At 34.8% G+C, this 143,387-nt stretch overlaps 15 protein-coding genes and 2 pseudogenes across 19 annotated transcripts; 9 read left to right on the top strand and 8 right to left on the bottom strand.

Moving 5' to 3' along the window:
• Nucleotides 1-9,111: 9,111 nt before the first annotated feature.
• Nucleotides 9,112-10,752, bottom strand: LOC109017702 (E3 ubiquitin-protein ligase RDUF2-like). The gene has a single exon (XM_018999908.2). It carries the CDS (start codon nucleotides 10,622-10,624, stop codon nucleotides 9,509-9,511), a length of 1,116 nt encoding a protein of 371 aa, XP_018855453.1. The 5' UTR covers nucleotides 10,625-10,752; the 3' UTR covers nucleotides 9,112-9,508.
• Nucleotides 10,753-22,935: 12,183 nt separating this feature from the next.
• Nucleotides 22,936-31,679, top strand: LOC109017714 (pumilio homolog 2-like). The gene is made up of 9 exons (XM_018999914.2): nucleotides 22,936-24,124; nucleotides 25,208-26,757; nucleotides 26,843-26,984; nucleotides 27,081-27,188; nucleotides 28,651-28,863; nucleotides 28,956-29,066; nucleotides 29,684-29,878; nucleotides 30,403-30,577; nucleotides 31,181-31,679. The coding sequence occupies exons 1-9, from the start codon at nucleotides 23,468-23,470 to the stop codon at nucleotides 31,216-31,218; spliced, it is 3,189 nt and encodes a 1,062-aa protein (XP_018855459.1). The 5' UTR covers nucleotides 22,936-23,467; the 3' UTR covers nucleotides 31,219-31,679.
• Nucleotides 31,680-32,955: 1,276 nt separating this feature from the next.
• Nucleotides 32,956-33,872, bottom strand: LOC109017722. The gene is made up of 2 exons (XM_018999924.2): nucleotides 33,435-33,872; nucleotides 32,956-33,313 (listed from the first exon to the last, which is right to left on the bottom strand). The coding sequence occupies exons 1-2, from the start codon at nucleotides 33,786-33,788 to the stop codon at nucleotides 33,149-33,151; spliced, it is 519 nt and encodes a 172-aa protein (XP_018855469.1). The 5' UTR covers nucleotides 33,789-33,872; the 3' UTR covers nucleotides 32,956-33,148.
• Nucleotides 33,873-45,078: 11,206 nt separating this feature from the next.
• Nucleotides 45,079-48,385, top strand: LOC109017731 (transcription factor PCL1-like). Of its 2 annotated transcripts, none has more exons than XM_018999938.2 (2): nucleotides 45,079-46,261; nucleotides 47,960-48,385. In XM_018999938.2, exon 1 carries the CDS (start codon nucleotides 45,249-45,251, stop codon nucleotides 46,239-46,241), a length of 993 nt encoding a protein of 330 aa, XP_018855483.1. In that variant the 5' UTR covers nucleotides 45,079-45,248; the 3' UTR covers nucleotides 46,242-46,261; nucleotides 47,960-48,385. The 2 variants fall into 2 exon arrangements, with proteins under 2 accessions (XP_018855483.1, XP_018855476.1); XM_018999931.2 differs by having other exon boundaries at nucleotides 45,080-46,261; nucleotides 47,952-48,380.
• Nucleotides 48,386-56,789: 8,404 nt separating this feature from the next.
• Nucleotides 56,790-58,265, bottom strand: LOC118348417 (protein FAR1-RELATED SEQUENCE 5-like). The gene has a single exon (XM_035690032.1). The coding sequence runs from the start codon at nucleotides 58,263-58,265 to the stop codon at nucleotides 56,790-56,792; it is 1,476 nt and encodes a 491-aa protein (XP_035545925.1).
• Nucleotides 58,266-58,819: 554 nt separating this feature from the next.
• LOC109018521 lies at nucleotides 58,820-64,802 on the top strand. Its single transcript, XM_035690031.1, has 3 exons — nucleotides 58,820-58,944; nucleotides 64,088-64,205; nucleotides 64,419-64,802. Exons 1-3 carry the CDS (start codon nucleotides 58,820-58,822, stop codon nucleotides 64,800-64,802), a joined length of 627 nt encoding a protein of 208 aa, XP_035545924.1.
• A 787-nt stretch (nucleotides 64,803-65,589) lies between these two features.
• LOC109017747 (protein TOC75-3, chloroplastic-like) lies at nucleotides 65,590-69,884 on the bottom strand. The gene is made up of 7 exons (XM_018999943.2): nucleotides 68,638-69,884; nucleotides 68,122-68,343; nucleotides 67,897-68,004; nucleotides 67,598-67,789; nucleotides 67,237-67,485; nucleotides 66,333-66,587; nucleotides 65,590-66,002 (listed from the first exon to the last, which is right to left on the bottom strand). The coding sequence occupies exons 1-7, from the start codon at nucleotides 69,775-69,777 to the stop codon at nucleotides 65,763-65,765; spliced, it is 2,406 nt and encodes an 801-aa protein (XP_018855488.1). The 5' UTR covers nucleotides 69,778-69,884; the 3' UTR covers nucleotides 65,590-65,762.
• A 6,293-nt stretch (nucleotides 69,885-76,177) lies between these two features.
• LOC109017753 lies at nucleotides 76,178-78,691 on the top strand. The gene is made up of 4 exons (XM_018999949.2): nucleotides 76,178-76,407; nucleotides 76,639-76,911; nucleotides 77,016-77,480; nucleotides 78,227-78,691. Exons 1-4 carry the CDS (start codon nucleotides 76,320-76,322, stop codon nucleotides 78,268-78,270), a joined length of 870 nt encoding a protein of 289 aa, XP_018855494.1. The 5' UTR covers nucleotides 76,178-76,319; the 3' UTR covers nucleotides 78,271-78,691.
• Nucleotides 78,692-81,005: 2,314 nt separating this feature from the next.
• On the top strand, nucleotides 81,006-83,487 carry LOC109017763 (L-type lectin-domain containing receptor kinase SIT2-like). Its single transcript, XM_018999959.2, has one exon. The coding sequence runs from the start codon at nucleotides 81,090-81,092 to the stop codon at nucleotides 83,262-83,264; it is 2,175 nt and encodes a 724-aa protein (XP_018855504.1). The 5' UTR covers nucleotides 81,006-81,089; the 3' UTR covers nucleotides 83,265-83,487.
• Nucleotides 83,488-85,081: 1,594 nt separating this feature from the next.
• LOC109017772 (D-xylose-proton symporter-like 3, chloroplastic) lies at nucleotides 85,082-89,155 on the bottom strand. The gene is made up of 14 exons (XM_018999965.2): nucleotides 88,814-89,155; nucleotides 88,630-88,730; nucleotides 88,087-88,165; nucleotides 87,886-87,945; nucleotides 87,716-87,782; nucleotides 87,512-87,636; nucleotides 87,310-87,411; nucleotides 86,844-87,221; nucleotides 86,664-86,711; nucleotides 86,506-86,568; nucleotides 86,309-86,389; nucleotides 86,103-86,201; nucleotides 85,676-85,813; nucleotides 85,082-85,562 (listed from the first exon to the last, which is right to left on the bottom strand). Exons 1-14 carry the CDS (start codon nucleotides 89,018-89,020, stop codon nucleotides 85,428-85,430), a joined length of 1,683 nt encoding a protein of 560 aa, XP_018855510.1. The 5' UTR covers nucleotides 89,021-89,155; the 3' UTR covers nucleotides 85,082-85,427.
• A 5,660-nt stretch (nucleotides 89,156-94,815) lies between these two features.
• Nucleotides 94,816-98,901, top strand: LOC109017337 (annotated as a pseudogene).
• A 4,093-nt stretch (nucleotides 98,902-102,994) lies between these two features.
• On the bottom strand, nucleotides 102,995-107,327 carry LOC109017779 (D-xylose-proton symporter-like 3, chloroplastic). 3 transcript variants are annotated; one of them, XR_004801569.1, is made up of 15 exons: nucleotides 106,756-107,327; nucleotides 106,575-106,675; nucleotides 106,025-106,103; nucleotides 105,824-105,883; nucleotides 105,654-105,720; nucleotides 105,450-105,574; nucleotides 105,247-105,348; nucleotides 104,781-105,158; nucleotides 104,602-104,649; nucleotides 104,444-104,506; nucleotides 104,250-104,330; nucleotides 104,044-104,142; nucleotides 103,616-103,753; nucleotides 103,313-103,503; nucleotides 102,995-103,230 (listed from the first exon to the last, which is right to left on the bottom strand). XR_004801569.1 is itself a non-coding variant. In XM_018999970.2 (14 exons), exons 1-14 carry the CDS (start codon nucleotides 106,960-106,962, stop codon nucleotides 103,369-103,371), a joined length of 1,683 nt encoding a protein of 560 aa, XP_018855515.1. In that variant the 5' UTR covers nucleotides 106,963-107,327; the 3' UTR covers nucleotides 103,156-103,368. The 3 variants fall into 3 exon arrangements, 2 of the variants coding, with proteins under 2 accessions (XP_018855515.1, XP_035546255.1); XM_018999970.2 differs by having other exon boundaries at nucleotides 103,156-103,503; XM_035690362.1 differs by having other exon boundaries at nucleotides 103,156-103,503; nucleotides 106,639-106,671; nucleotides 106,756-106,937.
• On the top strand, nucleotides 107,002-107,876 carry LOC109017349 (annotated as a pseudogene).
• Nucleotides 107,877-110,251: 2,375 nt separating this feature from the next.
• On the top strand, nucleotides 110,252-110,611 carry LOC109017360. Its single transcript, XM_018999647.1, has one exon. The coding sequence runs from the start codon at nucleotides 110,252-110,254 to the stop codon at nucleotides 110,609-110,611; it is 360 nt and encodes a 119-aa protein (XP_018855192.1).
• Nucleotides 110,612-112,250: 1,639 nt separating this feature from the next.
• Nucleotides 112,251-117,571, bottom strand: LOC109017786 (transcription initiation factor IIA large subunit). The gene is made up of 11 exons (XM_018999981.2): nucleotides 117,213-117,571; nucleotides 116,730-116,900; nucleotides 116,435-116,602; nucleotides 116,147-116,198; nucleotides 116,019-116,077; nucleotides 115,691-115,816; nucleotides 114,281-114,433; nucleotides 113,358-113,421; nucleotides 113,080-113,240; nucleotides 112,800-112,883; nucleotides 112,251-112,690 (listed from the first exon to the last, which is right to left on the bottom strand). The coding sequence occupies exons 1-11, from the start codon at nucleotides 117,333-117,335 to the stop codon at nucleotides 112,667-112,669; spliced, it is 1,185 nt and encodes a 394-aa protein (XP_018855526.1). The 5' UTR covers nucleotides 117,336-117,571; the 3' UTR covers nucleotides 112,251-112,666.
• A 13,603-nt stretch (nucleotides 117,572-131,174) lies between these two features.
• LOC109017369 (zinc finger protein JAGGED-like) lies at nucleotides 131,175-131,921 on the bottom strand. Its single transcript, XM_018999656.1, has one exon. It carries the CDS (start codon nucleotides 131,919-131,921, stop codon nucleotides 131,175-131,177), a length of 747 nt encoding a protein of 248 aa, XP_018855201.1.
• Nucleotides 131,922-135,446: 3,525 nt separating this feature from the next.
• On the top strand, nucleotides 135,447-137,717 carry LOC109017796 (tropinone reductase homolog At5g06060-like). Of its 2 annotated transcripts, none has more exons than XM_018999990.2 (5): nucleotides 135,447-135,805; nucleotides 135,873-136,080; nucleotides 136,260-136,476; nucleotides 136,577-136,683; nucleotides 137,323-137,717. In XM_018999990.2, the coding sequence occupies exons 1-5, from the start codon at nucleotides 135,549-135,551 to the stop codon at nucleotides 137,509-137,511; spliced, it is 978 nt and encodes a 325-aa protein (XP_018855535.1). In that variant the 5' UTR covers nucleotides 135,447-135,548; the 3' UTR covers nucleotides 137,512-137,717. The 2 variants fall into 2 exon arrangements, with proteins under 2 accessions (XP_018855535.1, XP_018855532.1); XM_018999987.2 differs by having other exon boundaries at nucleotides 135,873-136,137.
• The last annotated feature ends 5,670 nt before the right edge of the window (nucleotides 137,718-143,387 follow it).

Here is a 143,387-nt window from a genome sequence, read left to right as displayed (position 1 = left end):
AAGTTGTTTTTCTTTCCAGGTCTATTGACCTTGTTATGGTACATATGTGAGTGTTGAGTTGCACATATATATATAAAAGACTTTATATATCTATATATGATCTTATTTTTGTTCCTGGTTTCTTTCCCTGTCCAAAACTGGATGTGTTGCTTAGATATTGTAAATCTAACCCACTTATAAAAAAAATACTCCAATCCAGCCCCTTTTTTTGTCAACTCTGGAATCCTGATCCTCCACATGTTTTGAGGTGTCAAACATAAGTCTGGAGTGGATAGTGGATAGTGGATACTCCACTCATTTTGTCGAACATATTGATAAAAGTTATCTAAGACCTGCTTCTCGAGCAGGTCTTATCCAACATCATACTACTTATTTTGAAATGTTGATAGGCGTAATGCTCATGATTTCTAATATATTCTTACCATTTGTACAGATGGACAATAGAGGAACTGCTCGACGTGGGCTTAATGAAGGCTCTTTAAAATACACGGCTGGCCAGATTTATACTGATGATGAGCTGACTGGAGCCGCACCCCACATTTAAACGAGGGCTTGCTAAAGTTGGCCATATTGGGTTGTATGGGTGGAGTTATGGTGGATATCTTTGAGCTATGACCTTGGCCAGGTTTCCTAATGTCTTCTGTTGTGCTGTGTCTGGTGCCCATGTAACGGGCTGATTGTGATGCTTATTTATTATTAAGGATAAAAGCTTAGTTTGTATATGAGAATACTAATATTACACCACCCCATTGTAATATATATGAGTTTGGATTTTATTGATGGGCTTGGAAATGAAGATTATGTGTTTATTTTGCATGTTATATTGATTAGCAACTTGAATGAATGAGTTTGGATTATGAATGGTGCATTTAGGAACAACTAAAAACCAGGCTTAGAAAGAAAATAAAGCCCAGGAAAATTAAACACGAATTGAGGTATAGCGGCGAATTAAGTGAATCTAGCGGCGAATTTTTACTCGCCGCTATAGACCACCAGCGATGTAACAGCGATGTACAAATCGCTACTAAATCCTCAACACCGGCGAATATTTAGTCGCCGGAAATACCTTTATGCAGCAGAACGTATATTACGGCGATATTGGAAACTCGCTGCCTTTAATTATATGGCGGCGATATATTAAATCGCCGCCATATAATTACTGTTTGAAAACCAATTCGCAGCGAGTGAAACATCGCCGCATAATAATACTATACCAGCGATATAGTATTCGCTGCTATATACTATCAATAATATGGCGGCGATATATAAATCGCCGATATAGTGATATAGCGGCGATAGCTAATCGCTGCATTATGAAAACTACGGCGATTTTGGGGAGTGGATGGCAAATATATTTGGCAGCGATATTTCTCATTTATAGCGGCGCGCACTAAACGCTGCGATTAATCTATCGCAGCGTTTAATGGCAGAATCCTATTTTGAATTAGCGGCGATTAAGTTGTGATCAGCAGCGAACTTAAAATCGCCGGTATATTAATCAATGGCAGTGAGTTTTGGTGTCCGTTGCAGTAGATCTAAAGTGGGGCGTTAATACCGGCGAAGTTCCAGCGATTAAAAAATCGCTGGCATATATATATGCCATCGATTTGTTGTATTTTCCCAGCGATTATGTATCGCTGGCAAAATCGTTGAACCTTGTAGTGACAATTAGATTTTTCTTTATTATCGTGTCATGTTCGTATTAGATTAATAGATCATATCACATATTATCACCTCTCTAATGATAATGTTTCACCTGTTGTCCCAACTGTTTTTTATTTTTTTTCAAAATTATTTTCTTTGGATTTTATTTATTTCATTTTGGTTGCATATTTAATTTTCCAGGAGGCTCTAGAGATTGTGCCAAGTCGGTTTCCTTACTTTAAACTATTATCCATCTTAATAATGTTAGACATAGTGATGGACTATATAAATAGTAAGTATTTTTTTTTTAAATGTAGTTTATTTGTAAAAAGTTTATTTTTTTAATATAAATTTCATATTTATTCTTTTTTTCAAATGAAATATACATCACGCTTACATACTCTACATCTGCTTGTATCATTTTTCTATCCATTAAAATGTCAGGTTTTTTTTATTGATTTGAGCAACAATATACGTGAGGATTGAGGATGACTTGTCCTCTTAGATTTAGATTTTGTTTGGATATAATAAATATCTCATCTCATCTTATTATTATAATTTTTTTAAAATTCTCATATTAAATATAATAATTAATTTAACTTTTTCAAACTCTAAAATAATGATAATATTAAAAATTAATATTCTAATAATATTTTATTTAACTTTTAATTTTTATTTCAACTAATCTCATATCAACTCACTATTCAAACCACGCCTTAGATAAACACACTTGTAGATAAAGATAGTTTGTAAATCACATTTTATAACGTACTATTTTATAAAATGCAATAGTCCACCAATTCAGACGGGACAAAGTTTTTTTTCAGTAAGCACATATTTTTTAAGAATTTTAATGATTATTCTATTCTCAATCCGACGTAAAGAGTACATCATCCACATCACTTAAATAGTAAGATTTGATTTGTAATATTTAAATTTTAAAATTTATTTTTTAAATTAAATTATAACATATAATTATTTTACTAAATATACTCAATACATCGACTTGAAAATATAATTTCTCTTTTTTTAATTCATATTTTTAAAAAAGCACGTGCCTAACGCATGTTCAATGGACATTTGTCATTTAGAAAATTTTATACACCACATTCACTCACTTTCATCCCACTACGATGAGATGACATAGTCCATCAATTTTTATATTTTTAAAAATCGTTTTATTTCTTTTACATGGTACAAAGCTTTTGATCCATGAATCTCCTATTCAAATAGCTTCCTCACCCTCTGCTACAATTTATAAAATCCACCCTTCCGATTCCTCTTATCATTTTTAGCATTTGCTCACTCTCAAACTCACACATGAGAATTATTTGAATAATTCCCTACATCAACAACTATATGGCTATTTTGATGAAAGTAATCTCTGTCTTTCCTCTCTCATTACTATCATTGACACTGGTAGAGCGTTATGGGAGCCATTTCAAGTCCGGTATTCACTAGCGAGTGTTGATGGGGAACAAATCATTCTTATTGTCATCATCCTTCCTTACATGAGACAAATCAAGCTTAACAGATTAGCAAAATCACCTCTCGCGATGTTTGGCTAGACAGAAAGTACGAATCCATCGTCATGTATGGTGTTTATTTGCATGATCATCCTCGTCAAGTTGCGCGGGAAATTAAGCTTGTGATCAAGTATGTTTGAGTTATTAGAATTTGACTAATTATATTGTACATTGCCAATTGCTACAAAATCTAAATGTGAGCATGTAATAATTTGGACTTGAAATTAAGTGTTAAGTACTTTATTTTGACAAATAAATGGTAAGACCTTTTTTTTCTATTGGGGAAAAGAAAAGCAACGTTATATGCAGTTTAGTCACACCTAAAACATAATGATTGTAAGAACAAGTAGAAGGTCCATAGGGAATTAGAACAAATACTTTGCACCGAATTGACTGTGAAACATAACCAACAGCTTTTTGACGGGGTAATGTCACATGTAAAGAGCAATGATATTGGCTTAGCGAAGTGCCATTGTATTGTATATTTTGCTGAATTTGAGCTTAAAATGCACTATATTGGATTAGCTAAGAGCAGTGTTATACCCACCGAGGGTGTAGTACGAGACGGGTCCCGATAAGAGTAAGTAATCTTTTTTTTATTCAATTTTTTATACTCTTAAATATATTTTTTTTGTAAAAAACACAATATCATTAAAAAACACTTCTTTAATTATTAAGTAATAAAAAAAATTATCGAACCCAACTGTTGATGACAGTAGCATTTTATATTAGCTACTACAATTGTTGTTCATATTTAGCTGACACTATTAATTAGCCATCCCCTAAAAAAAAGCATTAATATGCTTTAAATGACTTGCTAATGCATTGTAAAAATTATATTTTAAATAACTTTAATTTACTTTAAATAACATTATTGTATTTTAATTTACTTTAAATAACATTGTTGTTCCTTATTATAAAATATGTACAAAATCGACTTCATGTTTATATCCAACAACCTAAAAGTAAAATATATAAACACCTATAAATTATGAGAAGAGGTATAGTAAAAATGATATTGTTTGGCTAGAATGAGAGATAAAATAACATAAAAAAAACTTAGATGGCTAAGTTACTGTTTACTTATATATATTAAGATAAATAACTACGGTAACTCGTAACTAAGATGATTTATATTTGATTATTTCAATGAAGATTAATGTTTTTGCATCTTAAATAAATTTTAGATAGTCCTCGCACGTGGCTATCTCATCTCATCTTATTTTATGTCATCATTACAATTTTTTCAAATTCTCACATAAAATATAGTAAATAATTCAATTTTTTTAAATTTTAAAATAATAATAATATTAAAAAATAATATTTTATTCAACTCATCTAAAAATATATTATCTTACCTCATATCATCTTACAATCCAATCAAGCCAAACCAATGCTACTGCTAAGAGGGAGGGGTTTAGAATACAGACTCAGCTGGCCTATTTTCATATGTAAAGAACAACATCAACAGTTGACAACAATGCCTGCATTTGCGGGAAAAGTGTTGCTGAAATTCAGTGCTATAAAATAAACAGCGAATATATATATATATATATATATATATATATATATATATATGACTTTATCAGCAAGTAGTAGGTTAGATATCTTTAGGGAATTAAGCAAAGATCCAATCCTACTGTTTAACCACTAGGATGGGATATCTAGGTGGTGGGTGTGACACTCTAGAGTTGGTTTGGATTGGCTTGGCTGCCCTTTTGTTTGCTATAAAAATTTACAAAATTTTTGTGTCCATTGGAGATTTGTTTATTCTAAAAATCTGCATAAAGGGAACTTGGAAGATATTAAAAAGCTGCCCATGTGATGTATAGAAAGTAGCTCTTTTGGGTTTGACCCAAGAGAGGGATTCACATTCAATAGACATCTCTATATTTATCTCTTGTCACGCTTAATTTGGATATATTTTATAATATATTTTTTTTATTATTTAATATTATATATATATTTTTTTTATTATTTATAGAATACCTCAAAATTCTTCACTAATTAAATGCAACCAAATCACATCCTTCAAACTCTTTTTCGAGGTTTAGGGTGTTACGTAAAATTTGTCATCCTCTTGGGACATACACGATTCCTGGCTGGCTGCTCTTGTAATGACTGATTGTGCTTAAAGGGTATGAGAATCGAGGTTAATGTCTCTTGGGTGACAAGAACAACATTATAAATGATTATTAGGATGTCTAAAATTTTTGACACTTTGATTCCATTTTGTTCACTGATCTGAATTTGTTTCGATTGGAGTTAGAATTTTTAGATTTAGTAATAAATGTGGGAGTTTATCTTTGAAAAATTTTAGAGTCGGGATTGGAGTTGAGTCCGACAAGACTCTTAGGCCTCATTTGTTTTCAGAGATTAGATGAGATTAAAGTTAAAAAGTTGAATAAAATATTGTTAGAGTATATTTTTTAATATTATTTTTGTTTTGTGATTTAAAAAAGTTAAATTGTTTATTTTATTTTGTATTGGAAGTTAAAAAAATTGTAATGATTAGATGAGATGAGATGAGATGTTTTCCTAAAACAAACCAAGCCTAAATAAATTTGTACATAATTTTACTAAAAGTTGTTATTTTGGAGATGAAGATTGCAAAAGGCATGGCTGGCATTATTGTTAAAAGAAAATGATTCATATAGTCTTTAAGGTGTACCACATGCCATCTACATAGCATAATTTAATTTGAAAGATAAATTTTAAAATTTGAATATTACAAATCAAATTATGCCATATAAATGTTGTGTGGCGGAAAAGACTTCAAATAGCATTACTTTTTTAAAATTATAGGCAAATCTTAGACCCACACAAAAAACTTACCTTTTAGTGGTGGTTCTACTATTTTTCAAACAAAATACACGATACTTGCACATCTGAAGATTGTATCTAATATTAGTGATTTCTTAATCAATATCTAACACTTTCTCATCTTTATCTCCAGACTTTCTCTGCCCTCACTCGATCTACAATCGCATCTGGAAGGACACATTTATCCCTCATTGGGTTGGGCCAGCCAGATTCGCCAGGACCAAAGGCCCATAATCTTAGGGTCTAGTGAGTGGCGAGAATAATTCCTAGTCCAGCATAGGAAAGATAAGACAACCTTCATGCGAGTACGCCTCCAGCTACGCCGCATTAATGACCCGATACGGGTCTAGATCCTGTCCTTGATAGGGATTGTTGCATTAAAAAGTGAATATATATATATATAAATAAATATATATGACTTTATCAGCAAGTAGTAGGTTAGATATCTTTAGGGAATTAAGCAAAGATCCAATCCTACTGTTTAACCACTAGGATGGGATATCTAGGTGGTGGGTGTGACACACTGAGTTGGCTTGGATTGGCTTGGCTGCCCTTTTGTTTGCTATAAAAATTTACAAAATTTTTGTGTCCATTGGAGATTTGTTTATTCTAAAAATCTGCATAAAGAGAACTTGGAAGATATTAAAAAGCTGCCCATGTGATGTATGGAAAGTAGCTCTTTTGGGTTTGACCCAAGAGAGTGATTCACATTCAATAAACATCATATGTTTCTCTCTTATCACGCTTAATTTGGATATATTTTTATAATATTTTATTTTTATTTTTAATTTTTTATTTTTTATTATTATTTAATATTGTATCATTATTATTCACAGAATATCACAGCATACCTCACTAATTAAACGCAACCAAATCACATTCATCAAACCCTTTTTTGAGGTTTGGGGTGTTAGGTAAAATTTGTCATCCTCTTGAGACATGCATGATTCCTGGCTGGCTGCTCTTGTAATGACTGATTGTGCTTGAAGGATATGAGAATCGAGGTTAATGTCTGTTGGGTGACAAGAACAACATTATAAATGATTATTAGGATGTCTAAAATTTTTGATGCTTTGATTCTATTTTGTTCTTTGATCTGAATTTGTTCCGATTGGAGTTAGAATTTTTAGATTTAGAAATAAATGTGGGAGTTCATCTTTGAAAAATTTTAGAGTTGGGATTGGAGTTGAGTCCAACAATACTCTAAATAAATTTGTACATCATTTTACTAAAAGTTGTTATTTTAAAGATGAAAATTGCGAATGGCATGGTTGGCATTATTGTTAAAAGAAAATGATTCATGTAGTCTTTAAGGTGTACCACATGCCATCTACATGGCATAATTTAATTTAAAAGATAAATTTTAAAATTTAAATATTACAAATCAAATTATGTCATATGAATGTTGTGTGACGTAAAGGACTTCAAATAGCATTACTCTTTTAAAATAATAGGCAAATCTTAGACCCACACAAAAAACTTACCTTTTAGTGGTGGTTCTACTATTTTTCAAACAAAATACACGATACTTGCACATCTGAAGATTGTATCTAATATTAGTGATTTCTTAATCAATATCTAACACTTTCTCATCTTTATCTCCAGACTTTCTCTGCCCTCACTCGATCTACAATCGCATCTTGAAGGACACATTTATCCCTCATTGGGTTGGGCAAGCCAGATTCGCCAGGACCAAAGGCCCATAATCTTAGGGTCTAGTGAGTGGCGAGAATAATTCCTAGTCCAGCATAGGAAAGATAAGACAACCTTCATGCGAGTACGCCTCCAGCTACGCCGCATTAATGACCCGATACGGGTCTAGATCCTGTCCTTGATAGGGATTGTCGCATTAAATGTGACAACATGCCATCCCAAGATCAAAGATCTTGTCTTGATAGGGACAACTGCATGAAATGCAACGACATGCCGCCCAAGACATGGGGCGGAAATCCCACGCACAGAAAGAGAAGGAGCCCGCCTTGAAAATGGGAGTATTAAAGCTCCAACGCAGGCACAAACAAAAGAGGTTTAGTTCTTAACATTCATCTTTATCTTACTTTCTCTCTCTCTCGAGTAACGTATTAATTTTAATATCATAGGTGTTCCAGACACTCCAGGCCATCAAACAGTTTCAACACAGGCTCTAGCGAGGAGGTAGGCGGGGTGTGAAATAGGTCTTCAACAGCCTCAATCAAAGCTCGTAGCCAAACAACACCGTGTAGAGTCGAGCAACGCAATCGCCCTAGCCATTCAAAGGCGTCTGTGCCAATTTCCCCTTCCCCTCCTCACTCTCAAAGGTCAACACCCTCATTTTCGTCTTCCTTTCTCCTCCATAAGTCAGATCTTAACCATAATTATTATTAAAATTGCAAGATCTTTATATTTGTTGAAACCAGTTGAATTTGTAGCTGCCAAGTACCATATATATGACAATTGCTTGTAAAGTTGTTCTTAAACATGATATTCATTCAACTCCAGCCTGGCCTAACTCCACTCCAACACCAATCATGCAGATCGGAGTTAAGAGTTAAGCCTTAGCCCGGGCTCAAGTTTAAGTCTAGAATAGTCTCCGACTGCCATTAAAGTCGGAATTCGGAGTTTTAGTTTCCGACTTCAGAGTCGAAGTCCACTCTAACAACGACACAAAATAGACCGATGGAGGCTATGCAACGTTCTCGACCTCCACTGAACAATGGTTGCTTGAGCTCCACATGATGTTCCACAGACCACGGCAACCTAGTGGATTGCACGAGGGAAAAGGCAAAGAGTTCCTCTGAAAAAGCCAAGCACATGCTAAAGCCGGTACTTTGCTTTGGAGCCAACAAGGCCACGATTTTGGTCATCCACTCATGCATCATTTTTGTCAACAAGCAAATCCATCCCAACATGCATATGCATATATTATTAGACTCGCACAATTCTAGGAGGCTAGGAGCCAGAACCTAGGGATGACAGTTGTACCCCAATCAAGTTCTGGGGCATATAAATTTCCCCAATAATTGGTGACAGTAGATGTCTTTTTCTCTTGCCACAAGACCGCTTGAGCTAGATTACTCCAATCTGTAATGCTGCTAATTTGTCCTTTTGTCCATCTGAATAGTAATCCCAGTTCCATTCGCAGCAAATCAAACATATCCAAGCAATAGTTTTATAAATTGATCACCAAGGAAAAGAAGTTTAACATAAAGTTGAAACTGAGGTTTACTACATATTAGAACAAAGAAATAAAGAATTCTTCCCAACTATGGCCTTGAAACATCAAACAGGCATGATGTTTGCAATACTTGAAAACTATCTTCGGAGTTTCCATAGATTCTGCCTCTCGCTCAACAACATAGCTTCCAAATTGCGCACCAGCAAAACCTCTGCAGTCTGCAGTATGGTAAATCAAACTGGCCCATTCTCTACTCAGTCTCCATTTCATGGAAAACTTGCCAAATTCAATGCTATTTACAGTGAATCGACCTTTGATTTCTAAATATAATGCCAAGTTTTGTCATTTATTACCAAAAGAATCACCTCCCATTCCCACTCTGATCCCCCAAAACCCAAGCGTTGTTCCGCCTTCGCACGTACCTACTGAACACCGAACCCGAATGACTCTGACTTCTGCTCATAGACCGAGATTCAGACCCAGAGTGCGCAGACGAAGAATCAGGCCTCGACCTCCAGAAGGAGAAGAAATTCCGGAAAGCCCTGCGGAACCCACCACTCTCCCTCCCTCTACTCCTTCTTGAAGCCCACGAAACCCTTCTCGGAGCCCCACCAGCACCAAGCCCACCATCCATTTCCGTGTACACAACCGGTAGTTCTCTCTCCGCAGCTGCTCTTCTCCCCCCAGAGAACCTCCCCACAGCAAACCCACCTCCCGGTAGCCTCCATATGGTCAACCCAACCGTGTCTTCTTCCGAATTATCGCCCTCGTTTCGCTCGCTCGGCAACTCGTGCCGGCAAACCGGGCACGAGTTTCGTAGAGAAAGCCATGGGAGGATGCAGTCTGAGTGGTATATGTGCTTGCACGGCATCTCGCGGGCCTCCACGCCGAGCTCGAAGGCTTCCTTGCAGACGGCGCAGTGGGACTCGGAGCCGACGTGGCTGTCCACGATTTCGATCGTCGGTAGAGACTCTATCGCGGCCTTAGATGCGGGTGGATTCTCGGGACGTCCGAGCCCGGTCACTTCCAGCTGGGCCAGCTGCTCCAGCAAACGTTCGAAACCCGAACCCATCAAGAACTCTGACATGGTCGCCGGCAGGGGACGAAGCCCGGACCCAGCTCCGTCGTCGTAATACAACTCGAAGCTGTTCCTCTCTCCGTCACCGTCGCCTACGGGGTCTGCCGATACTCCGCGTAGGACGATAACCGGGTTGAACGGCGACCGGTTGCCAGGGCTACGGCGGCTCCGGCGGGAAACCAGGGCGGGGGCGTGCTCAGAATCTTGAGCGTTGTTTCCAAACATATACATGGCGGAGGCTGCCAACCGAGGGTGGGGATTATCCGACGAAGGAGAGGCGTCGATCTCCTCGATGAACCCTCCATCGCAGTGGGGGCAGGTGATGGTATTTTCTTGGGCCCACATCCGAATGAAGCGCGTGCATCTGTAACACCAATAAGACGTTGCAGGCGACGACATGTCCGATCACAATAACGGAGAGGTCCAATTCAGAAGTATCAGATCTCCGGCGAGTGAGAGGAGCGAGCGAGAGCGAAGAGAGAGAGAGAGTTTGAGAAATGAGTAAAAAGGGAGCAGAAAGAGCATTTATGAAGGCACGCGGACGCGTGGATGTCTTTTTTTTTTAACGAGGAGAAAGGAATGAATTCACATACGAGTGTAATCCACGTGGCGAATAACAATTGGATGCAAATGTGGAAAGTCAGGTGGGGAAATTATTATTATTTTTCAAAAAAAGAGAAAAGAAAAAGGACATAATAATTGTCGACGGAAAAATTGGAGCTGGCGCGTTAAGGAGCGTAGCTGACTCGGTGAGTCGGATGGAGACGTTGACTGGATCTGAGTGATCGGATGATTTGATTTTACGTTGGATTGGGACGCCGAGTTTGAATTATATTCTCCAACGAGGCACCCAAAGTTTTATGCTCGCGTTTGGCCTATTCTCGACTAGTTGAAATAAAATTCGATTTATAAAAATTAAATAAAATATTATTTTTATTATTATTATTATTTTAAACTTTTGAATTATTTATTATATATTATATAGAAATTTAAAAAAATTATAATAATTAAATAAAATGAGTTAAAATATTTTTTCAATTCAAATTCCCCTGACTTTAAGGCCTAATTTATTTTCAGAAAATATCTTATATCATTCCATCTTATCTCATTTAATCATTACAACTTTCTAAACTTTTAACATAAAATAAAATAAACAATTCAACTTTTTCAAATCTCAAAACAAAATTAATATTAAAAAATATATTCTAACAATACTTTAATCAACTTTTTAACTTTAATCTCATCTCATCTCATCTCTGAAAATAAACGAACTGTAAAACCCATTCTAATTTTTTCTTTCTTTAAATTTCATAAAAGAAATTGTATGTCACGAGTAGAAAGGAATATATAATAAAGAAATGATATTTATAATTTTAAAATATGTAAGTTCTGTATATTTTTTAAAAAAATAAATAAATTTACAATTTATATGAAAAATATTATTTTTTAATAGTGGATATTACATTTTTTTAAAATTAATACGTGAGACTTGCATACCATATGATTTTATATATTATTATTTAAAAAATACGTATCAACTTGATAAAATAGAATAATAACTCATTATATATTTTATATTGATATGATATTATCTATTGATTAGTAAATTTGTTAATTTTTAAAAGAATTAATTTAATAATTAATGAACAATATGATGAATGTGTGATGAAAATATGATATATAATATAATTAAACGTGTTGTGTTCCAATTACTAGTTTAATGGGAAGTTGATATTAAAAAACAAGAAGACACAAATGCCATGTCATTTTGATATTTTCATAAGAAGCTTGTACAAGTCGTGTAGTGGTCAAATTAATATTGAGGTATGTGGATGATCAAATATACAACTGTCTTTTGAGAAGTCTTTGTTAAATTATCGTTGATGCGGTCAACAAAATGCTACAAAATAAAGGAGAAGAAAACAAGAGTTTCTCGAGAGATGGCCGGTGAGAAATTCTTGGATGCTTATGCTTAGTTTGTTTTTATAGATAAGATGAATTGAGATTAAAGTTAAAAAGTTGAATAAAATATTATTAGAATATATTTTTTAATATTATTTTTATTTTAAAATTTAAAAAAATTAAATTATTTATTTTATTTTGTATAAAAATTTTAAAAAATTATAATAAAAAGATGAGAGATTTACAAAGTTTTTAAAATTTTGAATTTTAATCTTAAAAGCAAACCAAGCTTTAATATCAATCTTTACAAAAAATATTAAAATTAAAACAAATTGTCATATTTTGCCATCAAGATCTACCTCTCCAAATAATCACTCCAACATAAATGTATTTTTTAGCAAATGTTTGTGACAATGGTCAAAGTAAACATTATTGATAGTGTCATGGGAAGTTTGGCTTTGGCTATAGCTCCAAGCTGTTGGGAGTGCAAGAATTGTCTCGTTTGTTTTTTCAGATGAAATGAATTGAAATAAAAGTTAAAAATTAAATAAAATGTAATAATATTTTATTTTAAATAAGAATTTAAAAAAGTTGTAATGATTAGATGAGATGAAATGAGATGAGATGAATTGAAAAGCGTTGTGAAAATAAATGATACTGCTAAGATCTAATTATTATTTATGAAAGGTTGGATTACATAACCAAAATAAACATTAAGGAACTCACTCAATTATGTGCCATGGAATCTAGAGAGCATGGTAAGGATAAGTTTTTGTTGAGATGCATGCTTAAAAACATTCTATTTTATGTAAGTTTGTGTCATGTCCCTTGCCTACTAAGGTTGAGTAACATGTGCACTTGTTTATGTTATCCTTGAGAGAAAAGGGCAATATAATGATTCTCATTTTAAGTGAGATTAATAATATTTGTTTAGTATAAAATAAGTGAGATTTTAATTATTTCGGGTACGTCACTCATTTCAGGCAGCGTGATTTTTATTAAAATTTTAAAATTATTATTTTTAATTATATAATATTTATATATAAACATTTATTTTTCAATTTCTCAGAAGCTTTATCTATCCAAACACATTATTCATGAAAAACCACAAATTTTCTCAGAAAATGTATAAAACTTTATCTTCAAACATATTTTCCAATCCAAATATTTGTTTTTCGTCCAAACATAGAGTCTAGAGTCTAGAGTCTAGAGTCTACATACTCCGAACCAAAAAGAGAACGCGTTATCTTGAGAAAATGTCAAGTCCTTTGTTGGTGTCATTTTCTGCCAAACGCCATCAAAGAACACAACCATCCTTCTAGTAAGGTTCTGTTGGGAAGCATTGGGGACCAAGAGAGACCTTTTCTCTTCAAGGATTAGGACAATGCAGAGGCCCTTCTTCAGAGTTCATGTGACTGGGTCTGGTACACAGCCCATCTTACACGAATTAGCATTGCAAATCCATCCTTAGGCTTAGCTTCAAACCCAATCCTAATCATGATTTCTTCGCAACAAAAATGCTATAGCCACCTAATATTGGGTCCCGATAATTTTTTTTTTTTATATTTAATGATTAAGAAAATATTTTTTTAATGATATTGTGAGCTTTTTTCTTTTTAAATATTTAAAAATATAAAAAAATGAATGAAAAAAATAAAAATAAATAAATAACATTTTTTGTTCATATCGAGACGGGTCTCGTGCTACAACCTTGGTCTCTTATTCGCAATAATATGGCTCTTCATCTTAAATTTATAATCTTTAATGCATCAATTGATGTGATTGAAACTCTGGATTTTAGGCTCATCGAGACAAAGCCAAACCCCTCTTTTGAAAGTATTCATTTCAAAGTTGGAAATGTTTAGACAGTGAGTTTAAATGAGATAAAAATTAAAAATTAAATAAAATATTATTATTTTTTGTTTTGACACTTGAAAAAATTAAATTATTTATTGTATTTTGTGTGGAAGTTTAAAATAGTAATAATAATTAAATGTGATGAAATGAGATGAATTGAGATACTTTGTCAATCCAAACAACGCCCACAGTACCTCTTATTCTTATCTATAGTACCTGTAAGAAGTCGATACCCTAATTTTATTGATAACTCTTATTTATAGTTGAGAAATATTTTATACAAAGAGAACATGGAGTTACAACCAAAATCCCGAAACCAAACTCCTATGAAAATTAAGAATGAAAATTTATAATAAAAGAGTTACAAGTAGTTTATAAAGAAGCTAGAGTTCATGATAAAGGTTAAGAGCATTTGTATGATCCAGAGAAAATATACCAAATATATGTTTAGGCAACTGAATTAGATAAGAGAAACTTATCATGTTTCCCGAGGCTCCAAAAGAGACGAGGCTATCCGCTAAAGCATTACCCTTATAGACATGTCTGAGACGAAAAGGAAAATGATACTTGAATTGTAAAATATCATCCCAAATCTAAAAACATTGTCAAACGGGTTGGAATTCATTATTAAACAAGTTAAATACAAAAAGAGAATTTGATCAACAATGAGTTCAGAAATGCTTAACTAAAAGTACATAGTAAGACCAAACTTCAAAACTGATAACTCTACAAGAGTATTTGTACCGAAACCCAAAAAATAAGAGAAACCAATAATAATGGAAATGAAAGGGCTTAAGTATACCCCCGCATCTAGAAGGGCCTAGGTTGCTTTTGGAAGCGCCATCAATATTGAATTCAAAAGTCCCTAAAGGTGAAAAATATAATTTCACCGTGGGCCTCTTAGCACGAATAATGATTCAAGAAATGTGAAGAAACTCAAGAATGGAAACATTTGAGTTGAACAAAAGAGAATAGGGATTAAAAAAGGGTATTGAGATTTCTAAGCCAATTAACAATCTTCAAAATGATGGTATCAAAGTTAGTGAAGATGCTTTATCTCACCTGTCATTTTAACGACTACATATCTTACCCTCTTTATCTTACCCATATCTTCTTTGGATAATGAGTTGAAATGAGATAAAATAAAATGAAAGTTGAATAAAATATTGTTAGAATATTATTATTTTTTAATATTATTTTTGTTTTAGAATTTGAAAAAAGTTGGATTGTTTATTGTACTGTATTTGAAAGTTTGAAAAAATTGTAATGATTAGATGTGATGAGTTTAGATGATTTCACTATCCAAACAAACATTATTTTTAGACCAGTGTCTAACTTATTTTTATACTAGACTTATATTATAGTGTCTAATTATATGTTATTATATTATAGTATTACATGTTATTATATTATACTAGTGTCTTACTTATTTATAACTTATTTCTTCACTAGACTTATTTCTAGCGTCTAATTACATGTTTTTATACTTTAGTAAATTAGTATTGTGTTATTAACTTATTATACTAGACTTATTAGTTATTTCTATACTATTATCTAATTTATTTACATACAAGACTTATACTATAATGTCTAGTTACATATTATTATACATTAATATTAAATGTTATTTTACTAATATCTAACATATTTCTAACTTAATCATATACTAGACTTTGTAGTAGCTAATTACATGTTATTATACTTTAGTAAATCAGTATTTTGTGTTATTAGCTTATTATACTAAGCTTATTTCAATATTAATGTCTAACTTATTTCTATACTTGATTATGTATGGTAGCAATACTATGATGTTTACATATATTAAACTATTATTAATTTATTTATATTATAGTATAAATATATTTTTATAATAATTAGCTCATACTAGTATATTATTGAATTTAACTATATAAGTTCTAGTTATATAACTATATAAATATACTAATATATATGATAAATATATAAATAAATACATATTTTTATAACATATGTACAATATCGAAGTCGGAGTCGAAGCATAAAGTTGGAGTTAGATCGAATCAGAGTTGGAGTCACCTAGAGACACCTTCGACTGAAATTTTTTTTTAAAAAAATCCGACTACGACTTTGTTTTATCGAAGTCAGATTGAAAAATTTTTTAAAAAAAATCCGACTACGGTTCTTCCTAGTATATAATAAAACAGCCACCTCTCTCTACACAGCCACCTCTTAAAAAAACTCGAACTAGAGGAGGGGGGTTGGAGCTTTGGCTCCTTCCTCCCTCATCCCTCCTCCCTCTTCTCTATAGTTTTTCTTTTATTTTTCTGGAGCTAGGCGACCACCATGTGCCTCACCGCAAGATTCTCAAGGCGTCGATCCTTTAGACAGACGAAGAATCTCATTGAACAGAGTGGCACGTGAACCACACGTGACTTTTCTAGGACCAGGGTCATTGGTTTCTTCAGACCTGATATTCCGTCGTACTTCCAGGGTGGACACTCTCTGTGTCTTCATTTTTGTTTTCCTCTAAGGTTAAAAATGCGGATCTACAACTTTCCAAACTATAATTCACTATTTTCATGTATCTTTAACATTTTCTATTATTTTTTTTGTTTTAGGTTAAAAAAAAAAAACATATAGTCTCTTGGATTTTTATTCATAGAGTGTGTCATCTACTGCGTCTTAGACAGAGTGTGGGGTTGTTTAATTTTATCTCAGAACAAAACGTGGGGTTTGTTAAATCTGTCTTAGAATAGAGTGTTGTCTCTCAGATGGTTTGTCTGTAGAGAGTTACAGCAATGGACTAGACCATATCAGTCACAAAGATATTTGTGTATAGGGGAGCCTTAAAACAGTAGTTGACTTGTATTATGTATGTCTTAAGTCAAAATTGTAATGTCCCGTTATGAATAAATGGAGTTTGTTCTACCTTAAAAGAAAAAAAAAAAAACTAGATTTTTCAATTTAAAATTGAATTTATAGGTAGACATATGTGGCGGGTCACGGGTAGACCCATTTGACATACGATCCAATTGATCCAAATAACTTGAAATGACCCCAATGGCCTTTATATTTTTTTGTAATTGTGTCAATCAGGTCAACCCATGAACCTAATACGAACGGATTATGAATTAGGTCAAATTCAGGTCAATCCGAACTTTCACTAAATTTATAGTCATTCTAAATATTTCCTCTAACTTTCATTAAATTTACATATTATTACATCTTTCAATATTTTTAATGTTACCTAGTATATTAATATACTTGCAACATCTTTCCATTATCAAAATGAAGAAATAACCCAAATTTAAAAAGAAAATGATACCTTATTTTAACACGCTGTCGGCCATTTTACATTCAAAAGCAAAATTGCTTAGCTATCGTGAATCGTGATTCGTGATTCGTGAGTGCTCTTAGAAGACACATTAGTCATAAAACCACAACACAATTGTTCAAATAAAAGCTCTTGTTTTGAAGAGTGTAATAAAGCAGGGGGTGTCCTTACTGGGCGTGCCCTTGCCACTTCCCTTATTGGGATGCCAGGCATAATGCCTAGCATTAATCCAGGCATTATGCTTGGAGTTATGGCCGTAATGTTGGCTGGCCTTTACGCCTAGCATTACTCCAGGGGTTATGCCTGGAGTTATGGCCGTAACGTTGGCTAACAGTTACCATGCGAGGACTGAGTGAAAATACTTAAGCTGTGGGCATATTAGAGATTTAATCTTGGCATTTGGGAGGCTCTTTGTTCTGTGAGTGAAAATACTTAGGTTGTGGCCATATTGAGTGTGTCTCTAGATTTATCTACGTATCACACTCACACATCTAATGAAAGCAAAATTAGAGGTTTGAACACTAGATTCGCTTGTGGAAAAACTTCATAGATTATCCTTGAGGTATTTTTTCAACAGTGTATATTACATAAACTCTAACATTCGATTAGAGCAATTGTTAGTTGTTCCCAGTGATATATATGTCTCTTTTTTTTTTCTTGTTCATGTAATACAGATATTTTTTTTTCTTACAATCTGTGAATCTGATCATAAGAATATATAATGTGATGAGTTTCTATTTATAAAACATATTTGAGACTGTTAGAAACGCCATGATCTCTTATTGTAAGTTTTTATTCATCTTCGTTTACATGAACATCACGCCATTGCTGGATGTATTTGACAGTATGATTTTTTTTTTTTATGCATTCATTTGTTGATTTGTATATATGTTGTATTTTATTTTTTTTAGAATACTATATATGTTGTATTCATCATGCGCTGCACTGCAATGATATGCACGGTGTTGGTGCTCACCAGGTGCCGCATGCACCATGGTGGTGCGCATTGCATGGTTGCTGCTTGCACCACGTAGTGTTAAGCACATCGTGTGGTGCTGTGCGCACCGCGTTGGGCAGCACCCATCGTGTGGTGACACCGCGTGGGGCAGCGCGCATCGCAATGGTGCAACGTCCACCACGGGCACAACCTACCGCAGTTGCTGCATGTTGTGACGTTCAGAGCACGCTAGCGAGTACTCTTCCATCCCATAGTGACTCTGTGAACCGGCGGCTCACTATAGTGGCAACAAGTGGTTGCTATATATTTGTGGTACTGTTTACATAAACAGTGGCGAAAAAAAATTGAGGTTGAAGATGATGTTTTTATTTAAATTGATTTGGGTTATTGTTCTTTCAAAAATGTGTTTTATTATGTTGGTTTTTTTTTTTTCAAATCAGTTTAAATGAAAAAAAAGGGTTGGGTTTGGACTTATTTTTCAACCCAGCTCGAGAATTTTTTTAGGCACAAGCTTGAAGTTTGAATTTTTTTTTTTTTGCTTATAACCTATTTTCTGGCCCAACCTGTGAGCTTTATTGTGTTAAAATGTAAATAGTATTTTTCATGTGTTTTGAACCCATGAGATCCAACGAGTAGGTGCACCACTAGGCTTCTACTTCTTTTGGTGATGGGTGAGATTCTTATTTTATTTATGAACTAATGTGTTAAGGAAAAAAAAATCTATTTTATTTATTTATTTATTTTGGCATAATTATTTCTTCGTATATATATATATATATTCGTATATATATATATATATATTTATATATGGGTGTAACCGGTCCGGTCCGGTTTTAGACAAATCTATGACCAAACCGGTATGCACATGTTTTGCATTTTTCAAAACTGATTACGCTCTAGTTATCCTCCTAAACCGGTACCTCCAGTTTTACCGATTTCCGGTCCGATCTGATCCTGTTTTTCGATTTTTTAAAAATGTAAAAAACATATAATAAAATGTTACTTCTTATTATAAAATGTTATTAATAATTTAATATATATTATGTTTAAAGCATATGATCAATTAAAATTTCATTTTTAAGATTAAACTTTTATTTTATAAATTATAATAACATTATCTTATATATAATTATATTAATAACATATGATCAAACAAATTACAAATGTTCATATTTAAGATTAACATTTTATGTTACAATTTATAAATTATAATATGAAATTATTTCATATATGATATATAATTATATATATTATATATAAAAATTTAATTTATAATTAAAATTTATATATATAAATATTTTGTATAATATATAAAATTAATTTTTATATTTTTATTTTTTCAACCGATCCGGTCCCAAAAACTACGGAACTGAAACCGGACCAACCGGTCTGGTTTGGTCCGGTCTGGACCAGTTTCTCGGTTTGTCGGTTTAAATTTACACCCCTATATATATATTTATATATATATGATTGATTAATGAAATTATCTCTGGATAAGTAATGTTATTTATTTTTGTTTTGGCCTACAAATGGTTTTTTAGAAGTGATAATTAGTGTGAGTATGATTGAAATTAAATTTAGTTTTTAGTCTCCCATATAATTTAAAATTGCGCAAAAATTAAGTTGAAAGTTAATAATTAGGTATTGTGGCGCAATAAATGATTAGAAAATCTAGTGAATTTTCAATCTTGTGATATGTCTAAATTATTTTTCTCTTTAAACTTAATTTTTGCACAATTTTAAATTATATGGGAGAAGGTTGGGATGTAGATTCAGCCATTTCATGTTCCAAATGATGCGACACATCATCACAGATTTTGACGTTCTCATTGTGCATCAAATTCTGACTCATTATTTTCTAAAAATTGGGTAGTGATCATATCACACTTGGACTTGTTGCTCATCAGTCAGATTGTTTCCAGCCACGCAAGACTAGCTTGTAGGTACCAACTCTCAGCACTTCCACACTAGCTCAATTTTATCATTTTGAAATTAAGTCACGAGATGTGAATTTTATTGATGATGAATTTTTAATTAGAGGCGAGGTTGATAGGAGTTTGGAACTCTAAGAACTTGTGGATCAAGAAGAAGCCACTTCTAGCATCCTAATTGAGAATGATTAAATTTCTCAAGCTCCTATGAATAGTATGAGTGATTTACCTCCAAGAAACAATATATCACTTGTTCAACCACGTAGGAGCTCACGTGGAAATGTTCCCCGCCGTCGATTTGGAAGTGAACGGGAAATTTTCATGGTGGGGTTACAAGGATGATGAGCCTAGAACCATTCAAAAAGCTCTCTCATCTTCTACTAAAAATGAGTGGATGAAAGTACTAAATAATAAAATGGAGTCTATAAGGACTAATTAGGTCTGAGATCTAGTAGATCTACCGTCAGGGCGAAAGGTCATTGGGAACAAATGGGTTCTAAAGGTCAAACGTAAAGCGAATGGGTCAATAGTAAGGTATAAAGCTCGTCTCATGGCGAAATGATATACCCAACAAGGGGATGTAGACTATGAGGAAACATTTTCTCCAGTAGTAAGGTTTGTTTCAATTCGCTTGATTCTAGCCATTGTAGTACATTTGAATTTGGAACTCTATCAGATGGATGTTAAGACGACATTTCTCAATGGAGAGCTAGATGAAGAGATCTATATGGATCAACCCACATGTTTTGTGGTCAAAGGTCAAGAGCACAAAGTGTGCAAACTCAAACGATCTATATATGACCTAAAGCAATCATCTAAATAATGATATCTCCGATTCCATTGAGCCATTCTCTTGAATGAGTTTACGATGATCGCAAAAGACTACTGTGTTTATATAAAACGGTCTAAAACGAGTTTTGTGTTGTTATCATTATACATTGATGACATTTTGATGGTTGAAAATGAGCCCACCAAATATTACATGGAAAATACAATAATCAATGCCCAACATGCAGGTGAGTGACTTTCTACCATTCAACATAAGGAAATGGACAACAACTCTCATGCCTTTGACAAACTTCTCCAAGTTCAACTTTTAGCTATACTTATTAAGGTTGGCTATTACTATTAACTTGTGTTTTTTATATTAACATCGATGTTCTTTATAAAAGTCTTGACTGAGTCTTGTTTGGATTTAAAGTTGATCTTAACTCATCTCATCTAATCATTATAAAATTTTTAAATTTTCATACAAAATATAATAAACAATTCAACCTTTTCAAATCGTAAAATAATAATAATATTAAAAAATAATATTCTAATAATATTTTATTAAACTTTCATTTCAACTCATTATCCAAATCTCACTTAATCAAGAGTGCATAAACTTTGATAAAAAGTTTATTCTAAATATATTTTGAATAATTAATTCTTTTTTATCATTCCGATAATTTAAGATTGTGTTTGGTATGTGAAATAGTCTCAAATTACTTTATTACTATTCACAAATAGTTCACTACTTTTTTATTATTATTCACAGATTATTTGAGATCACATTAGTATCCAAATATAACCTAATAATATTTGTGGAATTTAAAACATGGTTCATCCCAAAACTCTATGTCAAGAGTTTATTCCAACATCTCTAAAGGGAGGTTTGGATGCAAAAAGTATCTCAATCTATATTATCTAATTATTACAACTTTTTTAAATTCCTATACAAAATACAATAAACAATTCAAATTTTTTAAATTTTAAAACAAAAATAATATTAAAAAAATGATATTTTAACAATATTTTATTTAATTTTTAACTTTCATCTCATTTCAACTTAACTCACTATCCAAACCTCTCCTAACTCTTGTTACTGAACTCTTTGTTAGGATTTTAGGCCATGCAATTACTGAATGGAAAATGATAGGGATCTCGTTGGGGGATCTCGTTCATTTATCCTGTTCCAAAATCTTTTTTATTTCTTAGTTTTTTTACGTAGTGCTTAAGAAAATATTGTTTAATAATATTGTGATTTTTTTTAAATATTTAAAAGTGTTAAAAAAATAACGTGGAAAAAATATTTAAGAGTGTTTGTTTTTTACATCATTTTTTAAAAAAGAAAAGAATTTATAATATTATTAAAATTTTTTTAATTACTATATAAAAAAAATTAAAAAATTAAAAAAATTAAAACGAAATGCTTAAACGGAATTCCTAGTATTGCTCTTACTGTTCCCTGTTTAGAGAATTAGGTTTACAGCTAACTTCTTTTGAAGATTTTAACCAATGAGTAATGATACGTATATAATTTTTTATATAATTATATTTTAAAATAAAAATATTTATATAAAATAATATTATTTTTATATTCTCATTTAAAATATTGTTATACAAAAAATTGTAAAAAATGATATGATTTTCCTTAACCAATAGGCAATATCTTGACCGGATTCAGTTCCTAAAAAGCAGGTTGCAGGGAATCTAAAAGAAGCTGACGCAACACTCACAGTCACAGAGATACTTTCCTTTTTTTCTTTTGGAAGGCCGAGCAAAAACCAAACATCCATCCATCTTCTTTCCTTCGGAATTTCCATACATCGGTCGGTTGTCGCTTGGTCAATTATACCTGATCTTTAGGAAAATATGTGAAATATTTTAGATATTATTTTCTATAAATACATAAAAATAAAGAAACCCAAAAAAAGATTAAATTTTTTTTTTTTTTAAATATTACGAACTGTCAGTGTATTTAATCGCCCTTGCATTCTGAACAAAACCCTAAAAGGGTTCTTGTTAAAAACAAAAATAAAGAGAATCGATCGCCGCCGGATTGATCTTACCCGCCAGTGCTCTCCAGCACTCGTTTACCTGTGATCTTGCTGGAAATCTACACAACTTAACGCTTTTTTTCCCTGACTTCAGCAGTTTTCTTGTGTTTCTATCTGTTGTGGGATATTTGGTGTTACGTGAAAACATATGAAGAATTTTGTTATCTTTGACAAATTTATGGAATTGATTTGGGGAGCTTCTAACTTGATGTTTGGATTATGTTTGCGTGATTGATTCTATGGTTTTAGACTTGGGAGTAGGTCCGGTGGTGAAAACTTTGGGCTTTGAATTAGGTTATAAGGGATAATTATGAAGTTGAAAATAGACTGTTTAGGGAGCTTTGGTGTTTAAAGTTTTGATTTTGGGATTGTTTTAGGTTATAGGGTTAGGTCTTTATACGTGGGTAATGTTCAGTTTGAGTTATTATTAAGAGGGGGGATCAATTTGAGGATTTGAGAATGTTGAGTGAATTGGGAAGGAGACCGATGCTTGGAGGTAACGAAGGATCGTTTGGGGATGAGTTCGAGACGGAGATAGGACTGTTGCTCCGCGAGCAGCGTAGTCGGCAAGATGCTGATGATCTCGAACGTGAGCTTAATATGTATAGAAGTGGGTCTGCTCCTCCAACGGTGGAGGGTTCATTGAGTGCCGTTGGTGGGTTGTTTGGCGGTGGTGCTGCTGCTGCTGGCGCCAGTGGTGGAGGCGGTAGCACCTTTTCGGATTTTTCTGGAAGTAAGAACGGAAATGGGTTTGCGTCTGAGGAGGAACTTAGGTCCGATCCATCTTATCTTTCCTACTATTACTCGAATGTAAACCTCAATCCGCGACTTCCGCCTCCTTTGCTCTCGAAGGAGGATTGGAGGTTTGCACAAAGATTGAAAGGGGGGAGTTCGGTGCTGGATGGGATTGGAGACAGGAGGAAGGTGAACAGGGCCGACGATGGTGGCAGTAGGTCATTGTTTTCGATGCCCCCGGGGTTTAGCACGAGGAAACAAGAAACTAAGCTTGAGTCAGACAAAGGACATGGCTCTGCAGAGTGGGGTGGTGATGGACTGATTGGTTTGCCGAGTTTAGGACTCGGGAGCAAACAAAAGAGCCTAGCTGAAATCTTTCAGGTGACCTGCTGTTTTGCCTGTATTCATCTTTCTGTGTCATTGTTAGTGAAATCCTTGTTTTTGTTTAGTATTTGTTTGACTGTACTATGAGTTTCAAAGTCTTTTCCCCCTTGTGCTATATGCTGCCGCATTTAGTGTTTTTCTTAAAGATTTTCTTTTAGATGAACATATTGCATACTTCGAAGTAAATTGTTTATGTGATTCAAAATATAGCTTATTGAACTGTATCCATTTTTTTGGGGGCGGGGGATGTGCGTCACTCATTTTGGTTATCTGTTGATAATTTTGTACATTTAATAATTTCTAAATTTTACCTATATCATAGTTATGCGTCTTGTACCTTGGCTGGAAATAAAAACTAAGTAGGATGTCTAGCAGAAATTGATGCTCCTTAATTGAAAATAAAGTCATGCTAACTGGGAATGATAATTAGTCAATCATGTCATCTAAACCGAAGTCAGTTTAATAAAACCTAGTTTATTTCTTACTTATAAAAAAAAAAAAAAACCTAGTTTATTTTGTCCATACTATCAAAACGCAAGTTAGAAGATAGGATTTAGGTTTTGTGTCATTAACAACCTCCTTTTCATTTGATTATACAAGAGTCTAGATGGCTACAAGCCTGATGTGTGAATTTTTCTTGTGTTTCTTCCTCTGATTATTTGCCGTTCTTTGAATTAAAACTTTTCAAGATAGCTATTAGCTAAGAGCTTTATGTTTCCATCTTGTGGGTCAATCATATAGTCGTCTCATGTTACTTCACTTTTTTTTAATTGATGAATTACGTGCATCCAACAAGTCTTGTACCCATGATCTCACAAACCCTCCATCCTGTTCTTGTGATTGGAGGAATTCCCACCACCATACTCTTATGAAGGGGGAAGTGACATTTTGGGACAGCTCAGCTGCTTGCCATGTTAATTCTTGTTTCCCACACCTGAGTTTTTAAAATTTTTGAGGTTTGTGCTCATGCTTTAAAGCATAGGCCAACATAGGTCATTGGCATTGCATAGGCTACATCTAACTGTACTTGGGGTCCTGATATCCGTAAAGCTCTTCATTTCAAATCTTTTACATGTGCAGGATGACTTGGGGCGTGCATCTCCTGTCAATGGGTTTCCGTCTCGTCCAGCCAGCCGCAATGCTTTTGATGAGAATGTTGAAATGGTAGGATCTGCTGAAGCAGAGCTAGCTCATTTGCGCCGTGAGCTGAAAACCTCTGATGCTTTACGATCTGGGGCAAATGGATCATCTGCTGTCCAAAACATGGGCGCTCCTTCATATACTTATGCAGCTGCTCTTGGTGCTTCCCTGTCAAGAAGTGGAACTCCAGATCCCCAACTCGTTGCTAGGGCTCCTAGCCCTTGCCTTACTCCTATTGGAGGAGGCAGGGCTGGCCCATCTGAAAAGAGAGGCATTACTAGTCCAAACTCATTTAATGGTGTCTCATCTAGCATCAATGATTCGGCAGATCTGGTAGTTGCTTTGTCTGGCATGAATTTTTCAACTAATGGTAAGCTAGATGATGAAACTCGCATGTCATCACAGATTGAACAGGACATCAACAAACAACAAAATTATCTATTCAGTCTACAAGGTAGTCAGAATCATAGCAAGCAACATTCATACTTAAATAAATCGGAATCGGGGCATTTGCATATGCATTCTGATCCTCAATCAGCAAAAGTATTGTATTCTGATTCGGTTAAGGGCACTGGGGCTGGGTCAGAGCTGAACAACTCTCCCTCTGATAGGCAAGTGGAACTGCAAAATTCTGCTCTTTCGTCTGGTAATTCATACTTAAGAGGATCTACTAATGGTGGAGGTGGGTTCCCTGCTCAGTATCAGCATATAGATGCCACAAATTCGTCATTTGCTAACTATGATTTAAGTGGTTACAGTGTAAATCCACCTCTGGCATCCATGATGGCTAGCCAAGTTGGAACTGGTAACCTGCCACCCTTCTATGAAAATGTTGCTGCAGCATCTGCTATTGCAGCTCCTGGGATGGACTCGAGAGTTCTTGCAGGAGGTTTGCTTTCTGGAGCTGCTGCTTCTGAAGCGCATAATCATGGTAGAATGGGTAGCCAAATGCCTGGGAGTGCTGTTCAGGCATCATTTGTGGATCCAATGTATCTTCAGTACTTTAGGACATCTGAGTATGCAGCACAGCTTGCTGCTCTTAATGATCCTTCTATGGATAGGAATTACTTAGGTAACTCATACATGAATTTATATGAGCTCCAGAAAGCTTATCTTGGGGCTCTTCTATCCCAGCAGAAGTCTCAGTATGGTCTTCCATTGGGCAGCAAGTCTGGTGGTTCTAATCATCATGGTTATTATGGGAGTCCTGCATTTGGGGTTGGCATGTCTTATCCTGGAAGTCCAATGGCAGGTTCTGTTATTCCTAACTCTCCAGTTGGACCTGGTAGTCCTATGAGGTACAATGAGCTGAACATGCGTTTTCCTACTGGCACGAGGAACTTAGCAGGGGGCGTCATGGGACCCTGGCACCTGGATGCTGGATTTAACGTGGATGAAAGCTTTGCATCTTCACTACTAGAAGAATTTAAGAGCAATAAAACTAAGTCTTTTGAACTTTCTGAAATTTCTCGTCATGTTGTTGAATTTAGGTATATACTGATTATTGATTTTCTTCTCCTATATTGTTTCTCTACCTTCTGTTGATTTCTGTGGTTTTACATCTTTTGTGAGCAGTGCGGATCAGTATGGGAGCCGATTTATTCAACAGAAACTTGAAACAGCAACAACAGAAGAGAAAACCATGGTTTATCAGGAAATCATGCCCCAAGCTCTTGCTTTAATGACTGATGTGTTTGGTAATTATGTTGTTCAGAAGGTAACCCACATTCTTTTTTCCCCCTCAAAAACTCATTGGTTTATTTTTCTAATAGTTTTCAGTGGATTTTATTTAACACTTGGTAGTTGAATACAGTTTTTCGAGCATGGACTTCCATCCCAGAGAAGGGAATTGGCTAACAAGCTTTTTGGTCATGTGCTGACACTTAGCCTTCAAATGTATGGTTGTCGAGTAATCCAGAAGGTATCAATAATTTTGTGGGTTGGCAGAGGTTACTCTTTCTGCCCGAAAGTTTTCATATATGGATCCCTATCATCAATGTTCTGCAGTCACGGCACTAACACTTTCATTCATCTTTTTTGGTTTGACTGATCAATCATTGTTCTGGCAGCTTGTGTATATTCATTTTTTCTAGTAGTATTTTTCTTTGGACTCTGCATTTTTGGGACAATTTAAGAGTTTTAGATCTCTGAAATTATGGTATAATTCTATTGTTGATCAGGCATGAAAATATTTATTTTGGCAAAAATACGGAGCTATTTTTTTCCTTTAAAAGGAAGAAGCTTCAGTCATATCTATAGATGTCACTGGTGTAGACATCATTTTCTCTTCAGCAAAGCTATTTGCAATCCCCAGAACACACCACTGACACAGCCATGTCAGCTCTAAAAAGACCAAATTTAATTTTTTTTACGTCCACTTCTAATCTTCTGACCCTTCCTTATTCCCATTCCACTTAATTTTCAGACAATCCCTAAACTTGGTGTCATGCGTCCCTTTGATCATCAAGAAAAGAAGATTTCTCTGCTATTTCTGCACATTTCCTGGATTTCAAAGAAGATTTAATGTTTTGCTATAGCTGCACATTTTTTTTATAGGTAACAGTATAATTTTATTGAAACACAACAAAGAGTGTTTCCCAAGTTCACAGGAAGATATACAAGAAAACGCCTAATTACAATCTGGGAACTAGAAAATGAACTATAGCTGCACATTTCACACAAATACACATTTGGTCACCAAGAAAATGTAGGAAAAGAAAATGTCACTCCATAATGCCAGATTCCGCATTAGCATGAAAAAAAAAATTCTCAACTCCATTGCCTCTAACGCATCTATTAACCTCAGTTTAGGCTCATTCTTCAATTTTTGAAACATCATTTTTCTTTAACTTTTTCCAAAGTTTCTGAGCAACTAAACAGATTTTTCAAAAACAGACGGAAAAGAAGAAAGATTGACATAAGAAGACCAAGCTCATGGCTGAGAGAAATGGTGATAGTTATAGAAGGATACCGTCATTGTTGGTCTCTCCTGATGCAAACAGATGTCTTTGAAGATTAATTTCTGAAACAAGGGAATGAAAATGTTCAGTGCAAAATTTTCATTCCAGATAAAGTGGGAATTTCGTCATTTCTCTCTACTCAGTTTTTCTTTTTAATGCCTGACGTGGCTGGTGTTGATGACCTGCCACGTTATCAGTGTGCCCCGAGGCTTACATACCGGGGCTTGACCCTAGCAAAACTCTTGTCTCTATATTGTTCCATCACTTTCATCATCATGCTATACTATTTAGGAGAAGCTAGTTGATAACTACTATATGAATTGCTCTTCATCTGATTTTCTTGAAGTGCTTCCCAAAATTGTGTGATAATCCGAGTGCTTTTACGGAAGATTCTGGCAGTCATATGCTTTGTTCAACTGTCAGGCAATAGAAGTTGTTGATCTGGACCAGAAGATCAAAATGGTTGAAGAGCTTGATGGTAATGTCATGCGCTGTGTACGTGATCAGAATGGGAACCATGTCATCCAGAAATGTATTGAATGTGTTCCTGAAGATAAAATTGACTTTATTGTCTCAACATTTTTTGACCAAGTTGTCACCCTTTCCACACATCCATATGGCTGTCGGGTGATACAGGTTTAGAAATTCTTACTGTTAATTTTGATTATTTCATTTGAACTTGTGATGGATGATCCATGGGTTCTATGACAATGTCTTTCATATCGCAGAGAGTACTAGAACACTGCAATGACCCAACAACTCAAAGTAAAGTTATGGATGAGATTTTAGGAGCTGTTAGCATGTTAGCACAAGATCAGTATGGCAATTACGTTGTTCAGGTTCACAATATTTTCTGACTACTATTTGCTTGGACTCGATACATGTGGCAGTCATTGTTATGGGAGTGATGTGAATTACCATATCATGCTCTATGTTATATTTGGACAAGTGCCTGTTAAATTTGCTGCTGTACTTATTGGCACCATCCTAACTACTCTTAAGTCCTTTGGGCATGTTATTTCCATCTGTTTTACCTTCCAGCCTCCCATTCCATTACTTATTCTTCTTCTCCTAGCAATTAAAGTTTCTCCTGAAGATTCTGTTGGCACTGCTGCTTTTCTATCTTCACAGTTCTTTTATTGCAGAACTTTCATAGTTTGCGATTCTTTTCCCATCTTCTTCCACTTAAAATTGTTAATTGGATTTACTTATAAAAAATGTTAATTGGATTTGAAATATATCTTCTATTGGGATGTTTATCTAGTCATGTCTCAGATGCCAGCTCGTCTTGTTTCATTTCATGATAGACAATCTGAAGTTCTCCTTGTATAATGCTCTGCTTTGAAGATCCAGCTGTTGTTCTAAATTTTGGACCTTCCAAATATGTTTAATTTATACCATCTATTTTATTTTTCATGGATAATTCATTGATCTCTTGTATTGTTTTTTCAAATAGCATGTGCTGGAGCATGGAAAGCCTCACGAGCGTTCTGCTATTATTAAAGAATTAGCTGGGAATATAGTTCAAATGAGTCAGCAGAAGTTTGCTTCCAATGTTGTGGAAAAGTGTTTAACTTTTGGTGGTCCTAGTGAACGCTTGCTACTAGTGAATGAGATGCTTGGTTCTACTGATGAAAATGAGCCGCTTCAGGTTTGCCCTTGCTCCTGGCCTTTAAACTACAGATTTCTGGATTCTACTGTATCTTTTATGTGTCATGTGATTAAAAACTTTTTACGAAACTCAAGGAACTTTCCAGCCCGTGAGTTTTGGAGTCTCTTAGACTCACACAGGACATCGGGTATACGCCAAAGAATTATGAGGTCCTCATATCAAGCTGGTGTATCAAGATTTTTAAACTCGATTTTGTGTTCTCTACTAAATAGATTGTACTATTGGTTGACTTGAACTTATAAAAAAAAACCATTGTTGACTTGACCATTGTGATGAGCAATTTATGGTATTTCCTTTTAGATAATTGTGTTTGTAACATTTCAGCATCTTGGGCTTTGGGTCTGCAAGTGATTCTGTTGATAAAATAGTTTCTTCAGTTAGCTATCAGCATTTGTTTGAGAAGATGAAAATTTCAGTTACTGATGCTTCCATGGTATCTTTGTTGTGCTCTATTGCTTGCCATCTTATCATTTTGTCCTCTGTTATTTTTGTTTATTATCCAGGCAATGATGAAAGATCAGTTTGCAAACTATGTTGTACAAAAAGTGCTGGAGACTTGTGACGACCAGCAGCGTGAGCTTATCCTCTCACGGATTAAAGTTCATTTGAGTGCGTTGAAAAAATACACTTACGGAAAGCACATTGTTGCACGAGTAGAGAAACTTGTTGCTGCTGGGGGTATTCTTTCTTCCTTTGTTATTTTTTGCTTCACATTCGAGTTTGGGTCTCTATTTACTTTGTTCAACTTTTCAACTTCAGGGAAGAAGAAAGTTTAGTCTTTGTATTACTTTTCATCCAAAAATATGATAAAAGCTGCCAAGTGGCAGCCTGATAATAGTTCTGGTGATAATGCATTTTTATAACCCAACAAAAGAGATCTGGTTGCTCCATTTTGGATATACTAGTTGCACCATTCTGGATATACTTTGATTACTTTGTTGATATAGGGAATCATACAATATCATTATGAACCAATTGTTAACTTTAGTTACTTTACATAAAAGACATGACTTATATGCATGTAAAATGAAGTTAGCATAAAAGACACAGGTCTGCTACAGCAAATGACAACGATCTCTAGATGTCATCTAGTGACTGCTTATGAAAAACAGTACAAATGTTTCTGTATATGCAGCATGGGTTTCATATTGCTTTTATCTTCTAGTCATTTATTTATTTTCTTCTTTTAAAAAAAAAAAAAAAAAAAAAGAATAGTTGATTGATCATATGAATCTTCCATTTGAGAATAGCTTGGTAACTTTTCACTTAAATTGCTTGCAGAAAGGAGGATCGCCGCTCAGTCTCCACACCCTGCTTAGGCAGCGTAGGGAAAAAGTTCTGTACAGCTAACTGAGGCTAGTGTGAGCGAGCTTCCTTCTCTCTTTCATCCCCATGTCTAGGCTATGACTCTTACCTGTCTGTTGAGACAGGTACGAGCTTATCGGAAATAAAGTTGTTTCTTGTGTTGGAAAACTGTACATTGTGTAGTTTAAGGTTTATATACATAGATCAAGCAAACCGAGTTTCAGGTGTTGAATGCACCTGATGCGCCTGCACAGGAGATAAAAATGACTATACGAGTCTTTTTAAGGGTGTAAAAATTATGAATGTCGAGGTAGTTTTTCACATTAAACGCGACTGTACAAATGTTGCCATGTGGAGAGCAGTTTATGTTTAGCGAGGCCAGAGATATTTAATGTATGGTTATTGACGTTTTTCCCCCAACACTAAAAGCACAATTTTCTTATGCAGCAAGTATCTCTTGTTCTCCATTTATCTATCTTTGATGTTGATATTAGTTCATGCCTTTTATCATTGTTATTCTATATGCTCTTCCCTAGAACAGGCTTATTAAGTGAACTTGCCAAGAATAATGTGTTCTTGCTTTCATTCCTAGTACGTGAATGAGTAGGTTCTTGTATGAGCATCCGGTGAATGCACTCGGGGTGATCGGGGGAGTCGAGTGGAGGACTTGGTGGTATCTTATATCGCACCACTTGAAACTACCTCCAGAGCCTCTCAACGGGCTGTAAATTATCCTCTTTGTAACATGAGAAGATATTTGCAATCGTGAATTGTGCAATCGTCGCGTAATCGTTTTGAAAAAAATGAGTAAAACATGACTCATAAAAAAAATTAATTTTTTAACAATGAATTTTACTATTTTTTAAAATAATTATGTGGCGTTTACGTATATATTTGCAAGAAATATTAATCCTATCTCGACCGACAATAAAGTGCTAGTTTTCAAGTTAACCAAGCTAGGAAGGTATTTTTTAACTTAACAGTGCTTTGTTCTTTTCATAAGAATGATACCATAATTCATAATGCATGGTATGGGAAGGGCTGATGCAAAGTTGGAGATGAAGAAAAGGATAGTGCAAGTGAAAGCAGAACAATAGAGGTGATTTGGGGTTCAGAGTCAGCAACAATGGTGGTGGTAGTGGTAGTGAGTGAACGAGTGTGAATGGCATTCAGTTGAGTTCATTTTAGCCAATTTTCCAACGATTTTGTTCTCGAGTCAATTAAAATCTTCCCTGTCCGACCGATAGAAAATATACAATGGCAGATGGCGTTTAACAGACCTAATTTTGTGAGCATATAAAAAATATTGCAGCCCAATGTATGGATTTCGTCATGACAGTAGTTATTGCAAAGCCATTGAAGAGAACGTATGCTGAGAATACCAAAGGTCAAGAAATCAATGGTTTATTGTCAGATCTCACACTCGTGCTGCCTTTCCCTGCAGTGAGATAAGATGTGCTGCATCACAGCTCTAGATGCAGGAACATGCAAAAACTGTCATGGATCAACAAATCTCTTCTTGCATTCAAGTTGTACATGAAAATGAAGATGCTGGAGTTATTGAGGATGTCTCACATGGGGCATTAGATTGAGGAGTTTAAATTTAGAAAGAAATATTAAAGATTAACATCTGATCTGAGTTCATGACTCATTATTACCTACAAGTTTATCTTTCTCTCTTGTTAATTTCTTTTGAACTTCCTATACAATCTGAAAGTTTCCCTTGGATGTTCAAGTAGAAGACTTGAAAGAGCAGAGAATTAATGCCAAATACTTCAGCAACTAATGAGAACACCATAAACAACGTAACAACGTACCTTTAATTAGTACTTCTTCAGATTGCCAGGGAAAAAACATTTATAAAAAATGAATGAAGCAAACCAGGCCATTCCAATTTCGAATACGAAAAGACCCTAAAAAGCTTACACAGTTCCACCCAACATCCTAATCATCATCTCTATCATCGGTCCTTTGGCCGAACCCCTTCGGTCCAGCCTTTGCTCTTACCTTTTTCTTCTTCCCACTCTTCTTTTCTTTAGCAGCCTCTTCTTTCTCAAACTTCTCTCTCTCCCTCTTCTGCAAGAAATCTGTCACAGCTATGTAGATAACCTGCAGGGAGACCCAAATCATTAGCAACAACCCACATCTCAAGGTCACAATTTCAGCCAAACCATATATTAAAACAAAGCATAACAAGGAAATATGACAATTTGGAAGGTATTGGCTTTACCCCAATAGTGAGAACAGACAGACCAATAAAACCAATGAAGAGAAGAGTTGATATGATGGTGGAGACACCATCGTCACTCGTGGATACTAGCTCCTGAGAATTCTCTAGTAGTGGGGTGGCTTCTATTGGCAGAACGTCTCCTCCTTCAGAGGCAGCAGAGACTCTCCAAATTTGGGTGCTTGGTCGAGTAAATTCACGAGGTAAATTGTGTGAAAGATTGGTCCTTTTGGATGAGAAAACGTTTTGTGAGGTAAATGGCAAGGATGAAAGATGGGTGTTGAGGAAACATTTAGGTTTTGACTTGAAAATGGAAAGAAACGGTTTGGGAGATAGAGATAAAGATGTGGTAGTCATGGTTCATCTGCTGCTCACTTCTCTCTCTCAGTCTCTGTTCTGCAGCGGTAAAATGCTAAAAGCTGCCCTCGTGCCAAGATGGATGAGAATGTAGAGAAACTCCAATCTTAAGTTCACAATGGCTTTCGTTTTCCATGAAATCTTTGGATTCGAGGCCCAAAGCTCACTCAGACCCACCCCAAAGTCCTGGAAAATTGGGCTAAAAGACTTGTTTCTAACTTCAGCTTTGGAAACCCAAAGTTAAATTCATGTGTTGAAAACTCTTAAGCCCAATGGTCAAAATCTCAAGTCTTCATTCTCAAGGCTTAGCACAAAATATTGTTTATTTAAAGGAGATGCATTATGCCAAGAGGTTGATGGCCTCATAGAATATGATCCGGTTCTTTAAATAGAAAATCTGGATTTGATATTCCTCACTCCTTTGTATCATAAAAAAAAGTGGTGCATTTAAAATGCCACCGATGACTTTAGCAATGATTTTACTTTTGAGAGCATTTACAATGGTCTAGCCAAAAATTTATCTAAAACTACATGTTTTGCTTAAAACTAAAGTCATGCAACATATAACTTCTTAATGGATTATCCATATATTAGTCAAAATATTAATATAATATTTTTTTTAATAATAATATTTTAATTTTTTTTTTCATATTTTGTAACTACACTAACCATGGTCCATATGCTAATTAATAGTTAGAGATAGAATTATTAATAATCATGCACAAATCAGTTAATTAATATTATTATTGAAAATATTAATTAATAATTGATGATAGCAATATTTTGGAATAGAATATGTGTTTTGGCTATGAACAGTGTTTAGCTAAATATGAAGAAAGGTTTGGATTTACTGTAGCTCATATGTGGAGCTTCTAAGTTTTGACTACTCTAATATAGAGGGTTTCAATAATCTAAAGCCAAAATTTTTAGATGCACTAGAATTTGACTAAGCTAATGCCAGTGCTATAAGTTGGCTTAGATGACACATATTTCGTTTACATGTTAAAATTTGATTTGTTAGATGATTTAAGTTTTTAAATTTACTTGCAAGTCAAGTCTTATCAAGTAGGCTAAAAATAAGTTTTATTAAAACTTAATCATTTTCATTTTCAAATTATCTATCTCGAATTGTGAATTTAAGAAATATATATTGCGTTTTAACATTTGTCTTCATTTTTCTTTTCAAATATGGGTATTATCATCTCGAATTATATTTTAATGATCTTGTTGTTTTTTTTTTCTCGTAAACTGAGCTTCTTGTTTTATCTCTGATAAAAGTCGTATGTAGGAACTAACAAGATAAGTTGTCGACGTGTCGTTCGTTTGAGAAAGATAAATGATATTTACAGTTTTAAAATATGTAAATTTTATATATTTTTTTTAAAAAAATGAGTAAATTTGAAACTTACATAAAGAAAAAAAATATATATATTTTTTTCAATAATAATTTCTATTATTTTTTTTTTTAAAAATATGCAAGACTTACGAAGTTTAAAATTATATTTAACATTACTTTTGAAGAAAATTTTCTCTTTCGCCTTTATATTTTCTTTTCTATCATCTTGATCGGCATCCGTTGCACTGTGTACACAATCAAACTTAAATTTTTTTAAAAATAAATTTGTTTTAAATGTCTGTTACAGCAACGGAACAAAAACAACTCAAAACTCCAACCATGGATCATGTAGCCATATGTCATGTAGCTCTCATGAAACCATTTGGAGAGGGAGAGTATTTTTTCAAGAAAAATGCTAGTAAATTCCTCAAACTTATTATTCAATCTTACCGATCATGTATTTTAATTTTTTTTGTTTATTTATTTTTTATTTAATAGTTAAGGAAATGACTATTAGTGAAATTGTGTATTACTTACTGCTAGCATGATCTTTTTTCAAACTATTTAACAATGGGTGACAACAGACGATAAATACGGAGGAGAGACGTGCAACAGTCATCTCCAGGTATTTCTTTTGTCGTTGCTTGTTGCGCTTTGGAGGATTTTTTGGGTGTAACTTTCAAGAACGGGAGCTTTTGTTCCTCTACAAAATCTATTAGTGAAACTTGAAAAAATTGGATTTTTATTTTCTTGAGAATATTTGATTGAATCTTGAAACTGGTTCCGAAATCAAATTAATCTTATGGAATTAGTGAAATTTCTTCTTCGATTGTTGATTCTTTAGCTTTTTATCATATGATTTTGGAGAGACCATATGGAATTAACCTTTCATTTCTTTCTAAGTTGAATCATATAGAGTTCGCTTTTTGTAAGAATTTTATCAATGCCCCATTCAAGCATACACTTTTCAAACTCCTTCTCAATTGCTGCCTCCTTATGATCGCTAATCCAAGTAAATGAAATTATTCACTTATGCAACTTCTAACTATTGTCAATAAAGTGAGCCATGACACACATGTAATTAATGCTTTTGATAGAAGTACAAGTGTCGGTGGTCAAGCACACTCTTTGTTTAGTAGTCAAAAATATTTTTTTCAAGTTATTATTCCCTTTCAAGAGTAGTTTCGTGCAATCTCTCATTATCGTAAAACTAGAAGAAATAATAAATCTGAGATCAAGAGATTTAGTGTAGTCCAGAATCTTTGGCCCTCAACAACCATAAAAGGTAACTCATTTACTATCACCATCCTAGTAAGAGCAATCCTAATTTTTTTCTCGTTATACTTGGTCATCCCTAGATTCTTCTCTCATTCCCCTTATTCAACTCTTGCCTTTGGGATCAAGAATTGTTGATCCTTGTCCAATTTACTCTTACAGCTTTTAGGGCAAAGATGAATATGTGCTCTTATGAATGAAGTGCTCTGCCTTTTGGGATGACATTTCCACAACCCCCACAATGGTTACAAGTTGTTGTAGGTTCATCGAGATAACAATCAGACACTCTTGTGAAGTAATCTCATACCTCTTATTCTTGGGGTTTCTACTACCTACTGGAGGGCGAGGGTAGAACATAATGTAGTAAGAGTGCCTATCGAAGAGTCTAATGGTTTACTAGACTCTTCGATTATCGGAGCCTTGATATGTTGTTGTAGTTGTGGTCCTTATGAACAAGATGTAGAGGTGGATGTAAGAGTGTTTGTACTTTCAATACTCATGATTTAAAAACTAAAACACAGTACCCAAACAAAATAGTACAATTAATCATACAAAAACAACCCCAAAGTAATAACATGGAGCATTTGTTAATCATCATCATTATCATCATCATCGTATTTTACATTGCAAACAATCCTAAATTAACAGTCCCAAACTTTCAAGTTATCAACTAACAGTCCCAAATATGATTCAGTACCAATATATGCCCTTCAATAATAAGCAGCTAACACAGCAAGAAATACATTCACATCCCTGTTTTAATGTGCAAGAGCAATTTACACATGAAAACCGATTTTTTTTAAGTAAGGAGATAAGCATAGAAAAATTGGCAGTGGAGGCCCAAGGGACTTATTGTGGTGAACCAGAAATCTGGAAGTAAGAAGACCAAAAACCAACTAATATATATACACCAAAACAATGCTACAATGGTAAACGTAAGAGACATTTATTGTGAATCGGTGATGGAATTGATCATGAGGAGCAGTGGCACTAGGAGCCAAGAGTGAGTGAGGTCATGACAGGTCTCAGAGGGAGAGAGAGGCGGCATGCTGGGTGGGTCTGAGAGTCAGTGAGGGAGAGAGATGTGATAGGCTGGGTGGGTCTAAGAGTCAATGAGGGAGAGAGACGTGACAATCGCACGGAGATGGGCAGTGGAGGGATGGCTGCAAGACAAAAGAAGAGAGAGAGAGAGATGGGAGGCTAAGTGGGTGAAACTGAGAGTGAGAGAGTGAAGTCACATGGCGACGGGCAGTGGAGGGACGGTTGCATGGTGGGAGAAGAGAGAGAGAGAGATAGGCGACAATTTGGGTGAAACTAAAAGTGAGAGTGAGGCGGCAGTTAAGGACTTAGGGTTAGAAACTTAGAGAGTTAAGAGAAAATGAGGTCGCACCAGGGGGTAAAATTAATGATATAATATTCTGTGATGTGATGTGATCTCAGATATTTTGTGAATAGTAGTGAAAAAATAATGATAGAATATTAAATAATAGTGAAAAGTAATAATAAAATAATGAATAGTAGTGAAGTATTCTGAGAATACTCTACCACCCAAACTAGTCACAATGGCGCCGTTTTGTTCTAAAATTGAATTTGCTTTACTTGAATGTGGGCTGGGTTGGGCGTTTTGGGCTGTGCTGTTGTGATTTTGGGCTTCTAAATAATGTTTTTTTCTCCTAAACCCCGTTTTAGGCATCTTCTTTTTTTCCCCAAACCCGAAATTTAGTTTTAATCTTTGTTTTAGCAATAAGTTTTTTTATTTATGGTTTTTATAATTGTTAGTATTGATTACTAATAACACTAGTATCTAATTATATGTTATTATACTATAGTATAATGTGCTATTAACTTATTATATTAGACTTTTTTCTATACAAGTGTCTAACTTATTTCTATACTAGACTTATACTGTAGTGTCTAATTATATGTTATTATATTTTAGTAAATTAGTATTATGTGTTATTAACTTATTATACTAGACTTATTTCAATACTAGTGTCTAACTTATTTATTTCTATACTTGATTATGTGTGATACTAATACTATGATGTTCACATGTACTAGACTATTATTAGTCTATTTATTTATAATATAAGTATAATATTTTATAATAATTAATTCATACTAGTATATTACTTAATTTAATTATATAAGTTTTAGTTATATAACTATATAACTATACTAGTATATATGATCAATATATAGATAAATACATTTTTATAACATATGTACAATATCAGAATCGGAGTTAAAGCATAAAATCGGATCGGTCCAGCGACACCTTCGACTCCGACAGAAAAATTTTAAAAAAAAATCCAACTTCAATTTGTCGGAGTCGGATTCAGAGTCGAATTTTTAAATTTGTTCTCAACCCTAACAAAGCAATTGTAAAGCTCAAAACAAACCCATGCTAGGCAATTTGTAGAGCTTGAAGGGTCATTATTAGTGGACACCTATGGGAGGCATTGTCAAAGCTTAGAGGTGCCTTCCAACGGGTTTCTATATTCCAAGTGTTTTACTGCAAGCTGGAGTCCGCCTCATCTTGATGATGATGATGAGGCCATAGCGACGTCTAGGTGGGAAAGATGGTGATGGCGCTAGGAAGACAGAGTGGGTAGGAGAGCCTAGTGGCAGTGCTGCGGTGTTAGTAGAACGTAATGAACCTAATTTAGCTCTACATAAGATAGCCAAAGTACGATTGAGCAATCGATATTATGAAAACAATGAGACAATGATGGAACAATGAGATGGTGATAATTGCACGACGAATGAATAGGTTTGGAGAAAGGAGAAAGAAACCATGTAGATTTTTTTTTTTCAATGTGTTTCTATATTCCAAGTGTTTTGCCACAAGCTGGAGTCTGCCTCATCTCGATGAAGATAATGAGGCCATAGCAATGTCTAGGTGGGGAAGATGGTAATGGTGCTGGGAAGACAGAGTGGGTAGGAGGGCCTAGTGGCATTGTTGTGGTGTCAAAACAGAATGAACCTAATTTAGCTTTACAGAAGATAGCCAAAGTACAATTGAGTTATCGACATGATGAAAACAATGAAACAACGATAAGACAGGAATGGAACAACGAGACGACGATAATTGCATAATGAAGGAACAAGTTTGGAGAAAGGAAAAAGAAACTGTTGAAGATGTGTCAAGTTTTACCTTACAACGACATTGTCGTTTTCATGTATTTGTATTTTAGTAATGACACTTTTGTAAATAGGTTAATGGCAATTTTGTAATATTTGAGTAATGACATATTTGTAATTATATAGTTTGTATATAAAGGCAAGTGCCTTTCGTGAATGAAAAGAAGAAGAAAAAAAAATCACTTTACCTTTCTTTGAAGCCGCGATCCTAGGAGAGAAACGGAAGGGGTTTTCAAACCCTAGTCTTACCAAGATCAAATTGGAGCTTGAGGAGATGATCAAGTGTGTTTTATGGTGTGGTTTCATTAGAGGTTAATACGAGGAAGCCAATCCATATTTTGTGTGGTGATCAACGGTTGTAAGTGATTATAAACTCAAGTTTTTGATGCATTCTTCAATAATAAAGACTCCTAGACTGTTCCTGCCGTGGATGTATACCATTAGGGTTGAACCATGTAATTTTTTGTGTTAATTTCACATTTCTTTTATTATTCTTGCTTTTATTTGATCTTGCATGAGTATACACTGTGATTTCGGATTTCTAACATGTTTAAATTATAGAACTAATATGATCACATTAATCATACAATTTCTTGGTGATTTGGTTGTCTGATATTCAAGATTAATTGCGTATTACAACCAGTTACGTTAATTTTGTTCTTTGAGTATTTGTTTGTGAGAGGTTTGAAAATATAACAGAAACCGTTCATATTTTTTTGAATTTTTCAATACATAGCCTGTGCATTTTGCTTCTTATATGGGAGAAGAAAATGACATGGAACAATACTAAATCACTGTGTAATTTATGATATTGTATGTAGACGTAGAAGAACTCGAAAAAAAATTGTTGACTATAATGTGGCATGGTACCTTACGCGAGTTATTGTTCATATATTCGGCCAATTCCAAAAGAGTAATGTTAGGTAGAAGCCTTAGATGTGCGCTCTTAGATGATCACTCTTAGATTCTCCCTGCAATCTTATATTTTTCTTGATCCCTAAAATAAGAATTTCAACTAAAAGATTTATCTTGAAATATAAATAGCACATTTGTGTCTATTACTTTAATTGTAATTAGAATATCATCTTCGGTGTTCTAAACATTGGTATTCTAGAATATTGATTTTTAAAGAACAATAAGTTTTAGAAAACAAATAAATAACCATTCTATTGTTTGTTCCTATAAAGAATATTGATTTATTTAGTTACCTAACTATAATATTGATATTTATATGGATAAGATTTTATTATCATTTTATAAATAAAGAAAAGATCACTGGTAAGGATAATATTGATACTTTGTAATAAGGTTTTCCTCAGATTTTGGGATTTCGTTTGGTGCTAATAAGTTGCATAAAGTTTGTATCACTACTAGGTATGTTATTTTCTATTTATTCATTTTATTTGGTTTTAGTGTTTGAATTTATATATGGAAAAATATAAAATCAGGATTTAGTATAAAGGAAAATGCTATTTGTATTAACAATTTTAACTTACATAACAATACATGACGACGTAAAATTGTAAGTATAATTGTAAGTACATGAGCACTATTCTAGTTTAAAAGGGACTTTTACACCCTCCAATTAAAACCTACCAAATTAGAACTTAGTGATTTCCGCAACCGCCCACTTTGTGTAGTTAAAGTATTTTTTTAACGTTGTTGTTGGGGGGAGCTGCATGCGCACTTCATGCATGTGATTTGAAAAGCATAACAAGTTATTTGCGATGATAATGATTATTTATAACGAGAATAGACTCATTTTGACAGAAAAAATAACTATTGTTAAATATTCCATGAATAATTATTCACACAATAATATGTGAGGATCTCATTCTTGAAATATAAATATTCCCGACTAAGTTTAATTATAATTATTTCACATGGAAGAAATGTTAATTGAGCCATCAACATTTTAGGGATAATATTGTTCCTTATTTTAAAATTTACCATCCGAATCATATCAACCGATATCTCACATTTTAAGTAGTTTTGTATTTAAGAGGTTTGCTTAAGTAGCCACTTAAAATATAACGCATTAGTTCGTAATTTTGTATGATTGAAGCAAAAATCTACAAATTTATAGCAATATTATATTAGAAAATAGTGTTTTGGAGAAAATGTATAAAACAATGAATAAATAAAGGTGTGGTGTGACATATAACGTATTTCTCCTGTTTTGGATACACCAACAACAAATCAAAATATAGGTAAGGAGATGGTTGATGATATATGATCCAAATTTTCTAAATATAGAAAATTTGGGTTCAAAATCCCTAACTCCTTGTATAAAAAAAATATATACCTAAAAAGAAAAAATTTTCATCTTAAATTTTATTATTGATGTGTCATATTTTATATTATTTTTATTTTAAATAATTAATTTATAAAATTATTTAAAATATGATACATTAATGTATATGTCAGTCTAATTATGAGGTAATGATATTAATCGATAAAAGTGGGTTGAAGACAAATAGATTCTATTCTAATTTTTTATATTATTATTATAAGTAATATTAAATATAGCCATAGATTGTATAAGCGTCGTACATTCATTTTGAAAAAAATAGTAAATATGAGGTCCACAAGAAAAAATTAATTTTTTAATTGTAAACTCCACTCTTTATTAAAAGGAGTGCACAACACATGCATAACTCATGACTGTATTTAACATTATTCTATTATTATTATTATTATTATTATTTGAAGTGGTTAGACCAATAGTAAGAGCGGGAGTTGGAGGACAGCTGGACAGTGAAAATCGTGGACTTTTTACGACAACACAACGTTTCAGTGATGTGTTTGTCGTTGGATGGTGACGCGTTGTCTGGTGGCGCTAAGGCAGACCAAGTTACTGGAAAGAGTTAATCTTATAAGCAGTCGAACTATTTTTCACCAACCAACAACCCTCCAATAGATGACTTCCACGTAGCCAACTCACTTTAACTATCATGCGCCGCCATTACATGGTATTACGTCCTCTCCATTCTCTCTCCACAGAATAGTCAAGCCCTCTCCATTCTCTCTTACGGAATCCAGACGACAAACCCTCTCCATTCTCTCCTGAAGCCCTCTCTTGGTCTCTCCAGACGATAGTCCTTACTCGTTATGCCATTGCCAGCTTCAAATTTGCTCACTCGTCAGCGACTACTTCCTACACTATCATACTTTTCCCGATAGAGAGAGAGAGACGATGGAGAAAGCTCTGACAAAGGTAGGTAGCTCGAAGATGAGACTTTTTGTTGGTGTGGACTTTTGTGCTAGCTTCAGACTTGTGTATTGTTTCGTTGGTGTGGACTTTCTGTTGGCCTTGCAGGGTGGTTCCCTTTTATGGTTTTGGTCGTAATTCTGGTCATTATATTCGTAACGTGGTTCAATTGAAGTGTACCCACTCTTGATTTTCTCTTAATCGTTGATTGGCACTGAAATTAGCAATAGGATGTGAGATTTGTGAATATTTTTCAGGAAAGACAAGATTTGGAGATTGCTTTTCTAATTTAAAAGAAAATATTTATTTGTTAATGTGGTGCTTGTTTCAATTATATCTTTGGAGGGACGTTTGTGCTATGATGAGAATTGTGGTAGAAAAACTCCTGTGTCGATGGAGATGGGGGAGATCAGTGACAGATGGGTGGCGATGGTGGCAGGAGAAGACCAAGAGTGAAAATAAATAATAATAAAAAAATCTGAAGATAGAAATGGCATAACAAGTAAGCAAATTTTGTGATGGCGGCAGGAGGAAGACCAATAATGAAAATATATTTGCTCACTTGTCAGAAGGCGGAGATGATGGGCGACGTCGGAGATGGTTGGCGACGACGGCAAGAGAAGACCAAAAAAGAATATTTCAAATATGTGTGGTTTAGAATTATAGATGAATAATCTAGTGTGATGCATTTCTTTAACTTAATGAAAAATAATTGATGTATCAAAATCTAAATGAAGGCAGATAATGAATCAATAGCAGATGGACCGTTCGAAATCGGAACTCTACTGGAAAACCTAAAATAGAGCTCGCTTTTTACCCACGTGGCCCACTCCCAACAAATCACAAGACCTTAGGTCCGTGTCTGTTTTAGTAGCTCCAAATTTCCTATACAACAGATCCAGCACACTGATCTCGTGGCGGGACACCATCGGTCTGTTGGACACGTGTCGGAGAAGAGTAGCGAGTATTAGTGAAATGGTAGAGGAGGCGAGTGTAATACAAAATAGTGAGAAAGATATTTATAGACGATAAAAAATATCTAAGGCGTCCACGTTGGCACTCGTGGTGGACGATTTGCGAATCGGATATTGCACTTTTTCCCTTTCTCAAAGTACCAAACTTTTAACTTTTTTGAATAAAAAAAGCTTTTAATAGTTATTAACTTTTTTTTTTTTAAATTTATTATATTTTAAATTTCTATTTAAACTTAAAGACATATCACCGTTTTAAATATAGAAACACTTTAACAATTTAATGTTATTATTATAATTTTTTTAAATTTTTATATAAAATATAATAAATAATTTAATTTTTTTTAAAATTTTAAAATAATAATAATATTAAAAAATAAAATTATAATAATATTTTATTTAAATTATCTAAAATTATTTTATCTTATTTTATTCACCAACCAAACAATCCCATAAGATCAGTTAAAAGAGTCGGGACAGAGATACGGATATATTTACACCAACTCGACATATCATAGACAAAACAAGTCTTCTATCTCATATATATATATTTCTGTATTTAAATTTATGATATCGACAAATTAATTGCAGATGACAAAATTTATAATAAAGAGTAATATATCTATATTTTTAATTAATTTGAAATTCTTTAAATATTCTTGTAAATATTTATATAAAAAGAAATTTATAATATTTACTATTTTCTTAAAACCTCTTATATTGTACTAAATATTTTATAAGATTTATTTTTAAAATTTTTATTTATAAGTCAATGTTTTCACACGCCAATGATGTGGACAATGTTGAGGTAGACACATCAACTAATAAAATAGCATTTTTTTTTTTAATTGCAATAGATCCAATAATAAGTGATATGTTACACATTGATTTGTAAATAAAAAAACTCGTTATTTTATAGTATAATATTACTCTTATTTTTTTATATCATTGAACATAGTAAAATTATTTAATAACCTAAATCTTTACATTTTACTTAAAATTAAAATTAGATATAATTATAAATTATATAAAGTGAAATAATTTATACAAGTCTCAAATAGATAAATTCTATAAAAATTCTTATAAAAAAAGTAGACCCATATAAAAAAAGCATAAAAAAATTATTTTTTATTAGTAAAATTTACTTTTTTTACAAAGAATTTTTATATAATTTGTCTATTTAAGATTTATATGTAATATTATTCTTATATAAATCATATATATTTACTTGTTTGTTTTTAAATAAATACGCTAAATATAATTTATCCGTTGATATATATATATATATAATCGTAGGATAATTTAAAAATGAAAAAAAGCGGAGAATGAAGCGTATTAAGGACCAGACAAGGGTATTCCTCACAATTCCAAACAAACGCACTTCACCCGAGTCTCACGAAATATCTTTTTCCCTTTCTTCGTTTTACTTACTCTTTTCTTCCCAGATCCGAAATTCACATATCTATGGGATATGCCCCTGAAACTCGCTAGAAGAGCTCCCAATTTTTCTCTTTTGTTAATCGATGGGTGAGGAGGTGAAGATGACCGAGTACCAAGGAGTGGCTCTGGACCAGAATGGTGGCCATGACGACCGAGTGTCCGAGTGGGAGTCGGGCCTTCCCGGCGCCGACGATCTCACTCCGTTGTCTCAGACTCTTATCCCGCCGGAACTTGCCTCGGCGTTTAGTATATCTCCAGAACCCTACCGGACCGCCATCGAGGTCAACCGGGCTTCGCAGACCACGCTCTCCACTCTCCGTGGGCAACACTCCTCCAAGGGATTTTGGTCCAGCGATAATTTCAAGTCCTTCGACGAGACCCGGGGCGGTGACCCTATGGTCGTTGAGGAAGCGGACGAGACTACTGATCCGGATGGGTCGGGTTCCGGTTCCGGTTCTGAGCCTCGGAAATCTCGGAGGATCGACTGTGCGGAATTGGAAGCCGATTCGGCTCTGCGCGCCGAGAACTCGGCGGATGACCCCTCGTCCGCTGCCCGGACCTTGAAACGGCCCCGTTTGGTCTGGACCCCGCAGCTTCACAAGCGGTTTGTGGACGTGGTGGGCCATCTCGGGATTAAAAGCGCAGTCCCAAAGACAATTATGCAGCTGATGAACGTGGAGGGCTTGACCCGCGAGAACGTGGCGAGCCATCTGCAGAAGTACCGCCTTTACCTCAAGAGAATGCATGGATTATCGATCGAGGGCCCCTCCTCCTCTGAACACCAGCTCTTCGCGTCGACGCCAGTGCCGCCGCAGAGCCTACAAGAGGCTGCCGCCGGGACTGCTCTTGTGCACGGAAACGGGCACGTGCCCATGCCGATTCCGATGCCGTACCCCCCACCGCCGATGATGCCGATGCCCGTTCTTGGCGTCGGCCACATGGGTATGTCGGTGGGCAGTCACGGGTTCGACTCACACAACCCGTACAATATGATGCAACAGAGGGATTGGTCGGAGAATAATAATGCCTACGGCTCTATGGTGTCGTACCCTTATGTCGTGCCTAACGATAAATGAACCCAAAAAAGAAAAAGAAGGTGAAGTTTTTTTTATCTTTATTAGAATTTTCATTTGCAGCTTTTTTTCCTTTCAGAAGAAATCATTTATTGTGAGCTTCTGTTATTGGATTCTGAGACGGGCTTTGTATCTTATCAAGTGAAATGGAATTGTGTCTGGGTTAATCGAAACTAGAAAGTGCCTATGAATAGTATGCGTGATTATACTCTGTTTGAGTGTGCTACTCGGTTTTAATTTTTCACTTAATCAAATTTGATGGCTAATGAAACTCGCTTCCCAAAAATAGTGGCTATGCTTGTAACTAAGCACTACAATTAATGACATTCCTGGTCTGATATAACTTATGAGTCCATTTTCTCCCTTTTGTTTCATGAAATGTTATATATATATCGATAATATATATATAAATATATATATTTTCTCCCTGTTGCTTGGGACAAAAAACAATTGAATTTTGAATGTTGATGGGAAGAAAGTTTAGGTGGAAATGGAATACCTTCCAAGTCCTGGCTCTGCACATGTCAGTTTCCATTTACTTGCATCTGCCGTGCTGCAGGAGCTTCTTTTTTGACCTTCCCTTAATGAGAAATAAATGTTTCTACCATAGAGATTCGGCTGTCTCTTGAATTCTTTTTCGAGTAATGCTATACACCACACCACCATCTTACTTTCATCACACTATGTAAGATGTGGCATATTTATCACCATTGGATGATAAAGAATCATCTAATAAATAATCATTCAATGGTGATAAATGTGCCAAATCATATATAATGTGATGAAAGTGAGATGGTGGTGTGGTGTATAGAATTTTCTTTTTTTTTTCTCCTTTTAAAGTGAAGTTGTCTCTTGAGGCCATATACTCACGTTCTGGGGGTTTCAACATTTGCTGCGACTAATTGTCATAGACTTTCAGATTATTGATGAATGTTATTGCTCGTGATGTGGTTCTTAGTTTCTGCCTGCATAAGACTTCAAGATTATTTACAGTATGTTTGTCTAGATCGAGAAGTTGAGCAACTTGGTTGAAGCGAAACTCTTGCAACTCAACATATAAGGTTGCCTTATTGTTAGTCTTGAACCTCACAGACATCGAAGTCGTTCTTAGGAAATAGAATGGATAGACTCCTACTCCATACTTCTAGATGACTTGGAGTTTCATATGATCCCATTTTAGGGGCCGTTTGATCATGTAAACTTGGTTGGATTTCCACCACTTTCCAAAAATGGGATAGAATCTACATATTTGGTTCCTGGTCTTGTACCTAGATCTTACTAGGCTAATTCCAGTTCTGTTTGTAACTTAAGAGGATATAGTATCATTATGCATATTGTTCTGATCTCCATAAGATCTGTTCTTTTTCTCCCCATATTAACCTATACATAGCCTTTGTAGGCGTGTGATTGAATGGATCTTATTCTACTAATTTAAATCTTTCATGTGGTTATCTGAAAGGGCTTCGGTTTCATATGCTGTTACTGTCTGTAGCATCACATAGTGAAGATGACTTCTGGCTGAAATGACTAACTTCATTGAATCACTCTATTTCCTTCGACTGGAATTAGAAAGATGGTTTTTTTTTTTGGCTTAGTCGATTAATTTTCTTTTGAATGGTATTGTAAATGGTGTTGGATTAAATTATAATGTGTTTGAGTTGAGATTCATGGTTCTTTTTGCAACTATTCAGTTGGGTCGTGTTCTTTTCTTAGGACTTCAGTTGGTATCGAGTTGCTACCAATATAACACCTCACTTGCTGAGACTTGTTGCTCCGAATGTACACCAAAGGAAAGTTTGCTGAAGTCCTTAAGGCCTCTCCTATAGCAATTATATATGCTCAATGGCTGATGATATACGCTTGATCTGTGTTGTATATTTCACAATTTGCATTATAATGTTGTCAACTGTCACGTTGACTATGAAGATGATGATCACTGTATCCAACAAAATCATGTTGACAATGAAGTTATGACTAGAGGATGATCATCACTGTACCTCTCCATAGACATTTTAACTTTTGTGGGTTTTTCCTTTTTGGTTCTTTTTAATGCTGCTTGGGCTTGAAAGTCATCAAAAGACTGAATTCTACTTAATAATACTGAGCTGAAACTGTACCAGCTTTGGTTAGTTTCTAAAACAACAACATCCACTGCTTGATGTCTTTTTCATGATCGCATTTCTAGGAGGCTTCCCTCTCTGGTGTAGCCTCTGGAACATCTGCTGAATGAAAGCAGCCAACTTCAACTCACATGGAGGCAGATGTTTAGTTGGGTTCATGATTATGATCTGATGTTTGTTTTGGTTTGCCATGTTGTGATTCGATGGATAATGAATGAATAACACTTAAAAAAAAGGAGATGGACGACGACAGAATCTATCAGGAGTGGATAGAAATGTCCCCATTGCTGCAAGTGGGAGTCTTCTTATTTTTTCCTCAGATTTTTCAATTGTCAAGTGGGCATGCTTACGTGCCATTATTTTGTTGGTCCAACAGGATGATTTCTTTCAAAATGTGCTTTATGGTTTGGATGGACAGTTTCTAACAGTCCCATTTTAGACATAATTATTGTGAAATACTATGCAAAAACATACACCAACAATGACAAGTAAAATAAAAGCAACACAATAAAAAACATGACACAAAATATACGTGATTTGGCAAATTGTCTACGTCCACAGAGTTACAGAAATCTTATTAATCAGAAGAGATTACAATCACTCAATCTCAACTCACACTCTCTAGGGTCTTTTGCTCTCTCACACAATATGCATTCACTAGATAATTGTTCTATTTCAAAATATACTTGAGGACGTCCAACACAAGTCTAATATGATGTATTTATAGTGAGTGGCACTGGAAACCCTAATTTGACAAAAATTGTGTATTTCGCTTGAGTGGACTGTCGAGTGCGACTCGAGCGAATAACCAAATGAATATTGGCTCGAGCGGAGTGTCGAGTGAACACTAGGGTTTCTGTCTCACTTGAGCGAAGTGTCGAACGGGATCGAGCGAACTCTCAGACTTGAGATTCGCTCGAGTGGTATGTTGAGCGACGTCGAGCCAACTTTGGCTCGAGCCAACTTTCAACAAACACTTTTTCAGCTCTAAAACCAGTCTCCACATATTCCCCAACAATCTCCCACTTGGAGACTGGGTCTCCACATGTCAGCCACTGTTTCCAGCCAAGCCCTATCATCTCTGCAGCTCATAGCTCCTGTCTTCAGGCTAGAAGGCGCACTGAAGTCAAGCCCGACTTCAGTCTTCCATATACATCGCCCTTAGTCAGCATGTCCACAGGGCGATTCACAACTCCCACTGCACTAGGAGTATCCGGTCTCGAACCGATCTTGGCAACCTTAGCCAACTTTCCCAAGCTTTCATGCGGAACGACAAAGCTGACTCCCTTTGGCTTCCTCACATGTTTCGCGCGATCAAACCTGCCTTTTTGCACTCTTGTATTTCTTTGCACATCATTAGACCCTGATGCTAAATACAAAGAGTTAGATCTCGTATCACGCGCTAAGACCAGCACACTCTTAGTACTCTTAGTGATATTCTCAGCTCCTTTAGAGAATGCTACTGCAAAATCGCTGTCATCAAATTGTCCCACAGAGATAAGGTTTTTCTTCAGATTTGAAACATGTCTAATTTGTTGTATAGTCCACACGCTCCTATTTGTAAGTGTGATATGCACATCACCCACTCCCACTACATCCAGTGCCTCTCCATCAGCCGCATACATCTTCCCAAAATCACCAGCAACATAATTCTGCATGATTTCTCGATGTGAAGTGCTATGGAACGAAGACCCTGAATCCAACACCCAATCATCAATCAGACTATGCACTGCAAGAAGTAGGGCATCGTGAATTTCTTCTGCCACTACATTCATAGCATCATCATCAGAACTTTCATGATTCCTGCAGTCTCTTGATGTGGCCGGGCTTGCCATAACTCCAGCATGTGATCTGTTGCCCAGATCTCATCTTGCTCTTCTATCTGCTCTTGGAGTTTGACCTGTCATATCCTCTGCCCCTATTGTCAACAATCAAGGCCGATCCAGAACCCGATGACTCACCCAAGTCTCTCCTACGTACCTCTTCAGCAAGCACCATGTCATGTATGTCATCATAGTTTAGTTTTGCCTTGCCGGCTGAACTACTCACAACCATCTTCATAGCCTCCCAACTATTTGGCAACGATGCCAACAAAATCAATGCTCTAATCTCTTCATCAAACTCAATCTCTACATAAGACAATTGATTTGTGATCGTATTGAATTCATTCAAGTGTTGGGCTACAGACATACCTTTAGACATCTTCAGATTGAACAATTTCTTCATCAAGTGCACCTTATTGTTCGCAGACGGCTTTTCATACATACCTGACAAAGTTGCCATGAGATCCACCGTGGTTTTCTCCTTAATGACATTGTGTGCCACTGTTCTGGACAAAGTCAGCCGAACAAGACCTAGAACCTGTCGATCTAACAGGGTCCACTCAGCATCAGCCATGCTCTCTGGCTACTTTCCCAACAGTGGAAGGTGAAGCCTCTTCCCATAAAGATAATCCTCAATCTGCATCTTCCAGTACCTAAAATCAGTGCCGTCGAACTTCTCGATCCCAAGTGCGTTCACTTTATCTCCAGCCATCATTCTCCTTCAGATCTGACCTTGGCTCTTGATACCAGTTGTTGTGAAATACTATGCAAAAACACACACAATATACGATGGCAAGTAAAGTAAAAGCAATACAATCAAGAACACGACACACAATATACGTAGTTCGGCAAATTGCCTACGTTCACAGAACTGCAAAAATCTTATTAACTAGAGGAGATTACAATCACTCAATCTCAACTCAATCTCTAGGACTTTTTGCTCTCTCACACAATATGTACTCACTAGACAATTGTTCTCTCTCAAAATATACTTGAGGACGTCCAACACAAGTCTAATATGATGTATTTATAATGAGTGGCGCTAAAAATCCTAATCTGGCAAAAACTGTGTCTTTCGGCTCTAGCAGACTATCGAGCGCGACTCGAGCAAACAACCAAATGAACATTGGCTCGAGCAAAGTGTCGAGCGAGTGTAGAGCGAATACTAGGGTTTATGTCTTGCTCGAGCGAACTCTCGGACTTGAGACTCGCTCGAGCGGGACGTCGAGCGAACTTTGGCTCAAGCCTACTGTCAATCCAACTTTTAACAAACATTTTTTCAGCTCCAAAACTAGTCTTCACATATTCCCCAACAATAATCATGTAGATTATTGTCTTCAATAACTCATAGTGACTTATAAACATCATTGTCCAGCATCTGTACATCCGATGTAAATGAAAGCATCTTCCAATAGCAGTCCACTTTCCATGAATTTGCACAATTTCGTCCAATGACAATTATCTTTTGGTGTAAAATTATCGAATAATCATTGCATATAATCTAAATTCCCAAACTGTTATGGGGTACTTGGCCTGCGTTTTATTTTCAAGTTTCATTGATGTTTTTCCTCATGATCTAATTATTCCTTTATATTTGGTCTAAAATTAATTATTTTGGTGTGCAGTACTTGTTCCTTGCATGCTAAAGACACTATTGGTTTTTTGTGTATGATAGAAAGGAAAATGTCTGGGTTTAAAAAAGATTTAAAAAAAATCTTACAAAATGACATTCTTTGATAGTACATTAAATTTTAAAGACTTTCTTATTGTAAAATACTTCTTATGTATCAAATGTATCAAATTAAATTATGTCAGTTTGTATGCTTATTTTTATAATATCTCTATATAGATCTAACATTATGATAAATCTCTACAGATCTTAATGGCTTGTATATTCTTGATACCACATTGCGAATTGGGCACAAACATTATGAGAAATGATCATATTTTTGTAATTTAGGATGTGCAAATTTCACACTCTCTTTAAAAAAAGTGGATAAATCTAGAAAACAACTAATATAAGCGCAAGTTGATACACTTATTCCAAGTGATGCTTATATATATGAGAATAACAACTTGTGACATGTTCATTTCTTTCTACATTGAAAGAAACGAACAAGTTGTGTGGTATTGAAAGTTGAAACTAACTAGATGTTCGTCTACTACTACTAACAATACCTACGAAAGTTTTTTGGTATGGATGCATTCGATTTTGTTTTGGGATTATGTTAGTAGCAATATCTACCGAATGTTTAGCCCACAAACTATTTAAATAATGGGAAAAGATAACTAAAATTAAGGTCTCGTTTCGATAGTGAGATGAGATGAGATGAGATGAGATGATTTGTAAGTAGTAAGAAATAATTTATAAATATTAATAAAATAGTTTGAGTTAATATGTTTTATGAGATTTTAGAAAAGGAAAGAGAAAAAGTTGAATAAAAATATTATAAAATTAAAACTCTATTAGAATATTATTTTTGTTTTTAGATTTGAAAAAGTTTAATTATTTTTTATATTTTGTTTAGAAGTTTAGAAAAGTTGTAATAATTAAGTAATGATTATATGAAAAAGTTGAATATTTAAAATCGAAAAATATTTGCGTTTGTGGTATTTGGATATTGAGATGAGATGTGATGAGTTGGAAGGATTTTGCTATCTAAACCAAGTCTAAGTTATAAAGAAGTTATTTTCTCATTCATTCCTTCGCCATTGATAATAATTCTTAGTTTCGTCGTTATAATCCAGTCGTAACAACATATAATTGTTTTAAGAAATAATGCTACTCCCTATTTTAAATTTTATTATCTTAATTACACGTGTTGATACGACACAATTTAGATTTTCTCATGTATCAACTACTTAAAAGACAATCAATTAAAATACATCACATAACAAATTTAAATAAAAACTAGGGGTGTAATCGATCTCGTTCGGTTCAGTTTTGGGTGTATTTTAGAATCGAATTGATATACACCGATTTTGAGAATTGAAGAACTGATACTGGACCGATTCACCCCCAAAACCAGTACTTTTGGTTTTACTAGTTCCAGTCCGATTCGGTCTAATTTTACCAATTTTTCCAATGAACTAGCAAGGTTGAGCGCTTAGGAAGTCGAGCTTGGAACAACAAACCGATAAATTAAAAAAGAAATTGTCTAAATATAAAAATGATATGCAACAAAAAATAAGAATTGTAGTAAGGAAAAACCTTCCCGCAGACCAACTTGTTTTTCTCCCTTTAATAGAGTCCAACCAGAAGCTGCCACGTATGCCATCCACAGAATAAACTGTATGATGCATTTTAGATGAATTATTTTTTCGAATTACTTTTCCCTCTTTCTCATTCATTTTTTTTCCTTGTTTCTTCTTCCCCACCCCGAAGGACTCCTCCCCCCTCTCTCTCTCTCTCTCTCTCCCTCTCATTTTCTTCTCTCAAAACCCCTCTCTCTCAGTCTCATTTTCTTCTTCCCCAACCCTCGAAGAAAACTTCCTCCTGCGCCCCCTCCCCCCCGGCCGATTCTCTCTTCCCCTCAGATCTCTCTCTCTACTCGATTCCGAAACCCATAAAACCCTAACCCCACCCTCCCTCGACTCCTAACCACACTCCCTCCGTCGACTACAATGAAGCCAAAGCCCATAAAACCCTAACCGTAACCCTCTCTCCCTCAACTCCTAACCACCGTCCCTCCGTCGACTACAATGAAGGTAATTTTCTCACACCCTCCTTGTATTGAGGTTGGACATTTGTTTAATGGTTTATGTGGGCGTCTGAGAGTTTAATGGTTTATTATGGCATCTGTTTAATGCTAATTTTCTCACACTACACTGATATTGGGCATCTGTTTTCCAGAGAATTTTCTCACGTCACACTGATAGTGGATATTTTGTTGTTAATTATTTTCATTTTCTATGGATATATGCGTGTTGGACATCTGTTTATGTGTAATTTTCTGTGGATATATGCATGTTGGGCATCTGATTATGTGTAATTTTCTGTAGATATATTTTGTTGTGTTGAGCATCTGTTTATGTTTAATTTTCTGTGGATATATTTTGTTGTGTTGGATATCTGTTTATGTGTAATTTTCTTTGGATATATTTTGTTGTCTTGGGCATCTATTTATGTGTAATTTTCTGTAGATATATTTTGTTGTCTTGGGCATCTGTTTGTGTAATTTTCAATTTTTTGCCAGTGCAAATATGCATTGCCATTGTTTTGTGAGTAATGCCCTTATGTTTTTGTTGATGTGGACATGTATTGTTGCTGCTCATGCAGTGGCAGCTCTACTTTGATGATCCTTAGCATGTTAGCTTGTGCATTACAATCATATCTTAACATTACCATTTGCTATGATAATCCTTAACATGTTAGCTTATGCATTACAAGAGTGTGTGTGTTAGTTAAAATTGTGCAGGCAACCTCATATAAGACTATCACTGAAAACAACAAGAAACCATGTGAAAAAATGCAATCTCATATAGCTTATGCATTACAAGAGTGTGTTAGTTAGTTATATTTTGGCCTGATCCTATTAATGCATATTTAGCATTTGATTCCAAGTTTATATTGAGCTCCACATGATGAGTGTTGGATGTTTTGTTTAATATTAATTAATGTGGCAAATGCAGTCTGACATCAGTGCTAGTTCAAGTACTTGGACTTCAAGAAGAAAAGACCAAGTTGCTTTGGAACGACCACTTTGCCACTGTGGGATTCCATTGAAGCTAAGGATTTTTGACAAACATACAAGTTTTGGCAGACAGGTCCTTTCAAAGAAGGAATAAGAGAATCAATCAAGAACGTGTAATGGCTGAAGAAGCAAGATTTAAAGCTATGAAAAAGAAGTACTGGGGAACATTAACGGCTTTACTATTGTCATGGTTCTTTATTATTGTGATTAGTGTTGTAATTATTTTATATCCGAACGATAGTCATGTATGTTGGCCAATGTTAAGATCCTATGGTTATTAGCCCATTTTGTATAAGTTTAAAATGCATTTCTTTATGTATTTGGGAGTGATTGTAGATGTGTTGAAGTTACAAACGCTAACATGTATTTGGGAATATGATGAATAAACGTGTTTTTAGATGCTTTTATTTTGTTAAAACAGGTTGTCACATGTTCACTATGAGAACATGTTATTTTCTCAACAAATCATCTCTTTTTTATCACTATTACTCAATCCCCCACCATTATTTATTTCAACTCAGAATCTGCATAAACATGCACTAAAAAAGAACCCCAACATGTATAAAAACAATGACCAATGCGAATTCACAAATTCATATATAAAGGGTTCAACCCATAACCTGTGTACCAAAAAGTAGGAAATTTTTACATTTCATCCTCCAATTTAAGTGATTACTACAAGTCTAAATACATAGTTCCAAATATATTAAGTTTCACTACAAATGTTCAAGATATCCTAAATTCTTTCAACAACCTTAAACAGGTCAACATCTTCAAGAGCTCCAAATAATCCTTCGAATCCATTCTAACAAGCCTCTATCTCCACTCTCAATAACTGTAACATAATAAAAAGAATCCAATAAGTTTCCAAACAACATCACCGTCACGTTCCATACAAAGAATATTTTAAACACCAACACCAACCTCATGTTTCTTCTTGAAGATCCACGCTCTGTGATATGTTGTCATTTATATTTTCAAGATCCATGCATGAAAGACAATACAATAAAAGCATAAAAAATTAAGTTATTAGATTAAAGCACAAGTAAAAACGCTAATAAATACTATACCTCACTGACGGGCAATTGTTCTTCGCATGACCCTCAATCTTGCAAATGCTATAACACATTTTCTTCACTAATTGAGTTTCTTTCAGGTTCTTTGCTCTCAAAGATTTTGGTCTTCCTTTCGTTGAGACCCGTTGAGAATCTTGTAAAGTTTGTGAGAAATTTGATATTACTTGTGATCTTAACATATGTGAATCATTCATTGACATGTCTCCGCCTTCCAAATTTTTTTCTTCAATATCTTCCATCAAAAGCAATTCTTTGTGTACTTTGTCTAATGCAAGAGAGAGGTGGTTCATTTTTCGACTTGAAAGTGAGCCAAGTTCTGCAATATCATAGAACTGCATCATCAACTTATTTTTTCGTATTATCGGATCTTCTTGTGGCATTACATGCCCCTCGGAATTTGTTATTTCATGTATAGCTCTACTCTTAGCATTGATTGTCCATCGCTCTAGAATATAGTGTTGTGGCAACATACCTAATTTTCCTTTCCGTCCAAGGACACATAGGATATGCCTACAAAAAATATCTAGAAACTCAAACATATGACATGTACAAATTGTCTTTACTTCTCCACTCTCCAAAGTCACATAATAAATAGGTTTTCCTTTGCCATAAGGTGTCACTCCATACATTTTACTTTCACCCTCTTTCTAAACTTTGGTCATATTGTATCGTTGGCAATTAAGTAGCTCATCTTGAAGATAATGAAAGACTTCCTGGTATACACTTTTGCCACTTCTTCTTCAATTGTGTGACAGGTTTCCAAAATCGCCCAAGTCCATTTTGTCCTCACATCCTTCTTTTTCTCCTTGAAATATCGTGCATCTAAGGCTTTCTCGTACTAATGCACAAAGTCACTCATCATCGTGCTCGAACGAACATAATCCTTGAAAAATTTATTCATACTCTCACTCATTTGCGTGGTTGACATACCGGCACAAAATGTGGTTCGCAAGTAAGCCGGGACCCACTTACCCCGTTGGGTGTAAAGATTTTGCAGCCATTCATTACCAATCAGACCATATTTCACCAGTATTGCACTCCATTCTTCCTCGAACTCATTAGTCATTATTGTCTCATGGATACAATGATGGAACTCTTTTCCAAATTCTAGAAACTTGTTATAGACATGTGCCAAATGTTCAGAAAATTTATGTAAAATATGCCACAAGCACAACCGGTGAGTTGTATTTGGGAGTACCTCTGCGATGGCCTTGGCCATGGCTTTGTCATCATCAGTAATAATGGTTGAAGGGGCACGCCCAAGCATTGTTTCCTGCCATGTTCTCAGTAACCATATATAGGATTCAACTGTTTCATTGATTAACAACGCACAACCAAACATTATGGTTTGGTGATGATGATTAACTCCTAAAAAAGGAACAAATGGCATCTTATAAATATTTGTGAGATACGTCGCATCAAATGTAACAAGATCCCCAAAATATTGATATGCAGACCTCGATCTTGCATCTGCCCAAAAATAACTTCCCATACACTCATTCTCATCAACCTGTATGGAGTATACAAACTCAGGTTCTTTACATTGTCGATCAAGAAAGTAGGCATACAACCTTTGTGCATCTCCCTCTTCAAACAAATTTTTTCTTTTATTTTCCAAATAATTTTTGACGTCCTTACCAATACAACCAATGTTAAAATCACCACCTGATTCTTTGCTCAACACCGACATTATCTTTTTTGTTGGTACACCGGACACATTCAAAGTGAGAATGAGTTTTTTGTGGAGACGTGTCACTCCTCTATGTCCACAGAGCAAGCTAGTACTTCTTGGTGTGAGTAGGTCATGGTTGTGTTCAGGCACGAACTTGCATATTATCCACCTTTCACCATCCTTTTTTATACATATCGTTGCTTTACAACCAATCTTTGTTTCTGCAGGTTCAAGAATTTTTCGCTCTTTTTGTTTTAGACTTTCATGCCTAAATCCATCTCTTGTACAAACATAATCTACTCTAATTAATTTTCTGTCATCTTTTGATAATTTCATATGATTGGTCCTCATTGTGAAATCTCTTCGTCTGGCATATGCCTTGTAAAATGTTTGGACGTCTTCAACCTCATCAAATTCATTTCCAACAAACGGTTCAAAAGATCCACTACTGAAAGTGAAATTCATGTTCACTCCATCTCCATCTTCCACATTCACTTCATCTCCATGATCATCTTCATTTCCCACATTCACTCCATCTTCCAAATTCACTTGATCTACACGATCTTCCATATTCACACCATCTCCTACATTCAATCCATCCTCAACTTTATTACTATCCGAACTCCACATACGATCCTTCATCCCAACATAAAACAATGCAATCAATAAAAAATATCATAAACATATCAAGTTTATAAAAAAAACATAGATACATCCACACACAAAAAAAAGATACATTCACATAAGATCCTTTTGCTTTTTCTACTAAATGCATGACCCAAAACCTAAAGAAATATCCACAAAAATCTACAACCCAGCAAACAAGATTGAACCCAAAAACTTAAATTAACTATATAGTTTTGAACCCAACATCAAAGGAAGACCTTTCACTTCTAAGAAAAAATAAAATAGAGACTTGTAAAAAAAAACAATTTTAATGTAAATGAATTAAAACGCAATGAAAAAATGCAAAGTGTATCATAGATATATCAAGTTTATCAATTAAAAAGCAAAGTGAAAAATGTGGATTGGGGGAACGTGGTTGGATTCAGTATAAAAAAAAATGTATGGCTTGAACAAAACATATATTTCTCGATACGGAGAGAAAAATTAAAACGTAAAGTGAAGGGTTGGTTGAAGTTTCATTTCTTACCATAGAACTAGCCATTTGCTAACAAACTAATTGTGCTTGATGAATGGGCGGTGTTGCGTACGGTGGAAACTGGAAGGAGGAATGGGCAACTGCAAGTGGCGTTGGTCGAAGGCTACGGTATCGTGTGCGACGGAAAATCGGAAGGGGTGCAACTGAAGGGGTGCCCCGGTATACTCTTAATCTCCTCCATCTGAGTGCGGAGTGCGGCATGCTTTGAAGGCTATGGTGGGGTGTGATCTATCCAGGGCTTTTGTCGAGACTCAAGAGTGAGGTTTTCTACTGAAGTGAGATTTTGTGAAATGACCAAAGTGCCATTGTTATGCTGCAACCAGATTTAGACTTCTTTTTTGTGCAATGCTGAGATGTCTTTCATTTATTGGTGTCCGATAAACTGGCTTTTGTAGGACAAACCTGCCCAAAGAAGAACTGTTATAGTAAAACTATTATTAGATAAGTAGATTATTTATAAGAATCATATTATCATATATGTTAGTGATAATATGATTGTTATTTAAAATTAAAATTAAAAGATTTTATGTTATATTAATTTTATGTTATTTATAAGATTTTATGTTATATTAATTTTATGTTATAAAATTAAAATGTATATATTATATCAAATGTTATAATAAGATTTATAAGATTAATTTTAATTTTATGTTATATTAAATGTTATATTAATTTTATGTTATTAGATTATTAAAATTTCATATTATATTAATTAAAAATTTAACATATAATATATATAATATAAATAAATCATATAAAAATATAATAAAAATAATATATATATGAACCGGTCCGGTATAAAAAAAAACCTAAAAACCAAAACCGGAACTGGATCGGTTTTAAACCGGATTTGAAAAAATGAAACCAGTACCAGACCAAATATCCCGATTCGGTCCGGTTCAGGCTGGTTTACAGGTTTTTATTTTTAGTCCTAATAGAAATGATAAAATATAAAATGATGAATAACATTTCTCATATCTTATTATAGGAACAAGTGGGTTTCATTCTATGAATAAATGGGTCAAATTTGTCAGATTAATTAACACATAAATATTTATGTTTTATTTTTTTAAGAGTGATGTAATTATACAATAAATAATATATTTATACCTTATAAAAAATAATATATTTAGAGTAATGATACCCTTACATCTCATTTATTACTATTTTATTATCCAATTTTTTTCCTTTTACTCTTTGAATTTGGATTAAAAATCTCAAAATATGACCCTGTATAATTTAAAAGAAAATAAACTCAGTCAACTAATGTAATTATGTAATTTAATTAAAAATAAATTCAATTTTATAAAACTTAACATTTTTTTACTATTTGAGTTAATTTTTATTAAATTAATTTACATGATTATAATGATTGATTGAATTTTTATTTTTTACTTTTATTTTTTATTTTTTTATTTTTTATAAATTATACAAGAAGGTGATATTCTGAAATTATTAATCCAAATTTCAATAGTAAAAGGAAAATAATAAGAGCTAACAATAGTTGAAGCAGGTGTAATGGTATATTACCCATATATTTATACACCGGGGACACCAATCCAATGAGAGGGTTATGGTAACCGGTAGGAGCCGACCAATGGAGTTCCAAACCGAAGCGTCATGTCTAAAAGAGAATCTTCTAGGGGTGCTATCTGCATAGTGCTGGGCGGGGGCACCCCCTCCCCGCCCCCCGCCCCCCGCCCCGCACCATGCGGGTGGAGGAGTTTCATACCCCGCTCAACCCATTGTCTAAATTTTTTTTTTTTGTCTAAAAATTTTTTTAGACTCAAATTATAATATAATTTAAAGTATAAATTGAAATTTATATATTAAAAAAAATATAAACTCATTAGAGTTATATTTTGGATTGTCTTGACCTCCTAGGCCAACCATTATATAGGAGGCCAAGGCAATGCAATAGTGATAGTTAAGCAATGTGGGACTTACTGGCCAAGGTAATCCATTAACTTGAAGTTAAATTCAAGTTTTTAACAATTTGTATATATTTATATACAATATATTTATATAAATTACTTATATAAATATTATAAATTATAAATTTTTACATTAAAAATGGGAGGAGTGCGGAGCGGGGGGCGGGGCCCCGCAGGGGTCAATCCGCCCCTCGCCCCCGCATGGGCGGTGCGGGGTAGCCCGCCCACCCATGCGGGGGTGGGACGATCGGGGGAAGGGCCCCGCTGCCCACCCCTAGAATCTTCACTGACACCATCAAGCAAAGCTCCACAGATTACTTCACGAACATGCATGTACTGTCTCTACTTCTAACATCACCACCCAACACCCAACACTCTCCTATGTTTCTCACACATCTGCTCGAGATCTATTCCTCGCCCTTCCCTCTTCTCTTTGCAGATTTTGGAATTATAAACATAAAAGAAGAATTAGCAGAACCCATTTGAGGGCGAGTCGCAGAGAGTCTCCTTATGAGGTTTTGGGAGTGTGTCCCTCTGCAACTCTGGATGAAATCAAAAGGGTTTATCGTAAACTTGCTCTAACGTATCATCCCAATATGAATAAGGAGGTAAATTTCTCTAAAGTAAGCCCTAAGTCCCGTATAGATGTTTGTGTTTTTTTTTTCTTTTATAGTTTAGTTTAGACTTTTCGTGCATATAACTCAAAAGTGTAATTTCTTTTTGGGCTTATTTTGAGTTCTATACAAATGGGCAAAGAATAGGGCTTTAGCTTTATCTTTAACTGTTTCTGTATTGAATTAATTGATTTTCGAAGAATTTAATTTTGTTTGTGTCATATCACATTCTTTATTTCAATGTTTGCTTTATGTAATTGAAGTGCAAGTGTGACATGTTTTATGAAAAAGAAAAGGCTAATGTGAAATTAATGGAAGTGGCAGTTTACTCCTTGAGGAGTTTGGTCATAAACAATTAGGTGAAAAACTACCAAGGTTTTGTTGTTTTAGCTGCCTGCTAGGTATTAAGGATCTCTCGGTAAATAAGAGAGAACCAAGTGCACAACTATGGCGCATTTTCAATATGTGTTACACGTATCGAGATTAGAACCAATTACAGTTTCCAACAGCTAAATCAACTCTTTATTGGTGACTAGGGTTGTAAAAATAAATAGGAAAACCGGCCATCGGTTGGTTCGGTCCGGGACCCATTCTTCCATTTTAAAAATCGGTTATAACCGGCCCGGTCTCAATTTTATGTTTTCTAGGACCAAACCGGATTGGTTCACATATTTATATATTTTTAATTAATTTTTAATATTGTATATAATATTTTTTATATTATATATAATTTTTATAAATTATAATTATATATGAAATAATGTTATATTATAATTTATAACATAAAATTTTAATCTTAGACATGAACATTTATTTGATCATATGTTTTAAATATAAAATATATATTAATTACATTTTATGACTTAATAAATTCTCAACATATTCCTTTTGATAAATATATTAGTAAATACTAATATACATTAGTATATTAATTACTATATTATCACTAACATATAGTAATAGTACTATACCAATAGCATTACTAATATTTATATATATTAATATATATATATATATATAAGTATAAGATATTAGAGATTTAATATATATTAAAAACTGGAAAATCAGACCGAACCGGTAAAACCGGAATTGCCGGTTTAGGAGGGTAACCGGTGCAGTATTGGTTCTTGAAAATACAAAATCGGTGCATATCGATTCGGTTCTAAAATTTGTCCAAATTACCAAATCGGACCGGTTACACCTTTGTTGATGAAGCACAAATCATGAAAATCTCTCAAACTAGTGCAATCCACTCAGATAAGAAAAAAAGACGGTAAAACCCACCAAACCTTTCTCAAACACAATCACAAAATCTGATTTGCCAGACCGTGGAAAATATCATAGAAGAGCTTTGCAAACTCTTTAGATATGCCGGGTATTGATGAAACTCCATAAAAATGTATGGTTTTGCCTTCTTGTTTTTTATGCCAAGTTTTTTTATGTCAGATATGGAAATGTGGAGTTTGATCAACTTATCTTTTGTTTGTTTACTTCACCATATACACTCACTCAGGGGCTGACTAGTAACTTCACAAAACTGGGGTGTGTAATTATTCGTCTGTCTACTTGTATGTATTGTAAGTGTTGAAATGATGTATTCTATTTGTCTCTACGAACTTATAGCCATTGGTAGTGTCCTTCTATGTAGAAACCAGCTATCGACTGTTAGAAAAGAGCTTGTGTAAGTTTCCATGTTCTTTTATGGATTCTCGAGAATATCCATTTATTAAAGTTTCCATATTATTATTCTTGTTTATTCTTATAGACTTAGGGCTCGTTTGGATAATGAGATAAGATGAGATGATTTTAGATGAGTTAAATAAAATATTATTAGAATGTTATTTTTTAATATTTGAGATTTGAAAAAGTTGAATTGTTTATTATATTTTATGTAGGAATTTGAGAAAGTTGTACTGCTGAGATGAGATGAGATTGTTTCTCTATTCAAACAAGCCCTTAAGCAACTACCACTCCTCACTGCGAATGCAATATCAGCTGGCTTCGCATAATTTTGACTGACATTCTTGATATGATCAGCACAACCTTTAAAGGAAGGGAGAAGTGCTTGAAAATAAGTTGGTTCTTGTGGCAGTTTATCACGATGCTTGTATTTCTGCTAAGTTGAGTTTGTTTTGATACTCTTCGATCTTACTTCCTTCATACTTTGCATTACCTGGTGGTAAAGTATATATCAACTGCTATCCTAATTCTGATTGTTTTACTGGTATATTCTTTTGAAATATAACCGATCTGTTATAACCTTATCAAGCCTGTAAGCACATGGAAGCCTTTTCTCTCATTTACACCGACTAGAACATCATGAAGGATCTCTACTTCAATGCTAATTCCCCTTCAAAGGGTTCCAGATAGCCCTGGGGTGATCTATCTGGTGAAATATGCTAACAGATCTTTAGACCAAAGGTCCTGCCTATATCATCTGTAGATACTTCTTCCTACGTGGTAGATTCTAGTGGTCATGTTCCCAGTACCCCTTTAATTTCCTTGTTGGCCCTGGCTCCTTGCATGCATCCAACTTTTTCTTACGTCATCTGGAGAAACTCTTATTTATTTATTTACCTTTTTTATTTTAGTTAAAAAAAAAAATAGTTACTCCGACGAATCGTCGGGATTAGGCTGGTTTGGTTTGTTCTTATAATTGAGCCCTTTATTCTGCAGGTAATTTTGTGAGGGATGTTGTTCTAGGTAGATATGTTCCCCTTAATGTTGCAAATTTGCATAATTGTAGTGATTTTGTTCTGGATTTGATGGTATAGGGGACTTCTTTAGAGATGTTAAAGGAGAATTTCAGAATTGGGAAGCGAGTGCTGCTTCAGTACAAGGAAAGCCAAAGAGCCTGTGGGAAGAATTGGCAGTAAGACATTATTCATGGATTTGATCATCCTATGATCAGTTTCTCAACAAATCTAAACTACAACACATTATAGAGAAGAAACCCTTTTCAAATGCAATCTATTTGTGAAGATTTATGCGAATAAATCCTTTTTCATGAAAATTTTATGTAATCTGTAGGGAAAGGGCCAACAGAGGAAACCTGATTTATATTTTGTAAATTTGCACTTGGCAGGAAATTGGAGAAGAATTTGTGGAATTTCTTGAGAAAGAACTCAACATAACTGATGAAGACGCTGAATCATATAACAGTAATGGACCTCAGACAGGCAGTTCTTTTAGAACATCTGGGACAGATAGAACGGGAAGTGGCAGTGAAAATAAAGCTGGCAAGGGAAGCAGCATTGAGGAGAATATTGATGATATAGAAGCTGTTCTTGCTCAATTGAAAAAAGAATTGGGTGGGTTTATGGGAGGGGAATGCCATCTCTGCAGTAAAGCTGATGACATAGAAGCTAGTCTTGCCAAACCCCAAAAAATGCCAAGAATATTTTTTAATATTTCGGATCAATGTAGAACTTTAAAAAAAAAAATGAAGATGGACATTGATAATGCATAAGAGGAAGTTCAAGCTACACATTAAGGTAATAGGCGGATGGATAGAGATTTTATAGAATTTTTTACAAAACTTTAGGATTAAGAGAGAGAGAGAGAGAGAGAGAGAGAGAGAGATGTATAAAGTAGACAACACTATATTTATAGTTGCCTGAGTGAATTTCTCAGACAATGTTGAGGCACCATTTTGCTTGAGAAACTATCTCAATTTATCTCATCTCATCATTACAATTTTTTTAAATTCTTACACAAAATATAATAAACAATTCAACTTCTTCAAATTTCAATTCAACAATTTCAAATTATAAAACAATAATAATATTAAAAAAGAATATTTTATTCAACTTTTAAACGGTTATCTAAGCCAACAAGCCCTAAATGTTCAAAATATGTTATGGAGTTTCACTTCATGCATCTCTCTATCTCATTCTAGACTTTTGGAGTTCAATTGAAAATAATGCAAATCCCCATGTAGATGACAACCTAGGGCTCTAAAGGAAATACGAATTCCTATTTCCTTGCTCTCTAGAAGCTGCTTTCAAGCAAAACTAGAATACAAAAGAAAAAAAAGAGGATAATCTCGTTAGAGGACTTAACAGTAATTAAGGTGCGATTTCAGCGTGTAAGGTAAAGGGTAAACAACCAAAAAGCTTCCCCACCCACCAAACCCAGGATGCACCACCTTTACAAAAGATAAGAGGTACAATTTATCCATCTAGAACATCCAGCATGCCTCACAACTATTGGCTCTTTAGACCCAGACATGTAAACATAGGTCACACAGAATAAAATTTAAGAAAACAAATCAAAACTTATTTTCAACTCTAATTGAATCATGTATTTAGTTTCAAGCATCTTAAAATGCCTTTCCGAGATAACAAACAACTCCAATAGTTTATCCCAAAAGCTAATGACTAGAACGTTATTTGGAAAAAAAATACCTATATAAATCCAATTACACATCTTAGAACCTCTCTCCAAAACGGAAGAAGAATGCACCAGTACCGGAGTTATGATCAACAGCATACTCAGCTCTAACTAGACCTAGCTTGGCACCAACACCATATGAAGAACCATGACCCAGTCTTCTGTAGACCTCTGTTGGGTTCCCCTTGACATCCTTTGAAGTTCCTAGATCATTCCCATGTTCTGCGAATGCATACACGTGCGTACCTTTTACAGGAATGCGTATCTCAGCTGCCAGCTGAAAGCAACGCCAGGAAGAGGGATTAGATATTTGTTGATCCACTTAACAGTATAAATATCATAAGCATAATCGTATTTTGCATCCATAGAGAAATTGATAGTAAGCTCTTGTAATGCATATATGATGACTAAGCTACGTTGGGGATAGCGAGGTGATCTCAGATGATCTGTGAACAGTAATAAAAAAGTGGTGAAAAAGTAATAAGAAAATATTGAATAGTGAATAGTAGTAAAAAGTAGGTGAAAAGTAATGATAAAATATTGAATGATAGTGGAGTGATCAGCCTAAAGGACTGTTAATCAAATACTTGTTTCCTAGAACTTCTACCTCAAGGATGTTTCTGGCTGCGCCTATCTCACCCATGTTGTAACCCCTCACTGAATAGGGACCTCCAAGGGTAAAAGCATCATAACTTGGAAGGTCCCCCACACAGCCACCATAGTGGCCATGAAGAACAAGCACAGGTGGTGGTGGTTGGCCAGCACCTTCCTCCACTTCCCTCAGCTGGAAAAATCGGGTCAATGTAAGCTGGTGGCGGTTAAAGAATGGAAACTTGCTGCCAATGCCAAGGCCTTGGTCCACCTGCAGTTCAAATATACAATATACACATTAGATATGAAAACATGTCCAGTTGAAAATTTGTCAAACTGGGTGACAGCATCTATTCTTTTCTTTTCTTTTGTGATTGGCACTGGGTGTCCAAGAACAAAGTCCCAACTAATCTCGGGAGTGCACCAACCCTCCGCAAGGAGTTTCCTATAAGTGCATATTGGGCAATTCAAGGGGAAATTCTCCTAGTCCGATGGCTCCTAGAACTTGATTGCACCCAAGAGGATTTGAACCTTAGACCTGGAGGGAGCATACCACCAAGACCAAGACCCTTACCACTTGAGCCAACCACTAGGATTAGCATCTATCCTTGTGTATATTGATAAATCTTCTACTTCGTACTGTTCAACATCTACAACAGTCAGAATAACTCTGCTTGCCAAAGTAGCTGGAACCAAGGACACAGGTCCTCTCACCTAACTAGAAACTATCATTATAAGAGAAAAAGTAAGTTCCCGTGAACAAATTGACTGACAATAAGAAGACTACATGGCCTCAGTCATATAGATATTTTATTTTCTCTGTTACCTTACAATTTTCAAACCCAAAATAGAAGCCAGATATTATAGGGAGACCAAGTTTGCTAAAGAAAACGTTCTGCATGGAAAGAATTTTAGTTCACCTGAAATACATTCCTTGAACCAACTATAGCTCCATTTAAGAACTTGGTGTTATCACGTGTAATATTTGCCTGTAAAAATGCCATTTGATCAATGCCAGTACCACTGAGGGTTGTTGGAGGTCCATCTGCACTAATTCCTCCATTTGGCAACACTCTTTGACCATTTGGACAGATAGTACTGCTTTCATTACGTGTTGTTATCTCTTCCATTACAAGTCCATAAGTAAATTTGCTCTGACGGGTGAAATTCTGCTAGCCATATAATGATCAACATACATTAGACTCACCACTATAAAGTTCACTAAAAATTTCTCACAAAACAGAGCAATGAATACAAAAAAAAAAAGGCATTTTGGACTACCTCTGTAATATTTGCCTTAACACCCGCTCGATCAACCCATATAGGGGGGACTTCATCCACCCCTGGCCCACCAGTGAAGACCGGACTCAGTTTCCTGCTATTGAAGCAACTCACTCGCAAAGTACGGTTGAGTGGATCAAACACGCCATCCAAATATGGATGCACATACTCGAGTTTGAAGGCAAGATCATCCTGAGGGATGAACATATTATGGGAATCTTAAGATACAAGTTCTTACGTAAATGACATGGAATTCCTAGAATAAATAAAATATTATCTGCATATCAAGATAAGCTTACTTGAGGATTCAAGAAATTACTGGTGGTCACAGAACCATTAATGGATCTATTTAACCCGTTGATATTCCGGTGTTCAAAAGTAACAGTCCCACCAGGCTGCAGTGAGGCCTAAACATGGAACATACACACGGTAAGATGAGACAAAATGCGATTAGACTATCAAAACTGGAATCCGAAAATTTGATAGTTTGTTGGCGGGGCAGAGATATAGTTAGACAAGTATACCAAAGTGGGGCGTCCCCCACGTCCAGGAACAATACTCCATTCTGTAGCAACTTCAGCCGTCTTCTGATCTAGTTCCTTAAGCTTTATTTCAACAATAATCCCTCCCTCCTTTTTCTCATCAGGTCGGGGGTTCACCTCAATGTTGGAAAACAAACCAAGGGCGTTTATGTTCCTCAGAGCTTGCTTCCCTGCCTCTATGTTAAAAACATTGCCTGGTCGAAGCTATGGGCCAAATTTAAACATTCAGCAAGAAAATCAGCAACCAATCAATTATCCATTCGAAACATTAACTAGTATAGCAAACAATCACCAATTGAAAAAAAAGCTTAAAATTTTAAAAAGGCAATGGCTCCTCTAAAGTTTGAAAAAAACATACACCCTGACAAATCAATCAGCAATTAAAAAGCCTGTGTACTGGAGATGTGGGTAATTCAAAAACAACCAAGCACCAATCTAAAATCTTAACCAGAACAATTCAAAAGATAACAAAGGAAAGATAAGCAGAAACTTTCGTACCTGTCTGGGCATTTCCCTTATCACCACGGCAACCTGTGTGTTCCCCTCAACGACATTGCCAAGCTTATCAAGGAACTGGATATTCGTCTCGGTAATATCGCCTTCCACCACCTCACAAACCACCTCCTTGGTATTCAGATTCCCGAAATTCACCACTTGCGCGCAAGCATACCCTTCGTCGAAGTACCACTTCTGGACTCGGTCCCGAATCCTTTGCAAAAGCCTCGCGCTCACCTTACCCTGGTCCCTGAGCATTTGCAGAATCTCTCTGTGCACCGGGATTGGCAACAGGCACGGCTTCGCCCTCTCGATCCTTCTCTTGTAGTCCTTCTCCAGGCTCCTGTAGTACTCCATCTTTTCCTTATCAGTCATATCAGCGTCCATCTCTATCGGTTTCGACTGCGGCATTAACCCGACATTGATACACCTGAACCTATCGGCGGACTGCCACGTGCTCTCCGTGAACGATATAGTAACACCAATGGTGCCGTCGGGATTAGTCTTCCCCTCCATGTCGACCTTCTCGAACATCCCGCAAGTCGCCAGGGTCTCGAGCTCTTTCTGGAGCTGAGCCTTGTTGTAGATGCCGCCGGGCCTCAAGGAGACCATCTCGAAGAAGGAGTCTTCAGTGCCGACGGTGGTCCAGCGCCTCCGATCAAAGAAGAGGATCTCGGAGAGCTTGTACTTCTTAAAGCTGCTGAGCTTGTTGAGCTGGACAACGATGTTAGCAGGTAGGCCATGGGAGTCCCACTCCTGGCTCTGAGGCTCGTCGGCATTGGCAACGGCAGGGGCAAACAATTTTCTCCAGAAACTTCCGCCATCGCCACCGTGACCGTCTCCGCCTCCGCCTCCACCTCCACCGAATCCACCAGAACCGCCCCCGGAGCCGAAATCAAGGGATATAGAGCGAACATGAAGGAGGAGGGCAGCGGCGGAGGAGGCGGCGATGGTTTTGAAGAGGGGTACGAAAGTGGATTTGAGTGGTTCAGGTTTAGGAGTGGAGGAAGAGGAAGAGGAGGAGGAGGAGGAGGAGAGGAGAGAGTGGCATTGAAGGGAGCGTCTTGGGGTAGGAGAGAGAAGCTTGCGGCGGGAGGGGAGAGGGGTGGAATGGAGGTGGGTTGGAGCGGCCAAAGACTGCATCTCGGAATGGGGTTTGGTTTTGGGGATAAGGGGGAAGAGGAGGGAAGCGAGAGGAGGGTTTTTGTTTAGGAGAGTGTCAGAAAAATGTAAAGGTTGGGTTTATGAAGTGAAGCGGGTCTGATTGCATCTCTTATGGGCGACATCTCCTATGCCTGTCCCAGCCCACCCCTCCCAAACATACTTTTAGACCCGTTTGATCTCGAGATGAATTAAATTTTTTATAAGAGTATTCTCGTCTCATTTTTTATAAAATTTTTTAAATTTTAATTAAAATGCATCATTCTATAAATTTTATTTTTAAAAAACATTATACATCTCATTTCCTATCTTTTCTATATCTTATTAAAATAACTTTTTTCATATTCATTCTTTTTAACTTTTTTCTCACTTCTATTTCAATTCTTAACTACTATTTTTTTTGTATTTTTCCTCTTCTTTTCAAAAATCACATTCTAGTACATTTGTAAACACTATATACGATTTTACTATGATACAATAATACTTTTTAAATTATTACAGTGTTACGAATAATAATTTTTTTTTTTTAAATATGTGAGATTTCCAACACGATGATATTTTTTAATATATTTTTGTTGTAATATTTTATTTTTGAAATGTAATAGTAACAACTTTTACACTTCATCCAACGTTTAATTCTTTTTTAACGTTCCACCAACGGTAATATTTTTTGTTCTTCATGTAACGGTAACATTCCTCTCAATTTCTCTAATGGTACCATTTTGATGATCATTTCGCCAATGATGACATTTTTTATTTTATCTCCAACAGTAACTTTTTTGGTCTTCTCTACAACGGTAATATTTTTTGTTTTCTCTCTGTCGGTAACTTTTTTTCTTCCTATTGTAATGGTAACTTTTTTTTTTTAAATGTATATATAAATAGGCATCTTGGTTACAATCAGATTCTTAGATTCTCCTTAACCTAATCTCCCTATTTCATCTTACAAATTTTCAATTCTCAACTTTATCTCCTACTCACTTCATCAAATAGCTCGTTCGTTCTTCTGCAAGTTGTTGCTTAACTTATCATCTGAAAATGCATTGGAGGTTGTTCTTAATAAGGATGACGGATCAACATCCTGATGTGGTCGCAATCGCCAACGTTGTAAGTATATTTGGCGTGATTATGTTCAAGGGCATGAACAGTTATTTCGCAACTATTTTGCAGAACCACCAATATATCCCTTGAATCTCTTTCGAATGAGATTCCATATGAATCGTCCGTTATTTCTTCGTATTCTTAATGAGGTTGAGGCTTACGAGCTCTACTTTATCCAAAAAATAGATAATAGCGAAAGATTTAGTTTATCTTCTATGCAAAATATAGTTGTTGCCATTAGAATGCTTGCGTATGAAGTAACTGATGATTTTATAAATGAATACATACAAATTGGAGAAAGCACCGCAACAGAGAGCTTAAAAAAATTCGTGAAGACAATCATTGTTGTTTTTTATAATAAATATTTGTGGTCTCCAAATGCTAATGATATTGCTCTATTGCTCGCAATTGGTGAACAACGTGGATTCCCCGGGATGCTTGGAAGCATTGATTGCATGCATTAGAAGTGAAAAAATTGTCCCATTGCGTGGAAATGTATATACTCTAGCCACTGTCGTGAACCAACAATTATTTTAAAAGCGGTTGCTTCATATGATCTTTGGATATGACATGTATTTTTTGGTTTGCCTAGTTTGCATAATGATATCAATGTGTTAGAGAGATCTTTTATTTTCACAGAACTGACACAAGACAGTTCTCCTCCAGTAAATTACTCAGTCAATGGCAATGAGTACACAATGGAGTATTACCTTGCCGATGACATTTATTCAAAGTGGTCAGCTTTTGTGAAGACAATTACATCTCCACAAGGGAATAAGAAGACACATTTTGCAGCAGCACAATAATCAACATGAAATGATGTAAAGCGTGCATTTGGGGTCCTTCAATAACAATTTGCTATCATTCATAGACCTTCACGAATGTTCAAGATCAAAGATCTTACAAATATAATGAAAGTATATGTTATTGTACATAACATGATCATCAAAGACGAGCGTGATGATAATCTCGTTCCGAACATTGAGTATGATCAATTTGATGATGAAGTCTCAGAACTGTCGCGCAATCGTACAACCAAGCTTATGGACTTCATCTAGCGTCATCATCAAATTAGAGACAGCTCGACACATCATCAGCTCCAAGCATATCTAGTTGAACATCAATGACAATTATATTCCCAACAGTAGACTAACAGCATAATATTTCTATTTTCTTCATGTTAGTAGTGACTATATTTCAGTTTATCAAATTTTTATTCTCTAGACATGTGTCATCAACAGAAGTTGGAAATTATGAAATGTAATATTAGAAGTGATCTGTAATAGTTTTTGTAATTGTAATGACCAATTTTCTATTTTCAAAATATCCATGCACACAATCCATTGGCTACATCTTTAACCTTCTAGCATAAATATTTAACCGCATCCAAAAAAAATCAAATTGTCAGTATCAATAACATCCAACCTTAGTAGAAATTGTAAATAGTACATTCATCCATACAAAATTGTATGAAACAGAAAATAAAGAAATAAACATTTTAAAAAACCAAATCACAACAAATCTTCTGCAGCATTACGTCTCGCCACGATTTCCCTCTGTTGCTGCTGGAAATATACCTATTGTAATCCAAGCAAGGTACTCACGTCGATCATCATAATGCGCTCATCCGCTTCCTTCTTGGTGAACTCTAATTTTTCCGCCTCCAACCTCAGTCTCTTGTCCTCTTGATAGATTTTATTTCCCTTTTTTTCTTGGTCATATTTCATCTTCTCGGCCTCGAGGTGGAAAACATCTCTCTCTTGAGCACGTGACTCCTTCAGAAGCGTTTACTTCAGCTTGCTGAGCGTAACAATCTCCTATGTTGGCTGCCTTCGGCCTTTCGTTTTTCTTTCTCAGCTTTCATTCCCATTGGCCACTCCAAATATTGAATCTCCTTGTCCATAACATTCTTTGCCTCAAGATCAAAAACTGAATCTATTGTAGCTCCCGAACATGGAGTCGGGGTCGGGGATGGGGACAACGTTAACCTTTACTTTGGACCCTCATTTGTGCAACGCTGAATCCATTTAGGTTGGTCCTTCAACAGGTGCCAACAATGCTCGAACTAGAAGGAACATTTCTCTAGCGATTGGTTCATGATCTTGGTTTTTTCAAATTTGCATGTAAACAAAAAAAGACAATTAAACCAATGGAGATAAAAATTAATTATTGTGTAAAATAAGTAAAAGTATCAATATTCTACATTGTCTTGCTCGGTTATACCAATTTGATTCAATCCTTCAACCTGGGCTAATTTCGCACAAAATTTGTTCGTTGCCTTTTGCATGGATGACCACCAATATATTAAGGACTTTATGGTCCGGTCATTTGTGGTTTGTTTAAACTGCTGGAAGTATTAAAAAAAAAAAATTTCAAAGTTGGGAGTATTTTTGGTTTGTTCCCTAGACGGCATCAATTCTACAATTAAGCCATGTAGAGACAAGTAACTTGTCTTCTTCGGAGGTGAAGTTCGCACCCCTAGCTGCTTTCCTTACGCCGAGAGGATCGTTATGGGGTAGGGGTGGAGAGTCGTCAACAATCATAAGAGACTGTCCACTTTGACCACTGTAAGTGGGGTTGAGTTGAGGATCTTGACTTAGGAGGTTGATGAAGTACATATGTCTAGGGTCTTGTGAATCCATTTCTAAAAAAGTATACACACACAACAATTGGTACAAATGTTTGACATGTAACAACAAAGTTTGGGGTGATTTTGTAGGCGGCTTAGGAACCGAATGGTAACATGTTGGAAATTTGGCACCCTCCAATGGCTGCAAAATCAGTTGCTACAACTTATTGGTAGTCCAGATTACCATGCCATGGAGGAGTATACCAAATTTCTTGTGTCACCACGAGGCTTTGTCATCATTACAGCCGAATGTGGTAATCCAACAAAAGTTAGGTGAAGCATATTACTTCTCGAGCACAAGTCTTATACCCCGGTTGCAAAATTAGGTGAGGTACATTATTTCTCTATCACACCAAAATTAGCAACATATCACAAAATAATTACAAAACCTTAAACCTCGGCTACCATGAGACTTGTGTTTAGCTTTGATTGGCATGGAAACTTGGATATGCAGCAACCACCTTAGCAATTATAGATAAATAGGGAGCTCTTTGAATATGCAGTAGCTACCTTAACAATTATAGTTCATTGGAAATTTGATAGTTTTGCAAGTTATCTATCTTTCCTTTGTTACTATGACATTTGTGATTATAATCATTTACATAAAGGATTTGTCATTAATGGATGACAACCTTGAACGTTATATGTTTGCATTGGTTTTGAAAGAGCAAATATGAATATGAGAGTGTATATAGATGTATTGAATTGTCAAAAATGGGTATTTGTTGAATCTGAAGATTATGTATTAGCATCCCAATTACAATCACATTAGTTCTAGGCTCTAGCAAATGGTTGAAGGATGATTTGGTCGGTCTTGCTAGTTGAGAAATCATGTGGGCTTGCAGGAAGTCTCAATACAACCATCTAATAGAAAAAGTCCTGTGAAAAATAAAGTTCTGGCCGAAAGGAAAAAGAAATCTAGGGTCATGCTTAAAATCTTCACCCTATTCAAAAACCCATACATCCAATGCACCTAAAGTCGTGAAGCAGGAAGTGCCATCTGTTGAAAAAGTGAGAGTTTCTGCAAAAAAAAAAAAAGTTCATTGTAGGCTAAGATTTGGATTTGTCTCTTCTTATTTATAAAATAAAAAAAGATTTGGACTTATCTGTGAAGCGTGCTACTTCTTTGAATCCAAAATCTTTGGAAGTGGAGCCAAGGTCTTTTCCTCATTCTACAGTAGGTAGTGGCCTAAGAAAGAATGATGTCAAGACGAGCAGGACGGACGTCAGGGACCTTTGAAGAAGCTGCAAATAAGGTATTGGCTCATCCAGCAACTTCATTGTCTTCAAAGTCTTCTGCCAATAGAGTTGCAAATGTAAATGAAAGAAAGCATGGGGACTTGAAAACTATCTCTCCTCACGCGAACAAAAACAAGATCAGAAAAATTATACCTAGGAAACCCAACAATGACAAGGTTTAGGAAAAGTGTTGGGAGAGAACCATAATGTCAAGGTCATTTCCCGAAGAAGCGTTCTCTACTACACATAGTTCTTTGCTAGGATTTCTTCCTCTATTTGGTCTGTAACATTTCTTATCTGAAAAGAGATTTAAATAAAAGGGTAAAAGAGTCTTTTTATGGTGATGACATGTCTTTCATGCATTTTCGTGCCTTACTCCTTCGTGCTTTCTAGCATTTTTGTTGTTGAGTTAGTCTACATACAGTCTCCAAATGCGGACTGCTCATGCAAGTCCATATAATTATGTTTAAAAAAAATTAAAATTACAATAACATCATTTTTAAAATGATATTTTTTTCTTTTTACCCCCATTTATCAATGAGACTGTACACACAATCTCTCACTCAGTATTGTAAATAAAATATCTCTTTATTGTTATATTGTAATAATCTAGCAGCCAGAGCTTTGCCCATTGGGCCTGTAATTTTGGAGTCTTTAATTACCAATTCAAAGGTGTTACCAACCGCATACCCAAGGCCTCAAAGTCCTCTACTGATTTGGTTTTATGTTGATCAAGAATACATTCTCCTAATAATCAAGGAAAAAAAAAAAAAAAAAAGAACCAATGAGTGTGTATAAAGCAAGGTTGTTTTTATTCATTCTAAATTTTATCATAATCAATCATATCAATTAATATGGCATATGTTAAGTGATTTTATAAATCAACTACTTAAATAAAAACAATTATAGATCGAGATAGAAAACGACATTAGGCGAGTGTTAATTGTCAAATAAAAATTTTATTCATCATTCTTACACACCAAGCACCATATATTTTTTTTATAATTTTTTTCTCTTATCAATTGTGTGATATATGGATTATGAGTAAAAGAATTCGATTAGTTTAACAAAAAAATTAAAAAATAATATGGTGTGTGATGATGATGAATAGTACAGTTCTATATTGTTTTCTATCTCCACTTCTAATGAATTTATCTGAGAATTTAGACCACAATTGTCCTATATATACCTGCTTTGATTGTATCAGGTTCCAGTTGACTCGCTAGATATCTTTTGAAGTGCTCCTCATCAAGAAATTCCTTCCCCAAGGCATAAGCCTTAGGAAGAGCAAATCTTGCTCCTTAAATTAGCCTTTGGTTTAGCTCAGTAGTACTACTCAGTCATCTGTTGCCAAGTGTAATAATGGAGCCCACAAGTATGCTAACTAGATGACACGTGGCTAGCTCTTGTTTATTTTTCATGCATGCAAGAACCCTGGCCCTATGCTAACGCTTGAGCATCATCATATTCTTCTCTCTTTAAGCTTCTCTCCGTTATAAAAGATAACAAACAGAGAGTTATTTGAAGGCATAAATCAACACTGTGAATTGGAGCAATGACTCAACTCGACCGCATTCAAAGATACGGTGACATTAATTCCAGAAGTTCTAACAGCAGCTCCACATTTGAACCCTTTTTCCCTGGTATTTTCTTTCATTAATTGCATTCAACAGTTAAATTCATCGTTTTATATATATATATATATATATATATATATTTATCAGTTTAATCTTGCAGCATAACCGTTAGAGTTTGTCAGGGATCTCAGAAAAAGTTTATAATTTGTTGAACTAATGGTCATGATGTGAGAGCCATCATGAAAATTCATGCATTCATCACAATTCCCATGAATCTAACCAAGTTTAGATGCACAGGAGGTGAAGTTTCAAAGTGGTCACCTACATTTGGGAAGGACCATGGCCCTCATGCAGATCAGGAAGATCCAGACCACAATTCCCACCATCCCAAGAAATCAGTTCTGACCATAGTGAAGGAGAAAGCCCAGAAATTGAGACAAACTTTTATCCAGAAAAAGCATAGTCATGATCATTATGTAAGCACCACTCCCTCTTGGGGTGTCAGCTTGGAGGACAATGAAAATGAAGAAGATGAAGAAGAAGATGCAGAACACCACCTTGAATCCCCAAGTAATTCACCATCAAACCAGTCTGTTTTCTTGACAGATCTGTTCATTCTTGCATGCTTGGTGAATTCTCTGTAATTTCGTAGTATTTTTTTCTTTCATTTGCAGAGTATGAATCGGAGCTGGCTCCTGACTGGTACAAGAAAACCACAATGCAGAATCCAAGAGCAGTTCTCTTTGTTTCTGAGAAGAATGTTTTGGCAAGCTGTGTCAATCTTGGTGCTCCACAAAGCGGAAATGCTACTAATGGCGATCAAACATGGAGTAAGGGTGTTTCAGTGGAGAATTTGACGCATAGCCATGAGGCAGAGGAAGAAGAGAAAGCAATATCCCAAGAGAGATCTGAGGCAATCAGTCCAAGAAGAAGAACTCCTGTGGTTATAGGTGTGGTGGAGAAGGTCAAAGAAGCTGTGAATTCTTTGCTCAGGAACGACCAGTCGACGTCCAAATACACAGCTCCCATTAATTCAGCTAATACTCCAATATCAGACATGCCGATCTCCACCATTAATGCCCATTCGGCTAAAACCTCACCATCACATGACCTTCCGATCTCCACCAATGCACATGAAGGTAATCAATACTCTTTAATTTGTTCATGATTTGTTACTAAATTCGACTCTAATTGTGTATGGAGACTAGTTAACATCTTCCATTAGTAATGCTGAATTATGGTTTAAATTGATAGAAAAAGATAACATTTTTTTTTTTTGATAAATAAACAGATTTTATTAAAAAAGAATGGGCAAAATGCCAATTACAAAACTCTTATGCCCCGGCTATGGAGGCGCATTAGAAGCAAGGAATTCATGCAAGTCCATGCCATCAAAGTCCACGGCAATGGCCTAAGTATAAAGAATTCTAAAAAATAAAACTTTTAGCTCCTCCACGAATCTCTCCTTGTCCTCAAATGTCCGCTCGTTGCGCTTATGCCACAACACCACGTGATGCATATAGGGATAAAAAAAGATAAATTTAATTATTTAAATTATATTTTCTATTCACGTGTGAGTCAGAATATCCACAATAAATAGACTCGATGCATAGAGTCCGGGTTTAAATTCATTATTTATTTTCTAATCAATTAGATTGATAATAAATAAATAAATTTAATCATTTAAATTATATTCTAATATCATGCAAGTGAGTTAAAAATATTTTATGACCAAGCATATCATGAACTTATATTTAACTGATCATGGTAGTGAAATTAGAGTACTAAGCTAAACCAAAGATACATGATCTGTGCTTGAACAATTAAGGGCCTGACCCTGCTATGGATTCCATGTAAATGGTGTGATTTTTCTTTTCTGTTGCAGTTGGGGAAGAAGAAAGTTATGGGAGAATACTCCAAGCCAATTGAGAGAGATTGAATGCACCCTAGTGATGATAAAGAAACAAATTTCTGAACTGCATGTGTTCGAGTTTTAGGTATCAATATTTGTAGTTTGCACAGGTAATTTCCAGTTTGAGTATGTAATAATATTGTCACCAATAAACTGCATGTTTCTGCAGCTCTAGCTGTAAGTTCAAAAAATGTTGAAATCAATGCAATGAAAAAATGACCTTAGATTGAAGGGCAGTGTTATCTCATCCTAATAGAATGAAAGTAGAATAGAAGTGATGTGTCGAATTTTTCCTATATATGTATTGCAGTTTAAGACGCATTTATCATATTTATGGCGGGTCTTGTCCATCATTATGTCAGATGATCAATGGCGTGTGAAATTATTTTGTCTCAAAAGTTTAAGATTATGGAAATACGTAGATTTTATTATAATTTATATTATATTTTTAAAAAAATAATATTTACAGTCGTGAATGTACAAATATCGTATAATTATTTTGAAAAAAATAAATAAATATGAGACTTACATAAAAAGAAATTAATTTTTTATGAGTTGACTCCACTCTTTTTCAAAACGACTGCATGACGTTTGCGCATTCCACGACTGTATGTAGCATTACTCATATTTTTAACACTCTCATTCACGTGTGGGCCAAAATTCCTCTCAATGAGTGAGCCCAATAGAATGAAAGGGCGTAGAGTGTAGAGTAGTCAGGGTTCGAACTCAAGACATCTGCTCTAATACCATATAAAATTATAATTTGTTCCAAGAGTTTAAGCTTATAGAAAAATGTAGAATTTATTATTTGTATTATGTTCTTAACATGGTATACTTGAAGCAACGATGTTAGCCAGACACACGTAAAATGTTTTTTTCCTAATGTACATCTGATATACTACATCGGTGTACCTCACTTTGTAAACTCTCTTTTTATGAGGTTAATTCAGAGAGCATGTTCTTAATTCTCAACATGGTCTATCAGAACAGAGGCTGCACTAAGCTTAATGAGGTTAAATTCTATAGTACTTTCATCAGCCTTTCAGAAGTACAAATTTAAATCAATTATATGCAAGCTCTCAACTCCCACGTATTTGTTCTCAGTTTTTTTTTTTTATTGGCACTAGGCGTCTAGGAATAGCGTCCCGACTAATCTTGAGAATGCACTGGCTCTCAGATAATTCAAGAGAAAAATCCTCCAGCCCGATGACCCCTATAAATTATTTGCACCCAAGCAGATTTAAACCTTAGACCTAGAGAGAGCATACCCCCAAATCCAAGGCCTTTACCACTCAAGCCAATCCCTAGGGGTTTCTCAGTTAGAATAAATATAGATAGAAGTCACTATTAGTAGCATCCATTTTGTATACATGATGTGGCATCATGTAGACCACACATTTCTCCAAGTGAGTGTTGGGAACAATCAACTAAAAGTAGTCACGCAGTAAGTGCAAAGTGTGCACTGCTATAGTGACTTCTCTCTAGCATTACTCTTCTCAATTATAATTAGAGGAGAAAGAAGATCAAGTTGGGAAAGAAGGAAAAGCCAGCGCTTTCAAACATCGTTGTCTTCTATTTTCCAGTCCATCTCTCACTTTCTTTTTATCGCCATTTTATTTCTTTGAGTTTTGCGTTTGTCTTGTCCCATCAATATTTTTTTAAAAAACTTTAATTGCTGTGGGGACCCCTAACATAGTTTTTCTCCCACAAGGAATGTGTTTATACACCCATACATACATATTTCAATTATCTCAATGTCGCCTTGAGATTTCGGAGAAAATGAAAGCACGAGCAGCTTGACTTTTCATTCAGTAATCATACAAGGGAAATTTCAGTGGAAGGAGAAGATCGCTGTCTGCACAAGCAGGCTGATTTCTTCATGCGTACAAGTCAAAAACACACGAAAACTTCTTCCCTTTCCTTCATTTGTTCGTGCTGTACGTGGACCTACGAAACAGAGACAACGAAGGAGTGACTGAAGAACATAAAAAACACTATAGAAAGAACACAACAATTTTATGAGAAGGGAGAAAATGAATGATTTGAAGGAGATGACAACTAAAACAATACTGGATTCGACAACAACAAACACGAATAACTCAGCATAAATGACAAAATAATTAGCTATATTCTACAGCAACAAAGGTTCCACCTAACACAAATGATTCAATATAAGCAACACAATCATCTCATAAAATGAGAGAAGAAATGAGCAATTGAGAGAGAGAGAGTTATGAGATTACTCATGAACTCAATAAGACGGAAATCTATTTGCAAAACTTTTTTTGCACGCTCAACACACCATTGAAATGGATTCCACAGTGATTAAAAGGTACTAGACTGCGTTTGGATATTGAGCTGAGTTGAGTTGAGTTCTTTATAAATAATAGTGAGTTGAAATGATTGAATGAGTTTTATGGGATCCACCTAAGATAAGTTTAAATGTGTTCTAACTTTTTTTTATAATTATAATGAATCCCGCAATAAATGGTGAGTTCGACACGCCATATTTGCAGGTAGCAAAATTCAGTTTGTAATGGACACGCCATATATCTATCAGTCAAATATTGTCACTGAATTTTTTTCCATTCATTTCAAACGATGGTAAGATTGCCAAGACTTTTCCATGAAGAGGTACAAGGGAAAGATTGAAACCACTTATGTCTTCCTCATTTAATTTAGGCAAGAAAGTAACTGGACAACTAGTTTTTCTGTTCATACTAAATTTGAGAGGTTGAGATATCATTTTCCTAATCACAGATTCTACAGAATCCTCTGCCCTCTTGGTTGGTCTATCGTGACACATGGGAATTCAGATTTTTTAAAGCAATTCCCCATGACTATGGGAATTCAGATGTTGATATCTTGGCTGGCTCATTTAAAGGATCATTTGCAAAGAAAAGGAAAGTTCTTCTGTGATGATTTAGGAATAGAGATAGACACGTTATTGGAAACAGTGAAAACCCTCTGTTCACAGGAAGGCACATCTCTCCCACTTCTCCTGATGGCCACGGTTCTTAGATCACTTTATTTTCTGATAATTCTCTATGTTTCCATTTTTCCCTTGGCCTTTGCTCAAGATGAAAACCAATTCCTCTACAATGGATTCAATCAAGCCAATCTGCATCTTGACGGAATAGCAGAAATTCACCCCAATGGTCTCTTGCAGCTAACCAACCTTTCAAACCAGCAAGTTGGTCATGCTTTCTACAAATTTCCCATAAAATTCAACCCAACTAGATCTCTATCATTTTCGACAAACTTCGTCTTTGCCATGGTTCCTCAAGCTCCAAATCTCGGTGGTCATGGCATGGCCTTTGCCATCAGTCCCTCCTGGGACTTCATCCATGCTGTAGCAAGTCAGTATCTTGGACTCTTCAATTCATCAAATAACGGACTTCCTGCAAACCAGATTTTGGCCATTGAGATTGATTCTATTAAGAATCCTGAATTTGAAGACATCGATAATAATCATGTGGGAATTGATGTGAATGGCCTGAAATCAGTCGAATCAGCTCCTGCAACATATTTTTCCAATAAAGAAGGGAGGAATATAAGCTTGGAGCTCATACATGGAAATCCAATGCAACTTTGGATAGAGTACGATGAAGTAGAAGAGTTGCTGAATGTAACACTAGCCCCTACCGATATCCCAAAGCCAAACAGTCCACTCTTGTCAAAATACATCAATCTGTCTCAAATTCTCTTGGAATCTATGTATGTTGGTTTCTCTGCTACCACAGGTACACTTGCATGCGACCACTACATTCTTGGATGGAGCTTTAATAAAAGTGGACAAGCACAAAGCCTCGATGTTTCGAGCCTCCCTCCACTTCCCCCGCGGACGAAAAGAAAAGATAAATCAAGACTAATGATCATGACTTCTCTCGTTGCAGTAGCGGTTGTGCTGATAACAATCCTTGGAGTTGTTTGCTTTTTAAGGAGGAAGAAATATGAAGAAGTGCGTGAAGATTGGGAAATGGAGTATGGTCCTCACAGGTTCAGCTATAAGAGTCTCCATAAAGCAACCAAAGGTTTTAAAGACAAAGAGCTTCTTGGAGCAGGAGGTTTTGGAAAGGTTTATAGAGGAACACTTCCTTCTAATGTTCAAATTGCTGTCAAGAGAGTTGCTCATGATTCCAAACAAGGGATGAAGGAATTTGTGGCTGAGATTATTAGCATGGGAAGACTGAGGCACAGGAACTTGGTGCAGCTCCTCGGCTATTGCCGGCGAAGGGGAGAACTCCTCTTGGTCTATGATTATATGCCCAATGGAAGTCTGGACAAGTTATTATATAGCAATGAAAGAACAAGCCTTAACTGGTTTCAACGATTTCAAATCCTCAGAGGAGTAGCATCTGGCCTTCTTTACCTCCATGAAGAGTGGGAACAGGTTGTTCTACACAGAGATGTAAAGGCAAGCAATGTTCTCTTAGATGCTGAATTAAATGGAAGGCTAGGAGATTTTGGCCTTGCCAGATTATATGACCATGGTACCAATCCCCAAACCACCCATGTGGTTGGGACTGTTGGATATTTAGCTCCAGAGCTTACTAAAACAGGAAGGGCAACCACCTGCACTGATGTGTTTGCTTTCGGGGCTTTCATGCTCGAGGTGGCCTGTGGAAGGAGGCCTATAGTGCTACAAGCGCTGCCTGAGGAAGTAGTTTTGATTGATTGGGTCTTTGAATGTGGGAGAAAAGGAGCTATCCTTGATGCCAGTGATCCTAGATTGGAAGGTTCCTATGTGTCGGAGGAAATGGTGTTGGTTTTGAAACTAGGGCTGCTCTGCTCACAAGCAATTCCAGCAGCCAGGCCTAGCATGAGGCAAGTGAAGCAGTTCCTGGATGGCAATGCTGATCTGCCGGATCTACCATATGACAGTGCTTCTTTTGGTACATTTACAAGTAATGAAGAATCCCCTTTCTTTTTGTCACTTATTTCATCATCTGGCCAGGGTTCTGCTCCTTCCATGTCTACCACAGATTCAATCCTTAAAAATGGTCGTTGAATTAGCTGTGTCTCAGGAATCATCATAAGCAAAACCAGATCATGGATCGATGGTCCCTTGGCACACAAAAAGGCTACAGATTACTTGTGGGTGGAGAGAAGAGGAAGAACAAACTTGGGAAGATTATGATGTATACAGTAGATAAACTAGTTGTAAACCTGTGTGATGCTTGAGGAAAATTAAAATTATTTAATGAAAAATAATATATATATATATATATATATATAGTTGTTTAAAATGTCAGATAACTTTATATGATTTTCCACGGGTATTATATATTGTAATCTTTACAAATTATAAAATTAAAATTAAAATACATTATTTTTTTTCCAGGTGAAGAACTAAGCAACTTCAAACCTTATCGAGTTTATCGATCAGAGATCAAGATTGAAGTGGTAATAATTGAATTTAAGCCTTTAAACTCAAAGAATTTATGAGTTGGAAAAAGATAACCAGACTTCACAAAAGCAAAATTTCATATTTTTCAAAATTATATAGTGTGATAGATTATTTATCTAGTACTTGATCAAACCATATTGAGTGGCTCAACAATTCTGGTTACTCAGTAGAAGATTTTTTTTTTCCATAGAAAAAAATAATTACCGCATGGGAACCCAATCTCTCTACATTTGCTTATCTTAACTCCCTCCTTCTCTCCCTCCCACGTGCGTGCATTAAGCTAATATATTTATCAGGAATGAGGGAATTTATAGCTACAAAACATCGATTTCTCCCCTAATACAAGAAATTGTTTAATAGATAATTGTTACAAAAGTTTAAGTTGATGAGAAGATATGAGTTTAATCATTTCATTTATATTCTAATATCCAATATTGTCTCTTGTGAGTGGATCATGGCCCTCCTTAGTTAGTGAGCTCAACACAGAATATTTAATGAAATGGGGAGAAGTATGAGAAGCCATTCAACTAAAAGAAGTACCACAATCGCAAAAAAATTTCACAAAAATAAACTCACAAACTGACGTAGTTTCATGTAGTGTGTTAGATCTACTTTATAATAAAAATAATTTTACAATTTGACTAGCCAAATCAAATCACTTCAGTTTTTCGGTTTCCTTTTGTAAAATCCATTTGTGGTTAAAATATTTCTCTTTAACATAACATCATCGCAATAGAAGTCTTAAGTTCAATCTCTACTTCACACTTCACCTACATTTCATTAAATATTCCATATCTCGAGCTCACAAATAAAAAAGGAGCTTGTGAAAACCGAAGGATTTCATATATTCATATTTCCTTACATGGGTTGGATATACAGTGTGCTATATATAGACAAGCAATGCTCAGTGCCTCTTAGACATTATTTCGAGCAATTGGTGTGTGCTGGCAATTCTAGCCTAGCTGTAGGTTGGTTAAAACAGAATGCAATTCCTTAATACAAAGAATATTCTCACAACAGAATTACACAAGTATTTGAGGAGATTTTGCCGAGTGAAGCTGAACTGGATTTATTTTCTGTGATTGAGCTTTTAGAGCTCAACCATGCCTGAGCTGGTGTGTTAAAATATGAATTAAACAATTAAATTCACTTCTCTCAACATTAGTTTAAGCTATTGAGATGAACAGTAATATAACAGAAATCAGGGGTGCTGACAATAATGCCAAAGAAAATAATTTATTGGTCTCACATCTGAAAACGGGAACTTGTATGCCTTTTGGCAATCAAGTGCAGGATTTAATCTCTGTTCACCTCCTACTAAAATTCTAATCCAGTCTGGATTGCAGCAATCACCATAAATAAAAGGGAGATGTCCAAGTTTCAATGCAATCAGTAAAAACTAGCGAAAGCCAAAGCAATTTGTGCCAGTAGTTGGAACCACGAATTACTAATAATATGCACTAAATCTTTACATAACCCATTCTGATTGGGTGCCTGAGTGATTATAAAAAAATACCATCAGCTAATTCGTACTCGGGCTGAGGAGCCATTCCTTAATGTACAATATAATAAGGTTGCTTTTATGAAATGGTAAGACAGGCGGCTCAAGCAAGCTTCAAACAGGTGACCTTGAAGTATCTTGATAGTACACAAGTTCACAGAAAGAGAGAGAAAAAAAAAAAAAAAGGAAACAAGTTCACAGACTAACCAAAACGACTTGGGTGTATTGGAAGCTCGACTGGTACAAATTTTCAAGTTGTGCTTTCACTTCAAAATCTTGGACTCAATCTCTTCCAAGCTCAGCCCTTTGGTCTCTGGGACAACGAGCAGTACAAACAAAAGTGACAACAAAGCAATAGCCCCGAAAAGAAGGAAGAGATTTTCCGCTCCTAACAACTCCTGCAATATAAGCAAATCACTCCACATTCAAAATCACAGGGAATGAGAACTGTAAACAATGAGATGACCAGCTTTGAAAGGAATGGATGGATTCATAAAAACAGATCAACAACCTTCAATGGTGAGAATGCAAAGGTTACAATGGCATTTGAGCCAAAGTTAGTAAGAACTGCAAGACTAATCCCTCGCCCTCTTGTCCGAAGTGGGAATACCTCTGACACCATAAGCCAACTGATTGGACCAAATGAAATCTGACAGTCCATTCAAAGAACAGAAATCTGTTAATGAATCCACATTCACATTAACCTTGTAATGAAGAAAAAACTGTCATTACTCGTTATATATAACTGCTTTCCTTTTATTTTTATTTCTTCAGAAAGTTCTAAATCAAGGTAGCTTTCTGGGTAGACTTTTCAGTGGATGTTACAAGTTTGAATTCAGCCACTTTTGCAACACTCTAGTATTTCTCCTCAGAATTATATTTGATTCTCTGAAAGAAATAGTGCAGAGAATTTCAATCCTCAAAAGACAAAATGTTACCTGGTAGCAACCGACATAGAGAAGTAGGCTGGCTACAGCAACAATAGGGAACCCTCCGAGAAATTTATAATAAGCAGAAAGCATAAATAAAGAAAGAGCCTGCAGTAATTTAAAGAAAAGCAGATTTAAACTTTCTTCATAATTTTTATCAGCGAAAATCCAATGATTAAAATCATTTAATAGATAGATGGTCATAAGTGATATACAAGCCCGCTGACTCCTCCGATTAGCAGGGGTCTTCTCCCAAGATCATCTACTTTTAGGACAGCTACCCATGTCATCAGTAACTGAAGGAGGAAACATCACAAATTTATTAGTATTACCATTAGCTTTACCAAGACAAATATGCAGGGAGACTCTCCCCCATATTCAAAGACATAACTAGAAGAAGATTATTACTTACTTTGAACACGCCAATTACAACAGAAACACGGGTAGCATCAGAGGCCGCAGAAAACCCAGCAGTCTTATCAGAATAACAAAGAATATTGTGTGGTTAAGCGAACTGACATAAAGGAATGCATTTAATCAAAATCAAAGATTTTTATAAACAACAAGTACCTGAAGTATTGGACCTGCATAATATAGAACGCTTGGTTGCCCAGTTATCTGTCACAGTCACGTTGTAAATTGGCTTGCCAACTAGAAAAACTCCACATTTCTCCATTATATGCTTGTTTGAACTCTAAGTTCAAAACGAAAATAAAAGAGGCAATTCAAAACAGCGAAAGGGCAAAATACCTGTTGAAAAAAGACCAGCCCCCCACCAATTAGGAAGGCTTTCAAACTTGAGCCTTGAAATACCTCCAAGAAACTGCCCTCAGACTCCTGATCCGCATATGCAGATTTCAATGAGACCAATGTGTCTTCTATTTGCCTTTCAGACAGCTTGTCACCAGGAGGACGGCCCCTTAGTTTGCTCAGAGCAAGAAATGCTTTCTCTTTATAATCTTGTAATAAACCTTTTCCTTGGACGGCCCTAAGAAGCAGCCAGCGTGGAGATGGTGGAAGACTCCACATGCCGAGTCCCATAATAAGAGCAATCGGTGCACTAGCTCCAAACATGTAACGCCACCCTCCAACTACATCAATCTGAAAGCTTCCAATAAAATAGCCCAACTGCAGAGAAAATAATTTTTTAGCTTGTCACTAAATATAAGAAAGTGAACAACATGATTGCCAAGAATAAAAAAGGAGTACACAATACCAGAATCCCAAGAACTATGAAGAGCTCCTTTAAAGATACTAGAGTTCCACGAATCTGAGATGGGCAAGTTTCTGCAATATAGAGAGGAGCCCCATGCATGGCCTGACAAACAAATTCACTTATTAAGTTGGTGGAGTATGACTAAGTACATCATAGCAGCTAAGTCCACACAAAATAGTAGTGGAGTTTCAAAGAAGCCCACCAAACCAATACCAAGGCCATAGAGCAGCCGTCCCACTAAAAGAACACCTAGGGCTGGAGCATAGGCAGTGGTCAGACCACCAAGCACATATAGCACAGCTGCCGTGATAAGTTCTCGCCTCCTCCCTTTGTGATAAAATCCATTATATTAGATAAAAACTCATAAACAAGCTCTAAGGACAGGACAGAGAAAATTAGGACATACCAAGGAAGTCTGCAATTGGATAGACAAGAAGGGAACCAAGAAGAGCTCCATAAAGGGAACCACTGACCTGAATTGAGTGTATTAACATATCATAGAAGGTTTTTGGAAGAAAAAAACTGCAAGTTTCCAGAACGATAGTAGATTATATGACTATGATCCTTGAACCGTACCACAAGTCCAAGCTGAATGGCTGAAAGGCTGAACCAAGTTGTTCCACTGAGCTCAGGTGACTGTTAAATCATCAAGGTACAACAAGAAGAAAAATGCATATTTTGGATCATTTGGTGGTTATTAGAACAACAAGAAAGATGGCCGAAAGAAAATCAAATACATGAGAAAGAAGTAAATGAAAATTATATATAGATATGCACCTGTAATGAGATGGTAGCACCAGAGGTGGCACCAATGTCATACCCAAACAACAAACCTCCCAAGGCTGGGAACAAAAACCTAAAATTGTAGGAACAAAATTAAATTGAGGCAATGATTTGATTATCTTTTCCTTGAAAAAAAGATGTCAATACAAAAACCATAGTCACGTACTATTTCTTGATTCACGCTACTCTCTTTACATCCAAAACAACCATGAAAAATCCCACTACCATGAATTAGCCATAGCCAACATATTGAAAAGCACCCGTCTTGCTTTGACAGCGAAACTAAAAGAGAAGTAATTCCAATATTCTATCTAGTTTCATCAAGGTTGAAGATCCGATTTATAGATTGCATTTGCACGTCACAAAAACCAAAGCTCGCACTAAAAAATGACAAATAAGTGTCACCCACATCAATTCTGGCGGAAGAAGTAAGCAATACTTTGGTATTTTCAACACCCATCAAATATATAGAAAAAGCAGAATACCGAAAAGATGTAAAACACGCGTTAAAATAAAGAGAAAGTGGTAGAAACGCACGGCAAAATCACAGAAGACCAAGTAAATTTCTCCTGATACGTTGCGTCAGAAACAAGCGACTCGCCCTCTTCCCCAGAAGCATCCATTTTCTGTACTCCTACCTGCCCACAAAACCAAAAGAGAAACAAAAATCAAACACTAAAGCACAGGAGGAAACAAAAAATGAGGGAATTTGGGTCCTCACATTGAATCTGCTTAGACGGCCAGAGAGCAAAGGCAGCTTCGGGAACGTGGGAAAATTGGCCTTAAAATGACTGTCATAAGATAAACACGGGCGTGTACTCCGTTGAGTGTAACAGATGAAAGCTTGTGACGGTTTCGTTCGATGAGTTGGGTGAGAATGTAAGAGTTTGAGGATGAAGAGAGGTTGAGTTGAGGCACTGCAAGCCATTTCATGAGGAAGTGGTGACCGAATATTACGATCAAGCTGTTAATGGCTCCCGCTCTATTATCCTGTTCTTCGGTGTTTTCTGTGGTCCAATCTTGATAGTTTGGTCGGCATTGACCTTTGATGGTTACGGACTTGTGGCCTCTCTACACGCCATGAATTTTATACTTTCCTTCCTCTGTTCACAATCCTAAAAAATATATAATTAAGAAAATATATAATTCCAACTTTTTTTATGCTATTCTACAATATATATATATATATATATTGGATAATATTAATTGTACTTAATAAAAAATTTATAAAAAAAATTATTTTTTCACGTGTCAATTATTAATATATTAAAAATTATAAAATTTAAAACTCAAAATTTGAATTTAAGAAAAATTAAAATATAAATATTATATGTAAAATTATAAATATATATAATACTATTCATATATACTTACACAATAATTCTATAGACAACCGGGGTGCGTCCCCGCCGCGGCCCCACGTCTGACGTGACCCATGCCACGTCAAATGCCTTATTTTAATTAAAAAATAAATCAAACACGAAATAGGACTTAATCAAAACGCAAAACGCAACTTCGACCGTCTCTCTCCTTTGAGTTTCAAAGATTGCTTCGTCTGTCTCTCTCCTCTGGGTTTCAGAGATCAAAGCCCATTTTCTTCTTCCTCCCGAGCTTCATCTTCGAGTTTTCTCCACCCCTCTTGAGCTTCATCGTTGAGTTTTTGTCACCCCTCCCGAGGGCAAACCTTGATGCTTTTATAGCCCAAAGAGGAAAGAATACTAGCCGCAGAAGGAGCCATGAAACGGCAAAGAATCCAAAAAAGACACTTGCAGCAAGTTCCTTCTCAGAATATTTAAAAACTTTAGCAGCTTCCATGAATATATCACTAGCATCATGCAGGGCAAGAATAACTGAACCAATTCGAAAAAAGCTGTAAAAGGAAAATGTCAATGATTCTTCCACTGCATATTTCCATGTTAGCATTAATCTAAATATTGTTCAGTTAAATCAACCTACTCCTATACAAAAACACAGAAAAGTAGTAGACAAAACTCTCAAGGGCAATGATTTTTACATGTAAGAGTTCTCTTACACAAACTTTATTCATGTAGACCTATTCACCTAAAAGACCCAACCAGAGAACCCCTGAAGAGTTCACAAAGCTACACGAGTGCTTTCCTCTTTGTGATGCTATATTTGCAATATTAAAATGATTCATGGACGTGATGCCAAATAGAAACAGTTAAAAAAAATTCTAAAATAAAATATTACAAGGTTTTTTTTTTTTTTTGACAAGTTACAACACTGTTAAATATTAACAATCCAAAATCCCCCGAAGTTTTAAGAATATAAGCATTGATGATCTTTATAATGCGTAGCAGCTACCAAGCTGTTGCAATACTGTCTAACATGGCAAACAACAACGAATTATGAGAAAGATGCAAGTGACCAGAACATGGCTAATCTTTATTCTTTCCACTAACAACATATGTCAGAAACACAAAATAAAATACTGTAGAAAACATGAAAATGGCTGATGAAATTCAAAGGACATGAACAAACAGACATAAAAGGATCTCTGCATGCTCAGGTTGGTTTGCCTGAGCAGAATCAAAAGAATGGAACACCATTGATGCAATGAAATAGGATTTCGCTAACTTCCTCTCCAGAGTGCAGTGAATGTCCCCAGAAACTTAACACTCCATGTACAAGTTATAAGTACATTATCCCACCACTTTTAGCATGCCCTGCTGAAAAAAATCTCAGTCCAGTAATGATCCTTGTAACCAAGTACCATCAGCTGTTAACAACTCTTAGCACGACCATATATCTAATCACCATAGCAGCAGAGTTTTAACTATATTTTCGTACTAGACAGAAACTCGTTTTCGTTATCGATGAACCAAGCTCAAGACGATCTGCGTGCGAAAACGTGGGGCGAGAAGACGAGGGAGAGAATCGGGAGTCTGCAACTCGAAAACGAAACCCAGAGGAGAGAGACGGTCGAAGCTGAGGTTTTGCGTTTTGATTTCCCGCTCTGATTTCGTCGTTTTCGTGTTTGATTTTTGATTTTATTTTATTAAAATAAGGCATCTGACGTGGCCCATGCCACGTCAGATGCGGGGCCGCGGCGGGGACTCACCCCGGTTGTCTATAGAATTATTGATACTCACAAGCAACGACTAAAGGATTTTCTATTTAGAATAAAGTTAAAATAGTTATAAATTTTTTTTTCATTTATTAATTAAACAAGCCAAAGTTTTAAAATAATGTTGTATAAACTCGATTTATTATTTTTATAGTTGTGCTGTTAACTTTACAATGTAAAAATTTTAAATAATGTTAATTGCAAAATCAGTTTTGGGTTTTCTAAGTCTTGCAGCTATAGGTCTCAGTTTTTAGCTTTTATAAAATTTATACCTAAATTTCAAGAAATTTACAATTAGTATCTCCGTCAATTTCCTGTTAGAAAATTAACTGGCCGGATGATTGCCACGTGCCGTGTTAGTCTTCGATTGGCTAGCGTAGATATTGATATCACATGTCAGCCAATCAAAACCTAGCTAGCTAACACATAGCCTCCTATTAATTCTTTAAGGAAAGATTGACAAAGGATTTAATTTTGTAAAAGTTGAAAATGATACCTTGAATTGCAAAAAATTTAAAAACACATATACTGAAAATGATAAATATTTGAATATTAACTTATATATATTCAAATATTTAGTTAATTATAAACAATGCTTATCTAAATTTAGATAACTATTATTCACTCTCTAAAACATATTTTAATCATTATTTCTCTCTTCCCATTCTCTCTCTCACAATCTTTTTCTTTTCTCTCTCCTTCAACAACACAACAAACATTCACTTGCATATTCATTTTATTATTATAATATATTATATATTTTTTTCATTTTATTATATTTTTAATATAATATATAAAAAATTATATTTTTTATTATTGCATTTGTATTATTAATATCAAATATATGTAGTTGATGCTAATTACAAAATATCTATAAAAAAAATTGATTTTAGCAAAATATTAATAATAATAAAATAATAAATTATTTTATTTTATCTCAAATATGCATAAGTCAATGTTAAAATTTTACTTGAATAGCAAAGTGATTATGCAAAAGAGGTAATTTTGCATATGCATATGCATAGACCAATGCTAATGCTTTTATAGTAAGGCTGTATACAAACCAACCGGACTGACCGCCGCCGACTCAGACTAACCATCGGATTCAGAAACCGGCCAAAACCGGCAGAGAACCGGTCGGCCGGCGGTAGCAAATTAACGAAACCGACATCAGCCGGTTCGGTCTGCAGTTCAATCCCAGTCTAAATCAAAGAACCGACTGACGTCTTATATATATATATATATTTTTAAATATATTTCTTATACAAAACGACGCCGTTTCACATGAAACCGTGTCGTTTTTGGTTCGGGTTAGAACCATAGTTGTGAATTTCGTACCGTACCGGCTGGTACAGCAGAAATTTTTCGTACCAGCCGTCCGGCCGGTACAGGTACTATATCTATTTTGTATCGGCCAAAATACCGACCTCAATTTCGGCTTGTACCGGCCTCAATTTCGGCCAGTGTTTTTTTTTTTTTTTTCATTTTTTCAAACTACAAGCTTATTTTTTAACCTCCAATTAAGACTAGACTATTTATAATTTATATATAATTTATTTATATATAGACTATTATTTTGGAATATAATTTTTATATATAATTTATTTATATATTAATTATTCCGAAATGTTATCCCGAAACGTTATTCCGAAACGGTACCGATACCAAAATATTTCGTTCCAGTACCTTGACCGGTACAGCGTCCGGTACGGTATTCAAAACATTGGTTAGAACCCCCCGCTGATTCTCCTTCCTCATTTCGTCTTCTTCGTGAGCCGCTCCCAATCCCAAGACCCAGACTCCCTCTCCCTGTCCCCGAACCCAGTGGCCAGTGCTACAGACTCCCTCTCCCTTTCAAAATTTGGATTTTCATGTACAAATTACTCTTCTAAGTCTCCTTTCTCGTCGATCCCTCTCTCCTCTCTCGTCGCCGACAACCCACACAGCCCACATCCCACTGTAAGTTTTATATTTTCAGAGCTGTAATTCATCTTTTCTGGGTTCCATTTTTTTTGTTAGTTGTTATTGTTAATTTCTTGAAGAATTTTTTGGGAGGAAGATGAAATACTGAATCTTTAGTCTCTGTTTTTGCCTTGCTTAGTAAAAATATTGTGGTTTGTGATCGACATTGTGTCGTGTGTGATGGAGCAATGCCGAAATGAGCTTATGTCGAAGGCTCGAAATGCTTAGTGCCACTACTTACAGTGTGACTGTGAGTGAAATGTTGTGCCATAATTCACTGATTTCCCTCTCTCACAAACAGTGTGTGATAATTTGTGTGTGTGTGTCTGTGATAGACTTGTGGGCTATGTTTGTTAATTTTATTTTCTTACCAGTCTTTGAATCGATGAATTTAAAGCATGAAATGTGATGAGTGAACTAAACTTAGCATGTTGCAAATTAGTTGTTGTGATAATGTACGTGATAACGTATTAAGTACGTGATGTTTGCTATGTTTTATAATGTACGTGATAACGTATTAAGTATTAACGTGTAACATTTATGTTTTGTTTTATAATTAGATGGATTTTTCGTCGTCTCCAATTGATGTTGATGCATCAACACCAACCATTAACTTGGGAGATGATGTGAGGGAGACCCAGTCATCAAAACCCACTAGTGCCCCTACTAGTACTACTTGTCCATTACCTAAGAAATGAAAAGGGAATAATCCATCTATTGTTTGGGACCATTTTACGAAGGTGGAGGGTTGTGCTGTAGATGGTCCAAAGGCTAAATGTAATGATTGTGGCAAGACGTATGCTTGCCACTCAAAGAGGAATGAGACTTGAACAATGCAAAACCATTTGCCTTCATGTTCTAAAAATCTTCATAAACGTGGTCTTTTGGATAGGTACCAAAAAATATTAACAGGTGAGGCAACACCTGAGGAGGGGGTTGGAGAGAGTGATGGTATGTTAAGGAGTCTTATAACCCACAAATATAGTGAAGATGTTATGAGGTTGGCGATTGCAGAGATGGTAATTATCGATAAGTTACCATTTAGAGTTGTTGAAGGACAGAGATTTAAGAAAGTGTGTTGGTCTTTTGAACCTCGATTTAAAGTGTCATGTCGTGTCATAGTGGCAAGAGATTGTATGAAAGTGAAATGGAAAAACTTAAAAAAGTGTTAAAAAATGGTGGCATGAGGATTTCGTTGACGACCGATACATGGACATCAATATAGAATTTGAATTATATGTGTCTAACTACACACTTCATTGATCAAGATTGAAAATTGCAAAAAAAAATCATTAACTTTTGTTTAATCCCTAATCATCGAGGGGAAACTATTGAGAGATATGTCGAGTCATGCTTGTATGATTGGGGCATTGATAGAATATTTACTGTGACAGTTGATAATGCAAGTTCAAATGATACTGCAATTTCATATTTGAAACAGTTTTTGAGTGGAAATTTGTTGGGAGTAAGTATATGCACATGAGATGTTGTGCTCATATATTGAATCTTATTGTGAATGAGAGTTTGAATGAGTGTAATGATGACATCACAATGATTAGAAATTATGTTAAATATGTGTGTTCATCTCCCGCAAGATTAGACAAGTTTAAGAGATATGCTGAAAAAGAAAAAATTGATTGTAAGAAAATGTTGTGTCTTGATGTACAGACACGATGGAACTCAACTTCTATGATGTTGAGGCGGTTGAGAAGTTTGAGAAGACTTTCAGGCAGATGGAGAGTGAGGATTATAATTACCTCTCTTATTTTGATGATGGCCCTGGGTCTTGGCACATGGAGCCTCCTAAAGCTAGGGAGTGGGAGACAGTGAGGGTTTTTGTTAAATTTTTAGAGATGTTTTATGATGTCACTAATAGATTTTCTGGGTCTTTATATGTGACAGCCAACACCAGTTTTCTGGAGATTTGTGATCTCCAAAATGAGTTGATGGAGTTAAGCGAGAATCCTAATAGTTGCTTGAGGAGTATGACCATAAATATGAGAACAAAGTATAATAAGTATTGGGAGTCATTAGACAGGCTGAACTTGTTCATGTTAATTGCAGTTGTGCTTGATCCACGAAACAAGTTAGGACTTCTTACTTTCCACTTGAAGAAAGTTCATGATGAGTTTCGTGTTGGGGAGTTGGTGTCGAGTGTGAAACAGGTATTGAAGGATTTGTATGCAGAATATAATGTGGAAATCGGCTCCACCACAAGTAGCCAAGAACATGTGCCCCCTCCGACATCTAGAACCATGAATGATGGTAATAGCAAGCGTGAGACCAAATGGTTCTACGAGTGGTATAAAGCATCTTCCGCCATGGGATCTAATATTGTCAAAACAGAAGTAGATTGATATTTATCAGATAATTGTGAGGCACTCTCCACATCGTTTGACTTGTTGACTTAGTAGAAAATTAATGAGGCTAACTATCCTATACTCGCAAGAATTGCACGAGACTTATTGGTCATGTCTGTTTCCACGGTTGCTTCTGAGTCAACATTTAGTACGGGAGGTCGTGTGCTTGACCCTTTTCGGAGTTCATTGGCTCCAAGAACTATTGAGGCACAGATTTGTACTCAAATTGGTTAAGACATCTGGTAACAACTATTGATATCCGGGAGGCTATAGATAATGTGGAGAGCTTCATAGTAGAATCAGGTAATATTTTATTTGTTTTCGTTGTAATTTAATTTTAGTATGTTTTATAAACTAAATTCACTAACATTTGATGTTTTATTCTTATTATTAATATTTATTAATGTTTGTATATAGAGTTGAGCATACAATCAAACGTGACAAGTATTGAAGATTGAAGGTTGACGGCTTGAAGTTGAAGAAGCAAGTAGCAACTATCCAATTTGTTATCATTTAATTATGTTATATTTTTTAGTTGCATTTTGCTATGATTAAGACAATTTGTTTTTGTTTTTATTTTTTTTAATATGTATTAAGTAATACTAAACATCTAGTGAAGTTATTTTTATTTTTTTTAATTATGTAATAAGTAGTAAGTAATAATTAATATAGTTAGTTAGTAATAGTAGAAAATTATAAATGATATTACTATTAAAATTTAAAATAAAATCAACTCAACTTGGATAATGAAATGAAAAAAAAAAAAGCCCAAAACGGTTTGTTGAATTGGCCCAATTGGAATAGAACAAAGGCCCAAAAGAAGGGCCCAAGAAAAAGCCCAAACCGTAAAAACCGACTGAAGCCGGCCGGTTTCAGCCCTTAAGCCTGTGGGTTTTGATCAACTTTCACTCACAAAATGGGGCGGTCGGTGGGTTTTGGTTTCATGAGAAAACCGAACCAATAATATCGGTTTTCAGGCCTATTTTATAGAGGTATTTATATAAACTTCAAATTGGTTTTTCAAAGTTTGGAGTCAAAAGTAATCTCTTTAATAATAATAATAGAGTTAGTTTACATATAGTCCCCAAATAGGGATTGCTCATGCAAGCCCATATAATTATGTTTAAAAAAAATCTTAAAATTACAATAATATCCTTTTTAAAATGATATTTTTTTCTCTTTTATCTCTACTTATCAATGAGACTGCACACGCAGTCCCTCACTCAAGAGTCCCTCACTCAGGAGTGCAAATAGACTAACTCTATATGCTTTATAATAAATACAAGACCTATCGGTTTATCTTCTATATGTTCATATATATATATATAAAAGCTAAAGTCACCAAGAATCCATTTCGAAGATAGGTCTCGATACAAATTTTTTTACTTAATGATTAATGAATTGTTTTTTATTGATACAGTGAATTTTTTTAAAATGTTTAAGAATATGAAAAAAATGAATAAAAAATAAAAACAAATACCAAATGACTTTGTCTGGAGCCATCCTCGGGCTACACCCTTGATGGGCGTAGCACAACTCATATAGAGTTTACATAACCAACATAAATTTATATGTAGTCTTAGCATAATTAGGTAATAACTAATTATTAATCATACCATTCTGAATGAAATTCATTTTATTTAAGAAAATCATAAAAATTCATCAAGTTCATGTCTATGAACAAATTTCAATCTCTTAAAAAATAATTGAATAGACCGCAAATATAAAATGTAATGCTTTGATAAAGTTCAACTTGACATGATTTGCGTTAGTAAAAACTAAACCAAACAAAACAACTTCAATATTAAACACTCAACTCGACTCGATTCGATTACAACTCTAATTGTAGCTGAGCAAGAAATCCAAAATCAATCCAACCCTCCAGCATATATTTACATTAAACAGAGAAAAATGGGCCATGAGAAGGATAAAACGATGAGATCAGAGTAAAGAACAACAAAGCCACAAAAAAGAACAACAAGAAACATCAAGCAAAACAAATGGGAAAACAATCATCAATATTCAGCTAGAAGAGATAATATAATAAGAAATTAAATCCCCTAAGATCTCAAGAGCCATAACAGAATAATATCTCATAAGACTTTTCTTACGTGATCGGGGGGACTGTATGCCATCGTGTAAGTTAAGAATGAAGGGTATCTACAACGAGTAATGTTAAGTACAAAGTGGACAAGCACAAAGCCTCAATGTTTCGAGCCTCCCTCCACTACCCCGCGGACGAAAAGAAAAGATAAACCAGGACTAATGATCATGACTTTTCTGGTTGCAATAGCGGTTGTGCTGATAACAATCCTTGGAGTTGTTTGCTTTTAAAGGAGGAAGAAATGTGAAGAACTGCGTGAAGAATGGGAAATGGAGTATGGTCCTCACAAGTTCAGCTTTAAGAGTCTCCATAAAGCAACCAAAGGTTTTAAAGACAGAGCTTCTTGGAGCAGGAGGTTTTGGAAAGGTTTATAGCAGAACACTTATAATGTTCAAATTGTTGTCAAGAGAGTTGCTCATGATTCCAAACAAGGGATGAAGGAATTTGTGGTTGACATTATTAGCATGGGAAGACTGAGGCACAGGAACTTGGTGTAGCTCCTCAGCTATTGCCAGCGAAGGGGAGAACTCCTCTTGGTCTATGATTATATGCCCAATGGAAGTCTAAACAAGTTATTATATAGCAATGAAAGAACAAGCCTTAACTGGTTTCAACGATTTCAAATCCTCAGAAGAGTAGCATCTGGCCTTCTTTACCTCCATGAAGAGTGGGAACGGGTTGTTCTACACAGAGATGTAAAGGCAAGCAATGTTATCTTAGATGCTGAATTAAATGGAAGGCTAGGAGATTTTGGCCTTGCCAGATTATATGACCATGGTACCAATCCCCAAACCACCCTTGTGGTTGGGACTGTAGGACATTTAGCTCCAGAGCTTGCTAGAACAGGAAGGGCAACCACTTGCACTGATGTGTTTGCTTTCAGGGCTTTCATACTCGAGGTGGCCTGTGGAAGGAGGCCTATAGAGCAACAAGCGCTGCCTGAGGAAGTAGTTTTGGTTGAATGGGTCTTTGAATGTGGGAGAAAATGAGCCATCTTTGATGCCAGTGATCCTAGATTGGAAGGTTACTATGTGTTGGAGGAAATGGTGTTGGTTTTGAAACTAGGGCTGCTCTGCTCACATGCAATTCCAGCAGCTAGGCCTAGCATGAGGCAAGTGATGCAGTTCTTGGATGGCAATGCTGATATGTCGGATCTACCATATGACAATGCTTCTTTTGGTGCATTTACAAGTAATGAAGAATCCATTTTCTTTTTTTCACTTATTTCATCATCTGGCCAGGGTTCTGCTCCTTCCATATCTACCACAGATTCGATCCTTAAAAATGGTTATTGAATTAGCTGTGTCTCATGAATCATCAAAAGTAAAACCAGATCATGGATCGATGGTCCCTTGGCACACAAAAAGGCTACAGATTACTTGTGGGTGGAGAGAAGAGGAAGAACAAACTTGTGAAGATCATGATGTATACAGTAGATAAACTAGTTGTAAACCTGTGTGATGCATGAGGAAAATTAAAATTATTTAATGAAAAATAATATATATATATATAGTTGTTTAAAATGTCAGATAACTTTTTATGATTTTCCACGAGTATCATATATAATATGTCTTTACAAATTATAAAATTAAAATTAAAATACATTATTTTTTTTTCCAGGTGGAGAACTAAGCAACTTCAAACCTTATTGAGTTTATCTATCAGAGATCAAGATTGAAGTGGTAATAATTGAATTTAAGCCTTTAAACTCAAAGAATTTATGAGTTGGAAAAGGATAACCAGACTTCACAAAAGAAAATTTTCATATTTTTCAAAATTATATAGTGAAAAAGATTATTTATCTAGTACTTGATCAAACCATATTGAGTGGCTCAACAATTCTGGTTACTCAGTAGAAGATTTTTTTTTTCCATAGAAAAAAATAATTACCGCATGGGAACCCAATCGATTTCTAATATATTTTAATATGGGAACCCAATAATTAAGCTAATATATTTATCAGGAATGAGGGAATTTATAGCTACAAAACATCGATTTCTCCCCTAATACAAGAAATTGTTTAATAGATAATTGTTACAAAAGTTTAAGTTGATGAGAAGATATGAGTTTAATCATTTCATTTATATTCTAATATCCAATATTGTCTCTCGTGAGTGGATCATGGCCTTCCTTAGTTAGTGAGCTCGACACAGAATATTTAATGAAATGGGGTGAAGTATGTGAAGCCGTGCAACTAAAAGAAGTATTACAGTCACAAAACAATTTCACAAAAGTAAACTAACGTAGTTTCATATTGGGATGTATGTGAAAACTGGTTTTGGAGAAGAAAAATGTGTTTGTTTAACATGCACTCGACATGCGATCGAGCGAAACTCAACCTGTGAGTTCACTCGTGTCCCACTTGACAGTGAGCTCGAGCAAGACATAAACCCTAGTGTTCGCTCGACACCCCGCTCAAGCCAATATTGATTTGGTTGTTCGCTCGAAGTACGCTCGACACGCCGCTCGAGCGAAGACTGCAAATTTTGCAAATTAGGATTTCCAGCGCCATTTGCTATATTTTTGTCATATTTGACTTGTGTTGGACAAATTTTCAGTATATTTTGAGAGATAAGAATTATCAAGTGCATATTGTGTGAGAGAGCAAAAAGCCATCGAGGGTGTGAGTTGAGATTATGTGATTGTAATCTCCTCTGGTTAATAAGATTTATGCACCTCTGTGGACATATGCAATTTGCCGAACCACGTATATTGTGCATTATGTGCTTGAATGTGTTGCTTTTACTTTATCTGTCATATTTGGTGTATGTTTGCACAACATTTCACAACAACTAGTATCAAGAGTCAAGGTCGAATCTGAAGGAGAATGATAGCAAGAGATAAAATGAATGCACCCCGGATCGAAAAGTTCGACGACACTGATTTTGGGTACTGGAAGATGTAGATCGAGGATTATCTCTATGGGAAGAGGCTCCACCTTCCACTGTTGGGAAAGAAGTCAAAGAGCATGGATGATGCTGAGTGGACCTTGTTAGATCGACAGGTTCTGAGGATTGTTCGGTTGACCATGTCTAAAAAAGTGGCACACAATGTCAGTAAGGAGAGAACCACGATGGATCTCATGACGACTTTATCAGGTATGTATGAAAAGCCGTCGGCGAACAACAAAATGCACTTAATGAAGAAATTGTTTAATCTGAAAATGTCGGAAAGTATGTCTATAGCTCAACACTTGAATGAATTTAATACGATCACAAATCAACTGTCTTCTGTAGAGATTGAGTTTGATGATGAGATCAAAGTATTGATTCTGTTGGCATCGTTGCCAAATAGTTGGTAAGACATGAAGATGGTTGTGAGTAGTTCAATCGATAAGACGAAACTAAACTTTGACGACATAAGTGACATGGTACTTGCTGAAGAGGTACATAGGAGAGACTCGGGTGAGTTCTCAGATTCAAGATCGACCCTGAATGTTGATAATCGGGGTAGAGGACATGACAGGTCAAGCTCCAAGAGCAGGGGGAAGAGCAAGATGAGATCTGGACAGCAGATCACATGCTGGAGTTGTGGCAAACTGGACCACATCAAGAGAAACTGCAGGAATCAAGAAAGTTTTGAGAATGATGCTGTGAATGTAGTGGCAAAAGAAATTCATGACGTCTTACTTCTTGCAATGCACAGTCCAATTGATGATTGAGTGTTGGATTCAGGGGCTTTGTTTCATAGCTCCTCACATTGAGAAATCATGCAAAATTATGTTATTGGTGATATTGGGAATATGTATGCTGCTGATGGAGAGGTACTGGATATAGTGGGAGTGGGTGATGTGTGCATCACACTTCCAAACAGGGGAGTGTGGACTTTACAGTAAGTCAGACAAATTCCAGATCTGAAGAAAAACTTGATCTCTGTGGAAGAGCTTGATGACAGCAATTTTGCAATAGCATTCTCTGGAGGAATTTGGAAGATCACTAAGGGTGTGCTGGTCTTAGCGCATAGTAAGAGATCTAACTCTTTGTATTTAATATCAGGGTCCAGTAATGTGAAAGAAAATACAAAAGTGCAAAAAGGCAGGCTTGATCACACGAAACATATGAGGAAGCCAAAAAGAGTCAGCTTTGTCGTTCCTCATGAAAGCCTGGGAAATTTGGCTAAGGTTACCAAGATTGGTTCAAGACCATATACTCCTGGTGTAGTGGGAGTTGTGTCGCCCTATGGATGTGCTGACTAAAGATGATGTACGTGGAATACTGAAATCAAGCTTGACTTCAGTGCATATTCTAGCTTGAAGACGGGATTTGTGAGCTGTAGAGATGATAGGGCTTGACTGGAAACAGTGGCTAGTATGTGGAGACTCAATCTCCAAGTGAAAGATTATTGGAGTGTGGAGACTGATTTGAAGCTGAAAAAGGTGTTTGCTTGATGTGCACTCAACGTGCACTAGAGTGAAACTCAACCCGTGAGTTCGCTCAACATGCGCTCAACAGTGGACTCGAGCGAAGCTTAATCCGTGAGTTCACTCGAGCCTCGCTCGACAGTGAGCTTGAGCAAGACATAAACCGTAGTGTTCACTCGAAACCCCACTTGAGCCAATATTGATTTGACTATTTGTTCGAGGCGCGCTCAACACGCCTCTCAAGCGAAGAATATAGATTTTGCTAATTATGATTTTCAGCACCGTTTGCTATATATTTATCGTATTTGACTTGTGTTTGACAATTTTTCAACATATTTTGAGAGAAAATAATTGTTAAGTGAATGCATATTATGTGAGAGCAAAAAGCCCTAAAGAATGTGAGTTGAGATTGAGTAATTGTCATCTCCTCTGGTTAATAAGATTTCTGCAACTCTGTAGATGTAAATAATTTGCCGAATCACGTATCGTGTATCATGTGCTTGATTGTGTTATTTTTACTGTAATTGTCATCGTTGATGTGTGTTTACATAACATTTCACAACATTTCATGTGGTGCATTGAATCAGCTTTACAATAAAATTAACTTTACAAATTTACTTGCCACATCAAATCACGTGAATTTGTCAGTTTACTTTTGTAAAATCCATTTATGACTAAAGTATTTCTCTTTAACATAACATCATCGCATTAGAAGTCTTAAGTTCAACCTCTACTTCACACTTCACCTACATTTTAAAGATTCCATATATCGAGCTCACAAATAAAAAAGGAGCTCAACCATGCCTGAGCTTGAACTAAACAATGAAATTCACTTCCCTCTCATTAGATTAAGCTATTGAGATGAACAGTAATTTATTGGTCTCACATCCGAAAATGTGAACTTGTATGCCTTTTGGCAATCAAGTGCAGGATTTAATCTGTTCACCTCCTACTAAAATTCTAATCCAGTCTAGCTTGCAGCAATCACCATAAATAAAAGGGAGATGTCCAAGTTTCAATGCAATCACTAAAAACTAGCGAATGCCAAAACGATTTGTGCCAGTAGTTGGAACCACAAATTACTAATAATATGCACTAAATCTTTACATAACCCATTCTGATTGGGTGCCTGAGTGATTATAAAAAAATACCATCAGCTAATTACCACTCTGGCTGAAAGAGCCATTACTTGACGTACAAAATAATAAGGTAGATTTTATGAAACAGTAAGACAGGCGGCTCAAGGAAGCTTCAAACAGGTGACCTAGTATCATGATAGTATACAAGTTCACAGAAAGAAAAAAAAAAAAAAAAAAAAAAAAAAGGAAACAAGTTCATAGACTAACCAAAACGACTTGGGTGTATTGGAAGCTCGACTGGTACATATTTTCAATTTGCGCTTTCACTTCAAAAGCTTGGACTCAATATCTTCCAAGCTCAGCCCTTTGGTCTCCGGGACAACGAGCACTACAAACAAAAGTGACAACAAAGCAATAGCCCCGAAAAGAAGGAAGAGATTTTCCGCTCCTAACAACTCCTGCAATATAAGCAAATCACTCCACATTCAAAATCACAGGGAATGAGAACTTTAAACAATGAGATAACCAGCTTTGAAAGGAATGGATGGATTCATAAAAGTAAATCAATACCTTCAATGGTGAGAATGCAAAGGTTACAATGGCATTTGAGCCAAAGTTAGTAAGAGCTGCAAGACTAATCCCTCGCCCTCTTGTCCGAAGTGGGAATATCTCTGACACCATAAGCCAACTGATCGGGCCAAATGAAATCTGACAGTCCATTCAAAGAACAGAAATCTGTTAATGAATCAACATTCACATTAACCTTGTAATAAAGAAAAAACTGCCATTACTCGTTATACATAACTGCTTTCCTTTTATTTTTATTTCTTCAGAAAGTTCTAAATCAAGGTAGCTTTCTGACGTAGACTTTTCAGTGGATGTTACAAGTTTGAATTCAGCCACTTTTGCAACACTCTAGTATTTCTCCTCAGAATTATATTTGATTCTCTGAAAGAAATAGTGCAGAAAATTTCAATCCTTAAAAGACAAAATGTTACCTGGTAGCAACCGACATAGAGAAGTAGACTGGCTACAGCAACAATAGGGAACCCTCCGAGAAATTTATAATAAGCAGAAAGCATAAATAAAGAAAGAGCCTGTAGTAATTTAAAGAAAAGCAGATTTAAACTTTCATCATAATTTTTATCAGCGAAAATCCAATGATTAAAATCATTTAATAGATAGATGGTCATAAGTGATATACAAGCCCGCTGACTCCTCCGATTAGCAGGGGTCTTCTCCCAAGATCATCTACTTTTAGGATAGCTATCCATGTCATCAGGAACTGAAGGAGGAAACATCACAAATTTATTAGTATTACCATTAGCTTTACCAAGACAAATATGCTGGGAGACTCTCCCCCATATTCAAAGACATAACTAGAAGATTATTACTTACTTTGAACACGCCAATTACAACAGAAACTCGGGTAGCATCAGAGGCCGCAGAAAACCCAGCAGTCTTATCAGAATAACAAAGAATATTGTGTGGTTAAGTGAACTGACGTAAAGGAATGCATTTAATGAAAATCAAAGATTTTTATAAACAACAAGTACCTGAAGTATTGGACCTGCATAATATAGAACGCTTGGTTGCCCAGTTATCTGTCACAGTCAGGTGGTAAATTGGCTTGCCAACTAGAAAAACTCCACATTTCTCCATTATATGCTTGTTGGAACTCAAGTTCAAAATGAAAATAAAAGAGGCAATTCAAAACAGCGAAAGGGTAAAATACCTGTTGAAAAAGGACCAGCCCCCCACCAATTAGGAAGGCTTTCAAACTTGAGCCTTGAAAGACCTCCAAGAAACTGCCCTCAGACTCCTGATCCGCATATGCAGATTTCAATGAGACCAATGTGTCTTCTATTTGCCTTTCAGACAGCTTGTCACCAGGAGGACGGCCCCTTAGTTTGCTCAGAGCAAGAAATGCTTTCTCTTTATAATCTTGTAATAAACCTTTTCCTTGGACGGCCCTAAGAAGCAGCCAGCGTGGAGATGGTGGAAGACTCCACATGCCGAGTCCCATAATAAGAGCAATCGGTGCACTAGCTCCAAACATGTAACGCCACCCTCCAACTACATCAATCTGAAAGCTTCCAATAAAATAGCCCAACTGCAGAAGAAATCATTTTTTAGCTTGTCACTAAATATAAGAAAGTGAACAACATGATTGTCAAGAATAATAAAGGAGTACACAATACCAGAATCCCAAGAACTATGAAGAGCTCCTTTACAGATATTAGAGTTCCACGAATCTGAGATGGGCAAGTTTCTGCAATATAGAGAGGAGCCCCATGCATGGCCTGACAAACAAATTCACTTATAAAGTTGGTGGAGTATGACCAAGTACATCATAGCAGCTAAGTCCACACAAAATAGTAGTGGAGTTTAAAAAAAAGCCCACCAAACCAATACCAAGGCCATAGAGCAGCCGTCCCACTAAAAGAACAACAAGGGCTGGAGAATAGGCAGTGGTCAGACCACCAAGAGCATATAGCACAGCTGCCGTGATAAGTTCTCGCCTCCTCCCTTTGTGATAAAATCCATTATATTAGATAAAAACTCGTAAACAAGCTCTAAGGACAGGACAGAGAAAATTAGGACATACCAAGGAAGTCTGAAATTGGATAGACAAGAAGGGAACCAAGAAGAGCTCCATAAAGGGAACCACTAACCTGAATTGAGTGTATTAACATATCATAGGAGGTTTTTGGAAGAAAAAAACTGCAAGTTTCCAGAACAATAGTAGATTATGTGACTATGATCCTTGAACCGTACCACAAGTCCAAGCTGAATGGCTGAAAGATTGAACCAAGTTGTTCCACTGAGCTCAGGTGACTGTCAAATCATCAAGGTACAACAAGAAGAAAAATGCATATTTTGGATCATTTGGTGGTTATTAGAACAACAAGAAAGATGGCTGAAAGAAAATCAAATACATGAGAAAGAAGTAAATGAAAATTATATATAGATATGCACCTGTAATGAGATGGTAGCACTGGAGGTGGCACCAATGTCATACCCAAACAACAAACCTCCCAAGGCTGGGAACAGAAACCTAAAATTGTAGGAACAAAATTAAATTGAGGCAATGATTTGATTATCTTTTCCTTGAAAAAAATATGTCAATACAAAAACCATAGTCACGTACTATTTCTTGATTCACGCTACTCTCTTTACATCCAAACAGCCATGAAAAATCCCACTACCATGAATTAGCCATAGCCAACATATTGAAAAGCACCGGTCTTGCTTTGACACCGAAACTAAAAGAGAAGTAATTCCAATATTCTATCTAGTTTCATCAAGGTTGAAGATCCAATTTTGAGATTGCATTTGCACGTCACAAAAACCATAGCTCGCACTAAAAAATGACAAATAAGTGTCACCCGCATCAATTCTGGCGCAAGAACTAAGGAATACTTTGGTATTTTCAACACCCATCAAATACATAGAAAAAGCAGAACACGGATTTGCCAAAAAGATGTAATACACGCGTTAAAATAAAGAGAAAGTGGTAGAAACGCACGGCAAAATCACAGAAGACCAAGTAAATTTCTCCTGATACGTTGCGTCAGAAACAAGCGACTCACCCTCTTCCCCAGAAGCATCCACTTTCTGTACTCCTACCTGCCCACAAAACCAAAAGAGAAACAAAAATCAAACAAAGCACAGGAGGAAACAAAAAATGAGGGAAATTGGGTCCTCACATTGAATCTGCTTGGACGGCCAGAGAGCAAAGGGAGCTTCGGGAACGTTGGAAAATTGGCCTTAAAATGACTGTCATAAGATAAACACGGGCATGTCCTCCGTTGAGTGCAACAGATGAAAGCTTGTGATGGTTTCGTTCGATGAGTTGGGTGAGAATGTAAGAGTTCGAGGATGAAGAGAGGTTGAGTTGAGGCAGTGCAAGCCATATGAGGAAGTGGTGACCGAATATTACGATCAAGCTGTTGATGGCTCCCGCTCTATTATCTTGTTCTTCAGTGTTTTGGGGTGTTTTCTGTGGTCCAATCTTGATAGTTTTGTCGGCATTGACCTTTGATGGTTACGGACCTGTGGCCTCTCTACACGCTATGAATTTTGAAAAAATCTGGGGAGCAGCCACTGCTTGGGAAGCAGCCACTGTTTGGGGAGTAGCCTACGTGGCTTAAGCGAAATGAACAAAAACTCCTTACAACAAAACCCACGTTCGGCACTTCCCTCTCTCACATTTCACCCATTTCAAAACAGTATGTTTGATTTCCTCCTCCCCCATCCCAGCCCGCGTTCCTTCAGTAGGTCTCGAAGTCCATCAAGGATGGGCTTCAATTCCCCGTGGGTCGAATTGCTCGGTATTTGAAGAAGGGTCGCTACGCTCAGAGGACAGGCTCTGGTGCTCCGATCTACCTCGCCGCGGTTCTTGAATATCTCGCTGCTGAGGTACTTTTAGATCCAACCGGAGGCATGTCCTTTTGGCCGTGAGGAACGACGAGGAACTGGGAAAGTTGCTACAGGGGGTAACCATTGCTAGCGGCGGAGTTCTACCGAACATCAACCCCATCTTGCTGCCCAAGAAAACAGCTACTGAATCTGATAAAGCCTCTAAATCGGCGAAGAAGAACCCTAAGAAAAGCCTCTCCATTTCTACTCATTTTGTATGCTAGGGTTTTCTTGGTTTTATTTTTTTCGTTTTTGTTTGTGGGCTTACAATCTGGTTTACTCTGTTGGTAACAAAATTTGATTTTTTTTTTTTTCCTTTCCATTGTTTCGTATGAAGGTCGTATTTGCAGCAATTGGGTCATTTCGGAGACTCTGGTTTCTCATCGATTTGGTGGAAGTTTATCTCATAGTTTGTCTGTTTTCTTTAATTTGATATTTTTCGTCGGGGGGTTTTCCTCAATTGCGTGAGCATTCATTGATGTGTTTTATTAAATAAAAAAAAAATATCGAGGAATATTATTATAATTTTATAAAGGTTTTAGTGATAAAATTGTTTAAATTTGTATAAACAGTCTCTATTTAAGAACAGTACGTAAATTAACTTTAATGTTAATTGTACTTAATAAAAATTTATAAAAAACATACTTTTTCGTGTGCCAATTATTAATATGCTACAAATTATGAAATATAAAATTTAAAATTTGAATTTAAAAATAAAATCAATAAAATGAGTTTTATACGTAAAATTATAAATATATGTAGTATTACTTATATAAACTGCCAGCATCTTCTGTCCACCATGAGGTGGTCCCCGACCACCATGGCCAGCGTGTGGAGAGGGGAGAAAAGAAAAGAAAAAAAAAATAAGAAGAGACGTGGCACACTGGTAATGTGCCACATCAGTATGTGAGATTCCTTTGTGGAATCCATTTGTGTCTATAGTATTTTCATTTTCAAAATCAAGATTCTGACCCAGCAGACAATCAATTCAGACGAAGCACAGCTACAACTTCTCTATTGTGAGTTAAGAGCTGGTGATATATTTGGTTGTATTTTGTGTATAAGTTTTGATGATAGCCACTAGGGGTAATAAACTGTCCGGTCGGACCAAACGAACCGACTGGACCGACCATTTCGATCAGGACTGGACCGGACCGAGACTTAGATCGGTCCGGTCCGGTCCACATTTTAGAGGATCGAAAACATTCGGTCTAGTCCACGGTCTAGGATTTTTTCGGACCGGACCGGACCGAATGAAAAATAAAAAATATATATACATATTTTATATATAATAATTGTACAATTAACAATATAAATTTTTAAATATATTATTAATACTTGTTAATATTCTATAAATTAATAATATTTTATATATATCTTCATCTAACCTATCACTATTAACAATATAAAATTTTATATATGCTATTAACATTTGTTAATATTCTATAAATTAATAAATATATAATATCAATTAGTTAATTATATAGTAATTATATAAATTAATAATATAATTTTCATCTAATTTATTATCATTGACCATATAAAATATTTTTTTATTACGTTTGTTACATAATCCACATTAATAAGTCACTTAATTTAATTTAATATTTTAAATAAATTTTGTTATTAATTATTTAAAAAAAAAAAAGCTGGACCGGACCGATAGCTATGGGTCAGATCCGGTCCCTTTGGGTGTTTGGTCCGGTCCGGTCTGGAAAAATGATGAATCGAAAATATTCAATTCATCGTCGGACCGGACCAGACTAGACCGTTTGCAGCCCTAATGACTACAGTATCATGTACTGCTAAGAGAGCATATCTTACATTCCAATATGAGAGAGCGTTTAATTCTAGAGAGATGAGAGAGAGATGGAGAGATATGGGAATAGACTGGGGAGCAGAATGTTTGAAGAGGGGGAGTGAAAGAGATTATGTGCATGTGGGTGCAAAATTATTTTTGCAAAAATGTCTACGCGGCAGCTTATGATTGAATGGTATAAAAATAGAGTTTTGCTACACAACTTCCACTACACTCCACACTCCACACTTTTTTAAATTTTTTAAATTTTTAAGATTTTTTTAAAATTTTTTTTTGAATTTATTCTTTTTAAATTATTTCAAATTTTTTATTCATTATTCATATAATAAATATTTAATAAAAAATAAAAATTAAAAATTAAAAATAATGTGGAGTGTGGAGGTTGTGTGAATAGTAGGAGGTTGAGTAGATTTTTTGATAAAAATAACATCCTCACCCGATTGGTTGGGCATGTCACTCTTACAAATAGGGAAAATCCACATTTTTAAATAAATAACATATAATATTTTTAAGAATATATATATATATATATATATATATATAAATTTTACTACGTAACTTTCACTGCCCTCCATATTTTTTTTCCGGAAAGGAAGGAAAAATCCGAACGAAACGTCGTGTCTCACATTGTGGAAGTTAAAAGCAATAAACCGCTACGGAAACTCTTGACCGTTCAGAAAAGGAAGAGCATGTGTAAGAATAAGAAGATGACCGTTACTGTTAACTGTCATTCAAAATTCATTATCCTTTTTTCTTGAGTTCTAACCCTTCATAACTGACGCCTTAGTTTCCGCTTTGCCTAAGAAAAAGTCGTATTTCTTTTCACTCCCACCTTGAAAATCATCAATCCAATATATATATATAAAAAAAAAAAAAAAAAAAACCGTGCCCATATGATCAGTGACTGAGTTTGTGATCTGTGGTGTGACAAAAGAAACCTCAAAAATCGTTTCAAGCTTCGGAAAATGGAAGCAAAACCCAAGGTAGGGAAGCCCCCGACAAGGCTACAGAAGCATGCCCCGGCATCTCTTCAGCTTGACAAGGCTGCCCCCGCCGTTGACCCATCTGCTGTCTCCGGCGAAACTCCCAAGGCAATTCCGTTTCTGTCACCGCTCGTTCTTTCCCCACAACCACTGCCGGAGACAGTAGAGAAACGATCAGGGGAGAGTGGGAGTGATGATCAAAAGGCGAATGGTGAGGAGGAGAAAAGTGAAGTCTTGTCACCGGGTGGGTGGCAACATCCGGCTGCGCCGGCGCTCGCGGATCCCGCCGCCCTGTGTACTAGCTTTCAATCAAAATGCCTACTCGTTGATCATGTACAGTGATTATATATATTGAAAACTCCGTTGGCAGTGCTTGCAAATAGGGATCCATTTTCCTCCCAAACCCCAACGTCTGCCTGCATGTTTTTCTTGAAGGAAGATGACGGCAATGGATGGTCGTCATTGTTGATTCCTTCAAGAAAGATGGGAAGGTGGTTTTCAAGTAATATGTTTGATTATCAATCGCTTGGATGATGAGATGATTTTAAATGAATTGAATAAAATATTTTTAGAATATTATTTTTTAATATTATTATTATTTTAAGATTTGAAAAAATTAAATTATTTTTTATATTTTGTATAAAAATTTAAAAAATTTATAATGATGAGATGAAATCATCTATATATCCATTGTTCATAATTTTTTTGTAAACAATTTATTGCCTTCTTTTAAGATGGCATTCTCTTTTTAAGACACGGGTGATAAATAAAATATTGATCATAAAAATCTTTTTTTTTTTTTTATCCATTATTTTGTACTATTGTTATTGTTCTGAGGTTTTCTCACTTCCATCCTCTTGTATCATCTTTCCTAACCAAATATATTTGCTTGTTTAGAAAAAGAAAAAGAAAAAAAAAAAAAAAGCATCTCTGTATCCAAATTATATCTCTTTTTTTTTTTTTTTTTTGGTTAAGTTTTTTTTTTTTTTTGGCTGAGTAGGGTTTGATTATCTCAATCTTGATACGTAGACTGTCGACAGATTCATCAACATGTTTTATCACCCTTTCAAACAGGGATTTTTCGTTCGTTTTTTTTTCTTTTGCTCGTGCTCTAGAACAAGCCGATGGAATGTCTATTTGAGATTGGATAACTTTGTCCCCAAAGAAGCCCTACACACATCTTAATCAATTTAACCTATTATAAAAACATTTTTCGATAAAAATATTTTCTCAATTTGTTGGCTGAACTTAACAATCTAAGTGGAGGAGAGATAGACATATCAAATGAGTTATACGAATATTTATTACTTATTTAATATTGTCCAAAATATTTATATAAATAACAATAAATAATCTATGACCCACTTGATGCCTTTCAAGTTTGGAACAAATTGAAGAGGCCTTCATACAAACACTTTAAGCGTTTGGATTCGAAGATGACTTGAGATGAGTTGAGATGGATTGTGAATAGTAATGAGATGAGTTGAGATGGATTGTGAATAGTAATGAGATGAGTTATGAATAGTAGTGAAATTTGTAAGTTAAAGTTGCTGAATAGTAATGAATAATAGTGAGATGAGTTGAGATGAGCTGAGATGAGTTGAGATGTCCTACGAATCCAAACGTACCAATTTCTCTACAATGCATCCTGTAAAGAATTATTATATGCTAGTACATAGAACCCGTCATCCATATCACTTAAATAGTAAAATTTGATTTATAAAATTAAAATTTTAACATTTACTAAGTGTGCTAGTACAGTGCATCCTGTAAAGACAATATTCCATCTCCAAATATGAATGGCAAAACTACATCCAGATTAACATATAAAAGATGAGAGGATCATGGTACAGTGCATGTTGTCTTGACACTGGTACTTGTACCGCTCTTTAACAATGCAAAGAAAAATGAAGGGACAAGAGAATCTACCTCTTCAAAGTTTATAAGGGGAAGGTAAGATAGTAACACCTATTATCTTCAATAAAGAAAAACAAAGAATTAGTAATTCATATTGTATCACAACCTACCTAATTAAGCCGCAACAAAAAAATGTAAATAAACAGACTGCAATTGGCAAATTAACCAAAATGTCCAAGTCTACAGTCTACAGAGCTAATGGACACATATTCCATTAGAGAAAGAGAAATGATCACTTTTGCAAACTGCCTCAAGCAACCATCATCCATTTAAAGGCCGAAAAAAGGTCATTCGCTTTATGTACAACCGGCCAACATCCACCTCATCGGAGTCTAAGAAAGTATCAACAATCTCTCTTTCCTCGAGCTCTCAATAATATTAATAATCAAAGAAAAATTACTAAACACCCAGTTGCTGCCTCTGGATTTGCTCCTCAAAGCAACTGCCAGAAAATGGTAAAATAGATAACCTCCAACAAAATCAGAAGTCAAATTCTCCTGTTGCCTGCAGAAGATGGGAAGAATTTCAATGAAAACTTTTGAGCTTGAGGTCCAGTACAGGACGACAAGAGAGAGCAATATAAAATCCCATCCATCATTAGAGGGAAACTGACCTTGGTAAAGAGAATGTCCTTATTGTTTATGTGCATAACGCCATCTTTCAGCGAGCATTTCCACCTGCTCTTGGTACGAGTCACCTACCCACCCAACCATATCATGTATTTAATGATGAAACGATACGTACTAGTAAAATTATATATAGGGGTTAAATACACTTTTCACCACTAAACGACCAAATGTTTTTACACGCGACGTGGCACAGTCTTGACCATCAGATCTTAACAGAAGGTGCTATTCACACAAGTTTGCACAAACACCCACAAAGTAAATTACCTTATCAAACTGAGCCAAAACCAAATGATGCGTGTTTTGCTCTTCTACATTGTCCACCTCATCCAAATCATCATCGTCATTTTCATTCAATGGCGGTTCATCATCATCTTCGTCTCCAACATCATTTTGAGCAACCACAGCAGGAGTACCTACTGGAAGATCTGTAATATACACAGAACAGGCAACTCCAACATTAGAGAGAAACAAACATAAGCCACACCAGTTTTAACCATTTCAGTCTTAGCCATGATATTTAATAGATAAAGCACAAGATTTACCAGTGGGAGCTGGTGTGTTAGCTATGTTGTAGTCTTCATTGAAACCTCCTTGATAATTGTAGATCTGAAGGATGAGAGGGAGAGGGAAGAGAGCAACAGTCAGTGAGATATCAAAAAATTTTAAAATATAAAGTGTATAGAAAGAAACCCTCTAGTCATATTCAATAATGGTAAAAAGCATGTTGGCAAAATTATCCATGCACGCATTTGAAAAAGAGATCAAGCACCCAAGATTTTTTTGTTGGCAAGTAGCACGCTGGATATTTTGATGAACCAAATCATTCAATCAGTCTGTCAACGTTCCAGGCTACCTACAGCATTACTATCCACTTATCCCAACTTCAGGAAAATCAATTAAGAATTGTTCACCTGGAAAAACCTCAAAGTAAGCATTTTAGGGATTCATAAATCAATAGGATTTTTATCATAAATGATCGAGACCCATGAATACTCCGTGCAATCTGTTGAAGAAAAAACTTCTTTTATAAGCACTCCAACATTATGGCCACTTTTTAGCCATGTACTTCTTTTGTTGTTCAAAAAGACAGCAAAGGAAAAACAATTTTTTTCAGTTGATAAGTACCAAATGAATCCAGTGGGTTTTGAACCCACGACCTTACTCTCCATCACACTCTTATAGAGGGAGGAAGTGTCATTTGAGCTAGATTTTATACCCTCCTTCCCATTTCCCAACAAACAGCATCAGGATCTGGACCAGTAATTGCAACATACAAATGTAACTTCCACAAATCAAACAGACACACAACCCACACACACAAAAAAACGAAGAGACCAGATGATTGTGATCAGCCAGTAATCTTCTTTGGAAGAGGCAAAAGGAAAATGGATGATTTTAAAAAATACCTTTAAGCAGACTATTTATTGGAAAACTTGAGTCTTAAAAATTAACATACTATACTTACATTTGGAGTAGAAAGAGCATCATCATAAGGATCAGGAATTGGACCATCAAGTTGAGGAATCTTTGAGCATGACCTTGCGACACGCACTAAGAGCTCTTTATTTGCAGTGGTGACTATGCCATGTCCACCCAGAGAAGTGTTCCCTCCACTTACCTGAAATTTTACCAATAACTCAAGTCCAAAACTGCATCAAGTCAATAAGAGAGCATGCCATACACAGGAATATGAATTCTAAGATTCTAAAAGGTGATGCCATTATAGAAGGATTTTTCTGTTTAGCAATTAAACTCAAATTCATACTAATAAAACTACTAAAAGTTATATCTTGCAGCAATAAATGTCCATACTTTATTGCAACAAAATTATTAATTAGGATGGCACTCCAAATTTACCCAGTCAGGTAGAACCACAGAAAGGATAATTTGCAAAAAGTTAACACTTGATTTGATCTGTATAACTTTCACAAAAGAGAACCACAAGACCCAATTCATTAGCTAAATATTTGAAGATATGATCAACTTTGAACCGGGGTTAGCTTTATGGAGAAAGACAAAAAGTCCAGGATTATTTCTAGTGCCAACTAAACAAGCCAATGCCAAACTGACTGTTAAAAGACGACCAATATAGCCTTATAGGAAAACTAAAATCACTTTGCGCAACGTTCTGCAAGGATATTTCAAACTTACTTCGCACAGCTGTCTTTGATTCAGCAGAATTCAGTCAGTAGGAAAGTCATCCCACTGAACATGTAACTATATACAACATTGTGAAAATCACAACAAAACAGGTGATAGCTTTCTCTCTTTCCATTCATCCACAATGGATCCTTTTCCCTGTCCATCAAATAACTTCCACAACACCACCACCAATTCTATTTTTCACATTTCACCTTACTTTCTCGGTGGTTATTACTCCACCTCGTCTAACACCTCGTCAGCAAGGTCAGTAGAATTCCAAACCATTTCAACTAGAGCATCCTGATCCGGAAAGCACTTAACTTCATTGATCTGACATTACCTGACATCTGGACTCAATATATTTTGATAGGTAAAAGAATTTTTTTTATAGGTACATCTGGAATAACATATTGAAATTAATATTACATCATATGTCCTGTGTATAACCCTTTCAAAGGATTCTTAGTCAACTCTAAGCATTCTAAAGTACTTCCAACCAAATGAATGAATTTTCATACAAAGCTACAACAGAGCCCAAAAGACACCTTTTTAAGCCTATCTTCCAGTACTGGGAAGATTCCACCCAAGCTTTTTTAATTAAATTTGTATCCAAACTCAGACAAAAGTGAATTCTGAGAAATGAATCATTTAAACAACTTAATTTAACCCAAGTTCCTCCAAAAGAAGAAATATATTCACCTTATTTATCCAACAAAAACGGAGGAAGACTAACCTCAATCTCAAGCACCTCAGATGTAGCATCCCCAGCTCCATCTTGCTGAGGTAAGAATCCACCAGCATGATATTTCGAAGCAAAATCCTCACGTTTTCGCTTTCCAGAAGACATCGTGAAAAAATCCTAGATTTTTCTCGAGCATTAAGGAAAACTAACAAAGTATGGTACTATTATTGATCAAAGACAAAAATATACATATCAATATATTCTAAGAATACAGTCCAAAAAGGAGGTGCATACACCTTGGTCATCCAGATCTCTCTAATTAGGGTTTTTCTTCAACTGAAAACAGAGACTCTTTGAAAATATGAACAACAGGGATTACCTGTGTCAGGGGTTGATGAGAGGTTCCTCTGTCCACCTCCTCCCGCCCTTCCACGTAAGCTACACAAGTACAACATTAATTATTAAAAAACAGTAGACAAACACCTATATGCTTATTTCACATCATACCAATGTTAACATCAAGTGGGGGCCTTTGGCTCATCCAAGGAGACGGAGGTTGCTGCAACAAGCATAAAGAGGATTTTAATAGACTACCTCTTGAACCCACCAGAGAACTATAATCTATAAAGCATGCATCAGCCACTCATGAAACAGTTAAAGGAAAAAATTTTATTTCCCCATGACTCTAACTCACAAAATCAGCTATAAAAACCTCAACTATGGGTTAAATATTAGGCATTACAGCTCTCACCATAGAAACTACCAAACCAAATGGTGCAAATGATGTAGTGTTACCATGAAGGGGCTAGGTCTTCCAGCTTTCGTCTCATTATTGTTGCTTCCGCCGCCACCACCAGCATCACTTCCAGGAGTGGGATAGTCACTAGGTCCGGTAGGAATGTTATACATAGAGTTTTCTGCAGTTCCCGGTAAAGGCGTTTGAATGGGAGTCTGTAATGGCGTCTACATTTCGAGAAAATACAATAAAATCACAAATCAATTTTTCGACTTTTTGAACTCATTAATTTTTTCAAGATTCAAAATCTAGATATAGATCGTTTCAATGAGTAAAAAGAAAGCATAAACTCACTGGAGGAAAGAGCATCTCAGCAGTGGGAGTTTCATACTCCTCATTTCCTTCGTAGGGCACATTAAGATCGTGAACGGGAGTGATGGGGCCCCCAGGTGTGGGTCTAGGTGCACCGGTCCTGTCTATAGGGCCGATTACTACACCGGCTTGAATCATTTTTGCCTCCCAAGTCTATAAATCTCACATTAGATAAACAAAATCAGCAAAACCCAGCTCAAGTATCGACACGAAAGCTCAAAATGGCATCCCAGAAACACAATTTAACTCTAAAAACACGAAAAATCTCAAAACCCTAGACATGACAAAATCGAACCCAAATAACAATTTACTAAACCCCCGTCCCGCTCTCTTCAAAATGAAGAACTACGCATTTCGTATATTTATTACAAGATTCCTATATGAGGAACACCTTAATAGCAACGTAAAATGAGTCAAAAAAATAATTATGAATCAATAAAGTTTAGAAAAGAAATAATAAATTACTCCTTGAAGCTCCTTGAGAACGTCCTCGCCGGGGCCACCGTCGTTGACGAACTCATCCCGGAACTTATTGATGACATCCTCGATGACCTGGATGTAGACCGCGCTCGTTGTCGAAGCCGACATTTCCGAATTTTCCTAGCTCAGACTACCTCCCAATTTCTTCCCCGAATTACCGAATCGATTATTTTTCTCGGGGAAATAAGTAGAGAAAAATCTCAGGAACAAAGATCCGAATGATTCATGGAAATTCTAGAGTACGTTGATGAAGAAGGGGTTAGGGTTTGGGGGATGTTGAGTGAGTGTGCGAGCGAGCGAGCAAGGCAGAGAGAGAGAGAGAGGGACGGACGAGAAACAGAATAAAGAGCGGAATATAAATAGGTTTGCATCCGATTATAGGCGTGTGTTCCACGTGGCGAGATCTGCAGCTTCCGTAAGCGGCGTGTACAACGTTTGATTTGTTTTGATGGGGCAGACAAAAAGAGAGTCGAGGGATAGGGAGACATGTCCACGAAAATCTTTATGAATTTTCAAAGGACAGTGCTACAGCCTACCGATATTTAATCTTTTTTTTTTTAATTTTTTTTACACAATTTTAAATACTTTTAATATCTACTTACTTAATCATTAAGTAAGAAATTAAAAATTAAAAATTAAAAATTTAGTCGAACATTTTTATCGGTTCAACTAGTATTTTTTATTTTAAAAACCTAACTTAATGAAATTAATTATATTAGTGAGAAAATCAAGAAATCAATATTATTTAACTAGGTTTAGATACAAAAATACATTTTATCTCATATCATCTTATCATTATAATTTTTTTAAATTCCTACACAAAATACAATAAATAATTCAATTTTTTCAAATCTCAAAATAATAATAATATTAGAAAATAATATTCTAATAATATTTTATTCAACTTTCAACTTTTATTTCAATTTATCTCATCTCAACTAACTATCCAAACCTCCTATAAGCAAACTATATACATACATACATATATATATATATATATATATATTGACTACCCATTTAAAATTTTAACTCTTGTTGCATTAACTATTTTACTCTGAATTAATTATTTTACTCTCAATAATAAAAATTAAATATTATTATTTTTACTTATTTTTTTATCTACTTTTTAATAAGGATTTATTTTTTTAAATACTTTTTTTATTATCATTTTCATAATTACCATCAACCTAAATTACTACGTGCATTTATTATCTTTGTAAAATTATAAAATGGGTTTTTGAGAGAGAAATGATAAGAATAAAAATGGATGGATTAGAGATAGAGTTACTATTCTCTTACTATCCATTTATTATTTATAGTGAATTTAAAATTTATTATTTTCTTTTAAGTATTTTTTTAACATCCTTAATCATTAAGAAAAAATTAAAAAAATATATGATTTTACTAATAGTCACTTTCTTAACCATTAAGTAAAATTAAAAATTAAAAAAAAAATATCAAATACAAAAATAGTAGTAAATGAGTAGTAGAAAGATAGTAATCCTATCATTTTCTAAAATGGATACCTACGTTATTGTATACCTACAAACATGTTGAATCATGTAGCTCGGGACCAGAATATTGAAGCTATGCCTAAGCCTTCACTCAAGATTAACCAAGTTTTACTTATCACTGACATATAGTTAAGCTAATGACAGTGCTCTAATATTATTATGGTAGACTATTACCGTAACATTGTATTTGTTGTATTAATAAGACGGCTTGCAATTAGATTATTATTTTTACTGTAAACTTTTTTTCATCTTGTAACTTATAATTACAATTAATAGACAAGTTACATGTAAAACTTTGAATTAAGTATAATAATATAGTAAATGAGATTCCACATTATTTGAAATAAATAAGTTCTTAAAGTTTACGGTAATTTAAAAGACTTTAATTATACAATTTCTATTTTTTCTAAGTAGTTACATTACTCGAGATAAGTGTATCTCCAATCTCCACATACATCTTCAAGATGGTGGAAGATCTATTAATGGATTGGCTTTGGGGTTGAAAACGACATAGTGGAAGGGGAAAAGATTGGAAAGAGAAAGTACAGTTTTTATTTCTTAATAAATAATACTCAACTCTTAACTGTATGATTAGTTTTAGAGAAGATGATTGCTACAGAGTCTCTTACACTACACACCACATATATCTTAATTTTTTAAAAAAAAAATTATTTCTACTAAACTAAATGAGTTCTTTTACTTATCATCCCTACACCATATATTTGTTAAGGAAAAAAATAAAAAGTTATAATATGTGTGTGATATAAAAATGATGAGCATAATTTTTTTTTTAGAGAATATGGTATGTTTCGAAATTTCGAATGGTAAATAAAAGAGAATAAGGAGGGTTCAATCCTTTTTCGTTTTTTTTTTTTACTTCAAATTATATATAGGTTAAAAGCAAAAATGACTCGTATTATTTACTTAAAAATCAAATTTTTTCTTATATTTTTTAATTGAACTTTTTATTCTATGTGATTTCATGTTTGATCAAATCATTTCTTATGCTGACCAACTGTTAGTATATTGTTTGAAATGCTGGTATGGTGTGCAGCCATTTGTCGCAATTAAATTATTGTTTTTAAATAAGATCTTATAATAATGTAAAAGCTAAGTGATTTAAAACTAGAAAAATAAATAAATAAATAATCTAATTTGAAAATAAAATTATTTTAAAACTATAAAAAACATTAAATAAAAAAAAATAAAATCAAGAATGTAACCTTTTCTCAAACATGATGTGACCCCAAACCCAAGGAGAATGGAGGGGGAGCCTCGACAATGCCATTAAAAATGGTGGCATCAAAGAAGTCTCAATCTCAATCCCTTATGAATGGAGATTCGGTAGACGACAGGAGAGATCTAATTGATCTCTTGGAATGTTGGCACAACCACCTAATGAGGTGGTTGCACCATTCCCTATCAGTAGAGGGGGTCCCATCCATATGGTGGAATGGGTATTTTCTAAACCCAATTTAATCAAACAAAATTGAGAGGTAAATTCTATGGGGTGTACAAGTCATGCAATCCCTTTGAAAAAATTGTGCCCACCATAAAAAATTAGGTTTTTTCAATTGAGTCTCAAGTGTGTCATATTTTCTTTTAAATGGACTATACAAAGCCTACGCATTTAGAATGAGAAATACTAAGGATACATAAGGATCCCACAAACCAACGTAGTACATTGCCACGTCAGTTAAGTTTTTTTTTTTTTAGAACTCATTTGATCCAAAGTTGTCCCATTCCATTCCCAATTTTTCTCTTTTCTATAGTTGTCCCAACCCTTTGTCATCATATTCCTAGTGTTTTTATCTCGTTCATTTGAGCTTCTTCATCCCCTTTGTAAGTCACTTTTTCTCCTATTTTTCCACTTTCGCCATCTGCGTTTCCTCGTTCCTCCACTTAGCATTTGTTCTCTTTTTTTTATTTTTGTAGTTTGTAGTCGTAATCAAAAGTAGGGAAAAAATAAGCAAGTAAGGATTCTCACATACCAGGTTGCTCCTAATTATTTTCCAGTGTCTACAACCAGTAAGAGCAAGCTGAAAAATTATCGAAAAATTCTCCCAGCATAAAACTTACACCCAATGTTTGCAAAACGATCAAAAATATAACACCAGCTGGCAAAACCAAAATCCAATCACGAACTCAACTATGGTGTATACTCCCACCTACCAAGCCTAACTGACTATTTGAACAAACTTAATTTCTCTTATACCCAATTTGGTGACGACGTATAAGTTAGGAAAACTTGAATGTGGACAGAGAGAGAGAGATACTTTGTGTCGGCAGGGGCTTTTGTTAGGTCTATTGGTGACAGGTGTGGGTAAGGCATTGGGCAACAGTAATAGGAATTTATCTACGGGCTGGTTTGGGAAGAGAAATGAGGAAAGACCTGCACGGGGTAAGAGAAAGAAAGGGAAAAAAACTTAACTAATGTGGCACTGTGCCACATCAGTTTATAAGATCCCTTTGTGTCCTTAGTGTTTCTCTTTTAGAATTGCAAAAGTGATTTTATTAAATTAAGAGATGAGATCTCTTTTCACCACTAAGCAATGGAAGGAATCCCCACCACTAACGAGCTATCTATACCATCGTTTCACAACAAAGAGGGAGCTCTTCCCCTCATTTGATCAATTCTCTGAAAGGATTGGGATGAGGCATATAGTATGTTGCCCTATTGAATGGCGATGGTAGAGGCCTCACATGACTACCTTGTAATTCTAAGGGGTGTGATCACCAAATAATGTACCGCTTAGAATGACACCCTCTCTATGGTGATATTCCCATGAGGGTGATGATTGATGAAGTGTCAAAAGACACAACCCTTTGATTTAGTCAAAAGGTTGTGTCACTTGTTAATGGTTATGTCATTTGCCAATCATTGTCTTACCAATGGTTGTACCTCTTGCCAACCAATGCTTCATGGTCTATAAATAGGGACTATTTGTGCACAATGAAGGCACTTAATTCACTTTTATCTATCACCAACTTGTAGGACAAATACTCTTACAGGAGTGTCACCATATAGTCGAATCTTTGCCCGATTTTTTTTCATCTTCATTCTCCATAATTCTACAATGGTATCAAGAGTCTGGTCATGACGGAGGAGATATTTTCACATATTGAGAAGACGATCAATAGACAAATGTTTGATTTTGCAACCACAATTGCATATTATAATCATCTTTGGAGACTCTCGAATCCAAGTGTAAAACTTTTCCAAATTACAGTGAGATGCCTTGAATATACTGAAAATATTCAAAATCTAGTGAGTTGTTATCATTTTGAAGAAAAATTATGGCACATTTTTATATAAAGAAAAAACAGTGCATTTCCCATTTCACACACTGCTCCAGCTAGTCGCCAGAGCCACTCACTGCCGTCAGGAGTTGAAAGCGTCGGGGACACGTCAGACTTGGTCACCAAAAACCATCTCTCCGAACGAAATCCAAGAAACCATTTTTTCAGAATCTGTGTCATCCCTACCCGAGCAAGAAGAAGGAGAATGAATTGGTCGAAATGGTGTCGTTTCCACCAACGGGCAAGAAAATTCAAACTATTATTGGCTAAACGACATTGTCGTTCAACCAAGTGAAGAGAAAAATGACTAAAACATAATCGTTTTGGCCGAGTCTGGGGAGCCAAATGTTGCAACGAACAACGCCGCTTCGAGCAAGGGCCCAAACGACGCCGTTTCGAGAACATTAGAAGCCACCCGTAACAAACAACATGAAGTCGTTTCGGCCAAACCGAACGACGCCGTTTCTTCTGGAACGGGCCTACCTCAAATGGCATGTATACGGGCCTTGCAGCCAGCCCACTTCCCTGAAGCCCGTGGACTCATAAATAACTGAACCTAAGACTAAGTCATCAGCCCATAAGCCGACCCATCATCTGCAACCGCAAGCCGCGCCTTGAGCCAAGCCTAGAGTACCTGTTACGTTTTCTTTAAGTACCTAGTATCCACCCTATACAGGCGAAAAACTACCCTTCACGTACCCCACACATCTCCACCCTGGCGGGATGGTGATATGGCCCCACACCCCCATTCTCACCCCATTATCTAGTCCATTTGTCCCTATTGACTGAGCAAATGGATTTTTTTATATCCTCTGCATGTAGATTCGACCAACATCAAAATAAAGATCTAACCAAAATCTACATCAAAATAGCAAAAAAATAAAATTCAAAACACAAAATATAGATCTAGGTCGAGAACGCAAAAAAAAAAAAAAAAAAAAATCGAATACATTAATTTGGCTTGAGAGACATGCGACTATGGTTGCTGATCTCTAGCTTGAGTGACTGCGACCATGGCCACCAGTCTCTGGCATGAGTGACCCTCTGCTATGACCATCAGTCTCTGGCTCAAGTGACTTGTGGCTATGGCCCCGGGTCTTGCACAAAAGAGAAGAATTAAGGAGAATGGAAAAAATGAAGAGGAAGAGTAGTAGAGAAAGACAAGAAAGAAAATAAAAAGAGCATGGGACAAATATAAGAAGGAAAAGAAAATTGACTAGGAGAAGAGAACAAATGCGACAAAAGAAAATGAGGGAGGAGCTAGGAGAAGAGAAGAGAGTGAGATAATTGACTTAGGGTGTGGGTATTAGTTTTTTTTTTCACTTAAATATTAGGCATACTGGTCGGCGGGATATAAATTGGATGGGTGGGAAACCTAACTGGCACCCGATTGTTCATTATAAGATTCTTAACGTATACGCCAGCCTATCCCTTAAATCTAGGCAAATTGCCCACCTCGTACTGTGCAGGTGCGGGTAGATCTACTTGGCGAGCCTAGTATGGGAGTCCGCCTGGCACTTGCCTACATGCTAAGCAATACATATATATAAAACACACAAGATAAAAACATTATCCTATGAAAATCTATAATATTAGATCACCAAAACTATCGAAATTAAGTAAATCCTGCATGGCTCCATTATTAAAAGTAAAAACCAATATCCATGTCGAGATCTATCTTGATTGATCTTGTACGTACTTAATTTGTAACCACGCATGATAGGGCTCACAAGAATTTGTACGTAACTTCCTCAAGGTTCTTAATATGTGTACCTTCCTGATTAACATGTGCGTATATTTTATTATTATTTGTCATGAATAAGAATTTACTGTGATTGTTATAATTGATTCCAGATCAAATATGAATTGTATGCAGGAAGAAATAATGCCTAGTAAATATTATGAAAAATCTACTGAAAGATTATTCTCGACTAATTGATTTCAGATGAAAATCAAGTATGAGCTCAACACTACTCATGTCTACCAGAATAATATTTGTTTTAAAATTCATTTTGTACTTGTTTACGACTGGCAGAGTCATATTAGAGATTCCTTTTATTTATTTTTTTACATCCATTCATTTCGAAAAATGATGGTATTACTACTGACCCTTTTGGTCAGAAAGTAGAGTTTAAATTTGCTTCAAAATTCGATATTGATACTGATAAAAGTTTGAAATCTATAATTTATGCTAAAAAAAAATATTTGAATTTCCTACAACAAGAAATCAAATATAAAAAGATTGCTGAACAATTTTTTGGTAAATTATCACAGTCAAAGATCAGTGATTTTAACAAAAATTTGATTGATGATGTTTGTTCTAATCTTTCAAATGCTTGTTTGACATAGGAAGAAACATGTTACAGATAGCTGGAGTGATAGTGCAGGTAAATAAAATCAAAGCAGGACCAGATTACTGGAATTAATAAAAGCAGAACCGAATCACTGGAATCAAATGGAAATAATGAAAAATAATGATAAAGATAAGATGAATGTAAGTAGAAATAGTCGTTTATTCCAAATGACTTACAAAATCTTATCAGGAAGGTTGGACAAGAAATAGGTGGTATCAAAGAGAGATGAGAGAAAAAGAAGTAAAGTTCTTTTGAATCTAGGTTCTCCTTTTATAGATTAAGGAAATGTATTTACAATTATTTCAACAATAGTTAACAGTAGTGAATAATAAATACAAGTACAATGAACAGTAGGGAAGTGTAAATTTGACCTTTTTTTTTCCTATTCATTGGACCATAGAAAAGTTACTCCAAAACAAGAGTCCAATCAGAAGGAATCTCTTCTTTCCGAGTTATCAGCAACATATACAACAAAAGAACATCTAGTTCCAGCAAAAGAATTTATTATTTCGTTGTTTACTAAAGGTTGATCAAAACTAATTTTAACAATATCATTCAAATATTGCTGAATAAAATCAAGGTTAAATTCATCATAAATAACCTTAACCAGAGGATCTTCATGTTCCAAAGTCCATTGATCAGGAAAAGTAATATATTTCCAATGAATCATTTTTGGAACTTGAATATTAGCATAAGGAGTAGAACCCTAAATTAACAAAGTTTTATTTCTTGAAAGTTTTAAAATAGTTTTAGGATTTAAATTAGTTTTTAATATCCGATAATAAATACGGAAAACTATGGCAAGAGATTTACCACCTTCTTCCATATCATACCCAGATGTCAAAATATTTAAAGTCAAAACTTTAAAAATGTTAGCATCATCCAAAACAAGAGTTAAATTAGGGAGACAATTAAAGTAGACAGGACCAGTAAACAGATAAGATTGATTCATATCAAGTATGCTGGTTTCAAATTTCTTGAATCTAACATCGTGTAAACAAAGAAGTACCAAAGCATTGATGCATTTCCTCGTGAGAGGTTTAACAAAAACTCGAACAGAACAATATGTAGAAATTTATAACCTTTTCCCAAAAATGTTAAATCGATTTTCTATTAAACAGGCAACATTTCTCATGGGTTTTAGAAATAACATAGGTTTGTTCAACAATTTTAACATTGAACTCAGTTTTAAAAGCAAACTAAACCCAACTGGTTTTATAAATAGATTTAGCATCAATCTTTGAAATACTTCATTTATTAAAATCAACATTATCAGTTTTTTCAATAGAAAAGTCCTCTTCAAGTATTATCAATAGAGGCTTCAAATGATGCCTTAGACTCATCATCAGAATTATCATTATCGTCTTAGAGGGACTTCTTCAATAAATAAATAAAATCTTTTTTCTTGAATACTTGGAGAACAAACTTCTTCTTGGACTTAGAAAATTAATTTGATTTATCATATATAGTAGAAGAAGTAGCAGGTTTAGCAATATGTTTAGCAGAGGTAGTGGCCTGAGTAATTGAGTATTTAGGCAAGGTTAATTGTTTAACAATAGTGAATTCCTCAATGCTTTTGAGATCTGGAGCAATTTGAGGAAAATCTCTGGCAACATTATTATTGGCATCCTATGTGTGGGGATATATGTCCCACCAACTTGATGAGCCAATAATGAACCAATATATCTCCATTTCGTTCATAACTCCATTTTAAGATCTAATGGACTTTATATTTCTTGCAAAAATGGAGGAAATAAGGAAATTTTTTATTATGTCGATCTATTTTGAAAATAGTAGCAAAACTTAATAGTACTATAATTAAGCTGTGGTATTATTCCAGACTCCAGAATAGAAACGAACAATTTGTTCAAATGAGTCTGGGGAAACCGTTGTTTTAAAATGCCACCATAACCAATGTCAGAAATAAATGTTTCAACAATTTTGAAAGAAACTGTAGTAGGAATAGCCTGCTACCCCCATTAGATATTGCTAATAGGTTGATTATTCTTGGTAGTATTCCTACTATTAAAGCTGCTTCATTTTCATCTGCTCTTAGTACACCTTATGATCTTTATGTTAAACCCATTACCTCCACCCAATATTACCTTGCTTCAAAAACTGATTATATTTAAAAAAAAAACTGCTCAAGATATATATTTTTATATATATATATATATATTAAAGAAAAAAAATTACCTCGATTTGCATGACGTTCAAGATCTTACGATGGAATGAACCGAGGATCCTCACCAATTTCCTTATTATTATTATTATTATTATTAGTTAAGGATGTGTTTTTTAATGAGTTTATAAATTTTATTTTACTTTTAAAAATATTTAAAAGATTTAAAAAAATGTTTAAAAACAAATTGGTCTTTTTGTCTAAACCGGTGACTGTTTCGGTCGAGGCATTCAAACAAAATATTTTGGTACTGAAATCGTTTCGGATACAATTTCGAAATAGTCTATATATGAATAAATTATATATATAAATATATAAAAATTATATTCTAAAATAATAGTTTATATAAATAAATTATATATAAATATATATGTATAAATTATAAATAATCTAGTCTGAATTGGAGGGTCAAAAAATGAGCTTACAGTTTGAAAAAATGAAAAAAAAAAAGGTTAAGGCCAAAATATTGGCTGAAATTATGACCGGATTGAAACTATATCATTCTTTATACTGGCTACGCTATAGAAACGAAATATTTCAACCGTACTGGCCGATACGGTATGAAATTCAAGACCTTGGTAGCAGCACCCAAGATTGTACGTACATATTAACTACTGCATGGTTCCATTTTCCGATATTCAAAAGCTGATAGCATTGATGAAACAAATAAATAGAGAAGAACTTTCAGCTTTCAAGTGATCACCTACGCCAGTACAAGTGATCTGGATGATTAATATATGAGTTAGTCCACATACAATCTCTAAATGAGGACTGCTCATGCAAGTTCATACAGTTATGTTTAAAAAAAATTTAAAATTATAATAATATCCTTTTTAAAATGATTTTTTTTTCCATTTTTCTCACATTTATCAATGAGACTACACACGAAATCCCCCACTCAGGACGGCAAAGAGAATTTCTCTTAATTTATGCATTTTTCCGAGGCAGGCATTAGGCAGGAATGTATATATAGGTCGCGGCCTCTCTCTCTCTCCTATATATATATATGTATTATATATATATAAGTCATTCATATATTTTTTAAAAGAAAAATAAACTCACAAACTGATATAATTTTATATAATACATTAAATTTACTTTACAATAACAATAGTTTTATAATCTAACATACTATATTCAACTAAATCAATTTATATTTTTACTTTTATAAGATTTGTGGCCAAAACATTTCTCTATATATAATAGGGGTACCTAGTAGTAGTACTACTGACCAATATAATTTCTTTTACCCTGGCTGCATCCATTTTTGTATGATAATTAGTTGGGTAAACATATCATCATGTACATGTTAATGTCTAGTTTGGATAGTGATCAGTTAAAATGAGATAAAAATTGAATAAAATATTATTATAATATTATTTTTGTTTAAAGATTTAAAAATGTTAAATTGTTTATTATATTTTATTTGAAAGTTTGACAAAATTATAATAATTAAATGAAATAAGATGAAATAAGTTGAGATAATTTCACTATCCAAACCAGACGGCCTATTAATTCACTTTTGACTTCATGTTGTTCATCCTTTAATTTAAACAAGGAATTAGTTGACACCCACATTAACAATATTCCAGTTAATTAAGCCAGGTTTAAAAATTTTCCATTAATCTTGGTTAGTTGAATTAATTATGTTATAATGATCACCATATATAAATATATACACACACACACACACATCAGCCTAATTAAACTCAATTGTAAAAAATATGGATGTAACAAGTTCGGTCTAGTTCAATCCAATTTTGAACAAAATTTAGGACCGAATCGGTATATATCAATTTTACATTTTTTAAAATAGATTACGCACCAATTGCCCTCTTAAACCGGTACCTCCGATTTTACCGGTTCCGATCCAGTTTTTCGATTTTAATAAAATGTAAATTTGTCATAAAAAATCTATTTAAAAAAAGGACTACTTTAAAAAAATCTATTTTATTAAAAATCTGTTACTATTTACACAAATCTGCTTAATAAACAAAATGTCTGTTGTGTAAAAAAAAGAATATGCTATAAAAGAACTGCTATAAAATGTTATTAATATATATATATATATATATTATGTTTAAAGCATATGATAAAATAAACTTTCATGTTTAAGATTAAGATTTTATGTTATAAATTTATTAAATTATAATAACATTATGTTATATATAATTATAATTTATATTATTATATATATTACATATATAAATTTTAATTAATATTTAAAAAATTAATTTAAAATATATTATATTGAAACGGTCCGGTCCAGTCCCAAAAAGTATAGAATCGGAACTAAACCGGTACCGGCCGATTTTGAAATTAAGGAAATCGGCTCCAGACTAGTTCCACCGATTTAGACCGGTCCGATCCGATTTTTTGGTTTTCCAATTAAAATTTACCCCTACATTAAATTCCTCCAACAACTCATGCTATATATAATGTTCAGAATGATGAATGAATATATAGTACTGTAGTACTACTGGAAGATGGATATTAATCATGATCCCATCCATAATATGTACTACGTACGTACTCGTTCAATCGATCGACCCCAGAGCTAATTAAGTGGTTAATTATGAATATCTTAATTAGGAAATGATCAATTAAGTTCATGAAGTACATATATATATATATAGTACCGATATTGTTTCACCCGTTTATCCATATAATTAATTGGATTCATAATATAAAGTACTGATCCATGATCATGCTGCAGATGACTATATAATATAAATCAATCTTTCACCGAAAAAGAAAAAAGAAAATTCATGCATGCATTAATTAGTAAGTGCATGCAGATGACTATATTTTGAAGGAATTCTTTCTTGCACGAGCTAATTGATCATCTTGTTGTCACAAGTACATGATGATCAGCTTGTTTTAGGCCGCCAAGTGCTAAAACAAATTACTCCTGTATAATTCCGGCGGAAATATATATATATATATAAATAAATATTTATGCATGGCAGCAATGGTACTAGCAGCTTAAAGCTTTAGCGCTAGCTAACTAGCATGTACATGCAAGGTCATGCATGCATGTAAACAGCTCGATCCAATCTTGAAAGCAGTCACTTAGCTTCATGCAAACATATATATATATATATATATATAAATATATATATACACACACACACACATACATACAGATCAATTATATCAGATCACAAAATATTTTTGATCATTTTAATATCAGGTAAAAGTACTTTCTGGTAAAACAAAGGAAATCCTCTAGAATCCCACATGAATTCATCATGCAAACAGGCCAATATGCATGTACAAGGTCATGTAAACTTTGTTGAAAGCAGTGCTCATCATGACTTCATGCAAATTCGAGCGAGTACTGCACACACACATGATATTACTTACATGATATCAGATAACCCTTGTCTCCAAATTAATTTCCTTACCAAAATTCTTCTTTTCCGATACAATCTATATATATTATATATATATATATATATATATATATATATATATCTAGTGTAGTTCTATATATATATATATATATATATGAATAGCCCATATATTATATATGAAAAACTTTACGTGCAGTCACTTTTTCATATTTTTTATGCATTTCACTAATGTGATTGGCTGCATCACTTTTTTTAATATAAAATAATTGTTTTGGCCAATTACATCATAGAATGCGTAAGAAGTATGCAAAAATGACTGTATGTAGAAGAACTCATTCTATATAGATGCTCGCTCGACTCATGTGGAGTATTAATGGATCATATTTTGTATCACAAATTAAGTATATAATTAAGAGATCAGCAGCTGATCAGAATTAGAAACTTTCAGTACTTAATCATTAATTATGAGCTATCTTAATTACACATGATCATGTTCATGCAAGATCGAACACATGAACATACAAACCTAGCCAAGTTTAATTTCTAGCTTAATTAATTAGGAAGCCTCCTTGATCGTTTACTTCTGTATATATATGAAAATGCTAATTACTAGGGTTTCAGTGCATGGCAGGCATGTTCCAGACTGGAATTATATATACACGCGGCCTCATTGCTTTCTCACCTACATTTCTTAAATTGCTTTGAAATTAATTCACTGCAGACTAGGTTTCAGTAGTAGTACTAGATCTACCGATGATCAATATGATCATGAATTAGTATCAAAATTAGTAGTACTTGTATTTATCAGGTGTTTTGTGTTAATCTAGCTTTCTCTGATCTAGTACTACTGCAAACATGAGTTCGATCGACAGGCCGAAACCTTCGGATAAATTTGAAAAATCAGAACACAGATCGAATAATTAATTAATTCCTAGATCATGATCATGAACATTTGATTACAAACATTAATTAGTCACTTCCAAATGCAGTAAATGGATCGAACTGTATATGAAAGATTACATATATATCTGAACACATGGCGTTTAAAATGAGGAAAATAAAAGAGAAAACTACATGCACCATTAATATTACACATGATATAAAAGGGAAATTCGTTCTACAGTAGTAGCAGGATACAAAAATATAATAACTACTCAAAAAAAAAAATGATAATAGGGTGGGAATAATACCATGATATATGTGTGTGTGTGTGTGTATATATATATATATATGTCCAAAATTCAGAAAAACTTTCTAGTACCAGTTGCTGTTGATGGGTCCTGATTAGGCTCATGCCCCAGTCTAAGCTCAAGGTCTATCTCCGAACCTGTCGAGTTGATCTGATCATGGGCTAGTGATGAAAAATCCTGCTCATGAGTTTTCCCATGAAGTTGATTGTCTGGCTTTTGATCTTTGTCGTCTGATGATGCTGTTTGGAAAAATAGTACTGGAAGTTGCTGGCCGACTTGATCATGATCATCACCAACGTCATGGGTTAATTCATCCCTAATAGCCGTATGATCATCATGTTGACTAGGAATCCAAGGCCATTTGATCATGCTGCTTCTTTCGTCTCCAGGCTTGGCTTCCATTAATGGCCATGAAGAATTATTATTCATAGGTAATGGAGAGTTATACAAGGAAATAGTAGTAGAAGTAGTGTCAGTGATCATCATCCCCGGCGGCTTTATTAATGGGATATTGTTCGAAGAATATGGTTGCTTATTACTTTCGTGATTGACGAATCGGTACTGCGCATGCTGCTTGAGCTTTGCGGCCTTTTCCTTGCGGTGGATATTCATGTGGCCGCCTAAGGCTTGTGCATTTGAGAAGCCTCTTTTGCAGAAGTTGCAGTCATAGGACCTGGTTAATTGGGTTGATGATGCCCTATGGTCGTCATGATCATTCTCATGTTCTGAGGTCGCCACCTGCAGCTGCTCCATATTGTTTTCTGGGGTTAATGGCTGCTGATCAGGATCAGACTCCATTTCCAAGGATTCAGAGATATCAGAGAGAGAGAGAGAGAAATTTTTGTGTTCAAGGGGGGCAGAAGGCTGGCCTGCATCTAGATTTGTGAGATCATCTGTAATTTCCTGGATGTTATATATATATATATATATATATATATAGTAATTTAACTTTAATTTTATTTTTTTTTTAATTTTTTTTTTTATGGATTTGATGATCTATACCTTCAAAATTAAGGCTACACACTCAAAATGATCAGATGGCAAAATTATATGCTGTCTCCAACTATATATATTATAACCCAATATCCACATTAATTTGGTCATCAAGTACTTAATTAATATGATTTAAGTATGTTCTTATATATTGAATATAAAAAACTACAATGAAGATATGATTTCTTTTCAGCATGTTCTTATTTTATAGTACTTGTCAATTATGGATTAAATTAATTAATTACAACTAAGCAATTTTAATTACTAAAAAAAAGATATATTATTGTAAGGAAAAATGATAAACGTCACACAACTGATTTTTTCACAATCTTTTACACAACTATATTTAATTTTAACTCGACAAAATTTCGCACCCTGTTAATTTGAAATTCAATTCAATATATATATATATATATATATATATATATGACAGGAACAAATCATTCCTAGGATCCTTCAAATCATGTCTTCGAGGATTTAAAACTTAATACAACTAGCATATATGTTATAAGCGACAAATAAATTAACTAGTTTGGATTCAATTCTCGTCGTTGGATATGAAATGCATGCTTCGTATATAATCGTAATAAAAAAAATTATACGCATCTAATGAGTCAAGTTTCAACCAAGTCAAGTCGTTAATTATAAGTTAAGATTTTCTCGAAAAAACTTGTTGACTTGTATTTAGGATTTTATTAGAGGAGATTATATTTTTAGTTTACATGATTTAATTACTTATAGCTAAATCAACCATATCAATGCAATTAATATGAATTAAATTAAGTTTTCTCCTATTAAGTTATCATATATATATATATATATATATAGTTAAACTTAATTGTATATGTTTGGCAACTTTGGCCAGTACCATAGAAGCCAAAGATCAAGTCCTACAATTCCTAAGTACCATACAATGACAGCCAAAACCCAGGTACGTATATATAATATTTTTATCAAGAGTCGACACTCTTTGACAGAGGATGTCCTGCTCATCTAAAACCCAGTGCGCCAACAAGGCATGCATGCACCATCTATCCTGATCTTCCTCTACACGTCTGCCATGTGGAGCTCAAGAGATCATACCTACATAGTTAATATGTATGTTTTCGTAATCATTTTCATCTCATCTCTTTATTATAATTTTTTTAAATTTTTACATAAAATAAAATTAAAAATTAAATTTTTTTAAATCTTAAAATAAAAATAATATTTAAAAAAATATATTCTAACAATATTTTATTCAACTTTAAACTTTTATATTAACTCATCTAAAACAAACTAGGCAATTACCATTATATATGTGTGTATATATATATAGTGTGTGTGAAAATGTTTATGTAAGCATTTATGGAAAAAAATATGAGTAATGATATACATAATTTTTTTCACAATCTTTTAGTCGAGAAATAATTTGTATAAGTTTCAAATAGATAAATTTTATACAAGATTTTATAAAACAATAGAACCCACCTTTAAAATGTGTAAAAAAAATTATTTTTTATTAGTAGAATCCTTTTTTTTACCAATGATATGTATGGAATTTACTTATTTGGAGCTCGCCAGACAATCATGTTTAACAATAAATATATTTTTATAAAATAAAGTTAATTTTATAAATAATTTTATAAAAATACCTCTCATTCATATATATATATATATATATATAGTCTTAATGGTAATGATTCATTCAACCGGCCTCTTAGTCGGTGTTTTTCATGCTCGTGACATATTTTTGGATTGATTAGCGGGTAGACTTGTCAACTATTTTATAAATATGTATGTGTACCATCATCACCCATGACGATTAGATAGATATATTGTCTACGACTTCTTTTGTCTCTTTTAAAGAGAAGAACACCCATAACTACACCCTCCACATATTCAGTTAAGCCATGCGCCCTTAAAGATTACAATTTTTTTTCTTTGAAAAATTACATTTTGTACAAACTCCATCATTGTTTATAATTTACGTATTAAGTTATCTGACATACTTTAAATTGTCAAAATCTAAAATGAGCTCAAAGTTTAAAGCTCACTCAGTAGGAGTTTCAGTAGATTTGAGAGATGAGATGAGAATTTTATGTTTTGTTTTGAAGTTTAAAATATTATGTTTTAATATTATTATTGTTTTAGAATTTGAAAAATATGTATTGGGATTTGAAAAAGTTGAATTGTTTATTATATTTTGTATAAAGATTTGAAAAATGTGTAATAATGAGATGAGATGAGATGAGAATTTTATATTTTATTTTGGTTACCTAACCTTCCCTAAGGAGTTTGATTGGATCGAAAAAATCGACTAGACTAATGGTTAGGTCTAGTCGAAAGTTGAGATCGGTCGGTCTCAATCTCACAAATTTGAATTGAAGAATTTCGATTCGATCTTGAGTCTATAAATTTTGGACCAAACCTGTAGCTGAATTGATATCTACCAGTCTGGTCTAACCTTATGCGTGGTCCGATTTACACCTCTTAGCCCACTAAAAGCTCATGGAAGATGAAAGCTCGTTATGATATTAAGGATTGGAGAAATAGAGGGTGTAACAATAACAAGGCTTGATCTAGTATAAAGGAAAGATGAGACATAAAAGCTTAAAGATAAGACATAAAACATGGAAAATGGACTTAAAAGAGGGAAGAGGGAATAGAGAGGAGGGGCTTCCTTTTTTCTAAGTCTGGAGAACTGCGCGTTTGAGATGAAAGAGAGAACAAGAGAGAGAGGTTCGAGACAACTTTCGGAGAACTAAGGACATCTTTGAAGATGAGATGAGAATACCGTTACTAATATTGAAATATTACGTAAATAATAGTAAAATAATTTAAATTGTGATATTTTATTAGATTTTAGAAAAAGAGATGAAAAAAATTAAATAAGAATATTATAAAGTTAAAATATTGTTCGATTTTAAAGTTTAAAAAAATTATCTTATTTTTTTATATTTTGTTTAAAAGTTAAGAAAAATTCTAATGAATAAATAATGATTAGATTGATTGTAAAGAATTGTGATAATAGAGAACTTTTATTCATTATATTTATAGTAGATTTTACACCCAAAATTTATAGATGTAGATCTCAATATCGAACTACGTAAATATTCATTTTCTTTATTTCAAGAAATATATCACTAAACAAGCTATGAATGAACACTCCAAACGCACCACATCAAGAACCAGAGAGGATCATTCCACCATACCATTAAAGCCAAAAAATACATCGACATCTGTTTAATAATAAATCACATTATTTTTTAAAATAATTACACAATACGACCGTATAAACGTTACTATTTTTCCTCGCTTTTTCACTTAAATTCACAAATTCATGTGAGATCACTCCTTGAGTTAGAATCCTGAGGCGCGATTACTTGAATGACTGTCCGACCGTGAACCTCGAACTCCCCGCACTGCTTGCTTGCTTGCTGGGCGGCTGCAATGTCTCAGACCCTTATTCCAACTCCCCCTACACCGTCCCCGTCTTCTCCTTCCTCTTCTTCATTATTCTCAAACCTAACAATTCCACATTCATCCCTTCATTCCAAGCTCCGAATATCACAACCCACCCGCTTAAGACCCATCCGAAGCCAACAACCCAGATTACTTTCAAGCAGAAACAGTGGCCCCACTGACAATCCCAGATGGTCGCTCAGCGGGATGACCGCCCTCGTTACCGGCGGCACTCGCGGAATCGGGTATATTTACTTATAAGTTCTGGAATTTTTTCTTTTCTCCTTGGTTCGTGAAAATTGGTAATTTTAGGCATGCGATTGTGGAGGAACTGGCGGGCCTTGGGGCGACAGTGCATACGTGTTGTAGGAATTCAAGTGAGCTGGATGTGTGCTTGAGGGAATGGGATAATTTGGGTTTTGGGGTAACTGGGTCAGTGTGTGATGTGTCAGTTCGAGTTCAGAGAGAGGAACTCATGGGGACTGTGTCTTCTGTGTTTGATGGGAAGCTCAACATCCTCGTAAGTAAGCTCCTGGATTTCCTCAGTTTATACACCCACAAACATGCGTGCGAGCGTGTATGTTCTGTTCTGTTTGAGTTCGCATTTTTGTGCTTTAACATGTTATAATCGGAAGCGTATCATTTCGAACTTCATTTCCTGTTCACTGAACTCGAAAGCCACCACATTTTGATCCATAGATAAATAATGTTGGGACAAACATAAGGAAACCAATGGTGGATTTCACAGCTGATGAATTCTCTACTCTCATGTCGACCAACTTCGAGTCTGTTTTCCATATATCCCAACTTGCTTATCAACCTTTGAAAGCATCGGGATTTGGAAGCATTGTATTCACGTCCTCTGTAACGGGTTTTGTCTCACTGAAGTCTATGTCTGTTCATGGTGCAACAAAAGGTAATTTACCTGAAACCATGATCGCATCTTCCTATAAACTTTGAACTCGAGGAGTTTATCTAAAGGTCTTTTTTTCTTTTTATTTATATGTGATTCCTAGGAGCAATCAATCAACTCACTAAAAGTCTGGCTTGTGAGTGGGCGAAAGATAATATAAGAAGTAATGCTGTGGCGCCTTGGTACATCAGAACCTCAATGGTGGAGCAGGTACTTCACCTTTTGCATTGCTGATGTGATTATTAGTTTGATTGAGCCCTTCCAGATTGCTTTCTGACCAATAATCATGTGTGAAATCATAGCAGCTTCTTGCTGCCACCTTGCTCTTTCCAAGGAAGTTATGCAAACACAACCCACACCAACACTAACTACCATGTTAATGGAAGTAAATTCAATTGAAAAGGAGCATTTTTTGATTGTTTGGTTTAAAGATTTTTATCTAATTTGGCTACCGAACTGAAATGGAAAATGCTATATACTACACAATTATCCCACTCTTATCATACTGTATTGATGTTGCATTATCTACTAACCTTTTTTATTTGTTATTTTGAAAAATAAGAGTTCATATAATAGTTGATGGTCAATGCCACATCGGCACAATATGATGAAAGTGGAATGAGAGAGTGATATGTATCATAACTCAACTGAAATTGATACACAGCAAAATTTTAGAATTGTTGTTCAAAATCAGCCTCCTTCCTATTCATCATGTGCAAAACCAGATCCCTAAACAATTTGCAGTCCAAAATGCTAGGACTTGCACTTCCTAATGCATGGAATGTAAAAAGGCTGAAACCTAAGTCAACATGAGAAGTTGAAGTTGATCTTTATTTTCCTTTGTTCCAGGTACTTAGCAACAAAGAATACCTAGAAGAGGTGTATTCTCGAACTCCTCTTCGGCGTCTTGGAGAGCCAAAGGAGGTTTCGTCTCTTGTAGCATTCCTTTGCTTACCTGCATCATCCTACATCACTGGCCAGATTATTTGTGTTGATGGAGGGATGTCTGTCAATGGTTTCTACCCAAGACATGACTAAAGAGCCAACTTAACCATTATGTTGATTTACATTCTCTTAATTGACCCCAGTAAGTCTAGTCAGACTAGTCTCCACTAGTTATGACCTAGCCTTGGCATTCCCCTGCACTCCTGCTTCTCTTTTGTAGTAACTACAAAGAAACAATTTTTTTTCCCAATTATCACTCTTCCTATTACTCAAAGTAATTTTTACCCTCTTTTTTTTAAGATTTCAAATAGTTCATGGTCTGATTGTATTACTGTCAACCTTTACCATTGTTTCATTAAAATATCTCCTAATCAGGAAACGATTTGAAGAAAAAGATGTCTTGGATGTACAATTTGGAAACTAATGTGGACTAGTATGTATTAGTATTTTATTTCTTGGTCATGTTTTCATCTAATGTTTCACTGATCATTGCTTGCTGGTGCAGTTCTGTGGCTGGTTAGGGTTAGTTTTCATTGATTGTTTACTAGCCTTTATATGGTCCATGTTTGTGCATGTATGAATAATCTCAAGAGTGCAAAGAATGAAGACCAGGTTACTGCATGCTTACATGATTGGGAGATAAAGGGTTTCCGAGGTTCAGTTTGCAACTTGCTTATCTGATTTGAATCATATTTGCTTAAATCACTTGGGTCGCTGGTCGAGGATAATAGGACCATATCTATATAGCCCCCCATACTAGAAAAACCATTAATTGTAGCGGTGGTGGCAGTGGCGGTGGCGGCGGTAGAAATCAAGAGCGACGAAGGCACCTTGATAGAAGGGGTGTTGGTGGCATTTGAACCAAGAAATCATGTACTGTAATCTTAAACTTTAAACTTATGGTTTCTATTTTTAGTTTGATAAACATAGAAATAGCATGAAACCCAGAAAATTAATTAAGTCACGTTTGTTTTCGGAAATGAGATGAGATTAAAATTAAAAAGTTGAATAAAATATTTTTAGAGTATATTTTTTAATATTATTTTTGTTTTGAGATTTAAAAAAGTTGAATTATTTATTTTATTTTATATTAAAAGTTGAGAAAGTTGTAATAATTAGATGATATGAGATGAGATATTTTTTCAAAACAAACAAGGCCTAAAAGACTAAAAAAGTCCTAAAAAAAATCAGAATCAGCATTCAGAGTATGTAAACCAATTTATCAAAAAGGAAGAAGACCTGAACACAATTTCTTGTCACGTTGGGATTTCTCGTATTGGGTGTCGGCCGTATTTCGTCAACACATGACGAAACCTTCATATCTACAGAGATGTTGAAAGCGGACATTTATTTCAGAAGACGTTAAAAAAAACCACAATAATTTAGGATTAAAGACGAAGAAATGATCGAAGCATGTCCTTTAAGAAGAGTCTCCGGCCAGCTTTCCCTGACTCCAAGAGTCAAGACTGATTGGAGGTGAGCAAACCTTTCGACAAAAGGAGACCCCCGCACCATGTTGACCGCAGACTAGGATTGATGTGGCTATACCACCAACCAAATTGGAATTTATGTGTCACTCAATTCAGTGGTACTTTTTTCTTTTTTTAGAATGATATTTATAGTTTATAATGTGTAAATTTCGTAATATTTCTTTAAAAATATGTTTGAATAAGAGATTTATATAAAAAATATATAATTTTTTTTTTAATAATAGATCTTACTTTTTTTTTTAAAAAAAAATACTTGTGGCTTACTCATTCTCAGGCTGTGTTTGGATATTGGAGTTTAATTGAGTTGAGTTTAGATAATAAAATATTATTAAAATATTATTTTTTAATATTATTATTATTTTGAGATTTAAAAAAATTGAATTGTTTATTATATTTTATGTTGAGATTTTAAAAAATTGTAATAATAAATTGAGATAGGTTTAAGTTTCAAACGAAGTGAGACTATATCTTGGATTACTTTTTTTTTTTTCTCTTCTTCATAGAAAAAATATTAAATTCTCTCTTTTATCAAAGTAGAAAATGGATATCTGTTGTTGATTTGATCCCGGTCTAGCGTATGAGAGTGTAGAAAGCTATATCCGACATCGAATAATTTTACTCATCATTTTTACGTCACATACTTATTTTTATTTTTATCTTATTTTTTTCCCCTCATCAACTATAGTCGATCATATCCATTATAGCTTTATATCATAGTCTCACAAATCTTTCGTGGTCTTGCACAAAAATTTCTTTCTTTTGTGGTCAAGATCATTTCCTCCATCTATCCAAAGAATACGAGATTGAGTCAATATTTTAGCTTCATTATTTTTTGTGGATAATAATACAATTATAATTATTTTATAGTTATTTTACAATTGGCCAATATAATTATATTATTTTATTAAAAATAATTTCAATTTCACTTAACTAAATCTGTTTATAGTAAAATTACAAAATAGTTACAAAGAAATATAAAATTATCATTTTATATATTTTATTTAAAAGATATGTCCTAATGGAGATTTTTTTTTCTTGATTGGGATGGAAAGGGATGTCTTTTTTTTTCATCAAGGGATGTCTTTTTCTGATGTGCTATAAAAAATTTATTGGGTTCCCCAAAAGTCCAATATATATTTTTAGAGTAATGAGATAATTGTATAGTGTATAAGTATCATGCAATCAATTTTATAAAATAGTGAGATTTATTATTAAAAAATTAATTTTTTTCATATAGATCCCGTATTTATTCATTTTTTTAAAAAAAATATTACGCAATACTTATACAATATTTACGCACTAGTGATCACAAATATCTATATTTATTTTTCTCCTAACATCATTAATATTGGAGAAATACTTTAATCACAAAGAGATTACATAAAAATAATCTCATAAATTGATGTGATTTGATATAGTTTATTAAATTATAAAATTATTTTTATTATAAAATAAATCTAATAAATTAAATAAAATTATATGAGATTATTTTTATATATTTTATTTATAGATATATAGCAGTACTCCCCGTCTAAACTCATGAGAACTGTCAGTTGTAACTGTAATGACGTTGGACTTGGAATTTGCAATCAATTTCTCCTGCCTTCGCACTGCCAAACAAGGCCATCTCTCTCTTCTTATAAAAAACATTATCCGTCAGCAACGATCGATATTGACTCTATCAAAAACGGTCTCCCTTTAAAAATAATAATTGATTTATTTATAATAAATATTTAAAAAAAAATTTTTGTTTTTTTTATCATGAATACTTATAGATAAAGTAAAAAATAATAGTAAAAATTATAAAATAAATAATTTATTTGGTCTAAATCAAATAGTTAGTGACAAACAACTTCCAAGCTCGATCGAAAAATAAATAAATTATTACTATACATATAATAAAATTCCGTAATAAACTCGAATCAATTCATTCATATAAAAGGTAAATTAATAGAATCAATGAACTAGCTACCCTTGTATAAGAAAAATAAAATGTTATTTGTACTTATAATTTTTACTTACGTAACAATACGTATTGACGTGTCAGTTATTGATATATTGAAAATTATTAAATTTAAAACTTAAAATTTAAATTTATAAATAAAATTATAAAATGATATAAATAAAATAATAAGTATGTTCATAAAAAAAATAATAATAATAACCAGCAGTTGAAATCATGGCAATGATAGAAGATGGTCTTTAGGGAACCACAGCTGCTCTTGTTACTGGTGGAAACAAAGGAATCGGGCTTATTGCTTTAATTTCTCCGTTTGCCTTCGATCTCTTCAATTAGTTGGCTTCATTTTCAGCTAATTCTATAAATTTATAGATTGAAGTTTAACATATTATCGTAGTTTAGAGTGATACATTATAATTGTAAAATTATTTTTAATATAAAATAGATTTAATATATCATATGAAACTATGTTAGCTTGTAAATTTATTTATTTTTAGACTTATTTGCGGTTTTGGCACTTCTTATATAATTAGTCAATATAAAGTATAAACTACAATTTGTTAGCTTTAATTAATCAATATAATTAATCCCCAATTAAAGCCGCAAAACTTGGTAGTTGTTGGGATATGCATGAGATAAATTCCTGGTTTTTATCTTTTTAATGTTTGTTTAATTTGCTAATTTTTGGGTTATTTTCCTGTTTATCATGATTAGGTATGCTATTGTAGAGGTATTGACGACACTTAGGCGACCGTATATAATGTTTTTTTTCTTTGCTAACAGGGAGGCAGGGGCGATTACCTTAGCAATCTTTTTTGGGTGTGACCATAGGAGTCATTTCCCGTAGTGGAATGTATAGTTTGAGTCATAACTATTGTCTCAAGGATGAACCCATAATCACAACACTCTCAAAGTATCCAGTTAATTTAAAACTCATCTCATGGCTCAAAGGTCAAGTTTTACTATTACAAGTGGTTTTAACTTACATCTTGACCCGAATTCCTAACCTCGAAACTATAAAATATCAGCTTGTACCAACTGAGCTACCACATTGGTGGTGACCATACATAACTCTATGAAGTAAATAAGAATAGATCAATAAGAGTGTAGTTTATAAAAATTTTTGATAATTCATTTATATTACTTCTTAATATTGGATCTAAAAGGTAAGCTTTTCAAAGTTGTAAATTGTAAGACTCCTCGTGATAGTATATGTGTGTCTTTCACTATTCTAGTGTTAGATATAGTTAAAAATTGTGTAAATATCGTATATATTTTTTAAAAAATAATAAAATTTATTATTAAAAAATTAAATTTTTATATAAATTTTATATTTACTCATAATTGTTTTAAAAGAATACACTACACTCGCATACTCTATCTGTAAATATTATTGCTCCAGTAACAATGACGCAGCAACTGCATGAAAATCCAAATCCTCCTACATTTAAAAAAACACAGGGTCAATGAGTCTAGAACTCCATTTTGTCTCTCCATTCTCCAAGGAAAAAATTGAGGTCGGCCACTCAGCGGGAAAAGGAGAAATTGTTTTTTTAAAAAAAAAAACCCCAAATCAATGTGCGGTTTTGCGGCAAGAGAAACGATTTGTATAAATATAAATTTTATATGAATTTTTATAAAAAGGTGAAATCTATCTAAAATATATATAAAAAAATAATAATTATTAGTAAAATCTATTTTTTTAATAAATAACTCATGTGAAATTTGTCTATTTAAAGAGTCATTTGGATTGAGAAACTCTCTCAACCCATCTCATCTCATCCCATTTTATCATTACAACTTTTTTAAATTTTTACACAAAATATAATAAATAATTTAATTTTTTCAAATCTCAAAATAATAATAATATTAAAAAATAATACTCTAATAATATTTTATTCAACTTTCATTTAAAAGTGTTAAGACCCTCTCCTGTTAATGTACTACAACCTGTTTGTGATGTAAAATGGTAAAGAAAAAATTAAACAAATACTGAAAGCCACAAGAAAAGGGAGGCACAGTAGGTATTTTATAAAAATCCTCAAAGCCACACCATCGTATTGATAAGGGTTCTACTTCGAGGGAGAACCAACCTCCTTACACCGAATAAAGAAAACTAGATAACACTTGGCAATTTTCAGAATAATCCCAACAAAACTGCCATCCCGACATATATTAGGAAAAATGCCCCTAAACGACAACCATCAACTAAGGCCATGGGCCACTAAACGACAACTTAGCAACTTACTAAAATTAAAGATCACAACTAGGTTGGAGGCCCATCAAGCCTAGCCCAACTTAGTTGGGTTCATAACAAATTCTTCCATTTAAAGAAAATTGTCCTTAAGGTTTAGATATTGAAGCAACTCTATGGTATTGGTTCCAATTTAACATTCCTGCCTCTGTTGCTATTCAGATCTATGAAATTCCAACATAAAGCATCTTTTGACATCCTCCCTTGTAGGCTTGCAACCACATCGATTAACATAGACATGTATTCCTCAAGTGATCGCTATAGT

This window comes from Juglans regia, chromosome 5 (assembly GCF_001411555.2).
Source record: "Juglans regia cultivar Chandler chromosome 5, Walnut 2.0, whole genome shotgun sequence".
In the NCBI taxonomy this organism is placed as follows: Eukaryota; Viridiplantae; Streptophyta; class Magnoliopsida; order Fagales; family Juglandaceae; genus Juglans; species Juglans regia.
Note: the sequence above shows the minus strand (reverse complement) of the source record. Positions and strands in the feature narration are given on the sequence as shown.

Coding starts and splice junctions, on each gene's coding strand:
- LOC109017786 (XM_018999981.2), bottom strand. CDS start 117,335: ATGTCGGCTTCGACAACGAGCGCGGTCTACATCCAGGTCATCGAGGAT. Junction 115,817..116,018: donor CTCATCAACCCCTGACACAG/GTAATCCCTGTT, acceptor AGAAAAATCTAG/GATTTTTTCACGATGTCTTC. Junction 112,884..113,079: donor TTTTGGCTCAGTTTGATAAG/GTAATTTACTTT, acceptor TTGGGTGGGTAG/GTGACTCGTACCAAGAGCAG.
- LOC118348417 (XM_035690032.1), bottom strand. CDS start 58,265: ATGAAGGATCGTATGTGGAGTTCGGATAGTAATAAAGTTGAGGATGGA.
- LOC109017702 (XM_018999908.2), bottom strand. CDS start 10,624: ATGTCGTCGCCTGCAACGTCTTATTGGTGTTACAGATGCACGCGCTTC.
- LOC109017763 (XM_018999959.2), top strand. CDS start 81,090: ATGACTATGGGAATTCAGATGTTGATATCTTGGCTGGCTCATTTAAAG.
- LOC109017779 (XM_018999970.2), bottom strand. CDS start 106,962: ATGGCTTGCACTGCCTCAACTCAACCTCTCTTCATCCTCGAACTCTTA. Junction 105,884..106,024: donor GTGCTACCATCTCATTACAG/GTGCATATCTAT, acceptor ATGATTTGACAG/TCACCTGAGCTCAGTGGAAC. Junction 104,650..104,780: donor GGCTGGTCCTTTTTCAACAG/GTATTTTACCCT, acceptor TGACTGTGACAG/ATAACTGGGCAACCAAGCGT.
- LOC109017796 (XM_018999987.2), top strand. CDS start 135,549: ATGTCTCAGACCCTTATTCCAACTCCCCCTACACCGTCCCCGTCTTCT. Junction 135,806..135,872: donor GGCGGCACTCGCGGAATCGG/GTATATTTACTT, acceptor TGGTAATTTTAG/GCATGCGATTGTGGAGGAAC. Junction 136,138..136,259: donor ACAAACATGCGTGCGAGCGT/GTATGTTCTGTT, acceptor TTTGATCCATAG/ATAAATAATGTTGGGACAAA.
- LOC109017369 (XM_018999656.1), bottom strand. CDS start 131,921: ATGGAGTCTGATCCTGATCAGCAGCCATTAACCCCAGAAAACAATATG.
- LOC109017772 (XM_018999965.2), bottom strand. CDS start 89,020: ATGGCTTGCAGTGCCTCAACTCAACCTCTCTTCATCCTCAAACTCTTA. Junction 87,637..87,715: donor TCCAATTGCAGACTTCCTTG/GTATGTCCTAAT, acceptor TTTATCACAAAG/GGAGGAGGCGAGAACTTATC. Junction 86,569..86,663: donor ATGCAGGTCCAATACTTCAG/GTACTTGTTGTT, acceptor TATTCTGATAAG/ACTGCTGGGTTTTCTGCGGC.
- LOC109017722 (XM_018999924.2), bottom strand. CDS start 33,788: ATGACTACCACATCTTTATCTCTATCTCCCAAACCGTTTCTTTCCATT. Junction 33,314..33,434: donor TGTCTGTTCTCACTATTGGG/GTAAAGCCAATA, acceptor GTCTCCCTGCAG/GTTATCTACATAGCTGTGAC.
- LOC109017731 (XM_018999938.2), top strand. CDS start 45,249: ATGGGTGAGGAGGTGAAGATGACCGAGTACCAAGGAGTGGCTCTGGAC.
- LOC109017753 (XM_018999949.2), top strand. CDS start 76,320: ATGACTCAACTCGACCGCATTCAAAGATACGGTGACATTAATTCCAGA. Junction 76,408..76,638: donor ATTTGAACCCTTTTTCCCTG/GTATTTTCTTTC, acceptor TTAGATGCACAG/GAGGTGAAGTTTCAAAGTGG. Junction 76,912..77,015: donor ACACCACCTTGAATCCCCAA/GTAATTCACCAT, acceptor TTTCATTTGCAG/AGTATGAATCGGAGCTGGCT.
- LOC109018521 (XM_035690031.1), top strand. CDS start 58,820: ATGGGCGGTGTTGCGTACGGTGGAAACTGGAAGGAGGAATGGGCAACT. Junction 58,945..64,087: donor GCAACTGAAGGGGTGCCCCG/GTATACTCTTAA, acceptor GTAGTGATTTTG/TTCTGGATTTGATGGTATAG. Junction 64,206..64,418: donor GCCTGTGGGAAGAATTGGCA/GTAAGACATTAT, acceptor TGCACTTGGCAG/GAAATTGGAGAAGAATTTGT.
- LOC109017360 (XM_018999647.1), top strand. CDS start 110,252: ATGGAAGCAAAACCCAAGGTAGGGAAGCCCCCGACAAGGCTACAGAAG.
- LOC109017714 (XM_018999914.2), top strand. CDS start 23,468: ATGTTGAGTGAATTGGGAAGGAGACCGATGCTTGGAGGTAACGAAGGA. Junction 26,758..26,842: donor CGTCATGTTGTTGAATTTAG/GTATATACTGAT, acceptor TTTTGTGAGCAG/TGCGGATCAGTATGGGAGCC. Junction 26,985..27,080: donor GTAATTATGTTGTTCAGAAG/GTAACCCACATT, acceptor AGTTGAATACAG/TTTTTCGAGCATGGACTTCC.
- LOC109017747 (XM_018999943.2), bottom strand. CDS start 69,777: ATGCAGTCTTTGGCCGCTCCAACCCACCTCCATTCCACCCCTCTCCCC. Junction 67,790..67,896: donor GTAATTTCTTGAATCCTCAA/GTAAGCTTATCT, acceptor TTCATCCCTCAG/GATGATCTTGCCTTCAAACT. Junction 66,588..67,236: donor GTTCAAGGAATGTATTTCAG/GTGAACTAAAAT, acceptor TTTGAACTGCAG/GTGGACCAAGGCCTTGGCAT.